This window comes from Mus caroli, unplaced genomic scaffold (genome assembly GCF_978045245.1).
Source record: "Mus caroli unplaced genomic scaffold, Mus_caroli_1 scaffold_1, whole genome shotgun sequence".
NCBI classification, from domain to species: domain Eukaryota; kingdom Metazoa; phylum Chordata; class Mammalia; order Rodentia; family Muridae; genus Mus; species Mus caroli.
Window position 1 is genome coordinate 82,968,813 of NW_028227256.1, and position 142,513 is coordinate 83,111,325.

A 142,513-nucleotide genomic window follows, 5' to 3' on the forward strand; every position below is an offset into this window, starting at 1 on the left:
TTCCAGGCTAGCCAAACCTATATAGAGAGACTTTTGTATTATAGAAAAAAAAAATGTAGAAAAAGAAAAAGTAGCCGGACGTGGTGGCGCACGCCTTTAATCCCAGCACTCGGGAGGCAGAGGCAGGCGGATTTCTGAGTTCGAGGCCAGCCTGGTCTACAAAGTGAGTTCCAGGACAGCCAGGGCTATATAGAGAAACCCTTTCTCGAAAAAACCAAAATAAATAAATAAATAAATAAAAATTTAAAAAAAAAAAAGAAAAAGAAAAAGTAATGTGGGGCTGGTGAGATGGCTCAGTGGGTAAGAGCACCCGACTGCTCTTCCGAAGGTCAGGAGTTCAAATCCCAGCAACCACATGGTGGCTCACAACCATCCTTAACGAAATCTGACTCCCTCTTCTGGAGTGTCTGAGGACAGCTACAGTGTACTTACACATAATAAATAAATTAAAAAAAAAAAGAAAAAGAAAAAGTAGTGTGTCTCTGTGTACACACCCAAGTCCTCTACTTCTGTGGGGGCCCAGGAATCGAACTCAGCTGGGCAGCAGGCACCTTTATCTATTGAATCATCTCACTGGCTCCTAGAATTTGCTTTCTACACCAGTGAAAAAGTTTCTAAGGACCCTCGGAGAGGGGAATGAGGAAACACTCTCAAAAGCCTGGGCAAAACATGGTGGCCCGTGCCTATCGTGAAGATGAAGTGATAGAGAATGTTGGCTAGGAAACGTGAAGCCGTACAGTCGGGGCTAATGGCCACCAGCTTCCCTAGCAGCCCACCGTGACACTGTCTTCATCCTTCCACCAGGTGTCACAAAGAGGCTGTGGTCTATCTTCCAAGACTGGAGCAAGCAATGTTCTCAATTGTGTTCTGAGCAACACTGAGGTGAAGTGAGGAACCTATGCTTGCTCCCCACAGCCTGCCTGCCCGAGGACACTCGGTCACAGTAGTCCATTGTGGTTGTTCTGGCCATGTGATTTAACTGCCGGTCTCTTAAATTTTATTTTTTGTTTTTCTTTCAAGATTTATTATTTTTATGTGTATGTGTATTGTTATGAGTCTATGTGCTCTGTGTGTGTGCAGGTGCCCACAAAAGTCAGAGGGCATAGGAAACCCTGGAATTGGAGGTCCCCTGCAAGAACAGTGCGTGCTCTTAACTGCCAAGCTCTTGTCTATTAGTGTGGCCTTGGCTGTCCCGAGGAACTCACTATGCAGATGAAGCTGGCCTTGCCTCCTGATTGCTGGGATTTAAGTTGTGTGTCACCATTCCCAACCCTTCCTCACCCCCAACTTTTTTTTTTTTTGCTTTTTTTTTTTTTTTGGTTTTTTGAGACAGGGTTTCTCTGTGTAGCCCTGGCTGTCCTGGCACTCACTTTGTAGACCAGTTTGGCCTTGAACTCAGAAATCCGCCTGCCTCTGCCTCCCGAGTGCTGAGATTAAAGGCATGCACCACCACCCCCGGCCTTTTTTTTTTTTTTTTTTTTTTGGTTTTTGAGACAGGGTTTCTCTGTATAGCACTGGCTGTCCTGGAACTCACATTGTAGACCAGACTGGCCTCGAACTCAGAAATCCACCATCCACCTGCCTCTGCCTCCCAAGTGCTGGGATTAAAGGCGTGCGCCACCACACCTGACTTTTTTTATTGGACATGGTTTTATATAGCCCAGATTGACCTCAGACTTGCTTGTTATATAATGGAGGGTGGCCTGGAATCATAGGAATATGGTAGCATAGCCTGTGAATTTTCAGGTTCAACCAAGTGCTGTGCCTTAGGGATGTTCATCCTACCTGGGTGTCTCAGGCCTGGAGTGAAGAGTGGGCAGGCCTAGGACTTTCTGGGTGGACCCTTTAAAGGGGCTAAGATTCTAGTTAAGGGCGAATAAAACCAGGGTATGTACTTGCTTAACCTCCTCAGCGAGCAAGACCTCGCTCAAGGGCTCTTCCCACCTCCCAAACCATGACCCACAACTGGATAACCAGTAGGTGCCTGACTGGTTGTTGGAGGCCCCTTAGGGTACCAGGCAATTTTGAGCAGTGGTTGCCCTCCTACCTAGTTGTACAGGTATGGGGTAGCTTGCACACATGGCTCTAGGTAACTGTTGAGTGATCCCAGGAGGAGAGGAACAACCCCACCCCCACCCCTGCCTCTACCCCCACCCCAGTGATTGGTAAATCCACACATGGCCTGAGATTCTTGTTCCCCTGAAGTTTGAACTTCAAATCATACATCTCACTCTCGCCCACTGCTTGTAGTCAGACCCTAATGCTTTCTTGAACAGACTCAAGAGCCCCGCAGGATTTCTTGAACCTGAGGGCAAAGACAGGTGGGGGTGAGGCCCACAAAGTCTTCCTGAGAGAGACCTTGGACCTCTACCCAGAGTAGCTGTTCTCCCTGGAAAACCAGCCAGCTAGGGAGCCAGCAAACCTCAGCCCAGGCCTGGTATAAGTGGGAGCCTCAGGCAGGGTCCTGGGGACAGGGGGGCGGGGGGGACATTATTGACTGCCGTGGAAGGATCACTGTGACAGCAGAAACCATCAAGGGCAGTGCGGGCAGTGGAAAAGAATGTTTTGAAGAGAGGCCCCAAGAGAACAGCTTTCCTGGTCCTTAAGCTCTTTGCAAGGCTCTTTTGGGTCAAGGTCTGCCCTGGGGGAGGGTGGCTGGTTCAATCCTGTTCTGGGAGGACACCAACTCAGCCCCTATACTGATGGCCACAGGTGATACCCAAATCAGTCCACACTAGAGCTCCTGGCCTGTCCCTAGCCCTGGAGACAAGTTCCCTGTGTTATCTCTGTAGTCATTATCTTTCTAGCTGCTCCTGCTCAGGGAATCACAAGCAGTTCAGGCCTAGGACTCAGAGGACTACACGATTCTCCTTGACTTCCCAACATCTGCATTCTCAGAGGCAGGCTGCCTGAGGTCCCAAAGGACCCCAGAGAGACTCCCAAAGCCAAGGTGGAGGTTGGGCTCCGGTCCTAGCTGTGCCGCGACCTCAGGCAGATCAGGGTGATGATAGTTAATGCGTAACTTTTCCATTCCGAGCCGAGCTTGCTGGGAAGGACAAGTTCTGAGCCTGGGTGTGAAATGCAAATGTAGCCTCCTATGTAAATCCTGTGGGTTTCTTTTCTAACAAGGTTCAGCCACACCCAGATGTCCAAACAGGTGCTTAGTGACCAGATACCAGAGTGTCCTCAGTAGTGGGCTAGGCACAGGGCACTGACCTTCAGGGGACATGTCTTCTCTTTTTTTAAGTTTAGGCCAGTTCCCTGCTCAATGAAATTGACACGGGCTCCATGGCATCCTTGCCTGAGAGAAATACTTTCAGTCTGAGGTGTAGCTGGTTCCATGGATAGGGTAGCTTGGGGGTAGCACCCTCTCTAATGAGAACAGCACAGATTCAGGCAGATGTTAAATACTAAGTCTATAGGGTTCTTATTTATTTATTGTAGAAAATTTATTTATTTATTGCAGGAAATACCCTGGAGTGGGAGGGAGCCAAGCTTAGGACTTTGCATCAAAGATGCTAGACAGGGTTACACCAGCACTGAGCCAGGCAGGCAGGCAGCTGGGCCACTGAGGCCCTGGGGAGCCCCAGATGTTGTCTCTTTCAGCTCGCTGCTTTCTAAAGGGTTAGTAGGAACACCAGAGGGGTTGAGAGGAGGAGCAAGGGGCTCCCCTGGGGTTTACTGTGGAACAGCCAGGGAAGGCCAGGCCATCTGTTCCCCAGGCTTCAGGAGCAAACTGGGCCAGGCAAGGGGCTCCCAAGTACCAGCTAGCAACACCACCTTTGTCCTGTGCTTACAGAGGTAGCTACTTCCCACGTAGATGGAGGAAGAGATGGCCTCAGAGCTCCTGTGCAGAGGAACCTCATTAGAAGTCTGGGATTGTATATGAACAGATGGGGAACAGGTTCCATGGCAGATGGGTTGAAAAGGGTACCCAAGACACTGCAACCCTGAACTACCAAAAAGGTCCCTGTCTCAGTCCACCACTGTTGGGTATCCACACTGCCTGTGGATAGTTCTCAGAACCAGCAGTGGAGAAGACAGGTTGTAAGGGACCCCTTCAGGCAGGGCTGGTGATGCTGGGCTCTGCTCCAGCCCTCTACCATCCCCACTCAAGGGCACCTGACTCTAACCTCCATGCTGTCTGATGCTTATTGTTAACCTGCAACCACCCAGATCCCTCTTGTGTTCAGTAATAGAGGTGCCCTTCACTTGTCTCAGTAACTTCTCTCATAGCCACCCCATAAAGGTGATGTCAGCCATAATCTCTTCTTGCTCTCCATTCTTAGGACACCTGGCCCTTTTTTTTTTTTTGAAATAGTGTTTGGGATGGAACCCAGGACCTTGCACATGCTAGGCAAGCCCTCTACCTGGGTCCTGTTTTGTTTTGTTTTGTTTTGAGACTGGGTCTCATGTTGTCCAAGCTGACCTCATACTATGTAGCTGAAGATGACCTTAAACTTCTGATTATCTTGCCACCACCTCCCAAATGCTGAGACTATATAGACCTGTTCTACAGGTCCAGATTATGTGGTACTAGGGAGTCAAACTCAGACCTACATTTAAACACTTTACCAACTAAGCTATATCTCCGGGTCTCTACCTAGGACTTTTGAGACAGGATCTTAGTGATTCCTTCAGTCATCTTTTTTTGTTTTGTTTTGTTTTTTTTTTCGAGACAGGGTTTCTCTGTAGTCCTGGTTGTCCTGGAACTCACTCTGTAGACCAGGTTGGCCTTGAACTGAGAAATTCGCCTGCCTCTGCCTCCCAAGTGCTGGGATTAAAGGCGTGCACCACCACGCCCAGCTCCTTCAGTCATCTTAATGGCAGTACAAGGCCAAAGAACCAAGGGTGAGCTCCTCAGAGCTTCAGGAATCTGGGGGTCCCAGTCTCATTGAATTTCTCTCCCTGATCACATTTAGAGGTGCTTACTGCATGTTCTTTGTGATGCCAAGGCTCCCAAGAAAGTCACCCTTCCCAGCCCTGGTCTTGCTAGGTATCCTCATTCAGAATCTCGTATGTCCTAAGGGGAGGGGCTGACAACAGATGGGTTCCTGTTTCCACACCCCCCTCTTCCACGCCTCTGACTGAAGGGGACAGAGGGCTCCCCCAGGTGGCCAAATATGCCAAGGCTGGAAGCTGGAGAGAACTTATTTCAGACTTCTGGCCCCTTCCCTCCCCTAAGTGCCTGGGCTTACCCAGAGCAGTTTGGATATTAGGAAGTCAAATCTGTGTTTGTTGTCTGCATGGAGCAAAGGAGACAGCACCTCAGGAACTGTACATTGTTCTTAGACTAGGGAAACTGCTGCCAGTCCCAGAGCTGCAGGAATCGGTCTTATATGTGGCTATGGGTCACAGGACACAGAGACATGGGCATGGGAAGCACAGGGCAGAGCCCAGTGAGAATGGCCACACACAACCCAAGGCTCTCATCCTTCATTCTTATGTTTTTGGGGATTAAACCCCAGGTCTCACACATACTAGGCAAACACATTCCCACTGCCCTGTATCTCTAGACCTTTTTTTTTTTTTTTGGTTTTTTGAGACAGGGTTTCTCTGATAGCCCTGGCTGTCCTGGAACTCACTTTGTAGACCAGGCTGGCCTCGAACTCAGAAATCCACCTGCCTCTGCCTCCCGAGTGCTGGGATCAAAGGCGTGCGCCACCACGCCCGGCTTCTCTAGACCTTTTTAATGACTGTAGAGACAGGGTCTTGAATTAGTGATCCTTGTATAGTCCAGTTTTGAATTAGTGATCCTTCTGCCTCAGACTCCCAAGTAGCTAGGATTACTGGCCTGTACTAGCTCTAGGCTCAGCTCTTTTCCTTGCTTGCTTCCTTCCTTCCTTCCTTCCTTTTCTCCTGTTTATTTATTTATTTATTTATTTAATTTTTATTAGGGTTTCACGCTATAGCCTAGGCTGACCTGGCCTGGAATTCACTTTGTAACCCAGGCTGACCTTGAAACTCCAGATCCTCTTACCTCAGCCTCCCAAGTGCTGGGATTAGAGGCTTGTCCCACCACGCCTGGCTTGACTTCCAGGAGACATGCACTCTGGTTTCTCCAGCTAGCAAGTGAGGCAGCAGAGAAAAGCAGTTGAACTCCTTGTCTAAGCACTCCCAGAACCTGGCTCATGCTTCCCTTCACGGCAATCAATCAAACTTACAATCAATCACGGGAAAACAGACTAAATAACCAGGAGACTGGGCAGATGTCTAAACTCATAACTAAGGGCATATGCCTTGAACTCCCTATCCTGGGAGCATGCCCAGCAGGTGCCCAGGAAGAATAGACTGTGAACAATGACAGGCTAGTCACAGCTAACACATGGTACCTATGGACTGTGAGGGTAAGGGAGAAAGCCAGCCTCCGTCTGTCACCAGCAGGGTGTGTGCAAGAAGATTTAGGACTTAGGTATTGGTCTTCCTAGACCCCCTAGAACCAATGGCAATCTATTGGATCTGTTCCAGTGACAGGCTTGCAGTCCTCATTCAGCTTCCTGGCAGGGCAGGCCTCAGCATTCTCAGACTCAGGTTCCTGCCTGGTAACAGTCTCAGAGGCTGGGGACAGACACATGGATGCTGGCTTGATCACACACAGCTCCACCCACATGAACATCTTCTGAAGGCGGAATCTGCTGCTGCCATCTGTTCCGTGCAGACACAGTTGAAACACTTGGCCTCCTGCGCACGGGGAACAGTTCACACAAGTACATATGTGCACATGCGTGCCTGTGTCACACACACACAATAAAGGGGATCTTGGTGAAAAGGGAGGTGAAAAGCCATGCTGATCCAAGAACCTGTAGGGCCACAGCTCTGGAATCTCCCTCCTCTAGAGTGGCAGACTGCCAGGTAACCTCCTACCTTCCCTACCCTGAGGCTGTCTACTGAACTCAGTCTGAAGATTGCTAAGGCCTGCAATGCCCACGATGACCACCAGGGGGCGGATGAGCACTGGAAAAATCCGGTCAGTCCAGCCTCCATCCAAAAACCTTACTCCACTAGACATGTCTAAAAGCGCACTAACCCCAATTTTGTGACAGAGAAGGAAGGTGGAGGAGGGGACTGGAGGGGGAAAGATGGCTAGGAGGCTGAGGGAAGCACATTACGTACAGACTGGAAACATTGACAGACTCGGGGTCTTCATTTTAGGTATTTTGAAATAGTCTTTTTTAGTCCATCCTGGCTTCAAGGATCCTGGTCTTCCGATCTCTGCCATCTAAATTCTTGGATCACAGGAGTGCACCTCAGCGCACAGCTCAGAGCATTTTATTTGAGAAGGGACAAGATCTAGTTTTCATTTCATCCTGGCTACAGTGTGGGTTAGGTAATGTTGGTGCTTAAGACATGGTTCAATAACAATGCCGTGGCACCTGGGAGGAGAGAGCCTTGAGAAGCTAGGGGAGGCAAACTGGAGGCCCGGGGTGGGGGGTGGGGGGACGGGCGTTTCTGCCAGAGCTTAGAGGCGGAAGGAGAGCGCTGCGGGTGGGGTAGGGGCGTGATGTGTGCAGCGTCTAGACCTGTCATCCGGGGACCCTGGAAAGAGCCCCTTCCCTCTGCCCCACCACTTAACCTAGAGGGCATGGAAATGGTGTGAGGAGCCCAAACCCCGGCTTCCTTCTGTTAGGGTTGAGGGGCTCAGGGATTATTCATGGGACTTGGCTTAGTTCTTACTGGCATCCTCTCCCTCTGAGATAGGTCAGGCGCTGAGGCCCACCCTGGCTGGCTGGCTGGCTGCTGGGCTCTGGCTCCTCGCATGCGTCTGGGCTCTGGTAACATATGTATACTTGAGCGCATTGCAGGCTTTCCCTTTAACAAAGATCCCTCCTCAGGATCCCACTTAATCTTCACAGCAGCCTGGAACACAATCCCACAGTCACTCACAGCCGAGGAACCACCACAGCCTTTAGGGGCTTGTGTGTAGCTAGACAGGCATACACACCTTATGCATGGAGTAGCCCTGGGGTTTAAAAAGAGCCTATTTGCTCTTGCCTTCTTGCTCCCTCTCTCCCCATTCCCTTCCCCCCTCTCAGCACGTGGTCACGGCCAGCCTCTACTATTCTACTCTCTCCTTCTCTGCCTCTACTAGCCTTTTAACTCCCCTCCGATGCCCTGAATAAATTCTATTCTATACTTTAAAAAATAGCTTATTTTTTTACAAATATTTACACACATACACCCACTATAGAGACCATGTTTAGAGGACAATTTCTGAGTTCTCTAACTTCATTATATGAGTGAGTCCTGGGGATCTAACTCACCAATTTGAGTCTCCCTGGCCTTCTCTTTCTTCAAGGAGTTTTGGTATAAAGTTCCTCCCCGACCAACCTCCACCCCTGCACCATCAGGCCCTTGGTGGCCAGCTGTGGAGAAACTGCCTCTAGTGGATTATGATCCCTGTGCAAGAGGAATCTAGAGGACTGGTCACCACGCCTGCAAGGTACTCTGACCTGAGTCCAGTTCCTACCGGGAAGGGGGGATGGTGTACAGGGAGAAGAGGGGAACCAGCAAGACCGGGCCCTGGGGCTCTTGAAGGATGAGGGTGGAATGGGACGTGCCTGGGCAGACGAAGTGGGGACAAAGAGGGCCCCAGCACACCTGGCGGCCTGCAGCCCGCGCCCGCCAACCCAGATTCAAAGTGGAGTAGAGGCTGTGATTGGTGGCCGGGCCCCGAGCCCCACCCCTCTCACCTCTTAAGCATCTGGGAAAGGGGAACCTTGTTGAGAAAGGCCCCTCCTCATGTTCTTAACCACCCTGCGGTGGCCTGGCTAGTAAAGGAACCTGGTTCACTCTCCTTCGTGCCTCAAACCTGGCTGGGGTTCTGGGGGTAGAGCTCCATCACTACTTGGACTTACAGGGGCATCCAGTCAGACTTCCCTGACTTGACTTTCAGACTGTGGCCTCCTCTACTTCCTCGTCTTACCCTGGCCCCAACTCTTTGAGTGATCCCTGTTCTCTGGCCCTTCTCCCAGTACAGCCACCACCCTCGGACAGCTTCCCGGGATCCGGTCTCTTTACGCGTGCACCCTGTCACTACAGTGGCCGTCGAGCTTCCCCAGGAGGCGGTGTCTGGAACTCGCTACACGGTCCTGACACCCCCTTCATGCAGCAGTGAGGAGGGCGGGTAGTTCGGTGCATAGCTCTCCGGGTATCGCAGGGGTGCAAGCCCAACGCCTGGGTAGGCGCCCTCGCGGGTGCAGATGGCCGCCTACCGAGCAGGTCCGCGCAGGGGGGCCCGGGGGCAGGGGAGTTGCTAGGAGCTCAGATTTCGGCTTCGAGGGGCGGGGCTGGTGCCGAGGCCGCAACCAATCCTGTCTCGGCCCGGACTCCCCACCAGCTGCCAATCACCGTTCGGCCAACCTCCTGCCCGCCGCGTCCTTTGTTCCCGCTGGCCCGGTAGCCGCCGCGGGTCTCCGGCCGTAGGACTTCCGCCCGCGCGGACCAGGCCGTGTGCCGCGTAGCTGGGCCCGCTAGGGGGCCTCCTGGTCTCGCTGTCATGCGGCCTGCTCGTGTCCTTGCACACAGTCTCATCTGCCCTGAGTGGTTCCGGAGGGTCCGAATAAAACGTTTGGAAGGCGGGCTTTAGTTTGAGGCGGGGAGGTAGGGTGGCGGCGGCACGGAGGAGCACGGGACCTGGGCAGAGGTCCAGCTCTGGCTCCACCTTTCCTTCCTCGCCCTCAGCTACGCTGCCTATGCTGCGGGGTTTTCCCATGCACAGCTCTCATATCCATCCGCCTGCGAACTCCTGGCTGTCTTTGGTGTGCATCCTGTGATGTTCCTGGAAGTCGCAGGTGCCTCTCGCAGGTCCTCTTTTGTCAGAGAGTCTAGGATATCCTTTACAGTGATCCACTAGGTCACCTTGACCTGAGGATCACAGATCAAGGCAGGGCCAACCCACCGTGGAGTCTCAGGCTTTCCAAACCTCAACCTCCAACACCATCTCTAACACGGCACTGGCGGCCTTGGTTTCTCCTGAGACTTGGTTCCTCTCTCACTGACTAAACTGGAGCCACAGTTTTCTTATCTGCAAAATGGGGTCGATTACAGTGTTTTTTATTGCTTTTTTTGGTTTTGAAGATAGGGTTTCTGTGTATAGCTCTGGCTGTCCTAGAATTAGCTCTGTAGACCAGGCTGGCCACGAACCCCACCTGCCTCTGCCTCCCGAGTGCTGGGATTAAAGGTGTGCGCTGTTTGCCTCCACAAATCTTTTGACCGGGCGGACTCCTGTCCTCTGCTGTCCTCTGCTCGTGTTCATCCGGCTCCAAAATGTGGGCGTTGACAACGGGCTCCCTGCCATATAGCTCTGCCTGCCTTTCCTGTAGACGGGTAGAATTACTTTTGTTGAAGCCTTTACTAGGGGTCTAAGGGAGCAGCAGTTCATCTCCACGTGTCCCCTTACAAAGATGTGGGGCATTGAGCACAGTCAGGACAACCGACCCGGCGGCAGTTTGGCTCTGCAAACATGCTCTGCAAACAGGCATAAGGGCGAGTGATACATGCTTCTTGCCTATAGCCGCCTTTTTGACTTTGCTTTGGTTCCTTGCCCTCCCTGATTCCTATGGTGTCCCAGATGGATTAATATCACCAAATTGAAGGAAAACTTAGGACCAAGAACAACAGGGGCTGCCTCCCTCTCTCTCAAGGATTCCCCAGGGCTCTAGCTTCTAAGTCATCTTGGGGGGCGGAATTGGAGGAGCCAGTTGGGAAGCATCGCAGGGAGGAGCAGGGAGGGCGGAGAGGTTGACAAAAGAGGCCAGCTGCTGTTTGTACACAAGCCCTAAGTTGATAATGAGTGAAGGGGTGGGGGAAGGGACAGGGTGATGGCTTGGCTGGGGCCTCTGCCAGCTCAAGAGGCTGTCCAGAGTATGACTGGCCCACTGCTGGCCCTCCCGCACTGGCCTCTGCTCTTGGCCAGGGCATAAATCTGCCCAGAACACAGTGCTAGAAGCCTGGGGCTGGGTGGTGGGTAATGAGTATCTGTAGCCAGAGTGCTGAGACCTGAAATCAGCCACCAAGAGGAAGGAAGGAGGAGGACCCAGCACAGGGTCCTTAAAGAGCTTGAGTGGGCATGGCGGTGGTGGCGCACACCTTTAATCCCAGCGCTTGGGAGGCAGAGGCTGGCGGATTTCGGAGTTCAAGGCCAGCCTGGTCTACAAAGTGAGTTCCAGGACAGCCAGGACTATACAGAGAAACCCTGTCTTGAAAAACCAAAGAGAGAGAGAGAGAGAGAGAGAGAGAGAGAGAGAGAGAGAGAGAGAGCGCTTGAGTGGGCAAAATGGTTATCCTTGGACAGAGAGGCTGGACACCCCTAGGGGAGAGCCCCGGAAGGGTCTTCTGTCAGAGCCTCCTCTGGAGCAAAGGGGGCAGAACTGGAGTTAGGGAGGCCAGACTCCTGCTTCTACCCAAGCTGACAGGAATGCCAGGCAGGCCCCATGGTGACCACTGGTATGGGCATAGATCAACAAGCAAAGGAGGGCTAGAGGGACTTGGGGAATGAGGAATAATAGGAATGGCACTGCCACTGGCTACTTGCACATGAGTAATCCTGGAAGGGACTGTCTTGTATCCCTACTCGGTGCCAGTGTTCACTGGCCTTTAGAGTCAGCCTATCTTGATAACATACCTCACGGGTAAAGATCTGCCTCATGGCCATGTGGGCTGGAGGGCACAGCAGCCAAGCTGAGTGTACGTGGGCACGTGCTCCTACAGGCAGCCCTTGTACACAAGTGTGTGCATTCCAGCCAGCCGTCACGTGTGCTGGCTTGGCAAAGGCCCCTGGAGCTGGGAGCCACTGGTGCCAGGAGGAGCTAGCTGGCAGCTCCCTACAAGCCCCCTACCACTACTTCCTGTTCCCTTGCATGCTGAAACTCTGAGCCAGCAACCACTCCAGGAGAGAGGCAGCCCAGAGCAGGGCTGCAATGGCATGTAGGACTAGGGGGTGGAGTGGGTGCTTAGGCTTCTGTCCTCATTCCTAAGAAGCCAAAGTGGAGCTTTCTAGGGAGGACACCCCACTGGGAGGAAAAGGGAATCCTGGAGGGCAGAGCAGAGCTCAGAGATGGGGGCTAGGGGGGAGTTGGGCAAAGACTGGGATGGCAAGGAGAGAAGTGGGGAATTCAGTGAGGGAATTAAGGCCTACAGCCAGGAGACAGAGAGGGAAGGAGATGCAACTCAGTTGGTAGAGTACTTGCCTAGCATGCACAAAGGCCTGGGCTGGAATCCAGCCCCACATACACTATCTTTGGTGGTCCATGCCTGTAATCCCAGTATCAAGAGGCAAAGAATTCAAGCTACACAGTAAGGTGTTTTTGTTTTGTTTTCGGTTTTTGGAGACAGGGTTTCTCTGTGTAGCCCTGGCTGTCCTGGAACTCACTGTAGACCAGGCTGGCCTTGAACTCAGAAATCTGCCTGCCTCTGCCTCCCAAGTGCTGGGATTAAAGGCGTGCGCAACCACTGCCGGACTTACACAGTAAGTTTTGAGGCCAGCTTGGGCTACATGAAACTCAAACAAATGAATAAACACATAAATAAAAAGAGGGGTGGGGAGAGGAGGGGGAGAGGAAAGAGAAGGAAACATGAGGTTAGGCAGCTGAGGGGCCATGAGTGTATTCCAGGGGACGGACGACAGCAGGAGTTCGCACGCTTGTGGTTGGTGTGCATGCATTACCCTGGAGTCATTGGGAGCCATTGAAGATGCTGAGCCATGCCACAGTGCAGCACCAGGAGCTGATTCCCTGTCTCCCCAGTTTGTTGGGAGGCTTAGACACTGTCCTCGGTGTGGTCAGCGGTGGGCACCTTTGCTTCCCCCCCTGCTCCTGGTTAGGGGACAGTGGTGAGCATACCTCCGTTCTAGGTAATAGAGGGAGGGCCTTGGCCTGAGCAAGTGTGGGAAGGCAGGGACGTAGGTGTCAGAGCAGAAGCAGGCCACCTTAAGTCCAGTGTGGCCAGGAGCTGAGACTCCACTAGCTCAGAAAAATCACCCTCTCCTTTCCCCCCATGCAGGTGTGTGTAGACATGGCTTGTTTTTAGTGAGCTAGAATGGATGTCTAGCCTCAGAGACCCTTCCCCTGGGTTCAGTTACTTGAGTAGGGGCCTTCAAGAGCACTGGCCTCTAGGTTGGAGATAACCAGGAAGAGCTGAAGCTTGAGCCAAAGGAGAAGCCAGTCTGGTACCACCCGGTGACAGGACCAGGCTGGCCCAGGCCCAGGGCCTCTCTCAGGCCACCCTCCCAAGTCCACAAAGGAGGCATTGGTGGCATAAGAGGCTGCACCAGAGGCTGCTGCAGCTGGCATGGCATGGTCAGCTCCGTGCCTTGGGAGCAGGGATTTGAATGACTCCCCCGACCGTCAGTGGGAAGGACCTAGGACTCAGGTGTGTTTGTCTGAGGTCACCAATGACCTCCCAGCATGTGAGCGTTTTCAGGATTTAGGAGTTTGTGTATAGGAGGTACAGGCAGGGTGCCTGATAGTTAATCACAGTGGCATATGCCCGTAATTCTTGAACGGGATGCTGAGGCAGGAGGTTTGAGAGTTTGAGGTCAAATTGGACTACTTCGAGAGACCTTGTTTCCAAAAGCAGACAAAATCCAGATAAGAAACATGAAGCCCTCTTTCCTAGAATGTGTGTCCTGTGAGTCCCCCAAACGGAAATCCCATACTGCCCAGACGTTAGCCCACCTCTGGCCTTGCTATCCACCTCTGGCCCTCACCCCTTGATGCTACGGTATTCCCACTTCCCCCTTCCCAACTTTCTGTTCTCTGTGCCCCGATCCCCCCCCCCCCCAAACGTGTACCTTGACGTGTATCCTGTTCCAGGCTTTCCCTATCCCTCGAGTCTGAGTTCAGGCTGGCTTTCCTTGAGGAGACTGTCTGGGTTCTTACAGGTAGCCTTAGAGCCTTAGCACACCGTGGCCTCCCATAGCGTTACAAAACTCCATGACAGCCGTGCACAGTATGTGCAAGGATTCTGGAGGCAAGCTTCTACCCCTTTGCTTTCTCTTTTTTCCTTCTTCGAGACAAGGTCTGGCTATGTGGCCAACCTGGAACTCACTATGTAGACCGTGCTGTCCTTGAACTCACAGAGATCTACCTGCCCCTGCCTCCCTTTTCCCATAAGACCCCAAATGAGCTTGAGAATGGCTCTGGACGATGCCACCTCCCCGAGTCTCCCTCCACTCTCTCACTCCCTCCACCTCTCCCAGGCCCTGGGAGCTCTAGTTTATGCCCAATGCCTACCCCGGAGGGCCGACCCAGGTAGACAGATGTGGGCATGAACACTATAGTGAGGAGATGTGCTCTCACACAGACTCATGCATAAAAACACATGCACGCTCAGACAAAAACAGGTGCAGAGGTGCATATATAAATAGTAAACACACCAGGCAGCGGCCCACACATTTAATCCCAGCACTTGCAGATCTCTGAGCTCAAGACCAGCCTGTCTACAGAGTGAGTTCCAGGATAGCCAGGGCTACAAACAAAACAAAACAAAACAAAAAAACAAAAAACAAAACAGAACAGTAAACACATCTGCACACGCTGCATGCATACATTACATGTTAGTAAGCACAGAGATGCACACACTGCCACACGTAACACACGCATCCCCACACCCATGGCAGACAAAGACCCAGTCACAGGAGGGTATATCACCTCCTCCCCCACAGGGACTCCCAGCAGAGCACCCAGCCAGCCATTCCTTGCCCTAAACTGCCACTTCCTCCCTCCAGGAGCTCCCAGACCCGCAGAGGGCGCTCAAGGCCCCTTTCTACCAGGACCAGCCACAGCTGGGAGAGCACGTGGTTGCCACCTGCCCTCCCAAGCCAGTTCCCCTTTGTTCTCCAGGTCCCAGGAGGAGGCAACCATGCCTGAGGACCGCCCAGCCAGAGTCCTCTAGGCTCTGCTCAGCCCCTTTCAGCATAGCACTGGGGATGAACTCGGGGGACCGTGTGGAAGATACCTAGAAGCAGGATAGCAGCCGCCACACTTACAAAGAGTCACCTATCACCCATTGCTTATTTGCAGCAAGATCACCCAGCCCCAGAAGGCTGGGGGCTGCTCTCTCCTCCAAACATTGAGAAAAATCCAAAGGCAATCCTCTCCAGCTGTTCTGACCCCAGCAGCTGCTAACAAGGTCTTTGGTTCCTTAAGAATGGTAACTATGAGCCGGGCGTGGTGGCGCACGCCTTTAATCCCAGCACTCGGGAGGCAGAGGCAGGCGGATTTCTGAGTTCGAGGCCAGCCTGGTCTACAAAGTGAGTGCCAGGACAGCCAGGGCTACACAGAGAAACCCTGTCTCGAAAAAACCAAAAAAAAAAAAAAAAAAAAAAAAGAATGGTAACTATGGCTGGGCAGTGGGAGGCAGAGGCAGGTGAATTTCTGAGTTCGAGGCTAGCCTGGTCTACAGAGTGAGTTCCAGGACAGCTAGGGCTACACAGAGAAACCCTGTCTCAAAAAAACTGAAAAAAAAAAAAAAAAAAAAAAGAAAGAAAGAAAGGTAGCTATGACTGTTTACTGCCCTGCTACCCAGGGTCAAGGATGTTATGCATAACACACTGAAGACCCACTTCTACCATTTAGGAGACCCTTCAGTGAGTGATTGAATCTTCTAGGCCTTAGCTTGCTCAACTGTAAAATGGGTCTTCTTGATAGTTCCTGTCTTTCAGGTGGCCTTGAGGGCCATGAGGCACCCAGGCCTAAGGTCCTAGAAACTGAATAGAAACTGGGGACAGTCTCTAGTGCACTTCCTGTGAGTTGAGGCCTCTGGCTGAGGATTTGTGTCAGGTGAGAACCCTGCAGAGACTCACACAGCATGTGGCCACTAAACCCCTGTACTTGAATGGAGCTGGGGAACTTGCCTGAGACATCAGCAGAGAGGCCCTGGAGAGACCCTGGCTTTGTTTTCAAACTGATTTGTTTCTTTGGGGCTTCACTTTCTTTCTTTCATCTTCTTCTTCTTCTTCTTCCTCTTCCTCTTCTTCTTCTTCCTCTTCTTCTTCTTCTTTTTTTTGGTCTTTTTGAGACAGGGTTTCTCTGCATAGCCCTGGCTGTCCTGGAACTCTGTAGATCAGGCTGGCCTCAGAATCCTGTGCTGGGATTAAAGGCGTGTGCCACCATGCCTGGCAGGGGCTTCACTTTCAAGTCTTGCTAGGGCCCCCCAGTCCTCCAAACACCCTGTGTTCAAGGTTCCTCTTCCTTCCTCCCACCAGGGTAACCCCACGTTCCCTCCCAGCCCTTCACCCCATGAAGGCCTTTGTAGCTCAGGATAGCATGTCTCTTCTTCTCCCTGCTCTATCAATCACAGGGAGAACTCTCTCTCTCAAGGTCCTTGCTAAAGAGTCAAAAGCTACTAGCTCCCCATAGGCCCCTTGTCCACTGGTCAGCTGTGTGTGGGATTTGGCAGGGTGGGGCAGCTGCCGCCAGGCAGGGCTGCTGTCTTCATTAGCTGCTCAGCGCCTCTTCAAGTGAATTAGCTGGTCCTTAGGGAGCACAGGATGGAGGCCTGCAGGCACCTGGCACTGCCAATGCTTCAGTCACCACAACCCCTGTCAGAGGCCAGCCACATCTCCACCCCTAGCCCACTGGCCTGGCTGGCACTGGGCAGCAGGAAGCTGGTGTTCAGAAGAGCCCTGGCTGCCCACCCACCTGTTCCCAGCAGCCTGTCAATCAGGCTACTGGCTTCCATCCGATAGTCCCTTCCACATGCTCATCACAGTCACCTCTGCCAGGCCCAGCCTGCCAGGTTCTATCTCTTGATCCCTTCAGTCTTTGGTCATTTTGGGGGGAAGGGGGGAGAAGGCTGAGAGAAGCCACTTATGTTTCTCTGAGACCCAGTAACTGATCTTGATGGGCTACTAGGGCTTCGCTGTGACCTGGCCTCTGGCCCTGCCATTGTCTAGCAAGGGAACCTCTTGATTCCGGATGCAAAACACTTAGGAGCCCACCATACTCCCCTCAGCACCCTCTGTCCTCATTCTCATTTTACTTGGCAGAAGGCATGTGCTCAGTGGTAGGAGCTGATGAAAGGGTGAATGAATGAATGAATGAATGAATGAATGAGTGCATGCCCTTCCCACCACAGCAGTTGACATTCTCTCACCAGCTCACACAACTTACGTTTCAACATCTTCTCGTAGAAAGCTGACCCCTGCATCCAGAGTGAAAAGGACCCACTATCTGAGTCTGACAGTCTGAATTCTAAACATGGGCCCTTGTCCAAGAGCTCCTGGACTTGATTCCCTTCAGCAGCTGGTTCCAGGGTACCTTTCTGGTGCAAGACACAGGGCACAGAGGTACTACCCCAGTGGCAGCACGGTTTTCTGGGAGGGTAGCTCCTACACATGTGTGCAATTTCCCCTGCATTGTTGTATAATCCTCAATGTGTTGTTCAGTAATTGGTCTCAAATGGCCTCATCCTGATACCCAGCATCTGCAGCTCTGTTCAGTTTATTAAGCGCTTCCTTCCTATCCTCATCCCACCTTTACAGAAAGAGAGTGGGCTAGAGAGGTGGCTCAGTGGGTAAGAGTGCTTTCTGTACCGGCGTCTGGACCTGAGTTTGAGTCTCAGTGTGCACATAAAAAGCTGGGTGTGGCCTCGCACAGCCTGTGACTCCAGCTAGCTGCCAGCCTTGTTCCAGGCTTAGTAGGAGGCCCTGTCTCAGGGGATGAGACAGAGAGTGAGAAGAACAGGATGTGTCCTCTTTTGGCCTCTGTGGGTATCCATACCCACACACCACTCCCCACACATATACCTCCACATGCACACATACACACACACACAGCATGCACACACATGTGCATACACATACACACTTCAGCATCCTGCTATCAGATTGCATCTTCATCCTCTCTCTTCTTTCATTTTGAGAGTCTGTGAGTCTCTTCAGTTACCCAGGGTAGCAGCCTTGAACTTACACTGTCACTAGCTCAGATTTTCAACCTTCAGTCCTCTTGCCTCTACCTCCCAAGCATCTGGATTCTGGGATTACAAACCTGTACCACTAGGCCTGGATTTAATTTTTATTTCGAGATGAGGTTGTTGCCCCCATGTTGTTCAGATTGGACTGGAAATCCTGGGCTCAAGTGATCCTCCTGCCTTCTGGATAGGGGCTACAGGTATACAGTACCATGCCTGGATCTTCTAATATATATATTTTTCAACTTTTCAAAATAACCTTGCATGTGCATATGCAGACTCCCTGTGCCATACTCATCGGGTAGGAGAGGTAGAAGTTGCTCCAAAGTACCACACTGTGTATCAAGGGGCACCTCTGGGACTGAGCTGGGGCTGAGCCCCTGGGGGGCTTCCAGGAGGAAGTACCCTTTGCAAAGTGACCAAGGCGATGAGGTCACTGTTCTGAACAGAATGACTCATCTTTGGGGCACAAGGGCTTAAGGTTCTAGGTGAATTGGACTTAAAGGCCTCTTTGTGCCTGTACTGGCTGGTTTTGTGTGTCAATTTGACACCAGCTGGAGTTATCACAGAGAAAGGAGCCTCCCTTGAGGAAATGCCTCCATGAGATCCAGCTGTGGGGCATTTTCTCAATTAGTGATCAAGGGGTAAGGGCCCATTGTGGGTGGTGCCATCCCTGGGCTGGTAGTACCGGGTTCTATAAGAAGGCAGCAAGCTAAGCAAGCCAGTAAGGAACATCCCTCTATGGCCTCGGCATCAGCTCCTGCTTCCTGACCTGCTTGAGTTCCAGTCCTGACTTCCTTTGGTGATGAACAGCAGTGTGGAAGTGTAAGCTAAATAAACCCTTTCCTCTCCAGCTTGCTTCTTGGTTATGATGTTTGTGCAGGAATAGAAACCCTGACTAAGGAAGCCGGGCGTGGTGGCGCACGCCTTTAATCCCAGCACTCGGGAGGCAGAGGCAGGTGGATTTCTGAGTTCGAGGCCAGCCTGGTCTACAGAGTGAGTTCCAGGACAGTCAGGACTACACAAAGAAACCCTATCTCGAAAAAAAAAAAAAAGAAGAAAAAGAAAAAAGAAACCCTGACTAAGACAGAGCCCCTTCTCTGAGGATCTAGTTTAGGCTCCAGAGGCTTCTGGGCCTCCCTGCCCCCATTTTGCAACCCTTACCCCCACTATCCCTTGCTACCTCTCTTCACCTCCTAGTCTCACTTCAAGCTGTCACTGGGACAAGCCCGCACTCCTTCACTTCCTTAAGTGCTGATTGCTGGTGCAGGCCTTTAATACCCGCACTCAGTAGGCAGAGGCAAGAGATCTCTGAGTACCCGACCATGAGACTGGTCTACATAGTGAGACTATGTCTCAAAAAAGAAAGTTAAAAGAGGGCTGGAAGATGGCTGAGGGTAGAGCACACGCCCTGGATAACATGGGTGTAGTAGCTGCACATTCACAGTTCAGACTGCGATGGGAACCCAGAGGGCAGCCAACTCGAGAGAAGAGCTGGGGAGCCAGGTGGGGCCCTGAGTGCCTACCCTGTCTGAGCTTTCTGGGCTCATACCAGGCCTGAACCTCACAAACAGCTGACACTTTTTTTTTTTTTTTAAAGACAGAGTTTCTCTGTGTAGCTCTGGCTGTCCTGGAACTCACTCTGTAGACCAGGCTGGCCTCGTATTCAGAAATCTGCCTGCCTCTGCCTCCCAAGTGCTGGGATTAAAGGCGTGTGCCACCACTGCCCTGCATGAAGTGTTCTTAGATTGTTTTGGATGGGAATTTGGGGAGAAAGCTGAGGAGGTCAACCTGTCCAGGATCTGATGAGGCTTGTCTCAGGGCCCAGAGCTGACTGAAGGCCCCCTGGGAGGGGATCTAAGGCAGGACCAGAAGCACCAGGGCAGAGTTACAAGCACCAAACCACAAGGCCACAGTTTCTTGAAAAAGGCTGGGCACGCCTGCAACCTAAGTAAGTGCTCAGAAGGCAGAGGCAAGGATTGCCATGAGTTCAAGACCAGCCTAGCTAACAGAATGAGACCCTATGTCAACAAAACAAAACAGCAGTATAATATTATGATGAATGAATGAATTAATAATTCCCCACAACAGTCCTGAGACTTGAATGCCAACAGTGGTCATTACCACTGAGTTATTCATTAAGGTGCTTAGTTAGCCAGATGTGACGGGCTTATGGAGAAGCCAGGCATCCTCCTCCGTTCTGTAGAGCAGGTTTGTCCCCTCCCATCCTGTCTAAGCTCCTGCTCACCTGGGTCCAGCTGGAGCACCCACCTTCAGGGGCTTAGCTGCACACAAAGGCTTCCAAAGGCAGCTGGCCTTCAAAATGGTTGTGTGTGTCTTCTGCATTGCACTGCGGAATGTGTGATCTCTGCCAGGGTCTAGATCCTACTCCAGGGAGCCTGTTCTAGGAGCAAAGGGTAGCTGATTGACTAATAGGTTACCTGTTTGTTTGTTAGTTTGTGTGTGTGTGAGGTCTCTGGTATGCCACGGCAAGGTGTGTGTGTGTGTGTGTGCAGGTCAGAAACCAGCTTTGGGGAGTTTGTGTTCTCCTTCTGTCATGGGTTCCAGCGGGACTCAAACTCAGATCATCCTGCTGCACTTTTGCACACTGAGCCACTTTGCCAGCTTTTTACTTATTCTTATTTTCTAGGTAGGGCTTTATATATCCTAGGTGGGCTGTGAACTTGATAGGCAGCTGAAGATGGCCTTGAACTTCTCATCCTCCTGCCTCTGTACTACTTTTGGGTCCTCTGAAGGGTTGCCTGGGTCTAGCTGTTGACTATTCAGGTTGATACCCCCACCCCCAGGAAATGGCCACAGGGACTACTGGATGCCCTAGTGGCCCCAAGCTTCTGTGGCTTGTTGACAGTTTAAGACTGGGGAACCTAACCCCGGGTGTGGTGGCACACACCTTTAGATCCCAGCACTCGGGAGGCAGAGGCAGGCGGATTTCTGAGTTCAAGGCCAGCCTGGTCTACAAAGTGAGTTCCAGGACAGCCAGGGCTATACAGAGAAACCCTGTCTCGAAAAACAGAAAAAACAAAAAACAAAAAAAAGACTGGGGAACCTTCACTGGTCCAGAATTCATTATGTGGGTAGAGTAGCTGGCCTCAAACTCTCAGAAATCCTCCTTCTGCTTCTGTCTTCTGAGCCACCACAGCTCAGCTGTTTGGTATAAATGTGTATGGGCCATGTTCTCACTCTGCAATGACCTGAAACTCACTATGTAGTCTAGTCTGGCCTCAGAAGTCTGGCAATCCAGCCGGGCGTGGTGGCGCACGCCTTTAATCCCAGCACTCGGGAGGCAGAGGCAGGTGGATTTCTGAGTTCGAGGCCAGCCTGGTCTACAAAGTGAGTGCCAGGACATCCAGGGCTACACAGAGAAACCCTGTCTCGAAAAACCAAAAAAAAAAAAAAAAAAAAAAGAAGTCTGGCAATCCTTCTGCCTCAGTCTCCACAGTGATTATAGGCTCGAGCCAACATGCCTGACTTCTGATTCTTTGCTCACTCCTAAATAATGTACTTTACGGTTTCTTGGAAAGTCCCCTGGAGGGCAAGAGAATTGTAACCAGGAAGTGGGGGCTGGAGCACAGCTTAGCGATAGAATGCTTACTTCACATGCAACAACCCTGGCTGGGCTTAGCATACACATGTATACACATATATACCAAACAGGGAAGGGGGATGGGGAGAGAGGAGGGGAGGGGAGAAGTGGAGGTGGATAGAAGCGGATAGGACAGAAGGAAGAAAGGGCTAGATGCTCCAAACTGTACTCAGGCAGGGGAATGCTAGGAAAGACAGTGAGAATGGGACAACCAGTTTAGGGTGCTGGGTGGCTGAGGGGCATGGGATGACCCATCTTCACTCCTACAAGTGTCCCCTGGAAGCCACATCTCCTCTTCTGTGAAATGGGAACAACTCTCTAGACTGGTGTGAGCCAGAATGTTCTAACCTGTGTGAAAGTGCTCAGGGAGAAAGGCTCCAGTGTGTGAGTTAATGACCACTTTCATTAACTTAGGCCTAGACACTAAGATTTATAAAAATACTTAAAGGACAACAGAGGAAAAACCCCTAGAGAAGATGGACTGTGGAGGGCAGGATAGGGTGTGTGTGCGTGCACACGTGTGAGCGTGTGTGTGTGTGTGTGTGTGTGTGTGTGTATGATGTGTCAACCTTGGGATGTTCCAGGGCCTTCAGCTACAGCTCAAGACTGAGTTTCTGGTACAGGACAGTGAAATGCAATCACCTGGTCATAAGACCCAGAGGGTCTGGGAAGAAAAATGAGAAGGGGCTGGAAAAATGAGAAGGTCAGGCAAAGCTCTGACCTGGCTTCTGCAAGGCCCTAGTGCCACAGTGATGGGAAGAGAGAAGGGGCAGGGGGGAGAGAATGAATTTGTTTTTTCCTGGAATATTAAGCAGCTGAGACTGGGACTCTCTTTCCCATTCACCCTCTAGGGCTATGATTAACTCTCATTTGCTCAAGAATAAACAGAGGTTCATGAAGATGGGCTTTTAAGTTTCCTTCAAGACAGGGTCATGCTCCTGGCTGTCCTGGAGCTCCCTGTGTAGATCAGAATGGCCTTGAACTCACAGAACTCCTCCTGCTCCTGCCCTCCACGTGCTGGGATGACAGTGTAGCCACCATACCTGATCAGTGTTGTACAGAGAACGGCTTTAGTTAGCCTGGACAACTGGTGGCAGATGCTACCTACTGTTTCTGGATGCCATGGAATGTCCCAACGGACAATCGTGTGTTCACTTATTTCTTAGTAGGTGTATTAGGGTTCTCTAGCTTCACAGAACTTATGGAATGTCACTATATATTAAGGGAGTTTGCTGTGCTGACTTATAGTCTGTAGTCCAACTAACCCAACAATGGGCAGCTGTGGATGGGAAGTCCAAGAATCTAGTAGTTGCTCAGTCCCATGGGGCTGGTTGTTTCACGTGGTCTTCTGTAAAATTAGGTTCCAATAGATCTGCTGGCAAGTAAATGCAAGCAAAGAGTGAGTCTCCCTTCTTCAATGTCCTTATGTAGGCCTCCAGTAGAAGGTGTGGCCCAGATTAAAGGTATGTACGACCGCACATGGATCTAGGACTTGCTTTGTCCCAGGCTGACCTTGAACTCAAGAGCTTCTTGCCTTAGTGTCCTGGGATTAAAGGCATGTACAACCTTGCCTGGGCCTAAGATTTCCATGTGAAGATGCAGGTCAGAAACTTGTATCTCCTAGTCTCAAGATCCGGATAACAGGTGTGCCCTCCAGTTCTGGATTGTAGTTCATTCCAGATATAGTCAAGTTGACAACCAGGAATAGTCAGCACAGTAGGCTTCCTTTTTCCTTCTCTATCCTTTTTGAGACAGGCTGCCCTAGCTAGGTAGCCTAGGCTAGCTTTGCACTTGTGATCCTATGACACTTACCTCCTGTGTGCTCAGATCACATGCATGTGCCAGCATTCCTAGATAGCTGATTGGTTCTGGTATACTTTGGGTGACAATGACAAAGTGCCCTCACCTTGTCTATCACTCAGTCCCACCACAAGAATCTCCCAGTTCAGGTGGAAAGTTCCCATCTGAGAAACCTTCCTGCCCCTCATCTCCTAAGGATCTGCTAGGGGCAAGAGCTTTGGTTGGTGAGATCAAAACTTCTTACCAGGAGATCCCATCTTTGCTGGGCAGGAATGGAACTGGAAAGGAGGGTGCTTCACCCTGATGCTGGCAGGACTGTGCATGGTAGATGAAGTGCCTTGCTGTGATAGTTGAGGGCCGTGTCTGCACCCACAGGTAGCTTGGAGCTCTGGAGCCAGGCTGCCCGGAATTCAAACCCCAGTTCTGCCATCTACTCCCAGGAAGGATTTGAGCAACACCTGTGCTTTAGCTTCCCTCTCTTAGGATGAAAATTGAAAAGAATAAACATGTCTGTGTCTGGAGAGATGGTTTGGCAGGCAGGCAAGACGGTCTGAGTTTGCCCCTGGAGGACGGGGAACTGGAAGTACTGTGCATGCCTTTAATCCCAGTGCTCTGGAGGCAGAAGCAGGCAGATCTCTGTGATTTTGAGGCTATCCTGGTCTACAGAGCAAGGTACAGGACAGCCAGGGCTACACAGAAAAACCCTGTCTCAAAAAGGACAAAAAAAGTTTTTTTTCTGATTTTGTTTTTATGAACAACACACACACACCTCAAAGGAGAGCTGGGAAGAACTCATCTCCTAGCTCTATAACCTCCTGATTTCAGAACAGGCTCCCTGGAGAGTGGACTGGACCTTTAGCTTAAAAAACAAAGTTTGTCTCTAGCTGCATATGTATCGAAAGATGGTCTAGTCGGCCATCACTGGAAAGAGAGGCCCATTGGACTTGCAAACTTTATATGCCCCAATATAGGGGAATGCCAGGGCCAAAAGAATGGGAATGGATGGGTAGGGAAGTGGGGGGCGCTATGGGGGACTTTTGGGATAGCATTGGAAATGTAATTGAGGAAAATATGTAATAAAAATATTAAAAATTAAAAAAAAAAAAAGAAAAAAAAAAGAACAAAAAGTTTTAAACGAGTCTGGAGTTAAGTGTCTTTGCCCCAAGTTGGGTCAGCAAGGAACCGATGTCTGCTTACCTATTTTCCGTGCCTTCGATAGGCCAGAGCTAGACCCTGTAGCACCATGGAAAGACACCCTGGATGTCTTTCCTGTTGCTCTCTCCCCTCACGTCTTGTCCTGCCTTTAGGGTTTGGCTAAGCCTTTGTGTGTGTGCTGGGAAGCACTCCTGGCCATCTTAGGTCTGCTTTGGCCTTTTGAGTTTTCACAGCTGGTGTCAGGCTAGTCAGTCCTAGTCATTGTGTTAGGGGTATGGGGATCTACTATGTCTGTTTCTGACCAGGCTTGCCCTTCAGTCTGCAGCTCTTCCTTTCCCCACTCCTCCTCAGCATGTAGCCCTGGCTGGCCTTGAATTTGTGGTGAGCCTCCTTTTTCTGTCTCCACAGTGTTAGGATTATAGATGGTGTGCCCCTACTCTTGACCCAGCAACTCTTTCCCACTTGCTCTGCCTGTAGAGGTTCCCTGCAGGGTTGTAGGATTTTACTCATTTTTCTTTTCATCTCAGGTTCATCTCATGTTGAAACAGTGGCTGTGTGAGCAGAGGCTATTCTGCAGGTGCCTCTCCTCTCCTTCTACCCTGTGTTGTTCCAGGGATTAGACTCACCTTGTCAGGTTTGGTGACAAAGGCCTCACCTGCAGAGCCATCTTCAAGGCCACATATTTTCCCTCTTCCGGTTTTCTCTTTTCTTACACTGCTCCATAGCACCCTGGGAAGGGGATTTAGTGAAACCTCAAGCCCAACCAATTCTTTTTCATTCAGTGCACTCCAGTGACTTACTTTTCCTTTCCCCAGTGTTTTGGAGACAATCCCTTCCTACAGCCCAGTTTCTCCTAGAATCCTGGAATTCCCTTCGCTGCTCATGCTGGCATAGAAACACTGATAATCGTCTCACCTCAGCTTCTTCTGTGCTACAATTATAGGCATGAGCTTCCGTGCTAGGCCAGAACTTTTTGTGCTGAGGATGGTCCTGGGTATTGAACCTAAGGCTTTATGCTTGCTAGAGGGATGTTCTTCCCACTGAGTCTGAATAATCTTCAGTCTAAAGAACTGCTTCCTTTTATTTTTTGGATGTGTTCCCAGGTGTACAAGTGCACACGTGTACACATGTGTGGAGACCAGAGGTTGCTATCAGGTATCTTTCTCAATCACTTTAGGAGGCAGGATCTCCTGTTGTCTAGCTAGCCAATCTGCTCCAGGGATCTCCTGTCTCTGCTTCTCTTGTGCTGGGACTGTAGGCAGTCAGTCACTCCTACCCAACATTTGTTTACAAGGGTGCTGGAAATCAGTGGGTAAGATAGCAAAAGAACTGCTCTTCCGAAGGTTCGGAGTTCAAATCCCAGCAACCACATGGTGGCTCACAACCATCCGTAACAAGATCTGACTCCCTCTTCTGGATTGTCTGAAGACAGCTACAGTGTACTTACATATAATAAATAAATGAATCTTTAAAAAAAAAAAAAGGGTGCTGGAAATCTAACCCTGGTCCTCAGGTTTATAAAGCAAGCACTTTGTCCACTGAACATCTCCAGTTCGAGAAAAGATAATTTCCTCATGAAACTTAGCTGGAGTGTGAAGCAAAGGACTACACCAAGTGGGGAACACAACCAGACCTGTGCTGTTTCCACCCAGTGGGGCTGGATCTACAGAGGGGCTGTCAGCACCAGGAATCCCCTCTCATTTCAACTGGGAACCAGGTGGCAAAGGGCAGAGAGCTGCTTGGAACCTTTGTCCATCGAGCCTATAAAGGCGTCCTCCAGTCCCCCTGCTGGCCCAGAATGGAGGCACAAGAGAGGTGAGGCCTGGCCAGGACAGCCCTGAGGACTCCTGAGTTTTCCAAGGATCCGAAAGCACTAAGTGACCTAAACTAATCTAAGACTAGCCCCCCACCTCTGTGGTGTGAATGTGTCTGCTGGGAGGCTGAGGCCAGAAGTTGACACTGGGCATCTTCTCTGATAACTCTCCACTCTATGAGATTGGCCTTCCACTGACTTTGGAAGTCACTGATTAGGCCAGGCTGCCTGTCTCTGTCGGATACCGCCTCTCCCCAGCTTCTTGGTGGGTCCTGGGAATCTGTATTTAAATTCTCCATGCTTCTACAACAGGCAATTTACTCACTGACCTTAACCCCTCTTTCTTTTAGCTTTTTTTTTTTTTTTTTTTTTTTTTTTTGGTTTTTGGAGACAGGACAGGTGTAGCCCTGGCTGTCCTGGAACTCACTTTGTAGACCAGGCTGGCCTTGAACTCAGAAATCCACCTACCTCTGCCTCCCAAGTGCTGGGATTAAAGGCGTGTGCCACCATGCCTGGCTCTTTTAGCATTTTTTTTTTTAAAGATTTTTTTTTTTTATTTTATGGATATGAGTACACTGTAGCTGTATAGATGGTTGTGAGCCATCATGTGGTTGCTGGGAATTGAGCTCTGCTTGCTCTGGCCCAAAGATTTATTTATTGTTATATGTAAGTATACTGTAGCTGTCTTCAGACATACCAGAAGCAGGTGTCAGATCCCATTACAGATGGTTGTGAGCCTCCATGTGGCTGCTGGGATTTGAACTCAGGACCTTTGGATGAACAGTCAGTGCTCTTAACTACTGAGCCATCTCTCCAGCCCTCTTAGCATTTTCATGAGACAGGGTCTCACTATCTCACTATGCAGCCCTGGCGGACCTGGAACTTACTATATAGGTTTTCAGAACACATTTATTTCTGTCATGGTTGTCCCCACAGCCAAATATAGTCTTTTTTTTTAAATTATTTTTATGTGTATGGGTGTTTTGTCTGCATGTAGATATGTGTACCACATGCATGCCTTGTGCTCATGGAAGCTGGAAGCCAGAAGAGGGTGTCAGATCTCCTGAGACTGTACTTACAGATGGTTGTGAGCTGCCATGCGGGTACTGGGAATCAACCCCTTGTCCTCTGAAAGAGCAGCCAGAACTCTCTCTTGATTGTCCTAGAACTCTCTCTATAGACCAAGCTGACCTTGAACTCAGAGATTCAACTGCCTCTGCCTTCCAAGTGCTGGGATTAAAGGTGTGCACCACAAAGTCTAGTGGTCCTAACAGCTGATCATCTCTCTGGTCCTTATTCAGCCTTACTGAGCTAGTGTGATTTCTGAAAATGTTCTGGAACATACCTATTACCCTGAAAAAAAATTTTTTTTTTTGTTTTGTTTTTCCAGACAGGGTTTCTCTATATAGCCCTGGCTGTCCTGGAAATCACTTTTAGACCAGGCTGGCCTGGAACTCAGAAATCTGCCTGCCTCAGCCTCCCAAGTGCTGGGATTAAAGGCGTGTGCCACCACGCCTGGCTTTTTTTTTTTTTTTTTTTTTTTTTTAGTCAGTGTCTCACTCTGAGTTTCTGGATGGCCTGCTTCAAACTCAGAGGGATCCTTCTGCCTCAAGTGCTGAGATTAAAGGTGTGTAACACCACACCTGACCCATCCTGAAAATTTTAAATGAGGTTGACTTTTAATACTTTAGGGATCTCAAAAATATATGTTGGTCAAAGATTTTGTGTCTCAGCAGTGTGGTTCTGTGTGCAGTCATCAGGGCTGGGATAGCCATAGTGTTCTCTCCCTAGGAAGTAGGCCATAGTCTTCTGTTTACCAAAGTATAGATTCCAAGAGTTTTCCTGAAGCCATGTGGCTGGGAAAGGATTGTAGATAGCCTCTGTACCACCTTAATGGAGAACACTACAACCAAAGCGAGGTCAGCTCTCTCCTTGGACTTCCCATGCATGGTGCACAGACATCTATAAAAAGGCATCTACCAGGTCTTGCTCTCCCTAGCCAGGTTTAAGTTCGGTGAGGCCTGGTCTGGTTTCCTGACTTTCCTACAAGGACAGAGACAGTGACAATTACCTGACTGTTTTCTCCCCAGAAGATGGCAAACTCAGATCAGCTAGAAGAGAGTGATCTGCTGGGACCTGCTCAGAGGACCTTGCTGTGTGGGAAAGTGTGGGAACATCCTGTCTCTAAGATCCTAGCACGTTTGTGTGACCTCAATAGCCCCTCCTTGGGGCTCCTGCTGTGTTCCCAAGTTGGGTGGGTATAGCAGAAAGGCAGAAGTGTGGAGAGTCTCTGCTGAATTTAGGGTCCCACAGGAACCTACCTTCTTGTCAGTTGCAGGAACTCACAGGTCTTTGAAAGTGGTTATCCAGGTGTATGCCGGCCAAGAGCTCCTGCAACCAGCATCTTCCTGTGCCATCTCGAGGTGAGGCTGGGCCCACCCACTCACCAATGTAACCAGAGCTTAAGCAAAAAAAACCACCCACAAACTCAGATATGCAAATAGGTGCACCAGGCACTGGGATGCAGGGAAGGTGGCCAGGAGAAGTTACAGGCAGGCAGAGATTCCTGGAGTCTTTGCAGCAGGCATGTGCATGGGAAGACTGGCAGGATAGCGCTCTTACACCTAGGGGTTATGGCTACTGCCTCTGCATGCTCACCTCCGCCAGCATCCTTACCTCACTTGGTTCCTGCCAGCACCCTGGCTCTGCAGGCTTCGGCACTGGTTTTGAGAGCATGCCTCAGATGTCAAGAGGCATTCCACACCCTCTCCCTGCTGCTTAGGAGACTCCCAGGGTGGCCAGACCTGTGTGAGTACCAGGAGTCAGGCTTCTACCCCAGCTCCCCAGGGAGGACAGCAAGGGCAGGCAGGCCCAGGCTTGCTGGAGAGAGCAGCCGTGTGTGTGTGTGTGTGTGTGTGTGTGTGTGTGTGTGTGTGTGTGTGCTCTTACACAATCCTGCCACAGGCAAGGCGGGAGGGTTGAAAGGCAGCTGGCAGCTCCCCAGGCCCTGCCGCCTGAGCAAGGAAACCACAGCCCGAAACTCCAGGGGTTCTGAATTCTGAGGCTCCAGAGAGAAGGCCTCAGGTCTTGAGGCGGGTTCCACTGCGGCTACCTCCCAGACTCCATCACTCCTCAGAAGCCGAGGTCCCTGCCAACCCTGCTGGGCACTGAATCACAGGCTTCAGAAACTCTGAAGCCATCGTCCTCATTTGCCATTGAACATGAGAAAAATTTGCTGAGGATGGTATTCCTTTTGCCAGAGTCCTGCAAACATCCTTACATCAACACACTTACATACAGATGGCCACTGGAAGGCGGCAGCCTAAGGGCAAGCTTCCCTTACTGTGAGGGTCTGTTATTGGCCCTTTTTGGATATCTAGGTCTTCAGTTCACTGTTACGCCATGTTGGTTTTTAGAGGTGAGAAAGAGGATCACAGGATCTTACACAAACAGGAAACAGCATGGCTCAGGCTGAATCCAGGCAGCTTTAATACATGTATGGATTATATATAATGATTACATAGTTATACCATATAATCCATTTTATATACACACACACACACACACGCACGTGTGTGTGTGTGTGTGTGTGTGTGTGTACCATCACTGCCCAGATCCCAAATATATACTTTAATTAAAAAAAAATTTCGTGTATATGGCTGGGCATGGTGGCACACGCCAGTAAGGGGAGGCAGAGGCAGGTAGATTTCTGAATTCAAGGCTAGACTGGTCTACACAGAGAGAGTTCCAGGTCAGCTAGGGCTACACAGAGAAACCTTGTCTTGAAAAATTTAAACCAATCAAACAAAAATGACAGGTATCTGTTTATGTGGGGAGGAGGTCACACATGTGGAGGTCAGCAGACATCTTGTGGGAATGACTCTCTCCTACCATGTAGACCCCAGAGACTGAGCTCAGACCCTCAGGCCTGGCAGCACCTTCATCTTGGGCACCACTTCAGCAGCCCCCACATCTGACCCAGCTCCCAAATATGTACTTCATGTTATGTTTTAGTTATCAGGCAGAGTTGAGAGATAATCAATAAGGAATACATATGTTGGAAATGACTTAGGAGCCATCCTAGGCTGCAGGCTGAGCACTCATAGGGCCAGGTTTGTTAAATAAACAAGTCAGGCCTGCTGGGGAATGTGTAAAGCAACAAGAGATGTGCCTAGGAAAATTCCCTAAAAATGAACTTGCCCTGAGGTCATTTTTTTGTTTGTTTGTCTTGTCTTTGTTTGTTTGTTTTTTGAGACAGGTTTTGTCTGTGTAGGCTGGCCTTGAATTCATAAATTTACCTGCCTCTGCCTCTGCCTCCCGGGTGCTGGGATTAAAGACCTGTGCCACCATTCCAGGCTGCCCTGAGGCCATCTGGACCACCTGCACTGAACATAGCTTTAAGGAAGGCCCAGAACACCCTAGACCTGTTTCAAGCGACCCAGGGGAAGGAGTGTGGCCTGCTAGGACTCACTCGCTTGTTTGGAGAGACTTGGAAGTACCTCACTTTTGGCCTCTGGAGCAGCCTAAGGCCTAAGATACCTGGATGAGTGGAAGTGCAGACAGTAAGACCAGCCCTGTCACAAACAGTTGAAGAGGTAGAACAACCTGTTAAGGAAAGAAAGGGACTCTTCATAGTCCCAGCAACTACAGTAGTTCCTGGCTCTTAAGACTCCTGTGGCCAGACAAAAGGCCCAGAGGTGACTTCTGTTCCTGGTCTTCTCAAACATACTAGGATAGCGAGAGCTCTGACCATGGCTTATTTGATAACTCTAACTTCCTTTCTAGAACCTATGGTTTTTTTTTTTGTTTTTTCTTTGTATGAGCCAAACACTGTCATGAATACGGCAACAGGAGGTCCGTAAGCTTAGCTTGAATGTAGATGGTGCTTCTATAACCAGATGCTTGGGCCTCCCTCCCTCCCTCCCTTATGATAGACACACGAGCATGCACAAGACTAGATAAAGCAGTTCTTCTTCGAGGGAAGTTCATACTTAGCCAGCTTCTCACTGATTGCCACCTTGCCTCCCTCAGCTCTCCCAATCCAGAACCCGGGGCCTCCTCTTTAGCTGTGAACTCAGAAACCACAACTAAGATGTGGGTGGTATAGGCCAAGCTCTTTGTGCATCTGGGTTTTGTAGATGGAACAATCCTCTAGAGAATAACGGGAGCTTAATGGATAAGCCCCAGGTAGAAAGCATCCTCCTTTCTGTTCATACTGAAGCACCGTCCCTCCTTATCGTCTACAAAAAAGGGGTCTGGGCAGCTGCAGCTCAAAGGCCCTTCCTTGTTTAAGCTCCATATCCTCAACACAGTAAAGCCCGCTGGCGGGGGTGGGGCAGTTCGGACTCAGGGACAGTTTGTGCAACCTAGGGCGCTGGGGCGCGATAACCGTCTCCAGCCATTAGTGTGCTCCGAGAAGAGCAAGACCCCGGGAGCCTGCACACCCTCCCTTGCCAGGGGCTGCCGGGACAGGAGCTACCGCTGGACAACGGGAGTGAGCGCAGGCCAAAGGGCGGCGGCAAGGCTTTCTCCTTAAAGGAAAAGCTCGCAGAGGCCCAAGCGGCTGGCGGCGGGACTGGCACGTGCGCGTGGGGATGCGGGCCGGCCACGTGCGGCTCGCGGGCCGATCCCGGGTCCAACTGCAACAGTTTCCCGACCCTGCACGTTCCTCTCCTCTCCTCAAGCTCCGCATAGGGGGCTCCGGGTGAGGATGGGCCCAAGCGCCGGGGGGAAGCCATAAGGGCAGTTCAGTCTCCTCGCCTCGACCTCAAAGCTCTACGGGACTTGGCACCCATTCGCCCTCCCCATTCAAGACTCCGGGTTTTCCTCACTCCCGAGTCCACGGCCCCCAGGAGACAGACAGCAGGAATGACCAATGGCAGGGCGCAAAGCGTCAACTTTGTGTTCGCCCGCCACTCTCAGCCAGTGTGTGCGGGTTTCTCCCAAGTCCCGCCTTCCGTGTCGGGCGCCCCCTCCTGGCGACACACGGTCGGACGCTATCTGCCGCCATTTTGAGTGTGGCGAAGTCGTTTCTCGGAACCCGTTTATAGCCATTCTGGTCGCTCTTCTCACAGGACAAATTCCTTAGTTCGACAGCCAAGTGAGACAGCGCTAAAAATGGAGTAATCTAGTATTTTGAAGTTGTTCGAGTGAGCCGGGTCGCCACGTCACGCCACGCTTGCCGAGTCCAACGCCATCTTGAGTGTGGCGTCTTTATGGTTTTTCTTTTCTCAGGCTCCGCGTGGTACCGTAAATGGCTCAAGTTTGAAGGAACCCCCCCCCCCCCTCAAGGACTAGTCCTAATGGCCGGGGAGACAAGTTTCTCCCAGTTGCACACTGTTCATATGCCCACTAGAGCCTGCAAAATGTTAGGGGAGAGGGGTAAACTCGATGGCCGGGCGGGGCTCTGGATGATGTTAAGAGCTGCCGCGACGGCAGTGACCTTACAGCAGACGCTGACCAGAGAACCCTGAGGCGCGACACCGCCTTGTGGCGTGAGGCCCAAGGCCTGTCCCGCTCGAGGACACCGGGACTTTCGCATGAGTCCCCCCAAGTGTGCAGGGCGCGAGGCCCACTCCTGAGCTGACCCTGGACGGCGGGACAGTGATGGGCGGCAGGGATAACTAGTGTCATCGAGGCTGAGGGAAAGGAGGACGGGTCGGAAGGTGCGAGTCACAGTCAGCCCGTTGTGTGGACTGATGTTCACTTGAACTGGGACAACTTGCTCTTCGGTGCGGGCAGGTCCCGGGCGCGGGAACCACGCGGGGCACCGCCCGGGGCAAGCGCCGCCCAGCGCTCATCTTCCCCTCCCCCTTCCCCTGGCGGGCAGTGCTCCCGTTCCCCCTCCTCCCTCCCTCCCCCTCCTTCCGAGCAGTCGCGAGGGAGGGGGAGGACCGGGGCTGGGCGGGCAGCTTTGCCGCGCTTTAGCTTTCTGCGTCAGAGGCCTTAGCAAAACAGCTGCGGGAGCGCGCACGCGCGCGAGCCCCCTCCGGCGTGGCGAGACCCAACAAAATTCAAGACTCTGAATGACAGTGCGGCGGGGGACTGCGCAGCGCGCGCCAAGCCAAGGCACTGCCGCTTTAAGCTCACTTGCCCATTGTTCGGAATCGAGCCAATGAGAGGACGCCCGCTCCCTGCGCTCAGCCAATAGCGCCAGGACTAGGGTGGCTGAGCACCGCCCACTAATCTATATTAAAGCTTCTGGCGCCGCGTGAGTCCCCCACTGGCTGCTCCGAAAAGCCATCTTTGCATTGTTCCCGGGTCGTGCTCCGCGCTCGCTGCAGCCACCTTCGCCGCCCACCGCCTCCTTCAGCGCGGACTCCGGCAGCTCTCTCGCCAGAGTCCTCGAACTCGACTTTAATTCCCTCATTCGCGGCATCGGACCACCGGCGTGCCCCACCATGTCAGACACAGCAGTGGACACCAGCTCCGAGATCACCACCAAGGTGAGGCTGGACGCCGCCCGCCCCCTCGGGGTCTGCGCGCCGTCGCTCGGGCGGCGTTGGGGCGCGTGGTTGCGGGAAAGCATCACGCAAACGCTTCTCCAGGGGACCCCGCCACCCTCCAGTGGCGCGATGGCCCCGGGCAGCACTCTTTGTGTGCGGGGGAGGGGGCGCGAAGCGGCGCGGGCATTCGTGCCGCCGTCGGGAGCTGGCCGATGGCCTGGGGTCGCCGCGGAACTCGGACGCAAACGGGGAGAGCCGAGGCGCGGATTCTCGAAACTTGTTTGCGAATGGTTTGAGCGCTCTCGGGGCCGGGGTCGCGGGGCCGCGGCGCACGGAAATAACTTTGAAACTCCGGCGCGTCCGCAGTCGGAAGTGTGGGGGGCGCGTGTGCGGCGCCGGCGGGCTTGAGGGCGCCCGCGGCCGAGCCGCTCTTTGTTAGGCGCCCGGGTTCGCGCCCTATAGCGGGCCGGCCACCGGTTATCCGGGATGACGCGGATGGGGCGGCGTGCTGCGCTGTGGGGATTCTGACCCAGACGCCGAAGGGTCTGGTTCGCAGCCACGGGTGAACGCGGGTGGTCGTCCTTGTTCCCGCGGCGGCGTACCTCGTCGCAGGGTCGGTCATTGCTGACGGGGGTTGGGCCCGGGCGGCGAGCCCACGCGAGAGAGGGGGAGGAAATAGAAAGTGAAGCTGCCGAGCGGCTGGACGCCCCCCACGGCTCCCCAGCTGCGGTGGTGCCGCGGCGGTCCAGAAGCCGGCGCAGAACCGCGGTCCTGAGGCAGCGGCTCGCCCTCCCGGTGGAGTCTTTCCCACCCTCAGCCGTGTTGGGCTCGGACTCGTTGCTTTCAAACACCTCGATGTTAGCGCCCCGCTCGTCCCGCAGTGGGGACTCGGCCCGAGTCGCCTTTTTTCTTTAAACTCCCGTGGCTCGGCATCTCCCTCGGCTGGTGCGACCCCGTGCAGAGCGCGCTCTGGAGCGGTGCCCGCCGCCGCTGTAACACTTTGTAGCCAGCATGGTCCCCCCTCCGCCCTCGGCGGGAGTCTCTCAGGTGAATTCCCGCGAGGTCCAGCGCTCCTCAGGAGCGCGCCCCCGAAGGTCTCGAGGGTCGGAGCCGAGGAGCTCCGAGTCCCTGGTGGCCTACCGCGGGAGCTTGCGCGCCAAAATCGGAGCCGGAAGCCGCGTGTTGCCCCTCACAGGCAGGACCCCAGGGGGCAGCACGGAGTGGGATTTCTTCAGCGGGTGACTCCGCTCCCCTGGATGAAAGCGGACCTCGGGTCTCCAGGGCACAGGGCGCACTTGGCGCCCCGGGCCACGTGCTCTTTGCGCGCGGTGCGTGCCGAGGCTCGCGCGCGTAGTTCGCTGGGTGAGGTGTGCGCCTGCGCACCGCTGCCACCCCGCCCCCACTCACTCCCCCGGGCTTCGGCCGCCAGGGGGCAGAAGCGGGCGCAGTGGGGTCCTAGGCAGGCCTCTGGGCGCGAACCCACCATTGCTGGCAGGTAACTCAGCGCTGCACCGGCGGAATTAGCTGCACCATGTGCCTGGGCCCCGACCGAGCCGACCGTTCAGCCACCGCAGTGGAAAAAGTTACCCAGTGGTCCGGCCCCGAAGCCGCAGGGCCCAGGGTGCTAGTTTATTTCCTTTGGGCTGTGGAGGCCAGGAGGTCCCTAGTACCAAGCATGGCTGGTGTGACTTGAAGGGGGTGCTTCTGCGTGCCCAGGCACTTTCCGATCCCCATCCGGACTCCCATCCATTCCTGAGCGAATGACCGTCGACTGGCTCCTCCCTTCTACCTTATTTATTTATGGCACACAGCCACCGCCTTCCAAGAAGGGTTTCTGAGGGGTGGAGCTCCCTCTAGCTGGAAACAGGCGGCAAAGGGCGTGCAGGTAAGGGCGACAGTTCCCGAGCTTGTCTGCCTGGCCTGGCGGGTTTGCGGCTATGATACCATATGGTAGCAGAGTGCCTTGAGTCAACACATGAGTCTGCCTTGTTTTCAATGTGTCTAGAAGATGGAAAGCATAGGATTTGGACTACAGGCCTTGAGTATCTACTATGGTCCATGCTGACGTCACCCTAGGGTGGCCAAGTAGCCAGTGACTCAGATTGTCCTGTGGACCAGCTTTGTCTAGTTTTCAGCACTTTGGCTGATGAGTGGCCCTCTATTGTTCTGAAGACTAACGGGTTTCCTCTTCCTTCTAAAGGACTTGAAGGAGAAGAAGGAAGTTGTGGAGGAGGCAGAGAATGGAAGAGATGCACCTGCCAATGGGAACGCTGTGAGTGTCCAAGTAGCTGGGGCTTGTGTTCCCAGTTTCTGCTTCTTAAATTTTCACCTTAGTTCAGGATGTTGGACCAGATGTGGAACTTGTCTGGTTTTTAGTTTGGGAGGTGGTGTGGTAGCTGTATGGTGTGGGGAGGGGCAAGGTGCACTAGACATCCAGGCCTGCTTCAGAGCTGGCTAATGGCAGATGTGTTTTCTGTTGAAGCAAAATGAGGAAAATGGGGAGCAGGAGGCTGACAATGAGGTAGATGAAGAAGAGGAAGAAGGTGGGGAGGAAGAGGAGGAGGAGGAAGAAGGTGACGGTGAGTAGTCTTGTTTTCTCAGGTTCCTTCCTTGGCTTTTATTGCCAGAAGGGAGAGGTTGGGTTTCTGGGCAGTTGGACCACTTTGAACTGCAGTGTACTCCACCCTCCTGTTGGGGCTGATCTTTGTAATTTAAAAAAGTTGTTGATCTGCAGCTGCGAGGATAGTGGTTTATGTGGTCCCTTGATTGATTCTCTCCAGGTGAGGAAGAAGATGGAGATGAAGATGAGGAAGCTGAGGCTCCTACGGGCAAGCGGGTAGCTGAGGATGATGAGGTATGTGTGAGGTACCTTTCCTGGGGTACAAAAGCTTTGGGGGTTGTTTCTGGCAAATGGTGAAGGGTTCTTAGTGGACCCCATCCCAGCTTTGCTCTCTGGGAGCCAAGGCCTAGGGAGCTGATGTGCAGTCACAGGCCTGATGTTCTCTACAGGATGATGAAGTCGACACCAAGAAGCAGAAGACCGAGGAGGATGACTAGACAGCAAAAGGAAAAGTAACCTTACGCACCGTGACCTATTCACCCTCCACTTCCCGTCTCAGAATTTAAACGTGGTCACCTTCGAGTAGAGAAGCAGGCCCCGCCCGCCCACAGCGGGCAATGCCACCCACAGATATGACATGCGCTCTCCACCACCCCACCAAAACTACACCATGAATTGGCAACATGGGAGGAAAAAAGAACCAGAACTTCCCAGGCCCTGCTTTTTTTCTTAAAAATACTTTAAAAGGAAAATTTGTTTGTATTTTTTATTTACATTTTATATTTTTGTACATATTGTTAGGGGTCAGCCATTTTTAATGATAACGGGTGACCAAACCAGCCTTCAGAGCGTTTCTGTCCTACTGCAGACTTCACTTGTGGTGTGACCATGTTCATTATAATCTCAAAGGAGAAAAAAAAAACCTTGTAAAAAAAGCAAAAACAACAACAAAAAAACAATCTTATTCCGAGCATTCCAGTAACTTTTGTGTATGTACCTAGCTGTACTATAAGTAGTTGGTTTGTATGAGATGGTTAAAAAGGCCAAAGATAAAAAGATTTTTTTTTTCCTTTTCTTTCTGTCTATGAAGTTGCTGTTTATTTTTTTTTGGCCTGTTTGATGTATGTGTGAAACAATGTCCAACAATAAACCGGAATTTTATTTTGCTGAGTTGTTCTAACAATGGTGTCTCAAAGCCTGGTTTTTCTGTGTGTACCTAGTTTGTTTGGGATGGGGTCTTCTCTATCCCCAGAACGTCCTGGGTCAACACTGGTTTTTCTGGGGAGAGGGTAGTCCTGGAATTGGATGGCATTTTTAAAGTTCTAGGGGGAAGGTCAAGACAAAGCTGCAGTTAATCATGGGACATTGGGAGAGGTTCTTTACTGTTGTGACACCATTTCTTCCTGAGACTTAGGCCACTAGTCCCAGGCATAAACTGGAGAGATGTGTTGTATACAGAGCCCTTGGTGGCACAGGCCAAGTCATCTTGTTCCAAGTTGTAAGTTCTGGCTGCTGTCCATGTAATTAGTATACTGTTTAGTGGCTCCTAGTGTTAGTTTGCCAGCCAAGTCTGTAGGTCCTGAAGGGTCTATTATGCCCTTGACTTAACCTGGGCAAGCTCTAGCTTTACAGTGACTATTCAAGTCCCTTATAGGCACTACAGGAGGGTGGGCGATTTGTTCTTTAGAAGAGTAAGAAAGAAGAGCATCCTGTAGGGGGTGCTTTGCTAGCTTGAGGGGTTAGAGTCCTTGAATGTGAATCACTTTAGCTACTGAATCTACAGGTTGGGGAGAGGCTACAGACTGGGCTGGCTGTGAGTATGGAGAATGGGCTTTCCTAGTTTGCTCACGCCCAGGAATTTCAGGTATTGGTGGGCAGCAGGGAGTGGAGACTGAAGAACGTTGGCCACAGTTTTTGGATGTACTGAGTTACACAGCCAGTCTGGGTTGAGTTCCCAGGACCACAAAGTTTATACCTAGGAGTAGAAACTAGTGAGCATTTAAAATTTAGCATGGCATTGGTGCATATCTTTAAATGAGTCAGAGGTAGGATGAGTTTTGAGGTGAGCCTGGTCTACAGTTCGAGTTCTAGGACAACCAATGCTATACAGAAACCTGCCTCAAAAAAACCAAACACAACCTCAGACCCTGGATCCCACTAAATACGGGAAAGAAGTGAAAACATTCCCTGGGAAGGGAGATGGGGAAATGAGTTGAGGACGCAGTGCACAGGGAGAACAAAGGCTGGAGAAGGGTGGGAGAGAAATGGATTCATATACAAGGACCTGCCCTGTTTACCCCCTTCTACCTGGAAGCCCCGCCCATCTCTGCTGGCTCATCCTTGTACAGTCTGTCAACCTTGGTATGTTCCCAGAAACACCTGGGTCAAGGAATGGGCGGTCTCTAAAGCCGGGGAGGAGCTGTGAGCTCCACTTGTAACAGCTGTGCATGGAGCTAGCGCCTAATCCTGGTCTCTGAGGCTGCAGCCCTGTAGACAATATAGACTTGGTAGCCATGTAAATAGGCAGCCAGTGAGTGAATCTTGTTGGGCCTTAATCTTCTGGAGAATGGGGGCAATAGCATGAATGACTGCTGACTTCCTAGTACCCTGAGTCAGACACCCAGATCCTGAGCCTACATCCTATTCAAGCTGTTGAGTCCTCATTTCTCTAGCGATTAGCTCTGGGAACTACCACCCTTATCGGAGTATACTTCCATCTGGTCCTTAGCCTAGCACACAATTAACTGCTTGGGGACATTTCCAAATTGTTTAGGGTCACCAAGATTCTACTGTTGGCTTTGCCGATACCCAGAAAGGGACTCTGGAAGATTCGTGAGCGATGGGCGCCCTCTGGTGGTTACAGGGCTGTAGAGACAAGATTTGTTAGGTTTAGGCAAGAGCCCTTCAAAGGGCTGAGTCCAGGGGAGGAGCCTCTGTTGCTGTGGAGGCAATGTGGAGTTAGTGTCATTTCCTATGCTATCTCCTCAGGACAGCCAATCCCAAGGACCTGGTCCTTTATTTTTCTGGAGGGGAGACTTTCCCCAGATGCAAAGCTGAAGTCCCAAGAGGTACCTCTAGTATTATGGGTCCTGAGCGGCCCTCAGTGACCAGCATCGCAATTACATGCCATGTTGCCAGCGGTGTACATGTGTGTACAGTGCCCTCCTGGGGTCAACCCATCTTTATCTGGATTGTCAATACCTATGTCCTAGAAATGGGCCAGCCTTGCCTGCTTCATCTCTCTGTGCTCCCCTCCTGGTGTTATTTTTTTCTCATGGAGATAGAAGCCCTATGCCCAGTTTTTTTTGTTTTTGTTTTTTAGATTGATTTATTTATTATGTGTAAGTACACTGTAGCTGTCTTCAGCTACCCCAGAAGAAGGCATCTATAATCTCATTATGGATGGTTGTGAGCCACCATGTGGTTGCTGGGATTTGAACTCAGGACCTTTGGAAGAGCAGTCAGTGCTCTTGACTGTTGAGCCATCTTTCCAACCCCTGTACCCAGTTTTATTTGCGGCTTCTCTCAGTCTGGTCTGGTCTCACAGCCCTGGTCTCCTCTGACAAACATATATAGCAGCCAAGTCCTGATACAGTGTATTCCAGTTTTGCACCAAGGCCAGCTTGTCTTCACCACAAGAATAGGGCCAGCCAGGGAAGGGTGCAAGGCTGTCACCTGAGACCCTCCTCTCAGGATACCTTAGTCTTGGCTGAGTTGTAGGAATTATAGATGTGTAGCTTGGGAAGTAGCTGAAAGGGTTTAAGGCCATCTGATCCACTGTGCTCATGTACTGGGTGAATAGTATGCAAGTACATTACCCGGAGAATGCTGCCAGCTGGTGGCTGGTATGGATCCCATGAAGTTCTTAACCTCAGAGACCCAGCTTGGAGCATGCGTGCCCAGAGGCTCTTCATCAAAATTGCTCCCATAGTAACAAGGAATGCCAGCTGGTCACTTGAGACACTCCATCCTTTTGGTGAGAACCGCCTGAAATAGTGTTTGCTTTTCCTCCTGGAGAAGGTTCCTCCTATAACTGTCAGGCCAGATCGAGGTAGAACATTAGACTTTAGACTTGGTCCTGTCTGGACTGAGTGATTCAATGTTGGCACATGACCCAAGACACAAAGGGAGCCCTGGTGTATATACAGATGTTTTTGCCTGTATATTTGTCTGTAGTACCCCTAGAGGCCAGAAGAGGGCATTAGATTATCCCAGAACTGGAGTTACAGATGGTTGTGAGCAGAAGTGTGGGTGCTGAGAATCCAATCCCTCTGGAAAAGCAGCAGTCAGTGCTCTTAAGTACTGAGCCATCTCTCCAAACCCAATGGATTCATTTTTAAGCAGTTTTTTTTTTTTTTTTTTTTTGATTCTTCAGCTGACTGCAAGAGGGTTTATTGTACACGAGCTACACTTGGCCACAAGAGAACAGAGCTAGTCCAGAGTGCCGGGGGTCCAGGGCCGAGGGACTGTTTTGGTTGTAAGAAAGGCGGTCATTTCTCCAGGCGATCGCGATGAGGTGACGTTCCAGGTCTACTGAGACTCATTACCGATGGCAGCACACAGTCCGATAGCTTGTCCCAGCCCTCAGCATCCCTCACTTCTGCTCCTGCAGGCGTCGTGGGTGCACGGGCTGGCTTACTTGGACCTCTGCCTCATCTTTCTTCTCTTGCGCTTCAGCCTGCGCATTCTCTTCTTCCGCCACTTCGCTCTCATGGCGTAGGAGTCTCAAGGAAGATGGCGCTAAGACCGAGAGCTAAGCAGTTGTTTTTATTTTATTCTTTCTTGAAAAATATTGTTTTTTTGTTTTGTTTTGTTTTGTTTTTTTGTTTTGTTTTGTTTTTCTTGACAGGGTTTCTCTGTGTAGCCCTGGCTGTCCTGGAACTCACTTTGTAGACCAGGCTGGCCTCGAACTCAGAAAATCTGCCTGCCTCTGCCTCCCGATTTTTTTTTTTTTTTTTTTTTTAAGTTGAGCTACTGCCTTTAATCCCAGAACTATGGAGGCAGAGAAAGTGGACTTCTGATTTCTAGGCCAGCCCAGACTACAGAGTGACTTCCAGGACAGCCAGAGCTACACAGAGGAAACCCTGTCATGAAAAACAAACAACAGCCGGGCGGTGGTGGCGCACGATCACTGCTTTTCCAAAGGTCCCGAGTTCAATTCCCAGAACCCACATGGTGACTCATGACCATTTATAAAGGGATCCGATGCCCTGCTCTGGCATGCAGGTCTACATGCAGACAGAACATTCATTCTTTAAAAACCACTGAGCCATCTCTCTACATCATATTCCCTTCTTTTGAAACAGGGTTTCTCTCTGTCTATGTGGCCCTGGCTGTCCTGAAATTCACAGAAGTTCACCTGGTTCTATTTTTGCTTTGTCTTTTTTGTTTGTTTGTTTGTTTGTTTTTGAAACAGGGTTTCTCTGTATAGCCCTGGGTGTCCTGGAACTCACTCTGTAGACCAGGCTGGCCTCGAACTCAGAAATCCACCTGCCTCTGCCTCCCAAGTGCTGGGATCAAAGGTGTGCGCCACCACGCCCGGCTGTTTTGTCTTTTTGATGTGCATGTCTGTCTGTCTGCCTGCCTGCCTGCCTGCCTGCCTGTACACGTATGTGTATGCCTGGTGCCCACAGAGGTCAGAAGAGGGTGTTGAATCCCTGAAACTAGAGTTATAGATGGTTGTGAGCCACCATATCTGGGTGGGTCTTGGGAACTGTACCCAGGTTCTCTACGAGAACAACAGTTGCTCTTAACCACCTCTCTGATCTTCAAAGGCCATATCTTAGAAGGATTCTGGTCCCTGTCAAATCCCTCCCAACAGATGGGGCATGGCCTAAGCCCATCCTGGCCTACCGTGTAGCCTCTGTCTCAAGCTTCTGGCTTCTGGTTCCGCAGTTATTATTCTTTTGCTTTGTAGAGTGTACTCTCGTCACTTAACCAACTCAGTTGCTTGGAGAGGGTCCCGGGTAAGAGAGAATCCCCTCTCTATGGTCAGGAAGCTTGAGGACTTTGCCTGAAGAAGGGACACCTGAGAAACAGTAGAGAGGAGCCATCCTGTTTTTTGAAGAGACAGGAAAAGGCTTTTTTTTTTTTTTTTCTTGTAAGAGACCCACTGGGCTTTAACTACCCAAAGTGCTGAGTCTCCAAGCCTTAACATGTAGCTCTCTAAATTTATTTGACCTGGATTTTTTTTTTTTTTTTTTTTTTTTTTACAATAGAGTCTATTAACATACCGAAGGACATTGGTGTCCCAAAAAAGCTGATCTTGCAAGACACAGACCCCTCTCCAGGGCTCAGGGAGTATGTGCTGAACTAGGCAGGAGGTGGATTCCTTGGGGAATTGGTTCTACAGTCAGTTCAGAGCCTTTTTAGGCCGCAGATTTTGGTCACAGGCAGTCCGGATTGTGCTTAGCACAGAGAGGAGCCCGTGTGCCCTTGACTAGGGGTGTGATTGGCACCAGCAGGTTGGGGAGACAGCAAAGGCTGAAAACTGGTAGAGCCCTACCTGGGAAGCATTCTGACCATCTATATAAGGTTCAAAAAATATAATGGGCAGAGTGGTTCAGGTCTGTAATCCCACACTCAGGAGGCTGAGGCAGGAGGACTGTTATGAGTTTCAGGGAGTCCTAGCCTATATGGTATTTCCTACCATAATATAAAAATAAAACACCACCCAAAAAAGAACTTCACATAATTTCTCTCTCTTTTTTTTTTTTTTAATTTATTTGTAGCCGGGCGTGGTGGCGCATGCCTTTAATCCCAGCACTCTCGAGGCAGAGGCAGAGGCAGAGGCAGGTGGATTTCTGAGTTCGAGTCCAGCCTGATCTACAAAATGAGTTCCAGGACAGCCAGGGCTATACAGAGAAACCCTGTCTCAAAAAAACCCAACAACAACAAAAAATATTTTATGCATATGAGAACACTATGGCTGTCTTCAGACACACCAGAAGAGGGCACCAGATCCAATTACAGATGGTTGTGAGCCACATTGGTAGCTGGGTATTGAACTCAGGACCTCTGGGAGAGCAGTCAGTGTTCTTAACCACTAAGCCATCTCTCCAGCCCCCAACATATTCTTAAATGTATTTAATCTAATTAGTTGTGTGCGGGCATGCACTTGGGTACACACATGGAGGTGTGTGTGCCAAGGAATACATGCGTAGGTCAGAGGAAAACTTGTGGGAGTTGGTCCCATGGATCGAACTTGGGTCGTCAGGCTTGGCAGCAAGCACCTTTACCTACTCAGGCCCACAGACATATTCTTTACCAAGAAATTGCACTACTAGGAAACCATGTTAGCATGGCAGAACTGTTGGGGTGGGCCCTAGACTTAAAGATGTCCATGACAACATTATTCTTCAGAGTCAGCACCTTAAAAAAGGCTATATGCTGAACTGTGCAGCCTACAGTAGAAGAGTGTTGGCCAAGAACATTGAAAGATTGCTTTGAATGACCTCAACCCTGGTTCAGTCCAGAAGCAACACTGGGAACTCTCTTTTTTCTTTGTTTGATTTTTTTGAGACAGGGTTTGTCTGTGTAGCCCCGGCTATCCTGGAACTCACTCTGTAAACCAGGCTGGCCTCGAACTCAGAAATCTGCCTGCCTCTGCCTCCCGAGTGCTGGGGTTAATTAAAGGCATGCGCCACCACTGCCTGGCATTGGCTGACTTTTTTGTTGTTGTTTTTTTCTGTTTTTCCTTTTATGTGTACAAATGCTTTTCCTGCCAGGTATGTTTGGGCACCATGTGCATGCAGTGCCCAGAGGCCAGAAGAGGGAGGCTGATACTCTAGAACTGGAGTTACACAAGACTGTGAGCCACCATGTAGGTGCTAAGAATGAACCAGAGTCCTTTGAGAGAGAGAGCAGCCAGTGCTCCTAATTGCTGTTGCTATTTCTTCAGCCTTGGGTGGTTGGTTTTTTTTTAAGACAGTGTCTTGTGTAGTCCAGGCTGGGTTTGAACTTATCATATAGCCAAAGGTGGTCTTGAACTCCTGATCCTCCTGCTCTTATCTCCCCAGAGCTGGGATTTTAGGCATGTGTCATAATGCCTGGTAAGAAACTGTCAGGATGAGGCACGTACCCTTCTTTCTAGGATTACACATAAACTTGTTTTGATTTTTTTTTTTTTAGATTTATTTTATGTGTGTCTTTTGCCTGAATGTGTGTATGCGCACATCACATGCATACCTGGGTGCCTGCAGAAACTAGACAAAGGTGTGATCCCCTAGAACTTGAGTTAGGGGGTCTGTGAACCCACATGGAGATGCTACAAATCAAATTCAAATCCTCTGAGCAAGCAACATGTGCTCTTAACTGCTGAGCCCCAATACAAATAGGGTTGTTTTTTTTTTTTTTTTTTTTGACTTTTTTTTTTTTTTTTTTTTTGGTTTTTCGAGACAGGGTTTCTCTGTGTAGCCCTGGCTGTCCTGGCACTCACTTTGTAGACCAGGCTGGCCTCGAACTCAGAAATCTGCCTGCCTCTGCCTCCCCAGTGCTGGGATTAAAGGCGTGTGCCACCACGCCCAGCTTGTTTTTTTTTTTTTTTAAAGATTTATTTATTTATTATATGTAAGTACACTGTAGCTGTCTTCAGACACTCCAGAAGAGGGAGTCAGATCTCATTACAGATGGTTGTGAGCCACCATGTGGTTGCTGGGATTTGAACTCTGGACCTTCGGAAGAGCAGTCGGGTGCTCTTACCCACTGAGCTATCTCACCAGCCCTTGACTGTTTTTTTGTTTTGTTTTTTGTTTCTTCCCCAGACAGGGTTTTTCAGTGTAGCCCTGGCTGTCCTGGAACTCACTCTGTAGACTAGGATAGCCTCCGGTTCACAGAGCTCACTTACCTCTGCCTCTCTAGAGCTGGGGTGGAGGCCGTGCATGCACCACCACCATGCCTGTCAGAAAAGGACACTTTTGAGATTCTCCCTATGTCGTTTAGGTTTACCTCCAACTCAGCCTCCAAATGACAGCATCACACCTGGCTCTGCGGTGTGAAAACTTGGAAACAACCACTAGGTCATCAGCAAGCCCTAAAAGGAAATTTGGCAAAATAAGCAGAGAGGCTCATTTAGGCTGAGGGCACAGGAAGGTCTTCTAGCAGGGGTTGGTATCAGCCCTGCATCCAGGATACTCTTTCCACCTATAACCTTAGCATGGCCAAAGATGGTTGGGGGCAGCCAGTGCCTGGTCCCTAGTTAGCTATGGAGGACCAAAGTAGGGGCTGCAGAGATGGTGAGGGTGGTGTTATAGAGCAGAATCAACACGCTTGAGTCTACTGGGGAGGAAGATGGAGAGCTGAGAGCTGCTCCAGAAGCCGTGGCTGAGCCACACAGAGGTGTCATCTACCCTCCCATCTGGGTCTGTGCGAGGGCAAAGCCATCGGGACCTGCTCCACCTAACTCCCTCCTTCTTCCATCCCAGTCTACTTCAGCCTGGCAGTGGCTGCTGTCCGCCACAGCCGGCCCAGAGGCAAGTAGGTTATATATGTTCTTGCTGCTGACGACGACAGTTTCACTGATTCTGCGTCAGAAATGCAGAGGCTGGTTTCCCAGTCTGTTGGCTGCTGGTTGGGGACTGTCGATGCTATGGGCCTAGTCTGCTGCCACCACGGTGGTCTGTTTCCTAAGTGGATGATTCAGAGCTCCAAGCTACTTCTTTACTTCCTGCCTCTTCTTTCTGGAATCTACCGGAAGGTGACAGGCTCACTGCTTCTTCCAGCAGGGTATATCCACTCTTCAGCGTGTTTGCTGCCTGGAGACAAGCTCAGGAAATATGAGTCAATGTTTAGGGCTTAACAAATTAACACATAGTATGTTCTTGATAAACAATATCTTAAAAAAAAAAAAACAAAACAAAACAGGTCCTCAAAAAACCAAAACCAAAACCAAAAAACTGGGTCAAGAGAACAGGAAGAAGCCGGGCTTGGTGGCGCACGCCTTTAATCCCAGCACTCGGGAGGCAGAGGCAGGTGGATTTCTGAGTTCGAGGCCAGCCTGGTCTACAGAGTGAGTTCCAGGACAGTCAGGACTATACAGAGAAACCCTGTCTCGAAAAACCAAAAAAAAAAAAAAAAAAAAAAAAAAAAGAGAGAACAGGAAGAAAATAAAGACGCGAGTGTGTGTGTGTGTGTATGCGTGCATACACATGAACATGCATGCATGTATAAACTTGTCAAATAGCTAAATCATCGAAGGAAAAAAAAAAAAGACTATCCAGGAGCTAGGAGCAGTGCACTGAGACAGCGGTTCTTGGAACATAAGAATTTCCAGGGAAGGCAAAGGGTCAGATGCAGCCTAGAAGCAAGACACCTGGGAGGTGCCACCAGAGGGAGACAGAAGGGAGGTAGCAGCTTTGGAGGGAGGAGGGCAAGGAGGGATGAGCATGCCACTCAGGACAGTAGTGGAAGGTGATGCAAGCTGAAGCCAAGGCCTCCCTCTCTCGCTCCCTCCTCTTTTCCCTCCCTCTTCCCCCTTGCTTTTTTTTATATGTGTGTGTGTATATATGTGTGTATGTAGATATGTATTTCTTCTGTATGTGTAGGCTCCACATGCAGGGCTAACACTTGTGGAGGCCAGGAGTTGGGTCTGATTCCCTGGAACTGGGATTACGGATGGTTGTGAATTGTCATGGTTGTGAATTGTCATGGTTGTGAATTGTCATGGTTGTGAATTGTCATGTGGATGATGGGAACTGAATCTTAGCCTCTGAGCCATCTCTTCAGCTTGCTTATTTTCTTGCTTATTTTTAGATTGATTTATTCTAACATGTGTGAATGCTTGCCTGCGTATATGTGCGTTCACCATGTCTGTGCGTGGTGCTCGTGGAGGTCAGAAGAGGATCTCCTAGAAGCGGAGTTACAGGCACTAACCATAGTGGTCATGTGGGTGCTGGGAAGTGAACTGAGGTTCTGCAAGAGCAGTCAGTGCTCCTAACTACCAAGCCATCTCTGCAGTGCCTTTAGGTTTTTTGTTTTTTGTTTTTTAGTTTGTTTGTTTTGTTTTTTTGGGTTTTTTTTGAGACAGGGTTTCTCTGTAGCCCTGGCTGTCCTAGAACTCACTTTGTAGACCAGGCTGGCCTCGAACTCAGAAATCCACCAGCCTCTGCCTCCCGAGTGCTGGGATCAAAGGCGTGCGCCACCAAGGCCAGTGCCCTTAGTTTTTAAATGTTGTGTATGTGGGTGTGGGTACCTGTGGAGGTCCAGAGCCATCAGGTACCCTGAGCTGAGTTATAGGCAGTTGTGAGGAGGCCAGGGCTGGTGCTGGTGACAGAATAGGGGCTCCTCTGCAAGGGCATTTCTCTATTTTAACTGCTAAGCCATCTTTCCAAACCTCTTATTTTCAAAAGTACATTTAGGGCTGAGGCTGTTGCTCAATGTTAGAACACATGCTTAGCATGTCTAAGGCTCATCCCTAGCACCTTAAAAACCACACCAACCTTCCAAACAATGTGCTGGGCCGACTAAGGGGCACAGAAAAGGCTTTCTTTCTTTTGTTTGTCCTTAGGAACATCTTTTCCTACAGTCTTATGAGAACCACTTGTTCCATCCTCCTCCCACTGATGGGGTTTAGTCAAGACAGAACCATGAGCACAGCCTCTTATGGATACATATGGACTCCCAGTGTGGCCCGAATGTGCCATTTCCATGTAAGGCAAATGCAGTGTCAGATATATTCCCCCACCGCAGAGGAACACGTAGGGCCCTTAAGGTGGTTTGTCAGGTAAAGGTGCTTGCTGCCAACCCTCACAACCTAAGTTCAGTCCCTCAACCCAGCTAGTGGGTGGCAATATCCAGTCCACTCAACTTATCTTCTGGTCTTCACCCTGGTGCACACACACAATATAAATATTTAAAACTTAAAAAGAGTGGTGGCGCACACCTTTGATCCCAGCACTCGGGAGGCAGAGGCAGGTGGATTTCTGAGTTTGAGGCCAGCCTGGTCTACAAACTGAATTCCAGGACAGCCAGGGCTATACAGAGAAACCCTGTCTCGAAAAACAAAACAAAACAAAACAAACAAACAAACAAACAAAAACAAACAAACAAAAAAACTTAAAAAGAACAATGCCCAGTGGGTATGGGGGTATGGTTGGTCACACCTATACGAGAGAGAGAGAGAGAGAGAGAGAGAGAGAGAGAGAGAGAGAGAGAGAGAGAGAGAAAAGCAGAGTAAAGAGGGTGATGTTTGAGGCTAGCCTAGTCTACATAGTGAGATCATCCCCCCCCCCTCCCCCTGCACACACACACACACAGTTTCTCTGTGTAATCCTGACTCTTTTGGAACTCACTTGTAGACCAGGCTGGCTTTGGACTCAGAGATCTGCCTGCCTGTCCCCTCACTTTCCCCAACTCCCCCTCCCCCCCCCCCCCCGTTTTTAAAAGGGCTCAAGATATTGGCAAGTAACACAATGGGGAGAAAGATGAGAGGGTACTCGGCAAGCCTGGGCCAAATTTTCTCCAAAGAAATCGGTTCTTTCACCCAAATCGGCCCAAGGCTGTGTGGCCTGGGATTCCCTCCTCTCTTCAGTGATCCAAGCTAATTCATTCCTTCAGTTTGCACAGGATTGAAATGTGTCTGCCTCTGCCCCTAGCACACTGCTAAGAGACCTGGGTTCCCCTGGGTCTTTATTACACTCTCGTGTCTCCAGCAGTTTGATGGCTGCATTAGCATGTCCCAGTGTAGCCTATAGACTGTGGACTCGGGTTCCCAGGGCTTTTTCCTTTTCTTGCAGTGTTTGGCATTGAAGCCTTGGACTCTACCACTGAGCATAGCCCCAGCTTGAGGTGCTCGTGTGTGTAGGGTGTCATACTTCTGGAATCAGAATCTCTGGGGACCCGAGCAATTTTTGAAAACCACAAAGCCACCAATGGCTTTGTCTACATGTTTCTTCTTCTTTTTTTTTTTTTCTTTTTCTGAGTTCGAGGCCAGCCTGGTCTACAAAGTGAGTTCCAGGACAGCCAGGGCTATACAGAGAAACCCTGTCTCGAAAAAACCAAAAAAAAAAAAAGAACTTTAGACCTTAGGCTGATGACTGACCTAGTGGTCACCACAACTGTACAGGTACAGTCCCTTTGCCGGTGTTCATTCATGGTCTGTGCCAACTCTCTCCTATCCTCCAAGCCCCCAGCACCCTGCTATCCTCTGTTAACTCAAACTGTATATGGGCATGCCCCCGTGTCTCCATTGAAGATTCAGGATCACTGTTTCTTGAACACATGTGTTCTACCCCAGAGAGACGGGTGGTTTCAAAGTATGACTGAGAGATAATCATTTTTCTGTTTTTCTCAGAGATACTAGCAAAAAAGAAAAAAACTTCAATTTGGATGTTTTGCCTCGATGAGAGAAAGGAGAGGCTTTTTTTTTTTTTTTTGAGTCAGGGTCTCATGTAGCCCAGGCCGGTCTCAAATTGGCTACGGAGCTGAGGATGGCCCTGAACTGATCTTTTTTGTTTGTTTTTTTCTTTTTTTTCTTCTGGTTTTTCAAGACAGGGTTTCTCTGTGTAGCCCTGGCTGTCCTGGCACTCACTTTGTAGACCAGGCTGGCCTCGAACTCAGAAATCCGCCTGCCTCTGCCTCCCAAGTGCTGGGATTAAAGGCGTGCGCCACCACTGCCCGCCTTGAACTGCTCTTCTTGCCTTCATCTTGCAGATGCTAGGTGAGCCATCATGCCTGCTCCAGGGAAGCATTTTCAAGATAATGCTTTCTCCACAGCCATGTGTCCAGCACTGGTGCATGCTGCCTCAAAGAATTCTGGGGATCCCACATAGTTCAGGAAAACTGAATATAGTCTACATGGAGAAGAGATATGGTTTCAAGAAGACAAAAGGAAACCTTTATCCATTTTTTTTCACCTTTGTGTGAGTGTGTGTGTGTGTGTGGGCGCGAGCATGTGAGAGAGCAGGTCTCATGACCTGCGCAGTCTGTAGCTGGAGCTAGTCTTCCCATCTCTCCTCTGGAGTGCTGGGATTGCAGGTATGTGCCACTACACCCAGCTACATTCCTAGCCCCTCACCCTGGTTTTCCTAATTTAGTTTTGACTATTAAAGAGGTTTCTATGGTAGGTATGTAGCTGGGTTGATACAGTGCTTTTCTCGCATGCCCAAAGCCCTGGGTTTGGATCCCAGTACCCTGAAAGTATCACACACCTGTAATTCAAGTACTGAGAAGGTAGAAATAGGATCAGAAGTTCAAGGTCACCATCGAAGCTTTAGCCAGCATGAGGCCAGCCTGGGCCTCATGAGACCTTGCCTAAAAAGAAGAAAATAAAACAAACTTCCCAAGATAACATGACAAGGAGAATTTTCACAGAAAATTGATGCTGGGATACTCAGAATGTATAGTATCTTCTTACCCTGAGACATGGTCAGGGACACAACGGACTCAGAAGGAGGGTGGGAACTGGGGAGCCAGGCTATACCAAAGGGCCAGGCCTACCATTCTGGTTGCCAGATAACTTGACATTGCTGTTATTTTGCGAAGGACAGTGAACTGACTCTGTGGCCCAGAGGTGAGCCCCTACCAAAGCACTCCTTGTGGTTTTCTGTGTCAGACAGACCAAGGAGCACTGCACAAGGGCGACGCTCCCCCAGCCGCCTCGTTTAGGGACGAAAGCAGTCTAGTTCTGGAGGGAACCGTAGCTGTAATCCTGTGACGTGAGAGATAAATATCTTCCTTCATGAAGATAGAGTCACAGTCCAGACATAAAGGAGATGGAAGCAGCGGCATGCTAAAGACTGTAGGAATATTTTAATGCTTTAATTACATTATGTAATAATAATATCATAGTCTATTTTACAAGTTAAAGGTATGAGAATGTATGAAATACAAGTGGTAGGAAAAACCTAAATGGGTCAGAAAGGTAAATTTTTTTCAAAACCAGAGGCTAAAGAAAGCCTGTGGGGCCCAAGGAGGAGGCGGGCAGGTGACAGGCGCAGTGTGGCTCCTGGGAGGGTTTGTTCCCATGTTTGCGCCAGGAAGGAGTCGAGGCTTATCCCTGCCCTTGGCTGGGGTTGGGAGTTTAGTCTTGTCAGTGAAGATGGAGGTTTTGGGAGAAAAGCCACTGGCCACCTATTCAGAGCTGGTTTCCTGGTGTATAGGTGGGTTCTGTGTTGAAGGAGTGAGTCAGCTGGAGTATCCCAGTCAGGTGTGCAGAGAACAAGTTCAGCTTCCTCCTGTCCCCGGCCAAATTCTTGGAAGTGCACACAAATTCTCTCAAACATAGAAAAGCCTCACTTTGGATGTGCTGACAAGAAGATCATCGTCAAAGAACTTTGTCTCTATGATGACGTTGCCCCTGTGGGAAAGAACCAAGAGGGTAAAGAGAGTGCCACAGGCCAAGGTGCCCTGTCCACAGATGGTGTCCATTTGGGTGCTCTGGGCTTGGCACATGGACACCTAGAGCTTGGGCCATTACAGTTCTTGTCCAGAGCTTGGTGTGGTGGTGCACATAACCCCAGTGTCCACAAGACCAAGGCAGGAGGATCTGAGTTCACGGTTACTCTGGACTATAGTGAAGTTCTATCTCAAAAGGAGAACAAAGCCAGGCATAGGGATGCGCCCCTTCAGTCCCAGCACTCGGGAGGAAGAGGCAGGTGGATCTCTGTGATTCCAGGTCAACCTGATCTATATGAGTTCCAGGCCAGCCAGGGCTGCAAAGTTAGACCCTGTCTCAGAACAGAAACAAGGCAAGGCACATACAGTTAAAGTGTGTCTATATGGGCTAGAGTCTGCAGGGTTAACTACAAATACAATTCAAGTGTGTCTATATGGGCTAGCCTCGCAGGGTTAACTAGTCTCACATGTGACCAGTTTGTTCTCAACTGAAAAAGTCAGAAATAAGAGCATGCCCTTCGTCTTGGTGCACTGATGTCTTTGCAGAGTGCTCTGCATACAGGTCTCATGGATACCTCTGGCTTGGTTCCTAATGGATGGCTGCAGATCCTGGGCAGACCTCAGGAAGGCAGCTTTTTCTACAATACTGAGTAAAGCAGACAGCTAGGGTGTGGCCTGCCTTGCAGTACTCTTCTGATTTTGGGTAGTGGCACCATCCTTTGTGAACAATCCCTCTTCTAGTGTCTGGGTCAGCTGAGTGACATCCCCCCCCCACACCTCCCCCCCCGCCCGCCCTGAGGAGTTACAGCATTCTATTCATGCCAATCAGATGCCCCCTCTCCCCACCAAAGCACCCTTCCTCAGCTACTCCTTGAGGAAGATTCTTGCCCTTGTCCCTTCCAAGCTGCCCAGGTGTCTGCTTGGTCTAACTCAGTTCTGTTCACCAGGATTTGATTCTGTTGTTTGTAACCAAAGAGCCTTAAACGAGGCACCTGTCCAGTGAGTGACAGCGTTTACTTTTCTGGTTAGATGGTTATCTCCGTGGCTGTGCCAGAAACCGAGCCTAGGACCCTGTGCATGCCAGGCAAGAACACTCCCACTGAGCCATGAATGGCACTGCTCCCATCTATAAAACGGAATACTGTTGCCATACCAAATCCCTTTGAGGGTTTAAAAAATATTTTATTTAAAAAAAAATAATTATTTTAAGGCTGGGTGTTGTGGAAGATGCCAACACTTGGAAGGCAGAGGTAGAGGCAGGCAAATCTCTGAGTTTGAGGCCAGCCTGGTCTACAGAGTGAGTTCCGGGATAGTCAGGACTACATAGAGATCTTGTCTCAAAAAAATTAAAAATAAAAAAGTATTGTTATGTGTATGGATGTTTTGCCTGTGTAACACACATGTGCCTGGTGCCTGTGGAGGCCAGAGGAGGGTTTCATGTTCCATGGAACTGGAGTCACAGAGAGCTGAGAATTGCCTGTGAATGCTGGGACTCAAACTTGGATCCTCTGGAAGAGCATCCAGTACTCTTAGCTGGAGAGCCACCTCTCTAGCCCCTTTATAGCTCTTTTATCCACTTGATGTGGCTTTCAGGGAGTATCTCCTGCCAGATGAACTAGTGTTGCACAATTATATGTAGGTCTTTTTTTTTTTTTTTTAAAGATGGAAACTCCACTGCCTTGTTTAGTAAGGTTCACCTCCAGACATCTTTTTCTTTTTTTGGCCCAAAGATTTATTGATTATTATACCTAAGTACACTGTAGCTGTCTTCTGACACAAGAAGAGGGCATCAGATCTCATTATGGGTGGCTGTGAGCCACCATGTGGTTGCTTGGATTTGAACTCAGGACCTTCAGAAGAACAGTCAGTGTTTCTTAACCTGCTGAGCCATCTCACCAGCCCTATATGTAGGTCTTAACTTTTTAGGCAACACTAATACTGAGACTTTCTTTTGGCAGTGAAGGTCATAGAATTCACCTATGTTAAGCAAGCTCTCTACCACTAAAATACAACCCCGGGCCTACTGAAATATTCGAAAGACTCTATCTTTTTTTTTTTTTTTTTTTTTTTTGGTTTTTCGAGACAGGGTTTCTCTGTATAGCCCTGGCTGTTCTGGAACTCACTTTGTAGACCAGGCTGGCCTCGAACTCAGAAATGTGCCTGCCTCTGCCTCCCAAGTGCTGGGATTAAAGGCGTGCGCCACCACTGCCTGGCCTGTTTGTTCTTTCTACTTCTCTGCCTGTGAGTAGGACCTGGAGTCCCGCCTGCCTGAATGCCTGTTCTTTTTTTTTTTTTTTTTTTTTTTTTTTGGTTTTTTGAGATAGGGTTTCTCTGTATAGCCCTGGCTGTCCTGGACTCACTCTGTAGACCAGGCTGGCCTCGAACTCAGAAATCCGCCTGCCTCTGCCTCCCGAGTGCTGGGATTAAAGGCGTGCGCCACCACGCCCGGCCTGAATGCCTGTTCTAAGATACACTTTGAAGTCTCCTGGGCCCTCACTCACGTTAGGACGCTGGCGGGCATCATCTGGGACTCAGGTGCTGCTTCTATCAAGGACTGCCAGGTGTTTGTGGAGTTAGGAATCACAAAGCCAAACTCGAAGAACCACTCTGAAGGAAGAAGGAAGGAAAAGCCAGTGAGCAGGCGCTACTTATGGGCATGGGGGAACTATAGGCTGTGTCCCTCTCCTTTAGAGTGGGTTCTCCCTATCCAGAGCCACAAAAGAAACCTATCAGATACCTCCTAAATCAGAGAGTTACACGAAAGGACACAGGGACACTCACAGACTATCTTCTGGTTTGTGCCACAGGCTGGCTTTTTTTCTCTTTTATTTCTTTTTTCTTTTTTGGTTTTCCAAGACAGGGTTTCTCTGTGTAGCTCTGGCGATCCTGGAACTCACTTGTAGACCAGGCTGGCCTCAAACTCATAAGAGATCCACCTGCCTCTACTTCCTGAGTGCTGGGATTAAAGGCATGCACGACTACACCCAGGGACACTGGACTGTTCCTATGGGTTTAATAGACAAGGCTCTGGAAGGACACATTAGAAGCAGCATTTCCTTAGGAGCAGCAAGCGCTGCAGTAAAACAGAGGCAGGCAGCTCTCCAGTGTTTACGTGGTCTCTGATATTTTGAGTACTCAGTTCAGAGTCCTTCCTAGTCACAGCTTATGATGTATAGACACAACCCTATACTACACTTCACCATAAACTGCTTCTTCCAAGATCACATTGTAACAACACCACATCAGGCACTGGCATCCAAGCTTCTCATGTCAGAGAGCTCAAAGCCCACTTTACTTGGTGTCCAGCCTTGTTTTGGTTCGTATTCACTGGGGTTCCCCAGTGCTGTAGAATGTAGAGTCCATTAGTGATAAGGTCAGTGCTCTGAGAGCACTGCCTGCCTGCTGCCCCCCCCCCCCGCCCCCGCCCCCCGGCTCCAGACACACGTGGGGCAGAATACCTTCTAGGCATTGTCCTTTGAAGTAAACTTTTTGTTCCAGGCGGAATTTTTCCATTTGTTCTGCTGAAGAAAAGTTCAATTCTCGAGACACTGCCTTGCACTTGAGGATTTTCTTGGGCACACGGGCTGATGAGAGAGAGAGAGAGAGAGAGAGAGAGAGAGAGAGAGAGAGAGAGAGAGAGAGAGAGAGAGAGATTGGTACCGTTCTAAATGAGAACCACAGATACAACACTTTGGGATCCTGGGAATTCCTTTGGCTGCCTTAGAGAATTTGTTTGGATAATTAGCTTTCATTAAACGCCTTGGTAACTGCATTACGTTCCAGCTGAAGGCAGAGGGATCTAATTGGTCAGCACACGAGACTCGTCGTCAAGGAACATCAGATGAGGTGTCTCCACAGGCCTCGCCATGCTTCTGGCTGTGAACAGCCTCTCTGCTTTATGCTCTGATTTCTTGAAATGATTTACCTTTCCTCTTTCCTCCAGAAAGATAAAAATGAAAATTTTCTTCTGGAAAATTTTGAAATCTTATAACTTCCCTTTTCTTTCCTTTTTGAGACAAGGTTTCATGTGGTCCAGATTGGCTTTAAATTAACTATATAGCTGAGGCTGGCCTTGAACTCCTGATCTTTCTGTCTCAATCTGCAAAGTGCTGGGATTACAGGAATATGCCATCACATCCAGATCTGGGGATGGTCCAGAGCTAAGGTGGATTTGGGGAGTGAGAGAAGGAAATGTAAAAATGGAACAAGAAGTGTTCTCTCGGTTCAGCTGCAGGGCTCACCTGTCTAGTAGCTGCGTGCTTACTTAGCTCCTTGATGCCAGGGTCTGTTCTGGCAGTGGGCATAGTTTGTACACTCAAGGGGCTGCAAAGTACCTTCATGTTCCACACCAGGGACAGACAGGTCTTCTGTTCCTTGCCAGAGTATCTTCCCTGTTTCAGCATCCCGAAGGTTCATCCAATTTCTGATCAAGTATGATTAAGGAGACTGAGGCTCTGAGAACAATCCCAACTGTGTAGGGCAGGGGTCTCAACTCTGCTCCTATCAACTCTTGTTTATCTGAAGCAAGTCTGCTGTTAACCTTCTCAGTGCCATGAAAGCAGCTATGTATATGAAGGAGAGTCCAAAAGACATGCAAAGGAGGAGGCAGAGGCCATCCCAGGGGTTTGTTTGGTTGGTTTTGTTTTTTTTTTCGAGACAGGGTTTCACTGTAGAGCCCTGGATGTCCTGGAACTTACTTTGTAGACCAGGCTGGCCTTGAACTCAGAAATCGGCCTGCCTCTGCCTCCCGAGTGCTGGGATTAAAGGCATTCGCCACCAAGCCCAGCGGACTCCAGAGGTTTTTAATCTACATCATGTTACATAACATCTGAGACATGAACTGGGATATAGCTCAGTGGTGGGGAGCTTGCTTAGTAGTTTCAAGGCCCTTCTTCAAACCTCAGCATTGAGAGAAAGGAAAGAACTCAAAGATAGCAACTAGAACTGGTAGCAAGGGCTAGAAGAAAGAATAGTGAAAAAAAAAATCTAAATATGTCAGAGGAGTCTCATCAGCCAAAAAATGGTAAAAATATAACAGGTCAGACCTCAGGGTACCACCAAAGGACTAAGCCATACAGTTACAGTTCATGAGCCTCCCTCACTACTGCACAGCTCTCCCAGACCTTTTAAGTGTGAGGAGACAGCTTGACCTCTGGATCTCATGATGGAAGTGCAGAACAGATGCCCAGTAGATGTCCTCTGACCTCTCTGACCTCCACAAAAGTACTGTGGCATATGTACACATGGAGACACACAGGCGTACACACACAACCCAGTCAGCCAAGAATCATCAGAAATCAAGACATTTACTATGAAAACAAAGAGAAAAATAAGAGAAAAAAACAGACTACAGATCAAGATGCAAAATTTTAAAAAAGAATATTAAAAAAATAATAAAAAGATATCACTGGAGAGATGGCTCAGTGGTTAAAGTCTGTTAGGGTCCAGAGTTCAGCTTACAGAACCCGTATGGGGTGGCTCACAACTGCCAATATCTTCAGCTCCAGGTGACCTAATGCTCTCTTCTGCCCCGACCCCCACCCCCGTGGGTACCCGAAACCATGTGTGTATACACACACAGACACACACACACAGACACAAACACACCCAACATAAGTAGCACACACATAAGCAATCTTTAAAAATGAGAAAGACATGCTATAACACAAATGCCAGATGTTCTATATAACAGATTTTCTATATTTTAGTTGATTTTTTTTTTGTGGTTCATAGCTGCTACAATTTATGTGATAATCAACTGAATATCTGTTTTAGTCAAAAAATGGCTTCTAACTTATATATTTTTATTTTCAATGTTCTGTTTGATACAATAAATAAGATAGTAATAACACATCCAGAGAACAAGAAAGACCTTTAGAAAAAACAAGTTTTGGGACCAGAGTCAAGAAATCTAATGCAAAGGCTGGAAGAAAAATTGAAGAAAGCTCTTAGCAAAAATTAAAAAGAAAGAAAGAAACAAAGGGTAAAGGCCAGAAAACAGGTGAGTAAAGACACAGAAAGGGATATGGAGAGATGGCTCAGCAGGTAAAAGGGCCTGCTGCCTAATGGCTTGAGTTCAACCCTTGGAACACATTGAGAAGCAGAGAGCTGACTCCTGCAAGCTGTCCTCTTGATTTCCCCATCTGGCTGTGGTGCAAGTGCATGCCCAGTCCCACAGACATAATACATAAATAAATGGAGTTAAAAAGATATGAGAATTAGAGAATAGTCTAAGAGGCCTAAGATCCAAAAACGGAAATTAACAGAACAGAAGCCAGATATGGTGGTACAGACCTGTAAAGCCGGTGCTTTTTTTGTTTTTTTGAGACAGGGTTTCTCTGTATAGCCCTGGCTGTCCTGGAACTCACTTTGTAGACTAGGCTGGCCTCGAACTCAGAAATCGGCCTGCCTCTGCCTCCCAAGTGCTGGGATTAAAGGTGTACGCCACCATGCCCAAAGCTGGTGCTTTTAAGGGAAATCAGGTGTTCAACGTCACACTGTCTAACTACTGAGTGTAAGGACAGCTTGCACTACATTGTGAGTTAGAGGCTAGTCTGACCTTTATTCTCCACCCCCCCAGCAAAACAACACAATAATTCAATGAAAAAACTTTTTTCTTTTTAAAAATGGTTGACAAAGAAAATTATTGCTATAAGCAAATAAGCAAAAAAGTTGTCTGTGAAAGATGTAAAGGAATAATCTGTGAAGTGGCTGAGCAGTTGAGGAAGCTTATATGTGCCTTTTTTCTGTTTGACAACAAAGGCCATGTCACCCACTCCTCTGAGAGGCACGGGCTGTGCTGCCCCTCAGTAGTCAGTCGAGGCGAGTACATGGTGTAGGCTTGGACAATGGAGACCTTAGTTCTGGGGTCCTGAAACTGGCTTTGCACACGCATTTGAGGCAGAGCTTTCTGTGTGAGCTTGCACAGACATTTGAACTTGCCCATTCCTGCTGTGTGGCCTTTTGGTGCAGGCCCTGGCCCTCTACCTTCCGGGCATATCTTTGTTACACTCTTCCACTGTTTCACTCGAGGACAGCTGGGGCCCCTGCACAGCACAGCTACTGATCATTACATGGGTGACAGGATGACATTCACCCAAAGAAGGTCTACATTTTTCTGTTACACAGAAGATACACAAGATAAACCTGGGCAGTCCGGCAGGCTAGGTTTTTTGAGTGATTAGGTCAGGAGCCAGAGTTCTGAATGCCCTTTTCCTCTGGGTATGTGGGTCCTAACCAGTTCTCCGAAGTGCTTGACCATGCCCTGGGCCACTGAGTTCTTCTTAACCTATTCGGTTCACTTCCTCTGCTCTACATTTCAAATCAGTTAACTTATCTATTGTTCTGGGGATAGAATCCAGGGCTTTTCACATGCTAAGTGAAACTCTACAACTGAGTTAAACTCCTACCTTTTATTTTAAGTAACTGAATTTAAATGCAACTTCCACGTATAAACTTCTACTTAGGTCTCAGCACATGATTTTAAGTACTAAAAATCTGCCTACCTATCCTTGCATATGTAAGGAAGGGAGAGCTTCTCCATCTTAGATGGAGAACAGCTGACACTGTTGCCCTGTCAACCGACTCTGAGCTCAGATTTGGCCCAGATACCTTAAGCTCCAGATTTTTAGAAGACATTGTCCTTGCTTGGCCTACTCTGCAAAGGCCTCTCAATACTTCATAGTAGTGTCCCATGTGACTACTGCAGCAACATTCACATCAGACTGTCTGTAAGTTAAAAGAAAAGACCAAATACAAATGCAATTATCTCTACAATCCCTGACTCACAGGCAGCCAAGGCATTCTTAGCAAAAAGCTACAGCTGGAAAAAGCCTTAAAGAAATAGTCTTAGGTCAAGCTGCATCTGGATGAGAAAATGCCCCAGGCCCTGGTCAGCAAGAAAACTCTGGGATGCAAAAGATTTATTTCTATTACTTTAAAGCTATGTGTATCGTGTATCTCCCAACAATTAAGAAAAAAGAGGTCATGAGTTCCAAGAGAGCAAGCTGGAGAGGGAAAGCACATGAAGGGGTTGGAAGAACGGGAGGGAGAATGGTAATGCCAAGAATTAAAATAATGTGTATGTATGTGGGCATCCATGGAAGCCTAAGGTCTCTCTGATGGGGCTAGAGCTAAAGGTGGTTGTGAGCTGCCTGATGTCACCTGTACTCTTAAGCTCTGAGCGATCTCCCCACCCCTTGTTTTGAATTAGCTGTGTGTGTATGTGTGTGTGGTTTTGTGTGGGCCTGTGTATACGAGTGCAGGTGCCCAGAGAGGTCAAAAGACGGCACTGAATGTCCCAGAACTGGACATACAGGTGGCTCACAACTGCCTGTAGCTCCAGTCCCAGGGAATCTGGAACCCTTTTCTGGCCTCGACAGGCACTGCACACACACTGTGCACATACATACATGAAGGCAAACACTCAAAGACATAAAAAAAAAGTATCTTGGTTATCTCAACCAGTTCTTTAATGTACCCTAATCTGAAAACTGCCAGTGTGTAGATCTAGTGTTTCATTCCACAGTGATAGGGACTTGTCAGACTTTATCTACTAAAAATGACATGAAAGCAGATAAACACAAGAGTGTTCCATTTGAGGGTAGTAGAGTGGAAGTGACTAAGGCTCCTTCAGGTTCTGTAGCTTTAGGAAGGACAGATGAGGCTGGGGCTCAGTGGTGGGCTGGCTTCTCAATGTCCTGGGGTCTCTGGGTTCATTCTAAGAATTGAGGGAGGAACTGGGAAGAAAGAGAGACAGACAAGACAGACAGACAGACGGGGATAGAACTACCCCAACAAGCAACTGACTGACAGGCCTGTAATCTTAGCATGGGGGAGGCTGAAGCACGATTGATTGTGAGGTCTTGTCTCAAAAACAAAACAAAACAAAACAAAACAAAACAAAACAAAACAAAACGAAAAACAAAACAAAACAAAAACAAAAACATTTTGCTTTATAGCTTTTTGTTAAGCAGGATTTCCAGAGGAAAAAGAGACCTGAGTTTTGAGGCTCAAAGGTCAAGTCAATTCCAGTTTAGAGTGAGGATTAGGCCAGCAGGCTTTAAAGGAGGGGGTGCAGAACACTATTTATAAACACCACACTCTGGGTCAGCCAGGTCATCTCCCTTGCAAAGACTTCTTGGTGCTTGTGAGGAGGATGAACAGAGAAAGTCTCCCCTTGGAGGCGAGCACTTCTTGGTATTAGGACTCCCGCATTAGGGACCAGACCAAGTAAAATGCCCTCACATGCAAAAGTACCAACAGCTTTAAAAATAAGCTTCAGGGCTGGTGGAGGTGCTTGCCACGAAACTTGACAATCCATTCCTGGTATCCAAATGGAAAGAGAGAAGCAACTTCCATGAGTTTTCCTCTGGCTGTCACATGTAAGCTGTGGTAGTCACATGTTTCCCCCCAATACACACACACACACAATAAATAAAAATAACAAAAAAATAAGTTTCAGGATAAAATAATAAGCTTCAGAGCAAAGTCAAAGCTTGCAAAGTATCGAGTCTCCAGAAAGATAAACAAGGAAGCAAAGAACGTGAACGAATGGGAGGCTCTTAGCTCACAGGGAATGTTTTATGAATATGTGTGTGTGTGTTAGGGTACCTCTGTGGGGGCTGGACAGGTGGCTCAGTGGCTAGGTTAAGAGGACCTGGCCTTGCTGAGGGCCCAGGCTCCAGAACTCACATGGCAGTTCACAAACATCTGCAACTTCAGTTCAGGTGATCCAAGGCACTCTTTAGGCCTCCACAGGCACTGGACATGTGGTCCACATACATACTTGCAGAGACAGCACTCATGCATCAAGCAAGCAAGCAAGCAAGCAAGCAAGCAAGCAAGCAAGTGAATGAAAGAGTTTAGAGGAGCTAACCCAGGAGCTGGAGCCGGAAGGAAGGGAAATACAGAAGGCAGTGGTGGAGGAAGGTAGCCAAGCCCCAAGGGAAAACTTAGGGCCTGTGAGAAATCAATTAGCACAGTGCTTCTCAATCTGTGGGTCAGGACCCCCTTGAGGTTGATTGACCCTTTCACTGGGGTCACATATCAGATATCCTGCATATCAGATATTTACATTATGATTCATAACAGTAGCTAAGTGACAGTTATGAAGTATCAATGAAAATAACTATGGCTGGGGGTCATGACAACAGGAGACACTGTATTAAAGGGTTGCAGCTTTAGGGAGGTTAAGAAACACTGAGTTAGAGGAATGGGGACCCGGTCTGTTTGAGAGATGTGAATGATGAAAATAAGCTATAAGAGCTTTAAATATCTTCTCGCAGGCATTTTGGGATGAACACACGGGTTCTAGGAGTCTTAGTTTTAAATGGAAACAGTCACATCAATTTCTATATAATGAACAGGTTGACTGAACATGCCAGAACCTCATTGGTCGGTTGAAGAGGAAAGAATGAGAGAAACCAGGAAAAGGGAAGAGAACAAAGAGAGAAAGTGGGGAAGTCAGAGAAGGGAAAGAGAAAGAAAATGAGACACACACATAGGGAACAAGAAAGATGCAACGGAAGGAGTGGGGGTGTGGGAAGATGCATCTAGCAACGTCTGTCTATAGCTCAGAATGGAGACAGGCCAGGACAGAAGAGAACGAAAAGGAAGTCTGTAGATGAGGGTTTTGTTTATTTTATGCTACTGAAGTGTTCTATGGCTGTCTCAGTAGACACGGTTCTTGGAATGAGCAGGGGAGGGCTGTTAAGTTCCTCAGAAAACCTTAACTGGCAGATAGTCACAGTTTCATATAATTTACCATGTGTTACTTTTTTTTTTTTTAAATCCTTGTAAGGCAGACTAAGCTGGCTTCAAATTTAACAACGATCCTCCTACCTCTGTCTCTAGAGTGCTGGGGTTATAGGGTATGAACCGTAGCACCCAGCTAGAATTCCAATAGTAAGCAATCTGCTTAAATCTATTTGAAATGATGACTGGAGAGACAGCTCAGCAGGGAACACTGGTAATTCTTCCAGATCTGGGGTTCAAATCCCAGCACCCACCTAGTTATCACAATCCTCTGTAACTCCAGTTCCAGGGGACCGAGTGCTTTCTTCTGGCCTCTGGACATTAGGCATGCAAGCAGTACACAGACATACATGTGGGCAAAATAACTTATATACACAGAATTTTTTTAGAAAAGAGGAAATGTCTATATAAAAAGTCTCAAGCCTTTATTTGGGTCAGAAAGGCACAGATGGAGACCACAGGACACACTGTCCAGTCATAAGGAAAAGCTGAGAGAGAAGTAGAATACCCGCTGCACAGCAGTAACAGGTGAGTACAGTCATTTAACCAGCCTAATCTCAGTTGTAAATACAAACAACAGAAACCAGGGCCTTGAAGCTTGGGCCAGGATTATATGCAATACTTAAAAAAGCATCAATACACTATATAACATGATGCAAGTGTGGGATACTTAAGTATTTAGGTTTAAAAACTCCCTAAAGAGTTTTGACCACGAGTTTTGTCCATTCCTTCAATCTCAGAAGAAGCAGGAGGATCTCTGTGATTTAAGCCAGCCTGGTCTAACTAATAAAGCAAGTTCCAGGACAGCCAGAGTTACATAAGAGAGACTGTATTAAATCTGCCTGTGATGTCAGCTCCAGGCAATCCATCAGGCAACACATACATACACATGACTGAAAGTAACAGTAATAAAAACAAACAAAACTCAACCAACCAACCAACCAAGCTCCCTCTGACAAGGAAATAACATCAACTATTTTCAAAATTTCTAACACCACACATTACCTTATTCTATTTTCCTGACCTTTTATTTGTTGGGGGCGGGGCAAGAGAGTAGAAAATGAAAGGCTCTTGCTATGCAGTCCTGACTAGCCCAGAATGAGCTAGGTAGGCCAGGCTAGCCTTGAGTTTGTGACAGCTGCCTCATGAATGCTGAGATAATAAGCATGTACCAACACATCTGCTTTCTCTCTAGCTTTTAATATGAGAAAAGGAACCGAAAGGTGATCTTAGTGTTTGGTTTTGGCTTTATGCTTCTGTCCCTTGCAATGCCCAGAGAACCTACTAAGGTCCTTTATGTTGCTCATGTATTAATTTGCATCCTGTCTCTCATTCTCATCTACAGAAGAATACAGATAAGAACTAATTCTTGAGCCAGGCAGTGGTGGCACACACCTTTAATCCCCAGCACTTGGGAGGCAGAGGTAGGTGAATTTTTTGAGTTCAAAAATGGTCTACAGCCTGGTCTACAGAATGAGTTCCAGGCCAGCCAGGGCTACACAGAGAAACCCTGTTTCAAAAAACTAAGAAAAAAAAAAAAAGAACTAGTTTTTGGAGCTTAAGAGGTGGATTGGCATTTAAGAGCACATGTTGAGAGGACCAGAATTCAGTACCTAGCACCGAATCGGGTGTCTTACAACTGCCTGTGATTTTAGCTCTAATGAATCCAACAGGCACAGGCTCACACAAACACACAGTACTGGAAATAATAAAAATGAAAAATCTCTTGGGTGTGAGGAGGGGGATGACGACAACATAGAATCTCACTATGTAGCCTTAACCTTATGAGTGCCTAGATTAGAGGTATGTCTATATGTCTCTCTCTCTCTCTCTCTCTCTCTCTCTCTCTCTCTCTCACACACACACACACACACACACACACACACACACACTACTATCTTTTTATAGATTAGATACTACATTTGAAGGCCCTGAGTATTTTATATTTGATGGCTCCTGTAGTTTTAGCATTTCAAACAAAATAGCATTAATTCCTTGTAATTTGTAGATTTTTTTCACCTTGAATTCTGCATTGAAAGTTTGTGTGTGTGTGTGTGTGTTGGGAGGGTGATCACAAAAACATAATGACTATGTAGCTGGGGATTAATTTAGTGGTAGCATGCTTACCTACCTAGCACATGCCTTCTTACCAACTTAATTATCTATAGCACTTCACCCTGACCAAAACCCAAAGCATCTACAACAATTATTTTCTACTGCTGGCATTTGTTCCTAAACTAGTTAAGATATTCTTTTTCATGCTGGGCATGCTGACTTTTAATCCCACACTAGGAAGGCAGAGGCAGGCAGAAGGAGAATGTGAGTTTGAGGCCAGCCTTGCCTGTGGAAAAAGATACTCTTTATTTCCTACTGTATTCCCAAATTTCTCCTAATTTTTCTCTTCCAAAATCTGTGTCTATTGTTTCTCAAAGAGCTGGTCTGAGCCGGGCGTGGTGGCGCACGCCTTTAATCCCAGCACTTGGGAGGCAGAGGCAGGCGGATTTCTGAGTTCGAGGCCAGCCTGGTCTACAAAGTGAGTTCCAGGACAGCCAGGGCTATACAGAGAAACCCTGTCTCGAAAAACCAAAAAAAAAAAAAAAAAAAAAAAAAAAAAAAAAAAAAAGAGCTGGTCTGACCTCGTTAAAAACTTTGTTTTCAAGCCGGGCGTGGTGGCGCACGCCTTTAATCCCAGCACTCGGGAGGCAGAGGCAGGTGGATTTCTGAGTTCGAGGCCAGCCTGGTCTACAAAGTGAGTGCCAGGACAGCCAGGGCTACACAGAGAAACCCTGTCTCGAAAAACCAAAAAAAAAAAAAAAAAAAAAAAAACTTTGTTTTCCAGTGGGCGGTGGTGGTGCTTGCCTTTAATCCCAATTCCAACACTTGGGAGGCAGAAGCAGATGGATCTCTGGCTGTTCTTGTAGAGGACTTGGGTTAGATACCCAGCACTCACACAGCTGCTCCCAAACATCTGAAACCAATCCCAGGGGATCTGACACCCTCTTCTGGTCTCCATGGGTGCTAGGTACACACATGGTGTACAGACACACGTGCAGGCCAAATACTCATTCACATAAAATAATAAAAGTGACCTTTTTTCCCCCCTAAGGAAAGACAATAATAAAAACAAAAACTAAATGAAAATACTGGACCAGTGAGACATCTCAGTGTTAAAGGTGCCTATAGCCAAGCCCAATGACCTGAGTTCAATCACGGGAACCTACATGGAGGAAGGAAAGAACTGACTCATTCCAGTTATCCTCTGACCTTTGCACACGTGCTATGGCATGCAAACTTCTCCATCCCAATAAATACAAAAACAGAAAAAAAAAGCGCCACTCTCTGTGCAATGAGTAAATGCTTTCATATTCTAAGGTACAATACTAGAGATGGAGTCCAGGGGCATGGGGTTAGTTTTTCTCCTTAAATATCTCTAAGAGATCTAAAACAAATATTTTATTTCTGGCTTGTGTATGAGTGTTTTGCCCGTGTACATGTAAGAGTGCCAAGAGAAGAGTGTGAGGTACCCAATGAGGCCAGAAGAGGGTGTCCAATCCCTTGGAACTGGAGTTACAGACAGCTGTGAACCTACATGTGGGTTCAGGGAGTCAGCCAGTGCTCTTGGGACAGCTCTCCGTCTTTATTTCGTACACTGGTCCCATTAAATTCAAATGTTAGAACGTTGACTCCTAATATGAAAACATTAGGTGGTTAGGTCATGAGAGTGGTGCACGCAGGAGTGGCTTTGGTCTTTATGAAGGGACTTCAGAGAACTCTCCCTGTCCTTCCACCCTGTGAAGACCCAGAAGAAATCAACTATTCTAGTACTGTCTCAGAGCTCTGGCTTCCAGAACACCAGGCATTTCTGTGGTGTATAAGACACCCTATCTGTTGTACTTCATTATGGTAGCCTGAATGTACAAAATATTCCCAGTACACCTTAGCTGCTTTTTTTCCTCATTTTTGTGTGTGGGTATGCATGTCATGTCACGTGTATCAGTTTTGTCCTATTATGTTGGCCTTGGGGAACTCAAAGTTGTTCTCCAATATGCATGTATCTGAACACACACACATCTCTAAAAGCTTTCTCATTATATTTGTCTATCCTGTGCGTTTATGTGTGAGTGCTATGCTGCATGTGAGGAAGCCAGAGGACAACTGATGGGCGGAGTTTTAGTTCTCCCCTTCTGGACATGTGAGTTCCAGGAACTAGACTGAACTCAGGTCATCAGGTTTGGCAGCAAGCGCCTTCACTCACTGAGCCACCTTATCTGCCCCAACCCTCCTATCAATTTATTTGTGTGTGTGTGCGCGTGCACGTGTGCACACACACACACACACACACACGCACCTGAGTGTTTGTAGGCTCATGCTGGTGCCCAAGAAAGGATCATCAGATGCCCCTGGAACTGCAGTTATAGGTGGTTAGGAGTTGCCAAACCTGGTTCTTCTGCAAAAGTAGCAAATGTTCTTAACTGATGAGCCATTTTTCTTTTTCTTTTCTTTTTTTTTTTTTTTTTTTTTTTTGTTTTTTCGAGACAGGGTTTCTCTGTGTAGCCCTGGCTGTCCTGGCACTCACTTTGTAGACCAGGCTGGCCTCGAACTCAGAAATCCGCCTGCCTCTGCCTCCCAAGTGCTGGGATTAAAGGCGTGCGCCACCACGCCCGGCTGCCATTTTTCTTGTACCATGTCTAAAAAAAATTTTTTTTGTGTGTGTGTACTTCATTATAGTAGTCTGAATGTACAAAACATTCCCAGTACACCTTAACTGCTTTTTCCCCTCCACTTTTGTGTGTGTGTGTGTGCATGTCATATCATGGGTATCAGTTCTGCTCTATTATGTTGGCCAAAAGGCAGCACAGGATTCCCTGGAGGCAAAGCTATAGGTGGCTGTCAGGTGCTTGACATGAGTGCTAGAACTGAACTCAAATGCTCTTCAAGATCAGTAACTGCCTTAACTTCTGAGCTGTCTCCCCAGCTCCTAGGTCATACCTTCTAAAACTTATGCCCTATTTAAAACATTTAAATTACATTTATTTGATTTGTGTATGTGTTTGGGTACTCATGTGGAGTCCAATGATGACTTGTGGAGGTTGGTTCTCTTGTTCTACAATGTGGTTTCTGGGGATTGAATTCTGGTCAGGCTTGATAGCAAGTGCCTTTACCCATTGAGCCACCTTGGTGTCCCAATTATGCCCTAGTAAGAAGTATTATTCTGAGCTGAGTGGTGGTGGTGCACACCTTTAATCCCAGCACTTGGGAGGCAGAGGCAGGCGGATTTCTGAGTTCAAGGCCAGCCTGGACTACAAAGTGAGTTCCAGGACAGCCAGGGCTATACAGAGAAACCCTGTCTCGAAAAACCAAAAAAAAAAAAAAAAAAAAAAAAAAAAAAGTATTATTCTTTGCCTCTGTGTGACTAGTTTTATGTCAATTTCAACAAGCTAGAGGCATCTGAGAGGAAGAGCCTCAACTAAGATGCCTCCATGAGACAGGGCTGTAGGGCATTTTCTTAATTAGTGATTGACTGGGAAGAGCTCAGCCCAACCCTGGCCAGTTGGGTTCTATAAGAAAGGCTGAAGCCATGAGTGCAAGCTCGTAAGCAGCACTTCCTCCTTCATGGCCTCTGTGTCAGCTCCTGCCTCCAGGTCCCCGCCCTCCCTGCTCTGCCTTCTTTCAATTAAGAACTGTGTGTCATGTGGAAACGTAAGCTAAATAAATCCTTCCTTCCCAAGTTGCTTCTGGTTATGGTGCTTCATCACAGCAATAGTAATCTGAAACCAGAAATCGGTGCCAGGATTATGAGCTATTGTTGGGACAGACCTGACCATGTTGTTTTTGGGAGGGTTGTGGAAGACTTTGGAAAATTGGGCTAGAAAAGTCACTGAGTATTGGAGAGCTCAGTGGGGTGTTCTGTAGGGGCTTGGAAGAAAGAATGTTGAGAGAAATGAAAACAAGGGCTGGCTTGCGGAGTTTCAGAGGGCAGTTTGAGAGTCTCTTAGACACTTTAACAGGCCATTTGCTAGGTTCTGACTAATGGGAAATGAAGAATCAGCTGTAATCAACAGGAGGCCAGCACCACTGATGTGAAACTTTAGCTTTACTGGGACAACTGATGTTGGTCAGCTGGTGCTGAGAAACTAGCCGTGTTTAAGGTCAGCATCACTCAGGTGAAATCTGGGAATTGTTGCCTCAGGGTCAACACACACAAGCTATGATGTTGAACCTTGTACTGTCAGCTGAACTTAGTAATGTGTAAGAATGATGCTGGTTTGGAAGGCCTGAAGAGGCCATGAAGAGCTGCTGAAGCTTGGCACTGAGAGGCCATTGGAGAAAGTGCAGCCTTAGAAGCAGTCGAAAAGAACTTGAATCGTGGCTATGAAGAGAACCTAGGAGAGGCTACTGGTGAAAGTGCAGCCCAGATGCAGCAGAAGACCCCAGTATTTTGGAGATGCCAGCACCACAGGACGACCACCAAGAACAGCTGCAGCAGTGGAGTGGAGCCAGCCAGAGCCTAGAAGACGAGCTGTGTGTGCTGCAGAGAGTAGAGCCAGAGAAGTGACCCAGGCCCTTTGGAGGAGCCCAAAAGATAGTGAGTGAATCACATACACTGCAATTATTTACACTGCCAAAACTGGTTTTGCTTTGTTCAGACTGTGCCCTGGTTCTCTCTTGGAATAAAGAAGTATTTAAATTTTTTGTTTGTTTGTTTTTGTTTTTCGAGACAGGGTTTTTCTGTGTGGCCCTGGCTGTCCTGGAACTCACTTTGTAGACCAGGCTGGCCTCAAACTCAGAAATCTGTCTGCCTCTGCCTCCCTAGTGCTGGGATCAAAGGCGTGTGCCACCCCCGCCTGGCTATTTAAATATTTTTTGGTTTAATATGAGTCTACAGTTGAAAGATTTTGAACTCTTCAAACACTTAAACGGCCGGCTTTTTTTTTTTTTTTAATATTCAAAAATCTCTCTAAAAATACAAAGTCTCTTTAAGTGTTTGAAATTTTTTTCTGTTTTTTTGTTTTTCGAGACAGGGTTTCTCTGTGTAGCCCTGGCTGTCCTGGCACTCACTTTGTAGACCAGGCTGGCCTCGAACTCAGAAATCGGCCTGCCTCTGCCTCCCGAGTGCTGGGATTAAAGGCGTGCGCCACCACATCCGGCTAAGTGTTTGAATTTTTAAAAGGTTGGAATGTCTTATATTGTGGTAATGGTAACATTAACATGAGATCTTGGGGACAAGAAAGGAAAGGTTATGTCTTAATAAGTGATGTTTGTGTGTCAAGCTGACAAGGGTCAACTGGGCTAGTTTTTACTTTAACTTGACCCAAGCTAGAGGCACCTGGATGGAGGAACCCCAGTTCAGAAATGCCTCCAAAAGATGGGACTATAGGGAAACTGTACGGTATTTTCCTCCTTCTAATGTGCACCAGTGTTTTGCCTGCATATATGTATATGTGTGCCATGTGTGTGCCTGGTACCTTAGAGATCAAAAGAGGGTCTCAGATCCCCTGGATCAGAGGGTTGTGAATGATCATGTGGGTGCTTGGAATTGAATCCAGGCCCTCTGTAAGAGCAACAAGTGCTCTCAACCTTTTAACCACTGAGGCAATTCTACAGCTCCTGTAGGACATTTTCTTAGTGACTGATGTGGGAGCGGAGGGCCCACTCCTGAGCAGGTGGTCTTAGGTTCTATAAGCAGCAGGCTGGGCATGCTGTGAGGAGCAAGCCAGTAAGCAGTGCCTCTCTATGGCCTCTTCATCAGCTCCTGACTCCAGGTTTTTGCCCTCTTGAGTTCCTCCTTTGCCTTTCTTCAATGATAAACTGTGATGTGGAAGTGTAGGTTAAATAAACCTTTTCCTCTGCAAGTTGCTTTGGTCATGGTGCTTTATCACAGCAAGAGTCACCCTGAGATACCTGGACAGGTCCTGGAGTGGATCGTTAGCAGTTTAGAAACAAGTAGCATAGATACTGAAATCCTCAGCACAAATAACCTTTACATATACCGTTTCCTCCCACTTTTTAAGACAGGGTTTCTTTGTGTATCCCTGGCTGTTTTGGAACTCTGTAAACCAGGCTGGCCTTGGAATCAGCCTGCCTCTGCCTCTAGAGTGCTGGGGTTAAAGGTGTGTGCTGTCACCACTATCTGGCCTTTTCACTCCACACTTAAAGCCCTTTCCCATCTGATTTCTTCACTGAGTTGCATTTTATCCTTTTAAAGCAGCAGAATCTAAATTGCGTCCTCGCTTACAGAGCACCCTTTATGATAAGCACTTACTTTCAGTATCTCCTCTTGCACTAAAACAATCCGTATCTAAAACCACTTCCAGTATAACACTAACTGTGTGACCAAGAGAATCTCTAGTTCTATGGTAACTTAATGATAGCTGGCAAAGGTGGCCTCTGTCAATTTGTCACCATTATTTTCCCCTGCCTTAAGTCAGAGTCACAGGGGAGCCCTACGGAGCTGGTTGCTTTTGATTGGTAACAACAGCAGAGGCCATGGATTCCCTCCCCAGCTCTTCCCCTGGAAACAGAGCAAGCCAAATAGCAGAGTAACTCAAGTAATATGACACGCCCTGAACCCTGTGGTTGCTACTTGGCAAAAGTGGAAGGATCACTCAGATAAAGGGAAGGACATTCTGTAGATCTGGCTTGGCAAGAAGTCTACCACGTTCTTCTCACACTTATCTTCTAACCCTCATTCAACTTCTAACCCTCTCCCTCCTCACTTAACACTTTCACTTAAAAGATCCTATGGAAGCCAAGCCTGGCTCTTCGGCCGTGTAAGTACTTTGCTAAAACTCTGCCACTAGGCTACTTCCCAGCCCTAAAACAATAGTTAACAGCTCTACTGTGCCTCTGTTGACTACCTGGTTCTGATCATACTCTATGGTGACGTGAGACATGACCAATAAGGAACACTTCACACTTGAAGCTTACATGTGAATAAACTATTATTTCTGCAACTTCCTTTAAGTCGGACATGATATAAAAATGAAGTTTAAAAATGAAATGGTAGAGAAAGTTGCTGGATATTGTAGCACATAACCTATAAATCTCAGCTGAGGAGACTAGGAGGCCAAAGGATTACATGTTCTAAGCTAGCTTGAGTTACATAAAGAGATTGTGTCTTAAAAAAGACAAAGGCTGGCTGGAGAGATGGCTCAGTGGGTAATGGTTCTATGAAAGGCCAAGTATGGTCCCAGAATTCACAGAAATGTGGGAGGGGAGATCCAACTCCACAAATTGGTCCTCAGATCTCTACAAGTACGTCCTGTTGGTGCACACGTGCATGTACACACGCACACATACAAATGTAATTTTAAAAGTTATGCCAGGTCTGGTGGCAAATGCCTTTATTTCTAATGTCCAGGAGGTACAGTTGGATCTCTCTGAGTTTTGAGGCCAGCCTGGTTTACATATCAAGTTTCAGGACAGCCAGGGTGACATAGTGAGACTGTGCCTCTAAAAATTAATCAAACTAACCAAACAACAAGAAAGAATTTTCTATCTGGAGAAGAAAGCTAAGAGGTTAAGAGCACTGCTATCCTCCTAAATGACCCAGGTTTGGCTCCCAGGACCCATACATGGTGACCCACAACCACCTGTAACTCCAGTTCTGAGGGATTGACACTGTCTTCTGGCCTCCATGGGCACCAGGCACACATGTGGTACATAGTCATATACATACACATGCAAAAGACCCATACACATAAAAAAAAAAAAAACCCTAAACTTTTCCAAGGCGCATGTATCTGTGTAATACCTGAGTACATAACTGTGGCCTGGAGAAGCTGGCATTTGGGAGTACAGGAAGCTTTTGGCTGGAGTAGTTATGACCATTTATAAACTGTTCTCAAGGTGTCTAGTCTGCTATGAGAGTAAGATTATTTTGGTGCAGAACTTGCTCTTCAAGTCTTTCTGTCTGGCTGTTGCACACCCTCCCTGTGACCTTCCTTCCTGGACAGTACACCAGGTCCTGATATTTCTGCCACTGAAAGGTGGTGACATTTCCATATCATCACTGGGGTTTGGCAAGAACGTAACTGCTTTTGTTCCTTCATCCTTTCCCTCTACATGTCAACCCAGTGCCACTAGAATAGTCTTTCTTAACTCTCACTTACTGAATGCTAGTTCCCGGTTCAGAACCTTTCAGTGCACCCCCTCCCCCTTTCTCTAGATCAGGTCTAGTAGACTCAGAGGTCAACACCCTCCACAAGGGTGTTTCTACCTCATCTTGAAAACCATCTGTTTTAACTAAAGAGGGTAACAACTGACCAGTATCTCTTTCTCTCCATGTTCCTAGTCTTTTTCATACTTTGCTACTGGGCATTTTTCACCCTTTCGGTCTCTTTATTAATTTGTATTCCAGTGTTCCACTGTGTTTAGCTCCACTTCCTCTCTTCCATCAGCTAGAACAAAATGTGGAGTCTTTGGATAGGTGTACAATAATGGCTCAGGCATTTAATAGTTAACTTCATTTAACAATTAAAATTATTGTGGGGAAGTGGTGGCGCACGCCTTTGATCCCAGCACTTGGGAGGCGGAGGCAGGTGGATTTCTGAGTTCCAGGACAGCCAGGGCTATATAGAAAAACCCTGTTTTGGAAAATTATTACTGTGTGGGTGAGTTCCTGGGGAGACAAGAGGGCACTTTACAGAGTTCTCTCCTCCCACTTTTGTGAGGGTTGTAGGAATTAAACTTGGATTGCCAGGCTTTTTTGGAAAGCGCCTTTAACCACTGAGTATTTTACTAGTTTTGTTTTGTGCAGTCCTGGGGCTGAACCCTGAGGCCCAGCACATCCTGAGCACGTGCTCCAGGGCTTGTTAAAACAAAAATTTTAAAAAAGATCTTACAGATATGATTGTTTTGCCAGTAGGACAACATTGTCTGTGCCACACGTGTGTCTGATGAGAAAACTCATCAGATATCCTGGAACTGGAGTTAGGGATGGTTGTGTGCCACCATGTGGGTGCTGAGAACCAAACCCAGGTCTACTGCAAGAGCAACGAGTGCACTTAACCACTAAGCCTCCTCTCCAGTTCCTTAACTTCTTAGTGCCATTTACCTAAACTCTAAAACATAATACTTACATGACTTTTGCAAACATTAAACAAAGTTCAATGTAGTAAAGCTAATGAGAGCCTGGGGATGCAGGCCACGCAGTAGCAGAGCACCTGCTCAGGATGTGTGGGCCTCAGGTTCAGCCCCAGGACTGTACTGCACAAAACAAAACTAGTAAGAGAACCCAGGACACAGAAACACTCACTCACGTTGTACTGACACAAAGCCTTTCTTTCTTTTTCTTTTTTTCAAGACAGGGTTTCTCTGTGTAGCCCTGGCTATCCTGGAACTCACTCTGTAGACCAGGCTGGCCTCAAACTCAGAAATCTGCCCGCCTCTGCCTTCTGAGTGCTGGGATTAAAGGCGTGTACCACCACCGCCCGGCTCACAAAGCCTTTCTAATTGGCTTGTACAGTTATTTTCTCCTATATTTAAAAATTTTAAAATTGAGCACTAGAGTCCAGCTCTTGTTTCCCCATACTTTATGCTTTACCTCGTTAACAGATGCTGTCTCAAATGTTGCATTAGCTGAATTACAAAACCAGAACTCTGCTGGGTCTTATTACCTCTAGCTTTACATTCTGGATGAGAAAACTAAGTTTTGAGATATTAAAACTTTACTATTAAAAGTCTCATAATTTGAGGAACAAAGCTGATTTATTTTTAAGATTGAAAGTGTCCTAGGGTTTCTATGAATTAGCATCAGACAATCCTAATGGGCCAGTTCTTTTGTTCTTCCCTTCCAAGGTATCCCCAGGGAGAGCCAAGCACCGTCACCAGCTCCAACATCACTCCCTAGACACCAGAACTCAGGTCTTCCTCCAGGGAATGCCACTGGCCTCTGACTTTCACAAAGAAAGCATTCTGGAGACCTGTGCTTTGTTCCAAGAAAGATCAGGGTCAAGAATGAAACCCAAGTTTCTATCAACAAAGCTCTTTATCCTCCCAGTTTTCCGAGGCACAAGGGATAAGCTCTTGTTAGAGCCATGCCTCCTGAGGACAGATCGGGAGAGGCCAGCTCTCCCCAAAGTTAAAAAGTTTAAAAGAACAAACCTCAAGAACTGGGAAGACAAATGTTAAAGGGCATGGGATGGACAGGCCTTACTCTGTGTGTTCGTGACCTGAGCTGGGTGCAGACAATGTACTATACTACAATGTACAGATACTACAGGTATCTAAAATTTTTCTTGAAATGAACATGAAGTTAAGCTTATTGATAATGTATCTATGTTTAAAAAACTGATTTCCAGTCAGAAAGCAACATCTAGGAATATACAGATATATATTTATAAGCATGCCTGCCTGCCTATCTATCCAATCATCCAGCTATCTATGGCAGGGTCTTACTATGGCTGGGCTGGCTAGGAGCTCATCTTGTGTAATAGCAGAGTGGCCTTGACTTTACAGAAATTTGCCTGCCTCTGCCTCCTCAGTGTTGAGATGAAAGGCACACACCATCACACCTAGTTTAGGCACCTACAATTTCCAAACTTTGAAAAAAATTTCCAAAAACATGGTCTCTTAACTAAACCTCTTAACATGTTTTGGTTGAAATCTGACCCTTCTAATACAGTCAAAAAGAAAGGCCTGTGCCTCCATCCCTTGCAAAACCCGTTTAGGAAAAAAAAAAAAAAAGACAGACAAACTATAAGCAGGGCCATGAGCTGCACACTTTTTAATCCTGGCTCTGGGAAGGCAGAGGCAGGCAGATCTCTGAGTTTGAGACCATCCTGATTGACCTACAAATGGAATTTCAGGGCAGTCAGGGATACAGAGAGAAACCTTGTCTCAAAAATAAAATAAATAAATAAAAGTAAAAATTGAATCTTAAAGCTTTGATAGAATTTTACAAGTCCAAAATAGTTTTCTTCCATTTTTCCTCCTAAACTTCAGTGTACTTATCTATTTTACAGTTTAAACTTACTGGTATAAAACTATGATTGATATTAAAAAAGGTAGGATTAATTCAGATTTGAAACTGACCAAACCATGTTGTATTATAGCAAAGTTAATTGGGCATTTCATTCATCTAGCATTTACTAAATGGTCATGAATGTTGGGTTCAGGCTCTGCTGTGGTTCTCAGAGTCTCCTCTAGGTAGAGAAACTACCAGGTAGGAGAATTACACTGCACTGTGAGAAGCCTGATCTGGAAGAGAGGTTAGTACAAAGTGCCATAGTTGGCTCCACCGTGAGGAGGCCTTGTGAGATAAGATATCTATCAGTGTCTAACACATGCCTGCCGACTAACCTGTATCTCCTTTCAGTCTTCTGCCATACCCAGGTGTCTCCTTTCTTTCTCATTTGCATACCTGGACAAGATCGCCAAACTGATAGAGCTACAGTTTCAGGTAAAGACAAACTCAGACTAAAACCACTCAAGGAAGCTCACATCTTGTTCATACTATATACTATTGGGACAGCTCCAGAAGTCTTTCTGCATTGGGATATAAGATCTTTCTTTAAAAAAAAAAAAAAAGAAAAGAGGAGGAGAAGGAGGAGGAGGAAGAGGAAGAAAAGCAGCAGCCAGGCATGGTGGCTCATGTTTGAGCCCGAGGCAAGAGGGCTGCTGTGAATTTAAGGCTCACATGGATAGTGAGTTCTGGTCGGTCTGAGCTACATAGTGAGACCAGGTTCAAACCCACTTTCACACCTTTCTCCAACCCCCTGATCAAGCTAGTTGCCAGGTATGGTGAACCATGCCCTCAGGAGGCTAAGGCAGGAGGACTGGTGAGACCGCCCAGTGGGTAAAGATGATTGCTGTGAAGTCTGATGGCCTGAGTTTGATCCCATGAACCTATGTGGACAGGTGGAGGGAACTGATTGTCACAGGTGTGCTGTGGCACACCCTCACAGTGCACATAATGTGCCCTTGAGCACACACAATAAAATAAATTTTTCTGGAACTGTACATTTCTGAGAAGTTTGTGGTTCTGGAGGGTGGAACCAGGGCCTTATACATACTCTACCAGTGAGCTACATGCCCACCTCAGAATGACTTTAAGTAGATCACTGTTTCCTTTTCTTCTTCCTCCTCGTCCTCCTGGCTTTTTAAGACAGGGTTTCTCTGTGTAGCCCTGTATGTCCTAGAACTCAACTTTTGCTTCAGGCTAGCCCCAAACTCAGAGACCAGCCTTCCTCTGCCTCCTATGTGCTTGAATTCAAGGTGTGGCCACCTCATCTAGCAGTAGATCGCTGCTTTTAAGGTTGGCACTTACTTCCAAAGGTTTCCCAAAGAGGGTACCCTTACTTTTTCTTTTTCTCAGTGCCAGAGCCCTCTGCACACCAGGCAAGCACTCTGTCGCTGAGCTGCTCCCCAGTGGCTTTGATGACCTTGGATCACCATGCAGCTCAGCCAGCCACAGACTGTCAAGGTTTTCAAGATGTTCTGCTTGGAATTGTCTAGCTTTCTATGTAAGACTCAGAATTGTCTTGAACACAATTCCAACTAAACTAAGGACTTAAAAGGGAAAATTAGAAACACAATTCCCTTCAGTGGTACACAGGTGATATCTTAAGGCCATTAATAATTCCTGGGCTGCAGCACTTGCCGAGGGTGTATGAAGTCCTACATTCAATCCCCAGTACTGCAAACAGCAACAAAACAAAATCCTCCAAAGTGAACCTTTGCTGTCTACAAACTCTGCAGGTGATGCAGGAAATCGGGAGTGCAAGGACATCCTTGGTTACACAGCAAATCTGAGGCCTGTCTGGGCCACATGACACTTGTTTAAAAAATTTTATGAATACCAATGGTTCAATTTTGGCTGCCTGTTATAATCAGAGCTTGCAAACTCCCACTCAAGCCAATCAAATTACAATCTCTGGAGGTGGAACTCAGGCATCACTGGTTTTCAGGATTCACCGTACAGGGGCTGGAGAGATGCTCAGTGGTTAAGAGCACTTACTGCTCTAGAAGAGGACCTTGGTTAATGCCTCTTCTGACCTCTGACCTCAACATGCTCTTGCACTTGTGTGGTCTCTATAAAATATACACACACACACACACATACATATTCTGATACATATACATACAATAAACATAAATATTAGCTGGGAGGCAGTGGCAAAGCCTGCAGCCTGGTCTACAGAGTGAGTTCCAAGACATAGCCAGTGCTACACAGAGAAACTCTGTCTTGGAAAACAAAACAAAAACCAAAACCAAGCTCCAAACTAATTCACACACACACACTCTCCCTCATTCATATATGTATATATATATATATATATATATATATATATATATATATGACTCCCCATGTGATTGTACTAAAAGCCAGGCTGGGGTCTACTAGTTGACAGTTTTTCCAGTAGGGTTAAAATCTCCAAGTACTGGGGATTGACCGCAGGGTCTCCAGCATGCCAGACAGGCATTCTATCACTGAGCTAGCACCCTTATCCATTTTCTAGTCTAGTTTAAGACAAGACAGGGATCTCCCTAAGTTTTCCAAAATGGCCTAAACTTGCCTCAACCTTCTAAGCAGTTATAAGTGAGCTAGCATGCTCAGTTAGGTCTGGCTTCCTTAAACTCTCATGAACCACAAACTTCAGTGGGTCTGAGCTACAAACTGTCATTCTATATTTCTAACCAGTTTCCAAGTGAGGCCAAAGCGAATACCCAGAAGCCAAATTCTGAGTAGCCCTGTGATTCTGGAAGGAAAATTATCTTAAAGAACAGAAAGAAAACCATTCCCATCACTGAAGTCCATACACTACAGCACTAGATAGGGAGGCCTTGGTGATGAACAAGTGGGAAGGACGGTTAAAAAACACGTCTCTAGGAAGGGAGACTTCAGGGATCAGAAACGTTTAGAATGGCGTGTTTGAGGGAGAGTGGAGAGCAGTCACTGTGGTTTTTGCAGTGTGTGTACACAGGAGGGCAAGCTGGCCCGGCAAAGAAGAGAGATGGGCAGTGAGGGAAATGATCAAATGTTTAAAAACAGAAAAAGCAAGCCCTTGGCTACAGAGCTAGCAAGGCATACAGAAATGCTAGCAGGAGGCCTGCAGGAATCTCTTCCATGTCAGAAATGCATCTGGGAACCAGTCCAGTTACTACACTGAAGATGGGCTAGACTACCAGCCATCACGCCCTCCTGAGGACAGGAGAGACTCAGGGGGTTAAGTCTCCCCTGGCAGTGCTTGGGAACTAACAACAAACTGAACCACTTGCCCGGATGCCTCTCTTTTGTGTGCAGAGAGAACACCCAGAAGCTTAGATGTGGGGTCCCTTGGCAGCTTCCAGGCAACCTTTCTGTGACTTTCTAACCTTCTAGATATACTGCACCAGACTGTAACAAACTAAAGAAGAAAACTGCTCACTGCCTGGGCTTTTCCATGGAAATTACAAATGCTTAACATATAGAACAACAAATAGTATAAAAATGGTCACAAATTAACCAGAAGGTATTTATATTTCTCTAATTCTTAAAACAATTAAAACTTTTCTGAAAAAAATATCCAGAGAAATTACATAACATGGTTATCACATGTATCAAAAAGATCTGTTTAAATGAACAGAAGAAACTGAAATGAGAAGGAATTCTGTTATCAGGTGATCCATCCTATACAAGATGATAAGAGCCCTTGGCAGAAACGGACATCTTTCAAGTTCCTATTTACTGTATAAATGATGGCTAATAGGTGCTGAGTGCCAGCTAATGCACTATAAGCTTTTACCCATGTTTATCAGACTCCTCCTCATAATCCTCTGAAATAGGCATTATTATGATCCTTATTTTGATGAGCAACTTTCAGTTCCAAGATGAAAGTTTCAAACTTACTGGTTTCAAAACCAGTGAGTGGTAAAGCCTTACTTATTTTTTGGTGGCAGGATTTTCTGTAGCTTAGAGTGGTCTTGAATTTCGGATCCTTCTGTCTCTACCTCCCAAGTGCTTGGATTATGGGCATAAACCACTAGACCCTGTTTTAGATGGTGCTGTAGACTGAACCTAGGGTTTCATTCATGTTAGATAAACACTTCATTAACTAACCCAAGAGTTTAGTTCTAAAATTGGCTTTCCACTGACTGATTCCAATGGCTATGCTCTTAGCATCTAGGACACTTCCAGCTTCCTGCATGCCATTTGTCCCAGAGAGAGAAACTATAGTACAGAATCTACTGCAGCTAAGAAACAGCACAGGTGGCATTTAGATAAACAAGTCTGTCTACACTGAATTCCCCAGGGAAGAGAGTGCAGCTGCAGGGTCCTGGGTCCCTTGGTGAAGACAAGCCACCAAGGCTAGGAAAACTGAAGGTGAGAAATGCAAGCAGACTCCTAGATGGGAATGGTCCTTTGTTCCTTTCTAAAATCATTCTCTTGTGATATGCTTAGTAGAGAACAGGAAACTACTGAAATTCATACAGGTAACAAAAATTCTACTCACGACAACAAAACTTCCTTATTATAAGCTATATTTAAATACTTGAGGTTAAATATTTCCAAATAATGATCTCCTTTGAGTACTATTGTGTTTGATGATTAAAAAGTAGCTTTCCTGCTTTTTTATACCTTGAATGAGACCACAAGCTTACATTAGTTCAGGGGTATTCAAGAACTTACAATTTCATTTTTTAAACTGGAAATTTAATTTTGTAAAACAACCGGAAATTACCTTAGTTGATATGGAAGTTTGTTTGTAACAAAGATTTTGGTAAAAAGACCTCTTACCTTCTTTGGATAATGTTAGGAGAAGATAAAGAGGAGATCAGAAAATCTCAGGAGGAAAGCATCTGGCAGAATGGGTCATCTTACACTGGCTCCAATAGGGGCTCAGTACCTGAAACCAAGCCTGGTCAAACATAGGTCTGCTCTAGAGAGCTAGTTCAGATAAGCAAGTGGGCTCCTTTCTTTTGCACTAAAAGTACTAAAGACCAAAACTGTTTCTTAAGAACATATTCGGGGGGGGGGGGGGGCTGGTGAGATGGCTCAGCAGGTAAGAGCACCCGACTACTCTTCTGAAGGTCCTGAGTTCAAATTCCAGCAACCACATGGTGGCTCACAACCATCCGTAATGAGATCTGACTCCCTCTTCTGGTGTGTCTGAAGACAGCTACAGTGTACTTACATATAATAAATAAATAAATCTTAAAAAAAAATATATATATTCAGGGATAGACTAAGAGAGTCAGAGGGATGGTAAGAGTGAGGAGGCTCCTGTGGGTCAGCAGTCTGCAGTCTTCACCCTCTCAGTCATTTCCAAGTCTATGTATCCACCCCTGTCCTGCCTGGTCAGTACTAACCATGCTTATGGTGAAGGATAAGAAGTTAACAGAAAGCATATTATCGTTTTCTTTTCTGCTCTTGACAAGGTTTGTCTCATATCTAAGGAACACATATAGTTCAGGTTTTGTAAGTAGGTCAAGGGCATATTAATTAAGATTATTTATTTTGTGTGTGTGTGTGCACACACACAGGCATGTGCACATATGTGGGGAAGTTGGAGGACAATCTACAAAAGTCAGTTCTCTCCATTCACTATGCAGGTCCCAGGGATTGAAGTCAGGTTGTCAGACTTGGCAGCAGATACCTTTACCTGTTAACCTATCATGCAAGTCCTAAAAGAGAATTTTATTTTTTTGAGACAAGTTTCTCTATACAATCCTGGCTGTCCTGGAACCTCCTATGTAGACCAGGCTGTATTCAACCTTAGAGAAATTGCCTATCTCTGCTGCCCAAGTGCTGGGATTAAAGGTATGTGCCGCCATGCCAGAATTTATTTAAAAAAAACCAAATAACTAGTTGAAAAGACAACAGAAGAGATAATACAATAGGAAGTATTGTAAAAAAGATGACAGTTTGGCAGGGGACAGAAAATCACAGGCAACAGGTTAGCAGGTTAACAAGCTGCTTTAAAAGTCATGCTGAAAAATGAAGGCTTACCAGAGAAAGCTGCTGGGCTTAGTTAGGCTCAGCCACACACTCCATTCTCTAGAGTGATGTCTGCTTCAGTGCCCCACTGACCCTGTACTGTAGAACGTGTGTGTATACACAGTGTGAGTTTGTAAATCAAATTCCACCCAGGTTTATTGATCATCTTAGCACTCAATACAAGAGACTCAAATATGTGCTGAAACACAAGTGAACATCACAGAGCAAGTCAGAAGGTTGATGGGAACTCTCCTTCAGGTTAACAACCAGAAAGCAAGGGTTATTTAAGAGTGTCTAAGAAGCAGACCAGGGGAGCTGCTCACTCGGGGATCAGTGGGTTGTAGAAGGGGAAATCAGACCAGTGCTCTGCAAAATAACTAACCAGTGGTGTGTGAGAGATGCCTTAGCAGTTAAGAGTGAATACTGCTTTGCAGAGAACCAGAGTTCAATTCCCAGCACACACATCAGACACACAACTGCCTATAAATCTAGCTCCAAGGAGCATCTGGCCTTTGTGAGTTCCTGCATGCACCTGCACACGCACACACAACTTAAAAAAAAATCTAAAAACAAACTAAAAAAACCTTGACCACCCACTGTCTTTAAGAAGAACAGCTAAATCAGTCAGCTGATTTGTAGGTAAAACACATCAGAACTTAAAAGCTTTTTCTGCATTAGGCCTGAATTCATGACTTGGCAGAGTACTTGTAAATTATATATGGGCATGTGGCTCTGAGTAATTTCAAGGTAAGTAGATTTTTTTTTCAGGCAAAATGGCTGACTAGGCATATAATGACATATGCTAATGTCTACCACTGCAGACCAAAGCAGTATGAGGCAAAGCTTCCATAACAAGGTCACTGGCATAAAGAAAAGCTTTCTGCTCATTCTTTTGGGGTGGAAGCAGCTACAGTGCCTGGCAGTGAACAAAGGAGCTTTCTATTTGGTGGCATCCTGAGCATTTCATCACTGCAATACTGTCCTTTGCTCTGCACTTCCACTTTCTGGTTGTGATGCTTTCTTCTCTACCTGAACCTCCTTGCTTGTATACCTACTCTGTCAGTACCTCATGCGGCTTCTGCCCTAGGTTTGCCACATAGGACAGATCCTTTAGGGCATTCTTTTAAGATTTATTTTATTTTTTAAAATTATTATTTTATTCTATGTGTATTGGTATTTTGATTGCATGTATGTCTATACACTGTGTACATTCCTGGTATAGTTCCTGAAAGCAGAAAAAGGGTCAGATGATCTGGAACTGGAGGTACAGACAGCTGTAAGGCCATGTGTGGGAGCTGTGAACCCAGGTCCTCTAGCAAAGCAGCCAGTGATCTTAACCACTAAGCCATCTCTCCAGGCCCCAGCCCCACTTATGAAAAACTTTCAGAGTTCCTTCATTTATCCTGTGTGCATATATACATATGTGTGTACACAAATACACATGTACACATAGGTAGAGTTAGAGGACAACTTGTGAGACTCAGTTATTTCCTTCTTCTTTGGGGATCCTGGGGGACCAAGCTCAGATGGCTAGGCTTGGTAGCAAGTGCCTTAAATTACTGTGAAATCTTGCTGTTTTAGTACATTCTTGAAAGCCAATTCTAATTGACATATAATGAAACCAACTTCTCTACTCAATAATTTCCCAGCAATGTTCCCACTTATAGGAGACATGGAGAGAAAATATAAATGTGTCTCTGAGAACCCAGGCCTCAGCATCTTTGGAACTTAATATGCTGTAACAAATGGTGGTATCACTGTGAAATAATACTCTTCCTCTGGCAATGCTGCCGTGCTTGGAAAAGAGACAATCTAAATCCAAACTGGCCTGGGAACAGTGCAGGCAAGTAACTTAGTAATGAGAAAGAGATCATCACTTGAAACATAACACAGTCTTCTCATTAGCCAAGTCAGACAATGAAACAAACATTTCATTTTCTAGAGTCAATGACTGCACTGACCTACAGTTAAGCACCTGAAACTGGCATCAGACAAGCCAGAAGAGACACATCTGAAAGATTCTTACCGACTAGCTTTGCCTTGTTTGTATCCCAGCACCTCCAGATAGAAGAGATAGCATATGCCCCCTTTCAGGGGCATGTTCCCCGAAGATTAATTCTTTCACCTTATTTGAAGGCAAAGAATTGTGTTCTTGAATGCCACCAAAATCTATATTCAGTGATTCTTGAACTTTACCTAACTTAAAAAAAAAAAAAGAGCTATAGTTCTGAGAAGGGCATCAATTTCCTTAAATTATAACCCTTAAAAAAGGTAAAAAGGCTGCTCAGTAGTGAGATACACCTTTAATCTCAGTATGTAGGAAATAGAGGCAAATGGTTCTCTGTGAGTTCAAGGCCAGTCTGGTCTACAGAGCAAGTTCCAGGACAGCCAGGACTACACAAAAACTCCTGTCCCACAAATACCAAACAAATAAATAAAAAACCAAAAGGTCTGAGCTCACAAGTTGTAATCCACACTTGGGAGCCTCGTCTCACCCCTCAAATAAATAAATAAATAAATAGGAAATGGAAAGCGAAAGATGGTTCTACAGTTCTGTTTTTACTGCACGACAACTACGTCCCAGTCTGACGAACAGATGCTTTCAGAGGTCTAAGACAGTATAAAGGAAAATCAATGAGTCTCTGGCCTTTTTGGCATCCTGAAACATGAAATGTATAAATTTGCAAAAGCAAATTTAAACTTCAGAGTGAAGTTAAATAAATGACTGTAATAACAATAGCAAGCACAATACATTTGAAGAGCTACGGTGTTTGAAGTGGGATGGCGTAATTGCATAATACCCTTACAAGTCAACTGGAGCAACCATAATCTGTGCTTACAGATAATAAATGATGCAATACAGTTCGACAACTGAGAAAGTGACTCTTACTGTTTAACTGAACTCCTCTTGATTTCTTCAGTGCTGGGGGTGGGGTGAAGGGTGTGGGGTAATCTCTGGCCTCATGCAAGCTAGGCTAGTGCTTGACCACTGAAATTCACAACCACCCACTCACCCACCAGTCATGATAACCTTACTCAAGCTACCTCCTAAACTTGGTTTTGTCACCAGGTTTCTTGAATAATATATTTGCTGACTTTTTTCCCTCTATCCATCCTCTAATATTGACAGATCATAGTTCATCTTGCTTCCTTAGATATTACTCTTAAGATCAGCACTAATGTGTAAGCTGTCACAGACTCTCAGTACAGTGTCTCATACTCACGGACTGAAATCCCCACTCCAATCCTCTAAGGACTTTTGATCTCCAGGCTCCTTTGCTCGGCTCCAGCTCTGCACTGTGCCTGCCACCGTGTTGCTGCTACTCCCCAGAATCTAAAGATTAGACTCCTTAACACCTACTCATCTTTCAAGACTCTATTTAGATGACAAATCTGAAGCCTTCCAGAGCGCCCGCCCCCAGCAGTAATCACTGCTTTTCTGCTGCACTCAGGGCAATGCTGTGCACTTACCACCCTGTGCTGTTATTCTTCCATCTCTCTTATACAAGTCTTGAGGAGGTCAGAGATGGGTTTCAAGTCTATTTTCAATCACTTCATCTTATTTTTTTCAGGCAGGCTTTTTCCATGGAGCCCTCCCTGGCTGTCCTGGAATTCTCTATGTAAACCAGGCTGGCCTTGAACTCACAGAAATCTACCTGCCTCTGCCTCCGAAATCCTGGAATCAAAGGGTTGTGCCACTTTGCCTAGCTAATTTATTATTAATTTTTTTTTTTTTTTTAGAAAAAGACATTCTTTTACTGAACTTTCTAGAGCTCACTAACTTGCTAGGTATTTGAGGTAGGGTTTGTCTGTATAGCCCTGGCTGTCCTGGAACTAACTCTGTGGAGCAGTCCTCTTAATTCAGAGATCCATTTGTCTCTGCCTCCTGAGAGCTGAGACTAAAGGCATGTGCCACCTCTGCTTGGTGCACATATAGTTTTTATCTGATACTTTTCAGATGTTTAAGGACAAGATTCCAGAGGGAAGTGGAAATAACTGGACCTATTGATAAGGTGGTCTTCTGAATACTACCACTACACACTCATTTATGTGCGCTGAGGTCTAAGGGATCGTGTGAGGCATTCTCTCTTCTTTCTCATGCAGTCTGGGCTGCTCATTTGAAGACGGATACATTCTGTGAGTAACTTTGCTGTAAAAACCTAATGGCCCATAATGTTGTGCTTATTAGCTCTGAGTAACAAGCTCTTCTATATGATCATGATCAAAGTCGCTAACTGTATTCCTGTGATTAGCCTTTTCTTTACTACAGACTATGTTTAAAATGGAAACAAAAAAAGTGAAATCAAGAATATACCCATTTGGTGCTGGAGAGATGGCTCGGTAGCTAAGAGTGCTTACTACTCTTCAGAGGACCAGGCTTCAACTCCCAGCACCCATATGGTAGCTATCAGCTGCCTGTGGCTCCGGTTCCAGGGGACCTGACACACTGTTCTGACCCCCAGAGGCTAATGGAGGAGTACTTTAATACATATCAGGCATGTCATACAATGAAATATAATATTAAAAAGTAGATATCCATTTGCAATTTAAATACTTCCCGAGAAGTATCTTTCCCCTTCTAGGTGACTAGTTGTTAAAATCACCTTTCTTATCCCAGGCTGCCCCTGAATTTAAGAGATGAGGAAAAAAAAAAACATAGAGGATGTAAGTACAACAGAAAATAATTCTCAAATGAAATATGAGTAGGGGCTGAAGAGATGGCTCAGTGGTTAACAACACTGCTGCTCTTCCAGAGGACCCAGGCTTGGTTCCTAGCACCAACATCAAGTGGCTCACAACTACCTAACTCCAGTTTCAGGGGATTAGACACCCTCTTCTGGACACTGAGGGTACCAGATACACAAGTGGGAATACACACATGTAGGCACTCACACATATACATAAATATAAATAATTGTAAAAACAGAAGGAATTCTTATGGCTAGGGAAATAGCTCAGTTGGTAAAGTGCTTGCCAGGCAAGCATGTAAGAAGCAAGCATGTTCTGATCCTGGAACCCACACAAGAGAGCTAGGCATGGTGGCATAGGCTTGCAATACAAGTATCGGAAAGAAGGAAACAGGGGGCTCCTGACCACCTCCCCTAGGCCAACTGGCAAGTTCTAAGATCTTGTCTCAGACAAGGTGGACCACTTGATATTGGTGCTTGAGAATCAACTCTTTAGACTGACCTCTGGCTGCTACCTGTATTCACAGAATGTGCACCTAAAGACATTACCTTATGTTCTAGAGGATAGCAGCACTAGTGTTACTGTTTTTTGAGATAGGGTTTCCTGAAATCCATGGTGACCTTGAATTCAATATACAGCTAAGATGACCTAGAACTTCTGATCCTCTTGCCTTTGCCTCCTAAGTGCTGGGACCTTGATCTGGCTTATATGGACTGGAAAATCAAGTCAGGGCTCCACGCACACACTAGGCAAGCACTCAATTAGCTGAGCTATATCCCCAGTTCACTACTATTATTATTCATAATTATGAATAGACTGAATAACTGCAGTTATTACTTATTACCTACTGCATGCTGAGTACTGTGTTAAACTTTAATTTCATCTAATTCTTGGACCAAGACCCTAAGGTAATCCCTATCAGCAGTTGTGCCTTTTTTTATTTTCTTCCTATTTTCTTTTCCCCGAGTCAGGATTTCTCTGTGTAGTTTTAGCTATCCTGGAACTTACTCTGTAGACCAGGCTGATCTTGAACTTACAAAGATCCACCTGTCTCTGCCTCCCGAGTGTTAGGATTATAGGCCTGTGCCACCACTACCAGCTGAAATTTCATTTAATTCTTTTTTTTTTTTTTTTGGTTTTTCGAGACAGGGTTTCTCTGTATAGCTCTGGCTGTCCTGGAACTCACTTTGTAGACCAGGCTGGCCTCGAACTCAGAAATCCGCCTGCCTCTGCCTCCCGAGTGCTGGGATTAAAGGCGTGCGCCACCACGCCCGGCTTCATTTAATTCTTGTAACAATCCTTTGGGGATGTGAGTTATGGAAACTGGGGCACAGCGAGTGTGAGTGTTGTGTTGAAGGTCATAAGGCTGCAGGTAGCAAGTCTGAATCTACAGTCTTACAGCCTGTTCTACTTGCTACAGCAGTTACACACAAAATTTTGATAGATATCAAGTACTTTCTATAGAGGCTCCACATACACACATAAGAGAGCAAGTTAGTGTTCCTCTCCCTCTAAAGTGATTGAAAACAAGTTACTGTTCAATAAGAAGACAGTTTTAATAAGGCTGAATATGCCTTCATTTATTCATTGGTCTTTCCTTTGGAAGCATTCAATATATTCGTTTTCTAATTTAAGTCAAATGTTTATTTTAGTTTATATTCTATCTGAACATTATATTAAGTTCTAAAATATAAGTAAATGGAGATAATTAAGTAACAACAACAACCTATTAGGCATGGCCCGTTAATTCCTGCACTTATGAGGCAGATGCAAGAGGCTCTCTGTGAATTCAAGGCCAGCCTGGTCTACATAGTGAGTTCTAAGACAGCTACAGCTATGTAGAGAAATCCTGTCTCAAAACAAAAACAAAAGCAAAACCATATATACATAGATTCTACCACAGCAATTTTCCAGTGGATTAAAGATAATGAGATCTTAAAACATCATCGCTGACAGTCTGTTTTGTTTCTTGTTTTTTTTTTTTTTTTAAACATTACTTAAGTTTGTATGTGTGTTTGTGTGTGCACAATGTACACACACAAGGAGGTTAGTGGAAAACTTATGCAGGCTCATTTCTTTCTACCAAGTGGGTTCTGGGGCTAGCTCTGGGTTGGCAGCACTGAACCATCTCACTGTCCCCATATTAACTTATTAAGGTTCACATTTATACCAATGAAAAAATTACCCAAGGAGGTAAAATAATCTAGTCAGAGCTTTATGAGAAGCCTATCACTATGAGAGTTCTATGGTGAACTAGGCTGTAGTCTCAGCCATTTGGGATGCTTAAGTGGGAAGGATGTCTTATGTTTAGGAATTTGACACTAGCCTGGAAAATAAAGAACCAGTCTCAGACAAAAAGTACTATGATAAATGTATATCATTGAAAGTAATCAACAGTACCTATATTTGGAAATTATGAACATGATAAGCTAAGTAAAAACATTTAAAACAATTCTCTAAGATTTATAAAAGCAAGTAACTGTAGACAGTAGCTAAATTAGCAAACTACACTAAAAACATTAAACCACTGTAATAAAATTTAACAGCAAAACAAAGCCCCATTAAAAGTACTTCAGTAATAAAGACGGAATCTAGGTGACTGCTCTTTACTAGCCTCTTTGTATTTTATTTTACATGCCTACTTTGAGACCAAGTTGCCCCAGAAGGCCTTGGATTTAGCTGGGATTACAGGCTTGAACCACCAGACCTAGCTAGTAACATCATGTTAAAGACATTCATTCTAAGCAGAATTAAAAGGGGGGGTGGGGGGGACGACGACTGTTCATTCATTTTGTAGACTTTCAGTGGAGAATACCCTGAACATAATCGCCACCCAAAAGACCTTTGTTAAAAGAAATAAATGGGGAACATGGATTTACAATATATCAGCTGTTTAAAATGACCAAATTCAAGATCTATGCAGAGATCATCACATTTGTCCCATCCCCAAATATTTATAATTTTAATTTACAATTAGGAAATGTTATTTTTATTATTTTTTTGTTTTTTTGTTTTTTTGTTTTTTTTCGAGACAGGGTTTCTCTGTGTTGCCCTGGCTGTCCTGGAACTCACTCTGTAGATCAGGCTGGCCTCGAACTCAGAAATCCGCTTGCCTCTGCCTCCCAAGTGCTGGGATTAAAGGCGTGCACCACCAACGCCCAGCAGAAGTGTCATTCTTTTAACAAAGAAATAGAAGACTCTTAATGTGTATGAGCTGAAAACAGGTAAGAAGAGATGGGGGTGGAGATGCTAAGAGAACAACATCCTGTTTTGAAGGAAAATAACAAATACAAAGCTTTAGATGAATTCTCTTAGTTAAATCTAAGTTTTGTAGCCGGGAGTGGTGGCGCATGCCTTTGATCCCAGCACTTGGGAGGCAGAGGCAGGCGGATTTCTGAGTTCGAGGCCAGCCTGGTCTACAGAGTGAGTTCCAGGACAGCCAGGGCGACACAGAGAAACCCTGTCTCAAAAAACACAAACAAACAAACAAGCAAACAAACAAACTCTAAGTTTTGCAGTATTATTCGTGCTTATTGGGTAGCTGTAATGGACATAGGGGAAAAGCTTCCTTTGAGTAGAAGGGACACAAATATTTACTTGGGACTTTATGACTTTAGAGATACATACTCATGTCATGGCAATCACTTTGACACTGTATTAAACCACACTGTGAAACTAGGTGATTCCCCTTAAGCATGTACAGGCATGGGCAGGAAATAAATGAAACAATATCCTAAAGTAAACTCATGTCTTATGGAAATTGTTACATGACAAAGACAATATTCCAAAACAATGGAAGCAGGGTGGTTTAAGAAGCTAGTAAATGTTCCTGGGGTAACTGACTTTCCAAACAGCTTATTCCTATCACACACTATAAGTATAAATGCATTTCAGAGGATTAAAGGGTTAAGTACTGAAAATAAGAAGCAGGCTATTTGATTAATCTCAGGATAAGAGAGATCACCAGCTCCTTAAACAACAACAACAATAACAACAATAGCCACAATACCCTCTGCTTCTGTAAAGCCCCCCAAATTGGATTAAGACTCAAAATAGGTAAAGTATTTATACAAGCTGAACCAGAATATATTAGGGAGATCTTCCTTGAAATATTTTTTTTTAAATATATTTCCCTTTATTTTATGTGTACTAGTGTTTTGTCTGCATGTTATGTCTATGTGAGAGTGTTAGATCTTGGTGTTACCGACAGTTGTGAGCTGCCATGTAGGTGCTGGGATCTGAACCTGGGTCTTTTGGAAGAGCAGTTAGTACCTTTAACCACTAAGCCATCTTTCCAGCCCCAAGATTTTCTTAAATAAGACAAAAATGCAAAAGCCAAATGGAAGCCATAGATAATTATTTAAAAAAAAAAAAGTTAAAAAAAGAGTTCTGTTCAATCAAAAAAAAAAAAAATTCTAGCAAGAGGGTGTTAGATCCTTGGTATTCAGTTAACCAACTGCCTGGTGTGGGTGCTGGGAATCAAACCCAGGCCCTCTACAGGAGCGATTCACATCCTTACAGTTTTTAACTGCTGAGCTGTATCTCCAGCCCCATTTTCCTTCTTTTCATTTTCAGATGTCAACAAAGGACCCCGGAGGATGAGCACTCTATCCCCCCTGTGCTGACTGCTACGTGGCTATTTCCCTTTGCTTTATAATTTAATCAGCTCAGGTCAAGCTTTCCCGGAAAGCCTGTTTCCTGAAGCACTCACATCATTACTTAAGTGGCTGATTCACACACACTCTCTCTTTCTTTTTGGTTTTTGAGACAAGGTTTCTCTGTGTGCCCTGGTTGTCCTGGAACTCGATTTGCAGACCAGGCTGGCCTCAGACTCACAGAGATCCATCTGCCTCTGCTTCCTGAGTGCTGGGACTAAAGGTGTGTGCCACCACATCCAGCTTTATAGTGTTTTCTATATTTGTCCATTAGCCTTTATCTCAACAGGTTCATGTCAAGAGTAAAAGTGACAAAATCTACAGTTTTCTGCTATATTCATTTATCCCAAGCAGACAGGGAACTACAGAAGAGTCTGTTACTAAACTTCACTATCGAAAGCCACTGAGCGTTTATCCTGTATGTAAGGAGATACAGTCTTCTGTGTTTACAAAGCACAGCAGGGCGACTCACTTTCCAATCCCTGCCAGCTACAGAGAACTGTTTCTTTACTTCTCAATGCACTCTACTTGCTCACACTCAAAAACAAACCCCACAAAACCTCGGTATAATTTTTACTTGAAGGGTTTTCCTTTTGCACCCAAAACTTCCTGGGTTGGTTTTTCTCCTTGGGGCCACAGAAACCCATGACCCCGTTTATGCTTCCAGTCTATCTGTTCACCCCTCTTCACACAGTGGTGTATGGTTTTTGTGGTATTGTTTTTGATTCGTTCTTTTTTTGGAGTCAGCCTAGATTGGTCTTGAACACATGACAGTCTCTTGCTTCAGTCACCAAGCGCTGGGATTATAACCATGATTTAATCATGCCTTGTATGAATTCTAGAATTTACGATCACCTTGGTTTCTAACCATAGCCAAGCAATTAGATATTGGAAGATGTGAAATGGGTCTTGAGACAAGGCAACAGGTTGTTCAGCAAACCAGTTTAGGGAAGCCTAAACCTCCACAGAGGCAGGAGCTGGGTAAATGATGGTTACACCCCACAGAGGGAGGCATTTAGGAAGATTCCATATTGTACAGCAGAGATTAAGGTCAACAGAATGTAAAACTGGAATATATTTCATCTGTGTTTTATGGTGACAAATAGTCCATCAAAACACACAGCTTCTAGCAGGAGGTGCTGGCCACACCCTGAGTTCTAAAAGTTCCAGCACTGGGGAGGCAGAGACAGGCAGATCTTTTTGAGGCCAGCCTGGTCTACACATCAAGTTCTGGGTCAGCCAGAGCTACACAGTCTGACCCTGTCTCCAAAATAAAACAAACGCTTCGAAGTTCTCTCTCTATATATAAAGAGGTTGCAAAAGTCACAGTGTAGCTACAACAGGCCTGAAGCAATGGTTTCTTTTCCTCCTCTGGCTTCTCAATTTCTTCCTTTTTGAAGCAGGGTCTCCTATAACTAAGGCTGGCCCTGAACTCTATGAAACTCTGAGGATGACCTGAATTCTGGATCCCCCTGCTTCCATCTCCCAAGTACTGGGATCACAGGCATTCAACACCAAGTCCACCGAAACAACGAATTCTGATATCATATGGTGTCCTCAACACAATCAAGAAATTGTGAACAGCTTCACCATAATAAAGCGTTAACCTCAGCAATGCCAAAGATAATTTTGCCGGGAGTAGGTTCAAAACCAAAGTACCTCAGGCATCTCACACATCTCCTATTTCTCATCTCGCTGGAAAGAGAACTTGAGATGTTAATGCTCCAAAGGCCAACAAAGTGTTAAGATGGGGTCCGTCTTTAATTTCTCTTTCCCCACCTCTCCACTACTCCAGCCCTATAAGAAGCCACAAGTGAGGAAGAAAAGTTGTGGAAACAAGACGGGTGTGTGTGTGGTGGGGTGAGATGGGGTACATTATCCCCCACATACAAGGTCACTTGCTTGGAGTCACTTTCTCCTGCTCCCCCCATGGGCTTCCCGCCAAAGTCGCTCCTGGGCAAGCTAGGAGGCCAGCTTGCTGCACTCCCTCAGCCTCTGCATGGGGACTGCAGCCCCCTCCTGGCCTCCAGGCCTTTAGGACCCTAATTTTTAATGGGAACTCTTCTCGCGGTCCCGGGGCTCCTCCACCTCCATCTCCCCCCCCCCGCCCCCCCAGGCTCCATCAACGTCCCCTTCCTCCCTCAGGGTGCCCCTGTGCCTGCCTCCCGTTCTCGGTCTCTCCCGGGGGCCCGGCACACCGTTCCCTTCCTGCCCCTTCTCGTAGCCCTTCTTCCCCGGTGCCCACCTGGCGCCCCTGCCAAAGCCTGGCTCCTTAGAGCCACGGCCTCCTCCCAGCCCCGCCCCTGCTCCCGGGCGGATACAGTTTGAAGCCTCTCAGGATATCCCTGGCCCGCTCGTCCTTGGCTGACATGATGCGGCGCCTGCCGCCCGCGGCCCTCCCACGCTGGCTCCGCGGGGCCTCGCAGACGGTACCCAGGAACCGAGGACAGCCGCAGCCCGGCCGGACACCTCAGGTGAACAGCGGTGGCGGCCAGACCCGAACCGGCCTCTCCCTCCCCTCAGCTCCCGCTCCTGATCCCTTCTCCTTCCCTCTAGTCGTGGAGCTCCCGCCTTGAAACCAATGACAAGCCAGCCTTGGCGATTGGCATCTTGAGTAGCCAATAGCAACGCTCAGCGGCTTCGCTCGGAGACAGAGAGCGTCAGTGGGAAAGGCCCGCTTGGAGAGTCCCGGAGGACAGGATTTTCTTTCGTGTTGTTGCCTAGAGTTTGTCTCAGAGGAGTGGTGGCTTGAAATCTTCAGAGGCTTTTGAGATGCCTGCTCTTGTTGCCGGGCACACTAGTGGTCTGAGACTATGGCAGGCTGCACTGTACAAGGTGGCAGAAACTACATTTCCCAGCATCCCAGAGAGCACAGGCGATCCCAGCGCACCACTAGAGGCCAGGGACTACAAATCCCAGCACACTATGCGCTCCATCTTTTTAACTTGGGTTCCAGTGTGCCGAGCAGTGTGCACATATTTGAAATCCTCCTATGGGGTTGGTTTCTGAATCCTGTTACTTGAAACTCAGCAGGAAGGTCTTCTTTTACCCCGGAGACATGTCAACCCACCGACAGTTAACTTCTGTTTACATGGAACTCAGGAGTCTGCAAACCATGGTAAGACTGCAAACCACCAACAAAACCACATATTAAGCCATGAGAGATAATAGAACAAAATGACCTCCTCAAATAGTGTTAGTTTATTAGTCTGTAGTGCATTTTTACTTGTTTTTCAGGGTTTATGTTGTATTTCTGCTTTGGACTGGGTGAGCTAAAGATTATATATACTCAATGTCAGTACAGGAAGACTTAAAAGATTTTGCCCTTGCTTTGTATTTTCTCTGAAGTCATCAAATAAATTAGTTTTTGCTTTGTTTTTATTTAAAAAAAAGAAAGATTTTGCCAATCCAATCTCTTTATCTTTTGTTTTTAAATATGAGGAAATAGAGGTCCGGTGAGGCAGAGACTGGCCAGAGCACAGCAAATTGACACAGTTAAAATCTGGCTTTACATCTACTGACCTGTCATGTAGTATCTACACTACTCTAGGGAGGTGATATTTTTAGAAGCATGACAATGTGATTGTTTTTCTCCTTAATGAACAGTTTCTGAACTAGTGTTGAAACACCCAGAGAATAGGAAAGCATTTATGTCATGGATTTCCTGAAAGGAGCTGATGTGACAGTTCTTTATCCTCAGACTAGATAGGTCTTGCTATTTTTATTTGCTTTTTTGACATTCAAGTTGACATTTAATGATTGTTTTTCCCCCAGAAAGTAGATAAAGTTGGTTTAACCCTCTGTTTCCTTGGAGACGCTTGTGTCCTTCCTCTGGCCTACTTTCCTGTTCTTGTTCCCACTCCACCCATTTGATCACCCACCCATTTTGTTTGTTTTTCTTCTGAGTAACTCAGCAAACCTTGTTTTGGTTTTTTGTTTTGGTCGGGTACTGAGTTAAGTAAAAGATAGGCCACTGTGATTCAGAAGATACATAACTGTTTAGGGAGATGAGGAGATTCAAGATGGAGTTGACAAATGGCATAAAAGAAAAGATATCAGAATGCCACAGAGGACTACTTGTTGGCCTTTTAGTCAAGATCAAGTGGAGAATGCCTTAGAGGTTCCGGCGAAGTGCCTTTAACAGCTGGCAAAACTTCATGGTGGAAATGACGTTTGAACTCAAAGCAGTGGTTCTCAAACTGGGGGTCAAAAATCCCTTTGGCAAACCCCTATCTCCAGAAATGTTTACACTATGATTCATACAGTAGAAACATTACAGTTCTGAAGTGGCAATGAAAATTATTTTAGGAATGGGGGTCACCACAGCATGAGGAACTGGTTTTTTGTTGTTTTTGTTTTTTGTTTTTTTTCGAGACAGGGTTTCTCTGTGTAGTCCTGGCTGTCCTGGAACTGACACTGTAGAGCAGGCTGGCCTCGAACTCAGAAATCCACCTGCCTTTGCCTCCCAAGTGCTGGGATTAAAGGTGTGCGCCCGGCTGAACTGGGCATTCTTTTTTTTTTTTTTTTTAAGATTTATTTATTTATTATATGTAAGTACACTGTAGCTGTCTTCAGACACCCCAGAAGAGGGCGTCAGATCTCGTTGCGGATGGTTGTGAGCCACCATGTGGTTGCTGGGATTTGAACTCTGGACCTTCGGAAGAGCAGTCGGGTGCTCTTACCCAATGAGCCATCTCACCAGCCCCCTGAACTGGGCATTCTTGTATGCTTCCTTTGTGGACACTTTGCACAGATTTTAGGAAAAGAGTTGTTAGCCTTGAAGAAGATATGCATGGTCAGTGATAGTAGATAGCGCTAGTTTTTCAAAGTGATCATGGAACTGAGGCTTTTGCCTGTTGTGTTGGAAAGTTCTAGTTGTTGCTCATTCTTGTTAACCCTGCATATTTATCATAAATCTTTATAATTTTAGTCATTCTGGCTAAACATGGTATTTCGTTAAAGTATGCATTTCTATTTTTCTGATGCTGTCCACCTTAACTTTGAATGGTCTTTGTGTCAATGTGACTTTTTAAGGCTTTTGCCTACTTTTTGAAATTAGGCGCTTGTCTTCCTACTGATTTGTAATTTTATTTATTTATTTATTTATTTATTTGGTTTTTCTGAGACAGAGTTTCTCTGTGTAGCCCTGGCTGTCGTGGAAGTCAGAAATCCGCCTGCCTCTGCCTCCCAAGTGCTGGGATTAAAGGCATGTGCCACTACGCCCAGCTGTAATTCTTTTTTAAAAATTTGTTTACTTTATATATATGTGGATACACTGTCAATGTCTTCAGACACACCAGAAGAGGGCATTGGATTTCATTACAGATGGTTGTGAGCCACTATGTAGTTGCTGGGAATTGAACTCAGGACCTTTGGAAGTATAGTCAGTGCTCTTAACCACTGAGCCATCATCTCTCCAGCCCCCTGATTTGCAGTTCTTTATGTAGTCTTACCGATTCCTTTTTCTGACACATACTTTGCAAATATCTTTTCCAAGGGTGTGGTAGGTCTTCATCTCCTACTTGCGTCTTTTGATATGGAAATTAATCTATTTGTTGTATCTTTGTTAGGAATTGAACCCAGAACCTTTCCTATGCTGACTAGGCAAGAGCTTTACCACACCACTACCTCCCATCCCCAGTACAGATTAAAAAAAGTTTAGATTTATTTATTTAATTTTATGTGCATGAGTGTTAAGCTTGCATGTGTGTATGTGCATCTTATGTGTGCTTGGTTTTCTTGGATGTCAGAAGAATACTGTGTCTGATACCTTGGAATTGGAGTTATGGAGGGTTGTTATGTGTGTGCTGGGAACTGAACCCAGGTGTTCTACTTAACTGCTGCACCATCTTTCTAGTGTCATTTTATTTTTTAAAAATTTATTCTTTTTAGTTTCTTTTTTTTTTTTTTTTTGGGACAGAGTTTCCCTGTGTAGCCTTGGCTGTTCTGGAACTCACTCTGTAGACTAGGCTGGCCTTGAACTCATATCTGTCTGTCTCTGTCTCCTGGGTGCTGGATTCAAAGGTGAGCACCACCACTGTCTGGCCAGAAATGATTAATTTTAATGTACTATAATAGTCTTTAAAAACCCTTCATCTGCCGGACGTGGTGGTGCACGCCTTTAATCCCAGCACTCGGGAGTCAGAGGCAGGTGGATTTCTGAGTTAGAGGCCAGCCTGGTCTACAGAGTTCCAGGACAGCCAGGACTACACAGAGAAACCCTGTCTCAAAAAACCAAAAAACCAACCAACCAACCAAACAAACAAAAACCAAAAACCAAAAAACCAAACCAAAAAACCCCCCCCAAAAAAACCAAAAAAACCCCCAAAACCCAAAACCCTTCATCTGTGCTATTCACTGAATTTAAGGATCCACTGAGTATATGATTAATAGAATTTTTACAGAAAAATAGAGAAGGACATTGTTTTTTTGTCTTTGACTTGTTTTTGTTTTTGTAAAAGTTTGGGAGGAGGGAAGAGTAGAAATCTGCCTGAATCTGCCTCCCAAGTGCTGGGATTAAAGGTGTGTGCATCACTGTAAGCTGTAGTTTACCCGGGACCCCCTGAGTGAACCATGTGGAGCCGGAATCAGGCAAAAAGCAAGAGGAATTTATTGTTCCAGTGCACTGGGGTTGTCCCAGACACAAAGGAGAGGTGGCGAACCCCCCACCCCTTCTCCCTTGCCTGTTCAGAGAGTTTTTTATATGGTTTTCAGGGGCGGAATAGAACATTACAACTAGGCACAATATAAGTGGCGGAGCACTGCGCCCTTTAAACTGATTAGTCTTTAGGGAATGAGGTGACAAGGATTTCCCTTGTCTGAAGGTGGGCAAAGGATCTGTCCTTCGGAATGTGTCCCTGCCCGCAGATCTGTTCTGCCCTGTGGTCTGAGGAATGTTAATTAGCCTCTGCCCTTCGGGAGGGGCAAGTGTTTCAAGACCTTCCCAAAGTTCCTTAGCTGACCTTTTCACCACCACGTGGCCTAATAGATGATATTTAAATATTTATTTATTTTATGTGTATACATGCTTTGCCTGCATTTATGACTGTGCACCATGTGCATGTCTGGTGTCTGTAGAGGCCAGAAGAATGTCCCGGATGTCCTGAAGCTGGAATTACAGATGTTGTGAGCTGCTGTGTGGGTGCTGGGATTTGAACGTAGGTACGCTAGAAGAGCAGCTAATGCTCTTGCTACAGCCCCTAGATGCTAATTAAAAAAAAAAAAAAGAATTGTTTGATGTTAGCCTCCTTCATTCTAAGTAGAAAGGGCTTTCCCCATATGTAGTGGCTATTTCTGATTGTCAACTTTACTAGATCTAAAGACATGGTATATTAGTCAGAGTTCTCTAGAGTCACAGAACTATGGGTAGTCTTCTTATGTAGGTCTCCAGCAGGTGTGGCCCAGATTAAAGGCATGTGCCACCACACCTGGATCTGGGACCATCTTTGTCCCAGATGACCTTGAACTCAGAGATCTTCTTGCCTTAGTCTCCTGGGATTCATAGCCACTATGCCTCAAGATCTCCATGCCAAGATCCAGGTCAGAACCTTTTATCTCCTAGCCTCCAGATTAGGATCACAGGTGAGCCTTCCAATTCTGGATTATAGTTCATTCCAGATCTAGTAAAGTGGTTGCTGGGATTTGAACTCAGGAACTTCAGAAGAGCAGTCAGTGCTCTTTTTTTTTTTTTTTTTTGGTTTTTCGAGACAGAGTTTCTCTGTGTAGCCCTGGCTGTCCTGGAACTCACTCTGTAGACCAGGCTGGCCTTGAACTCAGAAATTCGCCTGCCGCTGCCTCCCGAGTGCTGGGATTAAAGGCATGCGCCACCACGCCCGGCTCAGTCAATGCTCTTAACCACTGAGCCATCTCCAGCCCAAGATTTACTTATTTTTAATGTGTATGTGTGTGCTTGAGTGTATGTATGTGCATCATGTGAATGCTGTGTATGAGGAGGTCAGAAGGCAACATTAGATTTCTCTGGAACTGGACTTCCAGATTGGTGTGAGCTACCATGTGGCTGCGGAGAACATAACCCGAGTCCTCTGCAGAACTACAGGCTCTTAACTGCTGAACTATCTCTCCAGTCTCCGAGTAAACATCTGCGAGTAAACAGTGGTTAAGATAGTGGTTAAGAACGTCTTTAGCCAGGGGTGGTGGCACACGCCTTTAATCCCAGCACTTGGGAGGAAGAGGCATTTCTGAGTTCGAGGCCAGCCTGGTCTACAAAGTGAACTCAGAGATTTCTGAGTTCGAGGCCAGCCTGGTCTATAAAGTGAGTTCCAGGACAGCCAGAGCTATACAGAGAAACCCTGTCTCGAAAAACCAAACCAAACCAAACCAAACCAAACAAAAGTCTTTGGCTTCAGAGAGCCTGGATTACAACATTGCCATTTACTGACTTAGACTGTTAGCCTTAGTTGTTAGCATACCCGGAAAATGATAATATTTTATACAGGTCATAGTTTTATAAGAACCTGACAAGATAAATATGGACAACGGTCACATAGCATAGTTCACTAAGTAGTGTTGTTGTCATTAGGCTTATTGTTTTTCAGAACCCCAGGGGAGCCGCTGTTGCCTGAGGGCACACTTGTAGGGAAAGTTCAGCCAAAGGGGTGGGTTTTTGGCCCAGGATAGTGATGGTGACGGCTACTATTTGGACCCTAGAATCACCAAGGGCACACTCCTCTCCTTAACCCTTGTGGTTTACTTGCCTTGCCTCCCGTTTCCGGAGTTGCAACCCTGAGGGGACCCTCTTCTCCTTCCTCAGTCTCAATCTAGGTGGGAGGTGGCGAAAGCAGAGCGGGAACATTGTGTAGGCGGAACTCGAGTGCAGCAGTGGGAGGCTTCCGGGGGAACAGCACCGGTGACGGGTCGGCGGAGACAGAAAAGTGCTGGACGCCGGGCCGATCATGGAAGCTTGACAACCTGCAGGCAGGCTCTGGGAGGCCGAGACATCGGCGAAGAGGACAGAGAGTCGGCGGGGACAGGTAGGGGAGGGCAGGAGGGCTAGTCTAGGCTGGACTTCCAGCTTCGCTCCGGTAGGCGTTCCCAAGAAAGCCGATGGCCACACCGCCCCGCCCCCGTTGCAGAACGCCTGGAGGCTCCTTACTCTGTGCTGGTGGGTACGAGCAAGACCGCCAGTCCTGACGTCCACTCTAGTTGGCGATCCTCACCTTCCACGCGGTGGCTGCCTTCGGTCTGCCCCTTCCGGTAGAGGCTGTCTTCTTTGACTCTTTTTGATCCATCAGAATAGCGTCCTCCCGAGATGAAAATTCATCTCTACTTTGTCCCTATCCGCCTTCTTGAGGAGCCTCCCATTTCAGGAGAAAACGTTGATCATCTTATTCTATCCATTCTCTATCCCCACTTGCTTTGCTCTTGAAGTTGAGATCTTCTCCCCATCCCATTCACATCTCCTTTCCACCCTACTTCTGCTTAGTGTCTTGACTGAGAGTCACATCTGTTCTTTTTAGTTGTGTCTGCTTGGGGTGGGGACCATGCTTTGTTCCTCCTTTTCTAACTTAATCTTCTCTCCTGTCTACTCCTCACTTGTCTTTTTCTCCTTTTTTTCCTCCCCCTCCTCCTCTCCTCCTCCTCCTTCTCTTCCTTCTCCTCCTCTCCCTTTTCCTCCCATTCTTCAGCTTTATCTCCCCCCTCCCCGCCCCCCCCCCCCCCGAACTCTTTGTTTTCTAGCACTTCACTTTTTCTTTTTCTGACAGGACCTCCTTAAGTAACCCCAAGTGAGGCAATCTACTTTCTTTTCCTAATATCCTGAAGGGGCTGTGCATAACTCCACAGGAAAACAGTGTCTTTTGCACCAAACTATTCTTTGACATGTTTTTTTTTCTTTATTCACTGACACACCCCTTTTTCATTTTTGTCACACTCTTTCAGTGTGTATTACTTCTGGAAGACAGGTCTTACCGTGGGATTCCTTTAGAGTCCATACACACTCAGTTTTTATTTATATTATACAATCGAGGAACTCTTCTGTACCTAACATTCTCCAAGATGACAGTACAGTATCTGCATTGGAGAGATGGTTCTTCAGTTAAGAGCATGGGCATCCACATGATGGCTCCAAGCATCTGTAACTCCAGTCTCTGGGGATCTAATGCCCTCTCTGGCTTCCTTAGGCACCAGGCACTCACATGTTCACCACTCATACATGCAGTCAAAATGCTCTCATAGAGAAAATAAATTAATTATAAAACAATATCTGCATTGTTTTCCTTATATCCTGTTACAAAGATTTTGTACAAATTCTGGAGTCATGTTTGTTAAAATGTCTGAATCATCAGGAAGTAAAAAATGCATTTCCCGACTTAAACAGAATGTATTTTCTAGATTTGAGTTGTTACTGCTTAAGTTTGTAAATAGTTTTCCCATGGTCTTTGCTTAAATGATGCTTTATTTCATTACTGGGCACATTACAACCTAGTGCCTTGTATGATATGCTAAGCATCACATTGTGGAGCCCGAAAGATGGAGTTTTTGATTAAATGAAGTGTGGCTCTTGTCTTCACTCTGTTTCTGACGTGTGCCTGCCTGTAGGTGGGACTCTAATGACACAAAACTTGCCTCTGTGCATGGGTAGTATTCTTTGTCTCTTAGCCCAAACCTGCAAGTGAGGTAGATACACAACATGCATAAAGAAACTCCTTTGTGTCCTGGTCAGCTTTATGGACTTAGAAGGTAATACTACTGAGGTAACAGATAGGGAAGAGTACTTTAGAATTGAGGACAGAATATCTTTAACTCCAGGCTGAATTCTGTTCATCTCACAAAGTGGCTATTGTATCTCAATTCAGGAGTTGTTTTTGTGAAGATTTTGAGGTTAGAGTATCCTTTTGTCTAAACCAGCTTAAATTCACACTTTGGAAAGGAGAAGGTAATAGATGACTGACCCATTTTCCTTTTGGACAGATCTCAAGACCAGAGAATGGCAGGTGAACAGAAACCCTCAAGTAACCTCTTGGAGCAGTTCATTTTATTAGCCAAAGGTACCAGTGGCTCAGCCCTCACCACTCTCATAAGCCAGGTGCTGGAGGCTCCTGGAGTTTATGTTTTTGGAGAACTGCTGGAGTTGGCCAATGTTCAGGAGGTAAGAATAGTTTTCAGACAGTTTCTCTATCTCCTCTATGCTATGCTTGTTTTGATTCTCCAGGTTTCCAGCGAATTTCAACACTGAAGCCTTGTAGATTTGTTTGGTATCCTGTTAATGGAAAGATGGGGATTGGTGGGCCAGGGGTGGAGATCAAGGATAATGTCTTAGAGTTCTTTTAGTCAGTTCCCCTTGAACTTGGATCAATTAGATTGAGTTGTTAGCTATCTGAAAGATAGTAGGAAAGTCCAATCTTGACATAAAGTAATGTTCTAAGTGTTCGATTGTTACAGCAGAGTTTTTGGTCATTGTATATTAGTAACCAGGTGGAACAAAGAGATGCAAAGCAATTTATGCTTCTCAGCCTCCACTTGTCACTTTAGATGCTTGAGTTTTCTTTGCTTTGAGAAAATTGCAGGCATATGTAAGCACTGGAGGGAGTTCTCAGGTGATTCCGTGTGTTGGTGGAGCAGGCTCTCTTCCCTTTGCCATCTCAGGCTTCTGCCTATGTAGGATGGCAACTGGCTGTGTGCTTGACCACTGTCTACTGATCTAGGCCCAGGTACTTCTTGTTAGTCATTTGTAGGATGCTGCTGAGGGTGACCCTGGTGTTCTTGGTGGTGGTGGTCTGCATATAGGATGTGGTTGGCATCTGTTAGGTAGTTTACCTTCATGGCCACAATGACACGATTGCCATCAGCAATCTCAGAGCCAATTTTAACCTGACCTGTGGGTCCAGGCTATTTGGTTCAGTATGTATGTCTGTTTATTTCTCTTGATTGGGAATCTAGAGTGCCTATGACCACCTCACACATGGCTCATCTTCCTATGATGCCCAAAGATGGGAATAAAGCCACTTAAAAATTTTGGGAGGTGGGGGTAGGTAGGGATAGGCTCTTGTCTGCGTTGTGGCATTAAACTTAGTATGTAGCTCAAAGTGATGTTGAACTTCCAGTCTTCCTGTCTTCGTCTTTCAAGCTCTAGGATTATAGGCATACACCACCACATCTGGTTTTATTAGGTGTTGATGATTGAACCTGGGGCTTCATGTATGCATGGTAGGCAAGCACTATACCAGTGAGGCACATTCCCAGCCAGCCTGATTTTTATTTTATTTATTTTTCTTATTTTTTTAAAAAATTATTTGTTTTATAATAATGAACACACTGTAGCTATCTTCAGACACACCGGAAGAGGGCATCAGATTCCATTATTACAGATGGTTGTGAGCTACCACGTGGTTGCTGGGAATTGAACTCAGGACCTCTGGAAGAGCTGTCAGTGCTCTTAACTGCTGAGCTATCTCTCCAGCCCTCTGATTTTTATTTTGTTAAGTGTAAGGGTTTTTTTTTTTTGTTTGCTTGCTTTTTTCTGAGACAGGGTTTCTCTGTATAGTCTTGGCTGTCCTGGAACTTACTTTTTAGACCAGGCTGGCCTCAAACTCAGAAATCTGTCTACCTCTGCCTCTGAGTGCTGGGATTAAAGGTGTGTGCCACCACGCCCGGCCAAAGTGTAAGTTTTTATTTAGTGTCATCCTGCTTGTTATACAGAGGTCTGTGGCGGTCAGGTCTGCTGTGCTTGCCATTGCTTCATTGAGCTAAGTACATAGTCTGACACATAGCCGACTTTCAGGAAAAATTCAATCATTCTTTGAGGAAGATTTGTGAATTAGGCTTCTTTTTGGGGGGATCGAGTCTCATGTTTCCTAGGTTGGCCTTGATACTGTTCCTCCTGCTGCCATCTTCCATCTGCTGGGATTATAGGAGTGAGCCACTGTTTGGGTTAGGTTCATTTTCCAATAGAAAAGATGATCATTGTTTCTTCAGATTCGAGAAAAACCTGAATGAACATGCCAAGTAATTGTTTTTGTGCTTGTTGAAAATTGGCTAAGAGGAAAAAGCAAGCTGGCAAGACTTTATTGACTTAGGCAGCCAAAGAACTTTTGGAGTGTTTGCCCTAGAGAAAATAGTCTACTCCAGCTAACTCTGTAGTTATCTGTGTGAAAAGTAGGGGCTGGACTCAGTGGTCTTTACTGAATCTCTTTCACTGTGATCCTGGGACTTGAGGAAGTTGATAACTTGAGAGGGAAGCTTGAGGTACATAAGGATGCTAACACACTCACATTGGTGCTTAGCAAATCACCTTTATCTGTGTACAGTTTATAGTTTTCCTGTTTTGAGTCAGGAATAAGCTAATGGCTTTTCACAGTTCTGAAATTATGGGTGCAATTATTGGAACTTTTTTTTAAAGATAGCTAAAGTTGAACAGTGTTGTTCCTGTCTGGCTTTATGGAGTTTGGTAAGTTGGATGACATGTTGTGTGTATGAGTTACTGAGCATTGAACCCGCAGTCTTCTGCATGCTAAGCAGCTGCTATGCTGCTAAACTATGTCCAAGCCCTCTTTTTACTTTTATTTTGAGACAGGGTCTTTCTAAGTTTCCCAAGCTGGCTTCGTGCTTCTTCTGTAGCTCAGACTAGACTTGAGCTAGTGATTCCCTTCTTTAGCCTCACAAGTAGCAGGGATTACTGGCCTGTGTGACATGGCTCAGTTGTTCTTTGCATTTTTCCTGTTGATGTCTTTTGCTATCAGCATCAAAGAAGTAATGTTTTGTTTTGTTTTTGTTTTTGTTTTTGAGACAGGATTTCTCTGTACAGCCCTGGCTGTCCTGGAACTTACTTTGTAGACCAGGCTGGCCTCGAACTCAGAAATCTGCCTGCCTCTATCTTCCAAGCGCTGGGATTAAAGGCGTGCACCACTACCCCCCCAGCCTCAAAGAAGTAATTTAATGGACATTTTTATTTGGCTCAGGCTGATAATTCTGTTACAGTATAGCTTTTCTGTCCCATTGTGCTAATATTCCCAGTGTCTATAATTCATATATCGTATCTAAACTTGGAACTGGCCATACAGCTTGCTCAGATGTGATTGATAGTCGGTGCTAGTCTATTAAGTTTGGGGCTGCCAAGATGCCTTAGTGGCTAAAGGTGCCATAGAAGCTTGATGACCAGAGTTTGATCTTCTGAGAACCTTCATCAAGGTGGGAGAAGAAAATGGACTTCACGATGGGCGTGGTGGCACACGCCTTTGATCCCAGCACTTGGGAGGCAGAGGCAGGCGGATTTCTGAGTTTGAGGCCAACCTGGTCTACAAAGTGAGTTCCAGGACAGCCAGGGCTACACAGAGAAACCCTGTCTCGGAAAAAAAAAGAAAATGGACTTCACAAAGTTGTCTGATTCTACACATGTGCACTGCATATATGAGCACACATTCACATCATACACACTTCCTGCAACAATAAAACAAATATGATTTTGAACTCTTGATCCTCTTGTATTCACCTGAGGAATTACAGGCATGAGCCACCATGCCCAGTTTATGCAGTGCTGGGACTGAACCTAGCTGCAAATGCAGGCTAGGCAAGAGTCTCCCAGCCATCAGGATTTGTTCTGAGGTGGGGAGATCTGAGGAAAACTTGGCAAACTGCCTCCGGTGCATAGATCTTTGCGGTGGAGTAAACTCAAGCAAAGGGGTAGGGAGGGAGGGGAGGAGGAAGCTACTTGAGCATCTTATATGTTGTGCAAAATGTCTTCCTGAGGAAGGTTGACTCACTTTTGAACTTAAGTAATCTTGTTTAGTTTTTATCCAAGAATCAGAGTTGGAAAGGACCTTAGAGACTACCAATCAAGTAGTACAGAAAAAATGGCCATGACATCTTTGGCATTTGGTTATGTGTCCTCCATTAGAATATTGTCGTGGTTGGTGGAAATTTGTTGTGTGGTGAACTGAACTTTTCTTTCCTCAGCTTGCAGAAGGAGCTAATGCTGCGTATTTGCAGTTGCTGAACCTGTTTGCCTATGGTACATACCCGGATTACATAGGTGAGTTGGCTGAGACCCTTTAGAAGGCTTGTCTTAACTGTTGGAGCTGTTTCTAGGGTGGTCGAGATTTGGGTTATAATGTGAGTGTGGGCAGGGTAGCAGGGTGTTGACTTGACTATATCTCCATCTTCTGTGCTCTGAAGGTAACTTTAGAAAAGGATTTCCCTGATAACTGTTTAACTTCCTAGGTGTAAAATAGGGAGTGTGTGTGTGCATCTATGAACAGAGCCCTTGTTTAGTTCCCCGATTAGTGCCTTGAGAACTAGTGTTTGTAGAGCATTCAACTAGCAAAGTAATGTGATTTTTTTTTTTTTTAAATTGAGACAGGTTTTACTATATAGCTCTGGCCAGCATGGAACTCACTATACAAAACAGGCTGGCTTTGAATTCACATACCTCTGCCTCCTAAGTGCTGGAAATAAAGGCATGCTTCACCACACCTGTCAGTTCAGTGTTTTAAATGTTATCAGAATTTTTATGTTTTTGAGGGGTGGTGGTGAGATGGCTCAGCAGGTAAGGAATGATGCCTCTCTTGACAGCTTGAGTTCAATCCCTGGGACTCACATGGTGTAAGAGAGGACTGACTCCTGCAGGTTTTCCCCTGAGCTCTACAATGCACATTGTGTTATGTGTGTTATGCGAGTGAGTGCACACGTGTACACACTTTTCTTTCTTTTTTTTTTTTATTGTTTTGCTTTGCTTTGATGACCAGGTTATGTATAGTACAGGCTTGTCTTGAAGTCAAAACTTCCTGCTTCATTCTTTTGAGTGCTGAGATTATAAGGATGACCCACAATGCCCAACTTGAGTGTTACCTAAATAAGATTGCCATGTTGAAGAAAATTGGAAAAGAATGGAACATAGACCATGATGTTATTGTTAGACTTGACACTAGCTATTTTTCCCTGATGCTCATGTTTTGTGTGATAGAGATGTAATTAGATGAGTATGCAATTCATACGTTGCCTTTTCCAGGCCAGAAAATATTTCCAATCCATATTTTCCAAATTTATTTATTTTTAAGTCAGAGTCTTGCTGTGTTGCCTTAGGCTGACTTCAATCTCTGGATCCTCCTATCTCTGCCTTCCAGTTTCTCGTCTTACAGTTATATGCTACCATAGCTGTACTCTCTTCTTTTTTGTTAGTTTTTCATACAGTATATTTTAATCATATTTTCTTTCCTTCATCTTCTCCCAGATCCTTCCCAACTCCCTACACACCTAACTTCATGTTTTTTCTCTTTCTCAACCTGTCCTGGAGGATGGTTGATAGACTAGAGCCAGTGACGCTCCATTGGAGAAAACTCATTGTCCCTTTTCCAGCAGGTATCAGTTACAAGTAGCTTCTTGGTTAGGGACGCAACCTTGTGTCCATTTTCCATCTCCATGTTTGAATTTTGCCTGGTTTAAACCTGTGCAGGTTTCGTGGGTGCTGTCATAGTCTTAAGTTCAATGTGCATCCGTCCTGTTAAATCTGAATGATACTGTTTCCTTGGAGTCACCTACCACTTCTGGCTCTTAAAATCTTTCCACCTTGCTGTAGGTGGGGGTACACACCTTTAGTCCCAGCACTCAGGAGGCAGAGGCAGGTGGATCTCCAAGTTTGAGTTTCAGCCTGGTCTACAGGGTGAGTTCCAGGATAGCCAGGACTCCACAGAGAAACCCTGTCTCGAAAACTTTAAAAGTCTTTCCACCTCCTCTTCTGCATAGATCCCTGAACCCTGAGGGAAGAAGTTTGATGAAGACATACTCTTTAGATCTGGGTGCTCCAAAGTCTCTTTCCTTTGTACATTGTCCTGTTGTGGCTCTGTGTTAATTACCATCTCCTGCAAGAAGCTGCTCTGATGAGTACATCGAATGGCTTTAGATGATAATCTGAAATCGGGGGTGGGCTAGCACGGTGAGTCAGCAGACAGATGCGTTGCCTCTGCTCAGTCCCCAGAACCCAGAGTGGAAAGGAAGACCTGACTTTGTTGTTCTCTGACCTCCACATCCACATGCACAGTACAGCATGTGTGCTCACGCTCACATTGTCTACACCTGCGCAAATATAGTAAATATTCAGAAACAAGAATCAGGAGTGAGGGATTTGCATATCCAAATGTTACCTTTCTTTCTAGTTCATTATGTCTGTCTGCCTTAGTTTCATTTTCCTTTTCTTTTCTCTCTTCTTTGATAGTATAAAAGTGGGCTGGTCCTCAGGGCTCCCTCCTCTGTTCCTTGGCATTTCTTTCTATCTCATATATTCTGGGTTGCTGTCACAGTGAACAGTTTGCCACTTCTGGGTACCCGAGTACGTGACGTTTCTTTGCCCTGCTATTTGTTGTGCTGTCTGAGGCAGCGCTGCACGGACTCTGGAGGAGACTGCCTGCGTTAGAGGCTAGCTCTGCTTCTACTAGTTGTACCTCTTAGTGGATTAAATGATCATGCGTACCTCAGTTTTCCTATCCGTAAAATAAGAGTAATTATAGAAGTCTTTCTTTAGGCTAAATATTTCCAGGATTTAGAATTTTGAGGACTTTAAAAGGTAACATGGGGCTGGAGTTAAGAGTCCATGCTGCTTTTGTAAGGACTGGAGTTCAGGTCCCAGAACAGCAGCATCAGGCAGTTGTAGATGGTATTGACATCTACAACTCCAGTTCCAGGGGTCTAATGCTTCTGGCCTCTGAGTGTACCTGTACACATGTGCAGATACCCACACACAGACATACGCACAGAATTGAAAGTAATATTTTTAAAGAAAGGTAATGTGGTATATGTACCTTTTATGTAACAGTCTCACGGGATATAGGCAATAGTTGAAGTTAAACATATATATAATTTTCCCACAAAACAAGTGAATACTCACAAGTAGGATTAAAAACAAAACCACCCTCAGTTCACTGTAGGAGTTGCTACTTGATGCATTTCAACACAATGCTTAGGAGAAAGGACTCAGCTGGGCATAAGTGGCGCGTGCCTTTAATCCCAGGAGAAGCAGGCGTGTCACACAGGCTTTTGGCATGCTGTATGTCCTTAGGCAGAGTGGGCAGCTTTGTGCTGAGCGATAGGGAAACTCGCTTTGTTTGTTTTGGGACAAGGTCGCTAGCTTGTTTGCCTTAAGTTCCGAAGTTCCGATCTGCCCCACTCGGCTTGCCAAGTGCCACCACATGACTCAGGTGGACCTCTGAGTTCAAGGCCTTTCTGATCTATAGAGTGAGTTCCTGGACAGCCAGGGCTACTCAAGAAAACCCTGTCTTGAACAACAAACAAACAGAAAAATTCAGTTTTTGGAATCCAGAATTATGGTTACGAGGTTGAGGACATTTGAAATCTGTCTGGAGAGTGGCTGGGAGGTGAGCTGTGTGTGTGCGTGTGTGCGTGTGAGAGCATCTGGCCGTGCTGGTATATGTGACTACTACTGTGATCATCAGTGTCAGTACTAAAAGTTCTGCTCATCCTCAAGGTTCATCTCCAACTCTTCTCCCGTGAAACCTTTTTTGTCTTTTGATTCTCCCAATTGAGATTAAATTTGTTTGCTTTGTCCTTCTGTCCCTTTTTCTTCTTCTCTTCCTTTAGCCTTTTCTTTTTGTCTTCCTTGTCCTCTGCCTGTCTGTTCTGGTAGTTTTACCTTTGCATTTATAGCTATTGCAATATCTGACTGTAAGACTGAGGCTGGGCATGGTGGGTCACACCTATAATTCTAGCTTAAAGCAGGTGGATGAGGGGTTCAATGTCACCCTGTGTTACAGAAGACCCCATCACCCCTTTAGAAACAATTATTCAAACCAAACTAACCCTGATGACAGGTCTGGGGTTATCCAGTTGTGTCACTCCACATAGTGAATGCAGTTGGAGCTGTGTGGTACCTGTCAAAGCCCAGATTCCCTGTACGACATGTGTTCACTGTACATACCATGCTCAGTGAAGGCATGTTGAACTTAACTGAGCTTCACAAGGGCAGCAACAGTATCATCTCATTAAGAGAGTTGGCTCTGGTGTTTTGTTTGCTCGTGCCTTGCTTTGATACTAAACTCCTGAGTCTTTGCTTTCTGGAAGAAGCACATGCTCTTCCAGAGAAGGTAGAGGCTGCTGGTGGAGGGTTGCTGAGTGAGCAAGTGAGCAAGTGCGCAGTCACGACAGCCATCTAGTAGTAGGTTTTGTGGGGGAGTTGATGAGTTTATCCTAAAAATAAATCCTAATTTTATTTTGTGTCTTGATTTTTGTGGTGGGTGGGACTGAACAGCCAACAAGGAGAGCCTGCCAGAACTGAGTGCGGCTCAGCAGAACAAGCTGAAGCATCTTACCATCGTGAGCTTGGCATCAAGAATGAAGGTACTGTCACAAACCATGCTTGTCTTCATCTGAACCCCAGCTCAGCTCTCCTGTTGGCATCACTGGAAGAACTTGCAGCTAGTTTTACCCTAAATGCTTGGTGTGTACTTGGCAGATAAAAAGATAATTAAAACATGTGGACAGTCACTCCCTGTTCTGTTTTGGAGAAGCAAGCCCAGCAGTCACTGATTGATTGAGCAGGTCTCTCTCTGTTCTGGCATGCTGTGGAACTTGATGATTTTAAATGCTTTTAAAAGATGAATCTTTTTACCTGGGTGGTGGTGGTGCACACCTTTCATCCCAGCACTCAGGAGACAGAGGCAGAGGCAGAGAAAGAGGCAGAGAGGCAGAGAGAGAGGCAGAGAGGCAGAGGCAGGTGGACACCTGTAAGTTCGAGGCTAGCCTGGTCTACAGAGTAAGTTCCTACATCTTCATACAGCAAGTGTCTCTTTGACTGTTTTTGTTACGGTGATATAGACTCACTATGTATTCACAGGATATTCTCTACTCACTGTGACTGTAGCACAGGTTGACCTCACAGTCATGGCTGTCCTACCTCAGCCTCCCACATGAGGGTGACAGGTGTGTCACACCACACCTGTAAGAAGTAAGGCTTCTTTCAGCTAGTTAGCAACTTCCTGAGTCTCCTAGTGCACAGGTAATCATACTCATGCAGGAGGAAAGACATGCTGTGTTGGGTAGAGTGGACTTTTAGTTTGTGATACCAGGAAATGAACTCCAGGCTTGTGCATGTTAGCATGTTAGGGAAATAACTTTTTTTGGGGGGGGTTGTTTGTTTGTTTGTTTGTTTGTTTTGAGACAGGGTTTCTATGTGTAGCCCTGGCTGTCCTGGAACTCACTCTGTAGACCAGGCTGGCCTAGAGCTCAGAGATCCACCTGCCTCTGCCTCCCAAGTGCTGGGATTAAAGGCATGCGCCACCACCGCCCAGCTGTTAATTGCATTTTCTGCCTCATCTGCTCACTTTGTTTTTATTAATTTTCATATGCTAACACTAGGCTCTAACCTGTAAGATCCCATGGCGCACTTGAAGTTCTCTGCCCAGCTAATTTAGAAGAAGCCCGCAGCCAGTAGCTTTCACCTTTTAACAAAGAGGCTCACCTCTCTGCTCACCTCTCTGCTCACCTCCTCTTGTCTGATTTTGCTTACATAGTTTATTTCTAAATTAGTACTGACAGCCCAGGCATTGTAGAATATAGGTTACTAGATGTTCTGCTCTTCTTCTTTTAAACCCTTTTTCTTTCTTTTTTCAAAATTTATTTATGAGTACACTGCAGCTGTCTTCATACACACCAGAAGAGGGCATTGGATCCCATTACAGATGGTTGTGAGCCACCATGTGGTTGCTGGGAATTGAACTCAGGACTAATGGAAGAGCAGTCAGTGCTCTTAACTGCTGAGCCATTTCTCAGCCCTGTTCTGTCCTTTTTAGTCATTGGTACGGGGCTGTTGTTGGAGATTTGATATTGGTTGCAGAAACAAGCACACACTTCAGGATAACCTGTGATTGGTTTTTGTTGCTATTGTTGTGTGTGCTCCGTTTTGTTTTGCCATGCCTCTTCTGGGTAAACTATGCAATGTCAGTGTTTGTGGCTTGCAATCATTTAGCATTTTATGCAAAGTCTGCAAGCTTCCAGAAGGTGGCAGTGTAGCACATGCTGAGTATTTCTCTTTCCTATGGAAGGAGGGCTCTGCATCGTAAGAGTGTGGATGTGGCAGCTGAGAGCTGGACATAGAGAACTGGAAAGGTACCTCTTTGGGTGCTAGAGGATGTTGTTGAGTGCCACAGGTTCCACAGTAATAATAATCTCTCACTATCTCAGATATTGGTGATTACCACTGGCCTGCATCGTATAAGCACAGAGTCTCCATTATTGCCTGCGTGGGTGATGCTTGAAATTTTTTTTCAATGCTTGCCGACTGTCATATGACCTATCCACAGTGTATCCCCTACTCTGTGCTGCTGAAAGACCTGGAGATGAGGAATCTCAGGGAACTAGAAGACCTTATCATTGAGGCTGTCTACACTGACATCATCCAGGGCAAACTGGACCAGCGAAATCAGCTCCTGGAAGTGGATTTCTGCATTGGCCGTGACATCCGGAAGAAAGATATCAATAACATTGTCAAGACCTTGCATGAGTGGTGAGGCTGGGAGGTGGAGGGAGAGTCTAGTATGTCTTTTGTGCCTCTCTCTGCAGCACTGTGACCTTCAGAAGTGAGCTTGAGGCAGCCAAAGCTGGGGTCTTTGGACACTGAAACAGAGAGTGGGACTGCATTTGTGATTACAGCTGTGTGGCATTAGGAAGCTTGGAAAGATTCCTGGTGCCTGGCTTATAAAATTGATTTTAAATGCAGCTGGGCTGTTTAACAGTAGGCTATAAAATATTCATGTGGAGTTACAGGTAGAGTCTCTGCGTTCTGACTGTGCGGCACTAAATCTGCTCCTTCTAAGCATACACCAAGAGCAGGAAGTTAGTGTTTGCCAGTAACATGTTGAGCTAGTAGTGCTAGTGAAGCATTGTGGGGAAGACAACTGTGAATAGGCCTTTGTGATCTGGAACACCGATGCATACAATATTTGACAGTCGAGGCAGCTGGGTGTGGTGGTACATGCCTGTAACCCCAATCCTAGCACTTGGGATGCCAAGGCAGAAGGATTGTGAGTTGGAGAATGTATCTCTTTATTCTCCCCTCCAATGAATAAAAGGAATTTAGTAAAAAGAACTGAGGCTTTTGAGTATATTCTTATTTTAGTGGAATTGGATGCTTGCAAAAGTGATTACACGTTTTATATTTGTTATGAGCTATTTATTTAAGTGATTTGGAGCTTATGAAACCAGAGCATTTTAGGGAAGTGTGAGGAAGTTTTGAGGAAGAGAGCATTATTGAGAGTGGAGAGATTGTCCCCACATAGGCGTGTGGCATGTTGTATGCCACTAGGCAGAGTGGGCAACTTTGTGCTGAGAGATAGGGAAACTTGCTTTTGTTGTTTTATCAAAACAGGCCTTGTTCTCTAGCCCAGGCTTGCCTGGAACTAACTATAACTATGCATTCCAGGTTTGCCTTAAAGTCAAGATTTGTCTGACTGCCTCCCAAGTGCCACCACACCCAGATGTTTTAATTTTATTATATATATAAAATAGGCATCTTGCTTACATGTATAGAAGTGCATTGTGTGTTTATCTAGTACATAGAGGTCAGAAGAGGGCGTCAGATTCCCTGGAACCGGAGTTGTGGATGATCATGAGCTAGTGTGTGGGTGTTGGAAACTGAACTTGGGTCCTGTGTAAGAGCAGCAAGTGTCCTAACCACTGAGTCATCTCTTCAGCCACCATAAGAGATTCTCAGAGCTCCTATTTATATGTTACAGGTGGGCTAGAAATAGAATTATTGTCCTGAGAAAGTAAAAACATGGCAGAATGTTGGACATATTGCATAGTAGTAGACAGTATGTGAATTCTCATTATATTGCTTTTCAAAATGGTTTTTATATTTTATGAGACAAGATCTCATTTTGTAGACCTGGCTGGTATCGGCCAGGCTAACCATAAAAATCAGAGATCTGTCTGCTTCTGCCTCTGCTTCCTGAATGCTGAGATTAAAGGCATGTGTCACCAAGTGAGAAGTGAGAAGTGATTGTTAACTAGGAAATAACTTCAAATTCTAAGGAAAAAGGCAATCTCTAAAATACAACATTACTTTTTTTTCTTTTGTAGAAAGGGATCAGTCAGTGTTACTTTTAGTTTGTCCCTCCTTCAGTCTTAGTCTATAAAACTGTTTCTTATGGGCTGCAAGGTCTGGAAATTAGAGCTGTAGTCTAAGAAGCTGCCCGAAAGCCTCTGCTGTGCCCTTGGCCTGTGTTACATATTTAGATGACCTTGTTGGGAAGGAGGGAGGGGACCAACACAACCACCTGGCAGCCCCCTGCTAAAGGAAGTCCCGAAAAGTGCTGGAAGGGTTTGGGAGGGAGGAGACTGCCTGGGCTTCACTGCAGCTCAGGGCTGGCTTTTCCCATTTCAGGTGTGACGGCTGTGAGGCAGTTCTCTTGGGCATTGAGCAGCAGGTTCTGAGAGCCAACCAGTACAAAGAGAACCACCACCGGACTCAGCAGCAGGTGGAAGCCGAGGTAAAGAAAACCGGGGCATTTTCTCCTCTCCTAGGGGTGTGCCTAGGAATTAGTTTGCAGTGTCTTCATGTTGTCATTGCTTTGGTGTGAGTATAACAAATAGCCAGTAAACACGCCTTGGGTTTAGTACTGGAATATAGGGAGTTAGCAGAGAGTGAGCAGGTTTAGAGTGTAGAATGCATACATCTTCACTGTACATATTACGTTGCAGCTACTGAGGAAAAGAAATGTTGGTGCTGTGTTTTAAAAATAGAAGGGAGCTGGAGAGATGGCTAAGTGGTTACGTGGACTTACTGCTTTTACAGAGGACTTAGGTTTGGCTCTCACCACTCACACAGCAGCTCACAACCACCCAAAACTCTAGTTCTGGGGCTCCAGTGCCGCCTTCTGACCTCCATGGGCTCTTACATGCACATGTACACAGATGTACATTCACGCACACATGCACATGAATAAAATATCAAAAACTATTAAACTTTGAAATAAATGTGAGGAAGAAGCCAGGTTACCTCTGCCATACCAGTTAAAATAATACATTACCTACCGGCCTTCTAGAAAAGCTAGACAGACTGATGTGAACAGTGAGGGCAGGACTCAGGGCTTTGTTCATTGCCTGGAACCATGAGCTCATCTGGCTGAGCCATACTTGAGGGCTTACTGTGTGCTCACCTGAACACAGCACATCTCTACAGAGGTAATTGTGTCATATGCTCCTGTGTTGTTGCTTCTGTTACGCTTGGCCCACATTTTAACCATTTTCTCAATTGAGTAGGTGAGATACATTTTTTTCCCATTTGTCTTTAAATTACATTGTTGTTCCCAGAGGGGAGAAACTAGATGTTTTCCTTCCAAGTCTTTAGAACAACAATTTTCTGGGGAGTTGTGCCTTCCAGAGCCCCCCTCCGAGTTCAGTCAGCCCTATGACAAACTGCCTGAGAATTCTCTTGTATTAGCCTTTTATCGAACACCATTACTAAGTATATTCAGTGTACACAATGCTGGGGAGACATGATGCAACAGCAGCATTCCCAGGCCTTGCAGTGTCTCTGAGCAGCTACTCTGGAGGGGAAGGAACAATGGCTTGCAGCACCACAAAGCCCCTTTCATTGCATTTGCTTTTGGAATCTATTTTTCTTTATATTTGAATGTGCCTGTGTCTGGTGTTTTGTGGGATATTAATATCTAGCTGTTGTTACACGTTCACAAAATAGGCTGTGTTCCACCCAACTTAGGTAATAGAACAAGAGTAAGTGGTTTTTTTTTTTTTGTGTGTGTGTAGAAAATCCCTCAGGAGTTAAGTTGTTACAGTGTGCTAAAACTGCATCTCCTGGGTACCTCTTAGAGAGCAATTCTCATCATCTCTCACGTCTCTGTAGCATTTCCTGTGGTCTTGGCTTCTGTTTGCTTTCTTTGCTTTTGCTTACTTTTCAAAAATCAGCCCGGGCCCAGGCAGGCTTCAAGGCTTTCTACCCTCCACCCGCACTCAGCCTCGGGAGTTCTGGGACTATCTTACCTGTTTGTCTCCCACACCTGCCCTGTCTTCTTCCCTGTCTCCTCCCCACAGGCACCTTCTTGCGCCGGGGAGCTCTTGTTTCTTGCTCGTCTTGAGGGTCTCGAACATTGTCAGGTCACAGTTTGTGAACAGTTGTAATCCACTGGAATGCTCCCGGGCCCCGTGCTTTGGGAAGCTCTACAAACCCTAGGTTATTTGGGTGAAGGAGGTGGGGCAGAGATGGTCTATGAGGCAGTCCTCTGAGGAAGGAAGGCAGAAGGGCCTGGTCAGATTTATGTGCAGGCACATTTGTGGGAGTGCTTGTTAGCAAATGGCTGGGGTGGAGGCACTAGATACCTTCAAGTCTTTGAGGCTAAAGTAGATTTGACTGGTTTGGGTGGGCAGCCTGAGTCCTGGATGTGGGTATCCACACTCAATCCTGTACTGCCTGGCAAAGCACTAGTTGTCATTGTCTGTTTTTCTGTCTGTTGTCTGCCTCCCTCAGTGTGTGTGTATTTTGTGTCCAGGTGCATAGGTCTGTAGGCTCATAGATGCCAGAGAGCTACCTCAGGTATCATTCCTTGCATATTCTACTTTTTTTGAAACTGGGTCTCTCATTGGCCTGGACCTCTCCAAGTAGGCTGGTCAGTGAAGCCCAGGGATCTGCCTGTGTGTCACTAAACACTGGGATTAGAAGTGTGTTCCATGCTTGGCATTGTGTATGAAGATCAAATTCGAGTCCTTGTGCTTGCGTGGTAACCACTTTGCTGACTGTGCTATTTGCTTAGCCTACTAGATGATTTTTTTTTGGTTTTTTTTTTTTTTTTTTTTTGGTTTTTCGAGACAGGGTTTCTCTGTGTAGCCCTGACTGTCCTGGAACTCACTCTGTAGACCAGGCTGGCCTCGAACTCAGAAATCCGCCTGCCTCTGCCTCGATTCCCAAGTACTAGGATTAAAGGTGTGTGCCACCACGCCCGGCTTAGATGATTTTTTTTAAAAAAGCAGAGTTCTGGCTTTTATTAAAAGACTATTTATCTATCTGTCTATCTATCTATCTATCTATTTATTTATTTATGAAGTATGGTCTCACTATGTTGTTCTGGCTAGCCTGGAACTCACAGTGTAGATGAGGCTGGCCTTGAACTCACAGAGAGCTTCCTGTCCCTGTCTCCCAGTATTAGGATAAAAAGTTTGTGCTATTATGGCTGGTCAAAGACATTTAAAAAAGAGATTTTTACTTTTTTTTACTTTCGGTTTTTCCAGACAGGGTTTTTCTGTTGTGTTGGGTGTCCTTGAACTTGATCTGCAGCCTAGGAGATCCACCAGCCTCTGCCTTCCAAGTACTGGGATTAAAGGCATGCCTGGCTTACTTTATTTTATTTATGTGTATATTGTATGTCTGTATGAATCTATGCCATATGTATTTGGGTGCCTGAGGAGTCCAGAAGAGGATGTCAGATCTCTTCCAACTATGGGAAGTTGTGAGTTGCCAGATGTGGGTGCTGGGAATTGAACTGGGTTCCTCTGCAAGATCAAAATGTACTCTTAACTGAACTGTCTCTTCATTTATTTTTTTGTTTGTTTGTTTTTTTGTTTGTTTTTGTTTTTTTGTTTTGTTTTGTTTTTTGTTTTTTTTTGTTTTTTCGAGACAGGGTTTCTCTGTATAGTCCTGGCTATCCTGGAACTCACTTTGTAGACCAGGCTGGCCTCGAACTCAGAAATCCGCCTGCCTCTGCCTCCCGAGTGCTGGGATTAAAGGCGTGCGCCACCACGCCCGGCTTTTTTTTTTTTTTTTTTTTTTTTTTTGCCAACACACTACTTAAACTATAAACACATGGGCTGGGGAGATGGCTCAGCAGCAGGCAAGAGAGCTTACTGCTCTTCCAGAGGACTCAAACTCAGTTCACGGCACCCTGGGTGGCTCATAACTACCTATAACTGAAGCTCCAGGGAACCAATGCCCTCCTCTGGCCTCTGGAGCCATTTTTCCAGCTCCTAGTTCCATGCTTTGGTGAATTCATTTCCATTTATCCATGAGCAGCCTGCTTTGTCTTCCTCTGGGTTTTTGAATATGATTTCAGATTTTGTTGCAGAGGATTTGAGCTGCTTCTCTGGGTGGTCCTTATACTTAGAACAGGACTCAGTGAGTTTCAGGGATGAACACAAGTTTTGTTTCTCCTTCCAGGTTAGCAACATTAAGAAGACACTCAAAGCAACAGCATCCTCCTCAGCTCAGGAAATGGAGCAGCAGCTGGCTGAACGGGAGTGTCCCCCCCATACTGAGCAGAGGCAACCCACTAAGAAGATGTCCAAAGTGAAAGGTCTGGTCTCCAGCCGCCACTAGGGCCGGCTGGGGCAGCTGGCACTCAGCAGGCCTGGGTCAGGTCGGGAGGGGACACCCAGGGCCTATTTCTGTCCCTCTCTAACTGCAGTGAGTTCCAGATCTGCCCACCCCTCACCAGTACCTCCCCATCCATTGGTACCATTGCGGAAAATGATTGCTCCTCCCTTGCCTCCTTCCCTAGTTGTTCCCTTCAGACTCAGGGGCTCAATGGATGCCATCATGACAGGGTCCAGCACTGCCCGGCTTCCCTGCAGGGGTCCTTTTCTCTGTGATGGGCTACCTCCCTCCCAGTTGTTCTTTGCTCTCTGTCATTTTGTCAGGCCGGTCCTAAGCTGGAGGCAGTTTACCCAGCCCCAAGGGATGACTGTGGAGGTGGCTCCTCTCTGAGTGAAGAGGGGGCCTTGCTTCTCCAGCCCCATGTACCACAGTACCCACAATGGTGCAAGTGTCTCTAGCCAGGTAGCCACATGTTCCCTCTCCTGCCTTACCCCTGTTGGCAGTGCCAATCGAGGCCATGGAGGGATGTGGTGCTGGGCTATGTTTACTAAACCTTTGGGTTTTCAGCCTCTTAAGCCCAGCCAGGATCTCTCATCAAGTTGGGGCACTTGGCTGACTAACCCCTGGTGTCAGACACCAGTGGAGGGTGCTTGGGTCTGGGGGCAGCAGAAGGTGTTTCTCCTAGCTTGGTGTCCTCTGCTGGCTACTCTTGCTGCTGTCTCTGACTGCACAGCCTTGATTTGGCATTTAGACCCAGCTACCCACTGGGATTGTCTGCCAACAATTGCTCTCCCGAGAACTTTCATGCCTCCTGGCTGCCCCTGGGGTAGGAGTGGTGGTGCCCAAGCCCCTCAGACTGGTGAAAGACCATTGCTGCTTCTTTCTCCTTCCTTGCCGCCCCTCCTTGTCTGGTGACCCAGAGCCCTCTGATGACATCATACTCCACTCCTGGCCAGAGAAAAGGACTTGACTAGACTTTCTGAACTTGAACAGTTTCAGGTTATATTTTAATTTTTTTTTTTGTACAGGTTGATTCTAATACATTTCAACATGCTTTTTTCTCCTTTTGTGTCAATATTTGTTATAGTATAATCGCCGGGGATTTCTCACTTGTTTGGAGGGTTTGTGTGTAGGTGGGGAGGATTATATGGGGGTGGGATGGGGTATGTGTATGTGTGGAGGGGTTGGGGGGTATGGAGGGGTGTGTGTGTATGTGTGTGTTTGTGTGTGTGTATTTTGTTTCCTAAGGGGAGATGGAGACCCTGTACTGATTTAAACTTAATTGAGTTTAAAAAAAGCACATTTTAGGAAAAAAAAAAGAAAAAAAGAAAAATGTAGATTTGACATATGCGATTGTGGAATATGGGGTTGTACAGCTGGTGGGTTTGGAGGGCAGTAATTTGGGTAGTTCAGAGAAATGTGATGCTGTTTTAGTGGCATGGTTAGAAAGTGGGTTGATCCAGTGTTAAAGTATTCTTGTGTTCCTTATATGCTGGTCCATATGCCCAGATAGCACATACCTAACTGTAGGTTAAGTTTGATTCCCAAAATGTGTTTGATCACTCCCCAGATCACATGCTCTGTGGAAGAGGGGTTCTGTTATTAAATAAATGTGGCACTCCCTCCCTGCATTCCATATCCGCACTGAAGTTCATTACTAAGGTCTTGGGAGGCATCTTGGGGATGAAGCCCATACCCACATTGATCTCACTACTAGGTCTTTGTGGGTATTGATATTCTAATGGGATACGTTTTGGGTAAGTTTTGGTAAACAAGTTCTTCTCAAAACCCGTAAGAGTGTAGAACACCTTCCAGCCTCATAGATATTCCCACTACTCTCTCTAGACCCCAGACAGGAACACACTGTGAGCAAGTTACTGTTCATCTTTTTCCCAACTGGCAAGGTAATTTTGAAATGCAATTTATTTTTTAATTTAATTTAATTTAATTTTTTCCAAGGCAGGGAGGGTTTCTCTGTGTAACCCCAGCTGTCCTGGAATTCACTCTAGACCAGGCTGGCCTCGAACCCAGAGATCCACCTGAGAGCATCGGCCAGGAAAACACAGCTATATCTTGCCTCCATTGTTCTTACTGTGATGAGTTCAGTTTTGCTCCCTGGACCAATTTTTCTCCACCCCACCATTTCTTATTCTACATCTTCCATCTCCAGTGCCTGTATGTGACAAAGAATTTTATATCCCAGGGAGATCCTTTCTGGTTCCAATGTCTCTTTCTAACCATCAGCTTTTTCTGTTTTTAACAAGCAGGCTTCTTGACACTTGCCTGCCTTTTCTCTCTCTGCTTCCTCCTCCCCAACACCTGCCCCTGAGCAGCCGCCTTCTCCCCTCCCTCTCACCTTCTCCCCTCCCTCTGCTTTTTCTTTTTCATCAGGGAGACCATTGACCTCCAGCTTTCTGACCGACTTGCACCGATTAGTGTTCTCTCAGCTTTCATGGCACTGATGCCCCCAGGCCTTTCCTGTTTTTCTCTGCCAGCCTTAAAAGTTCTCCCGGGATGTGTTAGGTTGCTTTCTGTTGCTGTGACAGAAATAACTTGAGAAAACGTGAAGCTTCAGTCAATGGTCCCTGGTCTCCATTGTATCTGGGCCGTGGCGGGGCAGAGCATCATGGTGGAGCTGAACTGCTTATTTTTAGGCAGCTGTGAAGAAAATGAAAGGAAGGACCTGGGACAAGATATATCTCTCCCCTCCAGCCAGGCTCCATCCCATATCATCTCCACTGCCCTGGACCAAACCACAGGCCTTCAGGGAGGAGAGCACAGGACAGATTCCGACTCTAACACAGACTCCATTGCCTGTGCTTGCTGGGGTCCACTGTGACCCTTCTTTGCTTGTACATGTCCTCCACAGGTTGTGTGGCTCACCTCTAACACCCGGCTCTCCATCTGTGGCTGTTCACTGTGAGAAGCACAGCCAGCTGGCCATTTCCCCATGTGTTGTCAATAAGTGAAGTTACTCATCCAAGTTTCTTGTGGTTGCCATAATAAAACACCTCAGGCCATGTGTCTTTAACAACAGAATCAATTTTCTCACAGTTCTGGAGGCTGTGAGTCCAAGGTCATTGTGTTGGCAAGATCAATTTCTCCAGAGGCCTGCGTCTTTTGTGTGCAGACGGTTGTCCTCATGTCTTCTCTGTCCTCACAGGACCTTTTCTCTGTTTACAGATCAGGTTCTTCATGATCTCATTTCACTCTTTCCTTCTCAAAGGTCCCATTCTAAAATACACTCGCAAAGGGTGGAGGCCTTCAAAATGAATGTAGGCACAACACAGTCCATAATAGTCTTTACCTAATTGAGAATTTGAAGTTTTGATTCAACCATATCTTTCTTGTTAGAACCAATCTTTTTCCTACCTCCCTTGCCACTTCAGGAACTTGAAAACTGCTCATCAGCATCCTTACTGGGTTTACTTGTGTGCTAGGAATGCAGCCAGAGGTCAGAACATATAAGATTACAGGAGAGGGAAGCCAACTGTGGTGGTTGATGCTTGTAATCCCTGCACTCAAAGTGATGCAGGAGACTAGCTTAGGACTAGCCTAGCTCTCCAGGCCAGCTTGGGCTACAAGTGTGAGAGTCCTCAAAACAACAGGATAGATGGAAAGAAATTAGAGATGAGTAGAAGTAAACTGCCTAGTCAAAATTATAAATCCAAGGTTTTTTTTTTTTTTTTTTTTTTTTTTCAAGACAGGGTTTCTCTGTATAGCCCTGGCTGTCCTGGAACTCACTTTGTAGACCAGGCTGGCCTCGAACTCAGAAATCCACCTGCCTCTGCCTCCCGAGTGCTGGGATTAAAGGTGTGCGCCACCAAGCCCAGCTCTCAAGCTTTTTTAAGTATACAAAAGGAAAAGGAAAAGGAAAAATACCCGTCAAACCAATGAAAGACCAAAGCAAAGAGGACCACAAAAGCTTAGGACCATTAGTTTAAATGGCAATTTAAATTGACAGCAGTTTGTTGGAAAGAAATGGATAACCATAATTTATTCATGAGACAAGTTAATCAAGAAATTAAAGATAGGGAAGGCTGCTCGAGGTCAAGCCAGCTGATCTGAGTTCCGTCCTGGTCCTACATACACTACTGACTTCTTCAAATTGTTTTCTGGCTAACAGGAACACCCCATGGCCTACAGTTCCATACTTGGGCACATGCACACACTAAAGTGTACATTAAAAAAAAAGCTAGGCTTAGTGGCACACATCTCTAATTCCAGCACTTGGAAGGCCAGTAGGTCTCTGAGTTCAATCCCAGTCTGGCCTACATACAAGCAGACATTGTAACTCCCCTCACCCGAGCACTGAGCAGTCACATACTTAGTTGGTTGACCTGAGAAAGCTGAAGTGGTACCACTCACTCACTGCGAGATGAGGCCCTGGTGAATGTTTCCTGGCAAAGGCAAGTGGTTCCGGCAGTTACTTTAATCCCTGGTAAAGCTATACCCTAAAGCTCCAGGGAACCTCAGCAGCCACTCCACCCACCCTGACCACACTGCTCAGATTCAGGAAAGCCTTGTGTGTCAAGTACCTCACTGGCTACTGCTGATACAGACAGACACAGGGTGCTGCAATCATAGACACAGGGTGCTGTGGATATAGATACAGGGTGTTGTGGACATAGATACAGGGTGCTGTGGACATAGATACAGGGTGCTATGGATATAGATACAGGGTGCTGCGGACAGAGTCACAGGCTACTGCGGACATAAACACAGCACAGAGTCTGCTTTCCAAGAGCCACACTGCAGGGGAACAAGTGAGTCTTTGCAAGAGAAACGAAATTGTGATTATGACGATGAATGACAGGGCAGGGAAGTAGCTGTCTGACAGTGCAAACCCAAACAATAAAAACAAAAACCATAGAAGGTACACCTTCATGAAGCCTCTGGGGTCCTACTCATTTATTTTTAAACACTTTTTAAATTTTTAAAAAGATTTATTATATATGCAGCATTCTGCCTGTGGACCAGAAGAGGGCACTGGATCTCATTATAGATGGTTATAAACCACCATGTAGTTGCTGGGAATTGAGGAAAGGATGGGCCATCCAGAGACTACCCCACCTGGGGATCCATCCCATAATCAGCCGCCAAACTCAGACACTATTGCACTTGCTAGCAAGATTTTGCTGAAAAGACCCTAATATAGCGGTCTCTCATGTGAGGCTATGCCAGTGCCTGGCAAGTACAGGAGTGGATTCTCAGTCATCTATTGGATAGAACACAGGGCCCCCAATGGAGGAGCTAGAGAAAGTACCCAAGGAGCTGAAGGGATCTGCAGCCCTATAGATGGAACAACAATATGAACTAACCAGTACCCCCACGAGCTCCTGTCTCTAGCTGCATATGTAGCAGAAGATGGCCTAGTCGGCCATCACTGGGAAGAGAGGCCCCTAGGTCTTGCAAACTTTATATGCCCCAGTACAGGGGAACGCCAGGGCCAAGAAGTGGGAGTGGGTGGCTAGGGGAGCAGGGTGGGGGGAGGGTACAGGGAACTTTCGGGATAGCATTTGAAATGTAAATGAAGAAAATATCTAATAAAAAATTGAAAAAAAAAAGAGCTCAGGACTTCTGGAAGAACAGATAGTGCTCTTAACCACTGAGCCATCTCAGAGTCCATTTATGCCTCATGCTCATTTATCACTAAGGGTTTAGTGATTGCCTTGCATCCTTAGCTGACTAGGTGATTTCACAAAAAATTAAAGTTCCTAAGTGAGTGTTATTACCAAGATCCAGCAAGAGTGTTTTTTCTTAGAAATACCCATGTTCATTGGGCAGCATGATGGGTCAGCAAGTTAATGCACTTACTATGAAGGCCTTGGTAACCTAAGTTTAATCCCACACATAATGTGGAAGGAGAGAATCGACCCCATAACATCCTCTGATGTCTGTGATGTGCAGACACGTTGTTTATGCACCCTCGATAAAAGCCCCAACTTGTTCATGGATATAAATGAAAACAGTTATCGGAAGCTAGGGAAGCTAGGCAAACGTCTCTTATGACACATCCTAAACTTAAGGATGCTTCCTTGAGATGATAAAATCCCAATGTATTTGAATCCCGTGGACATTGTCTTTCAGTAAAAACACCAAAGGCCTTTCCAGTCAGAGTGGTGGTCTTGACATGCTTCTGACATAATGAGCCCCAGCCTTGGTCAGTGACTAATGATATTACAAAGAATCCTTTCTCCCCGTGTCACTGTTTCCTAGAAGATGCTTTGCTTTGGTGCACTTGGCTCTGCCTAGTTTGTCCTTCCTGGCTTCCCTGGCAAGCACTCATTCACAAAGCTGGCCTTGCTGAGGAGAATCCTTCTCTGCACCTTGCTCTGCTCCTGTTATCTGCATGACCCTCTTGGGACACACTTGTCTTGTCCCCCTGAAGAGTGTGGTTCTTGGAAAGCCCTGTGTCTCTGTCCACAGCACCCCGTATCTATATCCACAGCACCCTATGTCTATATCCATAGCACCCTGTATCTATGCCCACAGCACCCTGTATTTATATCCATAGCACCCTGTATCTATATCTATAGCACCCTGTATCTATGCCCACAGCACCCTGTGTCTATGATTGCAGCACCCTGTGTCTGTCTGTATTAGCAGTAGCCAGTGAGGTACTTGACACACAAGGCTTTCCTGAATCTGAGCAGTGTGGTCAGGGTGGGTGGAGGTGGCTGCTGAGGTTCCCTGGAGCTTTAGGGTATAGCTTTACCAGGGATTAAAGTAACTGCCGGAACCACTTGCCTTTGCCAGGAAACATTCACCAGGGCCTCATCTCGCAGTGAGTGAGTGGTACCACTTCAGCTTTCTCAGGTCAACCAACTAAGTATGTGACTGCTCAGTGCTCGGGTGAGGGGAGTTACAATGTCTGCTTACTAATGAGAACACAAAGTGTTGTACATAGCATGGGGAAGCTGGACTTATACCCAGGTATCTTAACTAGAGTTTTACAGCTTTGAATGGACACCATGACCAAGGAACTCTTATAAAGGACACCATTTAATCGGGGTTGGTTTACAGGTTCAGAGGTTCAGTCCATTATCATCAAGGCAGGAGCATGGCTGCATCCAGACTGGCATGGTGCAGGAGGAGCTAAGAGTCCCACCTCTTGTTCCGAAGGCTGCTAGCAGAAGACTGGCTTCCAGGCAGCTAGGATGAGTGTTTGTAAAGCCCATGCCCACAGTGACACACCTATCCCAACAAGACCACACCTCCTAATAGTGCCACTCCCTGGACCAAGCATGGTTTGAAGTCCTGTGTTGAGCCTCTGGGAAACTGTCGATGGTGGGGTCAAGGCCTTGAGTATAGACAAGCTAAGGAGTTGTCAACCAGGCTCTTCATGTCTCTTCCTTCTCTTACCATGTTGTGAACATGTTTCCATGTTTTAGTTTGAAATTGTCTGCAAATGATTGGGCACTCCCCCAAAAGCTGAAGCCAGGAGCCCAGTTTTTCTCCCTGTATATGTGCTAAACCCAGTGACTGCTGAGTTTAGGGACCATAGAGATGGCAGTTAGGAGTGCATTCCGCTCTTGGAGAGGATCCCAGTTCAGTTCTCAGCACCTGTCAGGCAGCTGCAACTGCCTGTAACTCCGGGGGGTTGATGCCCTCTACCGGCCTCCAAGGGCACTGCATTCCTGTGCAGAAACCCACACACAGACACACATAATTAAAATAGATAGACATAAGATCTCCTGTGTGGCTGTGATTAGACACCATGATGGAAAGCAGCTTGGGAGAGGAAAGAGTTTATTTGGCCTACACTTCCACATCACACCAAAGGAAGGCAGGGCAGGAACCTGGAGGCAGGAGCTGAAGCAGAGGCTTTGGAGGCATGTTGTTTACAGGCTTGCTCCTCATGGCTTGCCCAGCCTTCTTATAGAACCCAGGACCACCTGTCTAGGGATGGCCCCACCCACAGTAGACTGGATACTCCCATATCAATCACTAATTAAGAAAATGCTACGGAGGCAGCATCTTCACCAGTGACTTCTCTGGCCTCTCTTGATGCTAAGCCTCAACTGCTCTCCATGACCTCTTTATGCCTTCAAAACGAGTACCATCTGGGTTTGGCAGCCAGCTCAAGTACAACCTTGGCTGCCATTGGAACATAGCTTCTGTGCACTGACACCAAAGAAACTTCCCAGAAGATTTCATCTCAATGACTTGAATCCCAGGCAGCCTCCAGAGCTCCAAACTACCAGTGGATGCAGACACAGCCCTCAACGATCACAGCAAGGCACTTCATCTACCATGTACAGTCCCGCCAGCATCAGTGAAGCACCCTCCTGTCCAGTTCCATTCCTGCCCAGCAAAGATGGGATCTCCTGGTAAGAAGTTTTGATCTCACCAACCAAAGCTCTTGCCCCTAGCAGATCCTTAGGAGATGAGGGGTAGGAAGGTTTCTCAGACGGGAACTTTCCACCCGAACTGGGAGATTCTTGTGGTGGGACTGAGTGATAGACAAGGTGAGGGCACTTTGTCATTGTCACTCAAAGCATACCAGAACCAATCAGCTATCTAGGAATGCTGGCACATGCATGTGATCTCAGCACACAGGAGCTAGATCACAAGGGCAAACCTAGCCTAGGCTACCTAGCAAGGGCAAAGATAGCCTGGGATATCAAATCCTAACTCAAAAAGGATAGAGAAGAAGGGACCCCTACTAAGAAATGAGCACATGATTGTCCCTTGGCATTCAGATTCCATGGCATCTGGAAACAGTGGGTAGTATCTACCACCCGTCGTCCAGGCTAACTAAAGTTGTTCTCTGTACAACACTGGTCAGGTGTGGTGGCACACTGTCATCCCAGCATGTGGCAGAAGCAAGAGGAGCTCTGTAAGTTCAAGGCCATTCTGATCTACACAGGGAGCTCCAGGACAGCCAGGAGCATGTAGAGAGAGCCTTGAGTTAACATAGCCCCAGGGTTGACAGGAAAGTCAATCACTGTTGCTTAACACACCAGGAAAAAACTGCCCCCACCCGCCCCCTTCTCCCACTACTGTGGCACTAGGGCCTTGCAGAGGCCAAGTCAGTGCTTTGCATCTGAGCCTCCCTGAATCCAGCCCCTTCTCATTTTTCTTCCCAGACCCTCTGGGTCTTAGGACCAGGTGATTGCATTTCATTGTCCTGTGCTGGAAACTCAGTCTTGAGCTGCAGCTGAAGGCCCTGGGACTCCCCAAGGTTGTCATGTCATACACGCGCACACACATGCACACACACCCTTCCTTTTTCAGCACAGCTTCTCTAGGGTTTTCCCCTTTGTTGTCCTTTAAGTTTTTTGGATGTTGTTTCTTTTTTTCTTTTTTTGGTTTTTCAAGACAGGGTTTCTCTGTATATCCCTGGCTGTCCTGGAACTCCCTCTGTAGACCAGGCTAGCCTTGATCTACCTGCCTCTGCCTCCCATAAGTGAGAGGACTAAAGGCATACACCACTACTACTAGTGCTGGCCTCTTCTTAGTCACTGCTAATATCTTAGCTCCAGCTAACCAGCATCAAGTGTCCCAATAATGCAGAGGTTTCACTTCAATCACATGGGTCTCTTGTTAATTACATCTAATAATACATATAATTTAAATAATACTATCATATACATCATATATAAAATATGTATATATAAATAAATTTATATATTTCATATATCATTGCCTTTCTTCTTGTTGACTTGTTCTCTGACTCATTTTGCCATTAGGGTTATTTTAAAAACACCATCTTAAGTACTACAAATGGCCAGCAGAGGTCAGTAGTATACCATAATGCCATGGGCTAGAATTGGAGGCTTAACAGTGTATTCTGGGCAAATCTTGAGCCTGGGTTTAGAAATCCAGAATGTCTCTAAATAGGAGTCTGTGATGTGGCTAGACCCACAGAGATGACTCTGAAAGGTCAACAGACCAGTGAGATGGCTCAGCAGGTCAAAGCACTTGCTACCAATTCAGACAGCCTAAGTTCCATCCTGAGACCCACAGGATAGAAGGAGAGAACCAATTCTCACAGTGTCCTCTGATCTCCACTGCACACAGTGGTACATGTGTTCTCTCTCTCTCTCTCTCTCTCTCCTTCTCTCCCTCCCCTGCCCCCCCCCCCCCCCCACGCACGGAGTGTAAAAAAGGAAAGGCCAAGACTACATGCTGGAGCTGGAGAGAGAAATGAATCCACAGAGGTATCCAAGATCCCTTTGCTGGAAGTCACTTCTCATGGCCCCAGACTGATGGCAGAGCATTTGTGTGACTGTGTTTTTATCTCATCTAGATGTGAGTGACTCTTCACACACGTCCATTTACCCATCTGCTCTCTACCAGCCTGGCCAGAGCTCCTGGCAAGGGACTTGCTGGTACTACTCAGTGTACCATGACAGGCCTGATGACTTCCTGGGCTGTGGCCATACCAAGTACTTCTAAGTACTAAGTGACTTCTTGCTGTCTTAGTCAGTGAAGAGACTTCACAACCAAAGAAACTTGGGGAGGAAAGAGTTTTTCTTCAACTTACACTTCCACAGCACTGTTCATCGTTGCAGGAAACTAGGACAGGAACTCGAACAAGGCAGGAATGTGGAGACAGGAGATGATGCAAAGATCCTCCTGCTTTTTGGCTAGCTTCCTCTGCCTTGCTCAGCCTGCTTTCTTACAGAATCCAGGATCTGCAGCCAAGGGATGGGACCACCTACAATGGGCAGTGCCCTCCCCCATCAATTAATAGCATGTCCTGCAGCTTCTGGAACCATCTTCTCAGTTGTTTGCTCCTTCAGAGGATTCTCTCTCTCTTTTTTTTTTTTTTTTCGGTATAGAATTGAGTTTATTTAGGGCATGGGGAGGGGAGTTAAGAGAGTAGAAGAGACAGAGAAAGGCAGAGAGGAGGAGAGAGTAGAGGAGTAGAGGTCGGCCATGGCCACGTGGAGAGAGGGGGAGCAAGGGGGAAAGAGGCAGCAGAGAGGAAAGAGGCAAGAGAGTAAGAGAGCCAGAGGACTCTTGTTTATGAGTCAAGTTGATGTAAGACCAGCCAGCATATCTACTTCATAGCTTTGTCACCCAAATATACCTCCTAGCCATGGTAGCTGTGCTCTGCCTTCTTATGTATGTATGTATGTATGTATTGTGTGCACAGTGTTCTACCTGTGTATATGCCTGCATACCAGAAGAGGGCACCAGATCTCATTACAGAAGATTGTGAGCCACCATGTGATTGCTGGGAATTGAACTCAGGACCTTTGGGAGAGCAGTTAGTGTTCTCAACCTCTTAGCAATCTCTCCAGCCCTCATCTTTAAAGCCCGGGTTCTTCCTTTTCCGTGTCTATTGCAGAACTTATCAGCACTGGATTTTGCTGACTGCCCCTCTTGAGTTGTCTGCCGCTCCTCTATAGTCTGCATTTGCTATGCAGTGTCAGCGGATGGAGAAGCTCTATTAGACTATAGGAGATGGTGTCTTCCTTCATGGGGACCCATGATGTCCTGCTGCCTATCCTTGTGCTCGTGGTGTCCTTGGTGCCCACCACAGCGTTGAGAGCAGCAACGTGGTGCTGAGTAGGTTTCCATTGTTCCATGCTGCAGATTCAATTGCACCTTGAGTTTGTCATTCAGTCAGCGGGCCTCAGGAAAACAGACCAAGAGTGTTGACCAGATTGTCACATTAGGTCGCATTAGTAAGGCTGCATGGATCTTCTACAAGTAATGGAAGGAACCCCAGCTGATGCCAGTGATGACATCTGAGTCTTGCCGTTTCCTTTTCATTAGTTTGCTGGAATTCCGTATCTGTAGATATTCCTTTCCTTCTCCTGTGAGTTTGTTCAGTGTTGCAGGAGCAGGGTAACCACACCCTGTGATTACACTGTAGCTGTACAGATGGTTGTGAGCCTTCATGTGGTTGTTGGGAATTGAATTTTAGGACCTCTGCTCGCTCCGGTCAAACCCATTTATTCTGGTCAGCCCCGCTCGCTCAGGCCCAAAGATTTATTTATTATTATATGTAAGTACACTGTAGCTGTCTTTTAGACACACCAGAAGAGGACATCAGATCTCATTACGGGTGGTTGTGGGCCACCATGTGGTTGCTAGGATTTGAACTCAGGATCCCTCAGAAGAACAGTCAGTGCTCTTATTCACTGAGCCATCTTGCCATGGACAATTTAAAAACAGCAAACTGGTTCACTACATACATTTTCTGTATTATAATAACAATTATAATTAATTGTATAATACATTTAAATTATTTAGTGGATTTATATGTATTATAATTGTTACTATGGTCAAAGCTTAAATTGTCCTAGCTGGGCTACTGGGAGTTTTTTGGGCTCTCTCCTGAGTTATTTGGACCTGGACCCAGTTGGGTACGATGGCTCTGTCCTGCCATAGAGGCCCAGATATCCTAGGCTCCTTTAGAATAGTTTCTTCAGACTTACAGGCTTGGAATATAGCCCAGTAGATAATGTGTCTGGCATGCAAGCATGGTGAACTGAATTTGGATCTCAGGGACCCAGGTAGAGCCATGTCTGTCACCCCAGTGCCCCTATGGTGAGATGGATGCAGAGACTGGAGAATCTCAGGAAGCTCACTAGTTAGCCTAGGGTATGAGAGGCCCACACTCAAGGTTGTCTCTTACTTCTGCACACACATGTATCATGCCACATGCACGTCTACGTTTCCATAAACGTGCACATCATACACGTAAGATTTTAAAATAAAGAAAAAGCAGACATACAGTAATAGACATCTCATGAGTTCACACTGTAATGTTTCAGTTCAAATTTTAGTATTATGGATTTTTTTTTGACAGTCTTACTCTGTAGCCTAGGCTAGCCTCACACTGTGGTTGGTGATCTTTCTTAGCTTCCTGTATGCTGGGATTAGAGGCATGCATCACCGTATCTTAGTAACACTATCATTTACGTTAATCCTTTAAACATTACATCTCTATTTCTTTTCTTCTGTCAAGAATCCTGCTCTTGAAGACACAGGGTGGTAATGACAGTACATTTACATTCAGGTGTCAGAGTACCAGTCCTACTGCTGTTCCATCAGAGTAAGTGATAGGGCAGTTCCCTGTTGCAGCCCTCCTGAACCCGTTCTTACCTTTGAAGCCTCATACTCTTTTTGACAGGTCCCCGTGTGTTTAATGTTCACTAACACTTAATGTCACTAGACTGAGGCTTATCTGTAACACATTCTTCAGGACGATTTCACAGAAACAGTGTTCTGAGTCCTGAGACACAGTTAGCACTTTGTGCGAAAGTTCATTTTCCTAGGTGTCAAATATTTGATTTATATTTAACTCCCACATTGATTAGTCTTAGTTTACTTAATTAATTTATTGTTTGAAAGAGTTTAATTGTGTCATTTTGAACAACCTGGAACTCACTGTGTAGACTAGATTGTGTAGACTCACAGAGATCCACCTGCCTTTGCCTCCTGAGTGCTGGGGTTAAAGGCATGTGCCACCATGCCTGCACAGATCAGATTGTCCCTTGGGCATGTCTGTGGAGAAATACTGATTGCTGTGGGAGGGCCCAGCCTGCTGTGGCCAGTGCCATCCCTGGGCAGGTGGTCCTGGGCTCTCTAAGAGCATGATCCAGAGAGCAAGCCTGTAAGCCATGTTACACCGTGGATCATGCCTCGGTTCCTCTGAGTTCCTGTGCTGACTTCCCTTAGTAACGGGTTAGGACCTGAAGTGTAAGCCACCTAAGCCCTTTCTCTCCCAGCTTGCTTTTGGTCATGGTGTTTATCTAAATCACAGAGCAGTGACTACACTCCCTAGGCATGCTTCACTGATTTCTAATGCTGCAAAACAATGCTGCTCAAGACCAGAGCTCATCCACTTTGAAGATACTTGCTGTTTCTCCTCTTGATTCCTCAAGAGTCTTCACCCAGTGTTACACAGTAAATTTCTTAAAACATAGCTTGATGTTCTCATTTTGGGTCATTTTCTCAGGCATTACTATAGTCAGTATAGCTCCAAGTATGTTGTTCAGTAAAGACCTAATCATTTGCCTGCAGGCCTGATATTCAGCTGTCAGTAGAGGGTGCTGTAGGAACATGGAAATGGACAAATTTGCTCTATAACAGTGGTTTTCAACCTTCCTAATGCCTCAACCCTCTAATACGATTCTTCATGTCGTGGTGACTCCCAACCATAAAATTATTTTCACTGCTATTTCATAACTGTATTTTTGCTTCGGTTATGAATCGTAATGTAAATATCGATTTAAAATGTGTTTTCTGATGGTCTTAGGTGACCCCTGTGAAAAGGTTGTTCAACCTTCAAATGGGTTGTGACACTCGGGTTGAGAGTTGTGGCTATAGAAGTAGAGTTCCTGCAGTATGCCCCTTTGGCTGTGCCTGGTAGCCAGCTAGCCTCTCATGTCACGTGAACAGCTGCTTTTAGCAACCCCCCAGGAGGCTGCAAAAACCTCAGCCAACTTCACCATCTAATGAGTCGTGGTCTGAGCCTGCTTCAAGGTGTTGATCTTAATCCTGGAGTGCGGAGACTGTTTCTTAGGCTCGGTCTCAGCCACAGATGCAGAGGTGTCTCCATTTACCTGCTGCTCTTCCTGTAATTTTCAAGGTCTTCTCTTTCTAGCCATTCCCTATCACTTCAGTCCATTAGGGTGAGCAATTCATTGCAATAAGTTTCCTCTTTCATCTTGCTTTGTGATTTCTCTCTCCTGAATGGATCCTGAGAAATGTGTAATAGTCCCCCCATGTGTCTGTGTCTGCATGTGTGTGGAGGTGCATATGGAGACCAGACGACAACCTCTAGTGTTCCTCAGGAAACCTGCCCTCAGCTGCTGATTACAAGCTGGGATTACAAGCATATGCTCCATACCTAGATTTGTGTGTTTGTGCTCATGTGTGTGGGTGCATGTACATATGTGTGTGTGTGGAGGCCAGAGGTTGATCTCAGGTATCTTTGTCATTTGCTTCTACAACATATTTATTATTATTGAAATTCGTGTGTGTGTGTGTGTGCATGTGTGTGCATGCCATGGAGCACTTATGGAGATCAGAGGGCGACCTGCAGAAATCCATTCTCTCCCGTCATCGTGTAGATTCCAGGTCTCAAACTCAGGCTGTTGGGCTTGGCTGTAAGAGCACTTACCTATTGAGCCTCCTCAATCGTCCCATAGCTTATTTCTTGGGGACATGATCTCTCACTGAACCTGGAGCTCACTGGTTGGCTAGGTTGGGTGTCTAACAAGCCTCTTGGATCCTCTAACCTGTGCCCCTCAGCCCTGTGATTACAGGCTAAAGGGAACTATATATGCCCTCAGCCACACACCCCCTTTTTTGACATAAGTTCTCATATTAGCTCAGGCTGGTCGGTCTCAAACTTATTATGAAGTCAAAGATAACCTTCGACTCCTGATCCTCCTGCCTCTCTTCTTCCCAAGGCCCAGAACTATATGTCTGTCAGGTAATGGTATTTTTTTTTTTACAGTGTTAGAATATGAATCTCAGGTCTCATGCATGCTAGGCAACTGGCCTATCACTGAGCAATATCCCCTGATTTTTGGTAGTACTGGCATGGAGCCTATAGTCTGGCACCTGCTAGATAGGTGCGAGCCACTGAGCCACACCCCAGCCTTCTTGTTCTTGATTTGAAAAAAAAAAATGATACCGTGATCTTTATCTTACAGACATTTAGAATGAGATATGAATTTATATTCCTCATTTTTAAAAATATAAAATCAGTTATGTTCAATTTTTGAAGTAGATGGATGGGGACGCTTTTCTAACTTTATAATCCTTCTCCTGTTTCCATGTAGTGTCAAACAAAACAAAACAAAACACTCTACCGTGACATACTATAGTATTAACAAAAAATTCAAACTGTCATAAGATTATATTCAATACACTTGCATTTTACACATATTTAATTAATTTAAATTTAAAAATAAATTTAATTTAATTTAAGCTTAAATTAAGAAATATAACAACAAAATTATAGTCCTTAGAGTTAGGTATGGTGGTACATGTCTTTTATCCCACCATTTGGGAAGCAGAGACCAGCAAAATTCTTGAGTTTCAGCCTAGTCTACATAATGAGACCCCATCTCAAAAATAGAATATCACATTGCTTAGCAATACAACTGAAGGGCTGGAGAGTTGGCTCAGCAATGAAAAGCACTGGCTGTTTTTCCAGAAGACCCAAGGTTCATTCCCAGCACCTAAATGGTGGCTCACAATAACCTCTGACTCCAGTCCCAGGGGGAATCTGATGCCCTCTTTTGGCTTCCATGGATACTGAATGCATAAGATACATGAACATAAATAAGAAGAAAAATATTTGAAAAAGAAATGAGACAGAATTATAAATCATAATATATATATAGAATATTGCCAAATTTTAAAGACTTGAATGAGTAGAAAGATGTCTATTGATCACTGATGGGACAGTTTAATGTTATTAAAATAATGGTAATTCCCAAACTATTGATTCAGTACAAATCCTGCCAGAATTCTGATTGTCTTCTATGCAGACATTGACAGACTGACCATGAAAATCATATGGAAAACCAAAGAGCCTAATACAGCTAAAATAATCTTGGGAATGAGAAGACATATGGAAGACTTCTGCTTCTGGGTTCTAAGACGCTCAGTGTGATAGTGGTGTAAGGTGATGTCATCACTGCGTTCCTCACAGTGGTGACAAGAATAACCAGAGAGAGCAACTGAGGGGATCAGTTTTGTTTACAGTTTCAGGGCTTGCAGCTCCTCCTCAGCTCATTTGATTCTGGGCCTGCGGTGAGGCAGATCATCATGTGGAAGAAGAGTCTGTTTGCTCGTGGCAGACAAGCAGAGCAAAGGGACTGGAGCTTGTTCATCACTGTCAAAGATGTCCTACTGGCGCTGCTTCCAATTATGCACACTTTCTAAAATTTTCAGAACCTCTCCAATGGCACTACCATCTGGGGACCAAGCATTCAAGACACAAGCCTATGGGGACATTGTCTATTCAAGCTGTAACTTTCTACTTTGCCTTTCCCCACAAACTCATGGACATCCCATACTGCAAACACATTTGGTACATTTCAAGGGGCCCAACCTTAATGGGTCCCAACCTTGCCCGGTCTTAACCTTGTCCAAACCCTAAGTTTCTTCTGAGGGTAAAGGCAGACTCTTCACTGTGAACCCCTGTAAAATAAAAAGCATGTATTCCCAAGCTACAACAGCACAGGGTGGCATAGCATGGAAATCTCCCAGAGTGTGGCTGAGACCCAGAGAGCCAGTACTGAGTTCTTTTCCTCCATGTCTAGGCTCACATGTCATGGCCAGCTCCAACAGGTAGTATAGGCAGCCATTTATAACCGACATGGCTCTCTCTTGGGCCACTTTGTGACTCAATTGCATATTCCTGGCATCTTCAATCACACTGCAGACTCCATTTCATCTTTGACATTACCTTAGAGCTTCATTCATAGCCTCCTCAGGAGATTTTGCAAGGACTTCAACCTAGTGTTATGGGGTCTCCCAGATTTTTTGAAAAACTCATCTGGAACCCCCCTTGACCCCATGCTTTTTCACTGTAAGACCAGCATTACATGGTCCTGAGATCAGCACATCAACGCTGCTGCCAGAGGAACTGGGGAAGCCATGGCCCCATAGACTGTGAGTTGCTTTTTCCGCAACTGACCAGAATTTGGTAAAGCAGTCCATAAACAGGTTGTTGGAGGAGACTGGAACGGGGCAAGGACCTCTGATGAATGTTCAGCTAATGACATGAGTCAGCACAGATTCACATACTGGGCCAGCTTTCTCCAAGGGTCGAGGACTACAGAGGCCCTCCCAGATTTGTCATGGTCCATGGTCAGTGACCTTTCTGAGAGATGTTCTTCAGTCCACAGAGCACCCAGCAGAGAGTAGGAGGCCCCAGCAGCCACTCTAGTCTGAGATTTGTCTCCAGTCTCTCTTGATTAACTCTTAAGAAATCAGTCTTTTCCCCATGGTTTTTGTATTCTTGCAGAGTTTAGAGGAAGCCTCATTGTAACTGATAGAGTGTGTCATCATGACATGTGGACACCCATTCCAGCAGGGCTTATGGGTATGAGGCCTGGAGTGTCAGTTTGAATTTAGGAAGGTAGCGAGTTTGGCCTGGGCATGTGGCCTCTCACAGGAGATACAGTATTCATGTAGCTTAGGCTGACTTCAAACTCACTTTGTACTTGAGTTGACTTTGAACTGGTCTCCTGCCTCTAGCTGTTGAGTTCTAGGGTCATAGGTGTGTGCCACCATCCCTGATCTATGCAGCATTTGAGATTAACCTAGAGTTTCATGCATTTCACATAGACACACTGGTGACTGAGGTGCACCCCAGCCCCCAGTAGGATAATCATCACTCATTCTAGGACACCAGATAGCACATCCAGAAGTCTTCCTCTACAGTATCAAGTGCGTTTTCAGCAACTGCCTCAACACAGTTCCTGGGTGGCTAGCCCTCGTATTTTCCTCTCAACAGGCAGCTAGGAGAGGGTTAAATTCTGTGCTGGGATGCTGACTCAGAGACATCAGTCAGCCCTGACACTCTACGACCTCATAAAAATGCAAACGCCCCTTTCCTCAGCCATATGTAACCCCAGAAAAAAATTAACCTGGCCTCAATCGTAATTTATATAGGGATATAATACCCTACTTACGTTTTCACACCGTCATCAAAAACCTCTCTCATCTTTGTCACTAAATGATACCTGAAAGTTTATTATCTGGTTCTCGGCTTCCTTTTATGGCCCCGAGATACAGAGGCTGGTACTGCAGAGCAGTGCGTGACAGCTATCCCAGCTTCTCCGAATGCTGGGGTGGGGCTCGTGTCCTCTCTTCCTTTCTGGCTGGCTGCATGAGTCGTGACACTCAGGCCCCACAGTGGAAGCAAAGACAGGACTTGTGGGCTGTGGACACGTGCACACACGAGCTCTGGAAGCCTCTCCACTGCAGTAAGGGTTGCTTCTCCGTGTGCTGGGGACATGAATGTGAGCTTGAGCCTTCTTTCCTTAAGGCATGGGACAGACATACTCTTGTCACAGTGACAGAATGACTGACAAAAGCAACTTAAGAATATATATTTGTGAAATAGCATCTCCCGTGAGATCTGCCTTCCTCTGTCTCCCAAGTGCTAAGATTAAATGTATGAGTCATCACTTCCAGCCTCCCTCTCTCCTCTCCCTCCTCCTCTCCTCTTCCCTCCTTTTTCCCTCCTCCTCCTCTTCCTCCTACTTCTCCTCTTCTTCCTCTTCCTCCTCTTCTTCTTCCTCTTCCTCTTCAATTTATTTTGGCTCATAGTTGAAGAGGATTTAATCCACCATGGGAAGGCATGGCTGTGGCAGGCTCATGGCAGTTGGAATTTGTGACTGGAACTCCTTACTTACTGCTACACACGTCTAGAGTGGTCCCAATCAGGCTCCCAAGATTCCACAGGCTCCTAAAGCAGGGCCACCAACCAGGTACCAATTGTTCAAACACATGAGCCTTTTGGGGACATTCCGAATTCAAACCACAATAATTAGAGACTTGTAGAATTCTCCGTTCCAGGGGAGAATTTGTTATTTGTTTTTCTAGGTTTCGTACTTATAGTCTGGGAATGTAGCTCAGCTGCTAGAGTGTTTGCCCAGAGTCACCAAGTCCTTGGTTTGATCCCTAGCATCATATAAATTGGGTGTGGCAGTTCACATCTGAAGCTATAGCACTAGGAAGATGGAGGCAAGATCAGAAGTTCAAGGTCACCTTTGGCCAAATATGGAGTTTGAGGTCAGCCTGGGATATGAGATAAATTCTAAAGAGTTAAATTACCCTTGGGGCTGAAAAGATAGCTTAGTGGTTAAGAGCACTGGATGCTCTTCCAGAGGACCTGGGTTGGTTTTCCAGTGCTTACATGGTGGGTCACCACCAACTGAAGACCCAGTACCAGGGTATCTAATGCCCTCTTTTGGTCACTGTAGGCACTAGGAACACATGTGGTATACATACATATACATGCAGGCAAAACACTCATACATAGAAAATGAATAAATTAAACTTTAAAAAGTTACCATCTTATATAAACACCTAGAGTGGCTGGCACATAGTAGGTCTGTTGGCTAGTTTTATGTCATCTTGACTCAGGCTAGAGTCATCTGAGAGGAGGAAACCCCAACTGAGAAAATGTCTTCATAAGGTTGGGTTGTAGGCAAGCGTGTAGAGAATTTTCTTAGTGATTGATGTGGGAGGGCTCAGGCCATTTTGGGTGGAGGTCATCCTTGAGTTGACGGTCCTGAGTTCTACAAGAAACCTGGGAGCAAGCAAATTAGCAGCATTCCTCCATGGCCTCCGCATCAGCTCCTGCCTGCAGCTTCCTGCCCTGTTTCAGTTTCGGTCCTGATTTCCTTGATGATGAACAGTGATATAGAAGTATAAGCTGAATAGTCCTTTCCTTCCCCACGTGCTTTGGTCACGGTGTTTCATCACAGCCATAGGAAGCCTGACTAAGACAGTGAGTGTTTGGGTAGGGAATTAGAGCATCACTTCTTTCTGGAACTCGGAACTCCTGGACCGTTTGCATCCCAGCATCAAACTCCCAGCTACCCAACCAGTGTGGGTTGAGTTACTGAGCTGTTCTAGCCTTGCTTCTGCTTTGTTAGTGGCTTTTCCTCCAGCCCCTACTGTGGCAGAAGGCAAGTGAGACTCTGGGGTGGGAAGAGACCTTCCCCTTTCAGAGTAGGACAGAGTCTGGAATGTGGATGGCACTGGTGGAACTCAAGGGAGGGAGGGACGAACCTGGGCTGAGATACCCTGTTGCATCTTCTGAGAGCCTTCTTGGCTGCTTCTTTTCCTCCGTGTTCCATCATTGGTCATTTGTCTGCTTATTCAGAGACTGGATCTTCAGGCTGCCCTTGAATTCAGATTCCCAGGTTCTGGGGTTACAGACAGGAGCTACCAGGCCTTCAGTCTTTTGGTATCTATAGATTTTTCAGTTGTCATCAGAACTAGGAACAAAACTGTGACATTTGCCCTATGGGGTATGGGGGTTAGTGGTCCATTAGGGCATTACTTGGAACAATAGGATACTGGGATTTTTTTCCACCAGATGTTAAGTGGTGGTGTCTCAGTTTGGGTCCCTATGAAGATGAAAGCCTGCCTTGGAGTATTTTCTCCATTGCCTAGAGGGGAAGTGAATGTGAAGTGGTTCTGTGATGAGTGACCATGCTGAATTGATCGCTTAAAACATTCCACTCCCAGGTCAGGTGTGTGAGCACGAGGGCACACAAGTGCACGCATGTGGGCACACACACACACATACCACATAACACATACCAGACACACACATGTGCACACACATACACCAGATACACACAAAGAACAAACATGCATAGCACACACATACCTTATACATAACAGACACACGCACACATACCACACACACACACACACACACACACACACACACACACACACACACAAACAAACAGACACGCTCATTATCAGTTCAGGGTTTGGAGCTAGCATCCCCTTAGCAACCATCAACCCCTATAATTTTGATACTTGCTCAGATAAAGACTGTTTTCTAAACTGATTTCATTTTCATATTAAATCATTAAGAGCATTCCAAAGCAGAAAACAATGTGGGGATTTAGACAGATGGTTTTGTTTGTTTGTTTGGTTGGTTTTCCTCACCGTGTAGCTGGCTCCAACTCAATATTTTCTTCCCTCAGGCTCCTGAATGCTGGGATTATAGGTAGGAGCCAGCATACCTAGTTAGATATATTTCAAGTGGTTCTTGAACTCCCTTATTGTTGACTAAGGACAGTCACTTGCACCAGCATATCTGGCTTAGGTTTTTGAGATAGGGTCTGAAGTCTACAGGCTGGTCTTGAGCTCATTATAGCCAAGGATAGCCTGGAGCTTCTGCCTCTACCTCATGAGCAGGGATTGCAGGTGTGGGCCAGTATTCCCAATTTACATGGTACTAGGGATCAAAGTCAGCCTTTGTGTGTGCTAGGGAAGCATTCTGCCAACTGAGCTACATCCCCAGCCTGAGGACTCTGCTGTAAATGAGAAAGCCAGGCCTGCTAAGACAGCTTGGCAGGTATGAGCACATGCTGCTCAGGTCTGATAACAAGTTAGATATCAGGAACCCTTGCAAAAGGGGCAACAGCTCCTGTACGTTGTCCTGACTACCACACCGCACACATGCCTAAACACACACACACACAAACACACACCTGTATATACATATCCGTGCATCACAAACACACCTGCATACACACACAGCACACGCACATACATGCATATACACACATATGTATACACACATGCACACACATATACCTGCATAACATGCCTCTGCATCCACATCTCTGCATTCACACACACCACTGCATATACACACCATTGCATACACACGCACAAAATTTAAATAAGTCAATAAATGAAAAAAGTTCTTTCTTCAGAGAACCCCGGCTTCCCTGGGGAGCTGTATCCTGTTGACCAAGCCTGTAGCATAGACACCTGCCCCTCTTTGGTGCCGGTAAAATCATCAAACCAGGCGGGCTTGGTAGTGCACAACATCTTTAGTCCCAGCACTCAGGAGGCAGAGGCAGGTGGATGGATCTTTGAGTTTTAGCCAATGCTATATAGTGAGACCCTGTCTAAAAAAAAAAAATCAAACAGGTAAGTTATTGAATTTCTCCCATTTACTGTCCCTCTGAGGGTCTGCTAATATGAACTGAAAGTAGACAAAGTAACAGGAGAAAAGTCATGCAAATGTGTTTAACTCACTAGGGGGAAATCACAGGACAGTGGGTGCCCCGCATAATCAAGTAGGGCTAAATACCTTTCTTTATAAGGCAGAGGAAGGTGGGGAGCGTAGGTAATTTCGAGGGATAGTAAATGATTTTAGGGAAGATGAATAGACTCAGGAGGCAGAAATTAGCTTGTAAATGATTCTCTGGAAATTTGAATGAGCCCCAGAGAGAGATAATATCTTGTAAATGATTCTCTTTGGAATTGGAATGAGCTAGATGAGCGAGAGGGTCTGAAATGATTCTCTTTGGAATTGGAATGAGCCAGAAGAACAGACAATATATTGTGGCAGAGTCCATGCAGGTGTGCCATTCCTGAGCCTCCTTTTCTGTGAGGTGGTGAGGTCCCGTGGAGAAGAGGCACGGGGGTGGGGTGGGGGTGGGGGTGGGGGCAGCTGTGTTCTCTTTGGTGGGTCCAGCATGAATGACGTGTTCTGTGAGGAAAGAGGCTATGGGAACGTTTATAGCCACAGTACAAAGGTCATAAACCGATTCATTTACCAGAAACACTGGTGGGTGTCGGGTAGGTGGACCAGAGCAAACCAGCTAAATCTCTCTTCTTCCCCTCTCTCACCCTCCCCATCTCTTCCTGTCCCCAACCTCCCTCAATTTCTAGATTCCTCCCCACCCCTCCCTTTCCTCTTCTCATCTTTATTTCTCCAGATAGGGTCAGGCTATGTAGCCCAAGCTAGCCTCAAACTCAAGCACCTCCCACCTTAGGCTTCGAATTGTAGGTGGTAGGTGGGGATCTTATGGAGTTCCAATGGCACTTTGTTGCTTTGGAGTTGGCAGAGGCTAGCTCAGTGATGCCTCCTGAGAGGTTAGCAGAGGTCTGTGACGCTTGGTGAAATATTCTGCAAGGTTTGTATAGTAGTCACAAGGGTGGCAGGCCAGCTCCAGAGGCAGAAGCAGATGATCACAGTTATGACGCTAAGACCATTTTGGCTTTGGGCCTGCAACGTTCTGTTATTGATGGACCTAAGTGTTTGCTCAAAAGTCAAGATGAGAGGTGGTAGAAAGATAACCAGGTTTATTCAAGGGCTGGCATCCTGGGAAGATGGAGGAGTTAGTGCATCTGCTCTACTCCACAGAACATCTTAAGATATCCGTCTATGAAAGGGTTTTTATAGTGAGGAGAGGAGGTGCAGGGAGCATTGGACATAGAGAGCTCATGCTGGGTGGAGTTGTGTCATTCAGCCAGCTGTTTCCAGTTAACCTTGACCTCAGGGGTAAGTAGTTCCCATAGTTCTTCAGATTGCTAAGCTACTTCAAGTTAAACCTTTCAGCAATTTCTGTGTTCTTCGTTAGTTGACTCATACAACTGAAGGATCAGGAGGGGCGTTACACATTCACATCCTGGCATCATCAGTGGGTGCCAGATGTTCTGGGTTCTGTAAATCTAGAGAATGATTAGTTAGTAGTTAATACCTTAACCATTTAGGTGCAGCCTTTTTCTAAAACTTAGGTTGTTGGGCAGAGGGGATGAGGGGTGTCAAAGGAGAAATCACAGAGGAGTGGCCACTATTAAACACTCTCCATAATCGATGTTATTCAGCATTCATCTTCAAGCTGCAGCATCTTCGAGAACTTCAGCATCACATGGCTGCTACTGTGCCCAGGTCTCATGTGTTGGGGATGGGTCCTTAGAATGGCAATATAGAGGCAGGGTGGAGCCTTTAAGGAAGGTAGTTCAGGTGTTGGAGGGATGGCTCAGCAGTTAAAAGCATGGACTGCTCTTCCAGAGGACCCAGATCTCATTCCTAGCACCCATGTGGTGCCTGAAGACTGCATGCCCTCTGAAGGCACTGCAGAGACATATGAGCAGACAAAACATGCAT

At 46.5% G+C, this 142,513-nt stretch overlaps 3 protein-coding genes across 5 annotated transcripts; 2 read left to right on the forward strand and 1 right to left on the reverse strand.

The window, feature by feature from the left end:
* Window positions 1-33,467: 33,467 nt before the first annotated feature.
* Window positions 33,468-37,470, forward strand: Ptma (prothymosin alpha). The gene is made up of 5 exons (XM_085839097.1): window positions 33,468-33,727; window positions 35,928-35,999; window positions 36,210-36,306; window positions 36,508-36,581; window positions 36,737-37,470. The coding sequence occupies exons 1-5, from the start codon at window positions 33,683-33,685 to the stop codon at window positions 36,782-36,784; spliced, it is 336 nt and encodes a 111-aa protein (XP_085695223.1). The 5' UTR covers window positions 33,468-33,682; the 3' UTR covers window positions 36,785-37,470.
* Window positions 37,471-51,017: 13,547 nt separating this feature from the next.
* On the reverse strand, window positions 51,018-93,224 carry Pde6d (phosphodiesterase 6D). The gene is made up of 5 exons (XM_021167041.3): window positions 92,957-93,224; window positions 55,952-56,040; window positions 55,076-55,201; window positions 54,119-54,224; window positions 51,018-51,579 (listed from the first exon to the last, which is right to left on the reverse strand). Exons 1-5 carry the CDS (start codon window positions 93,004-93,006, stop codon window positions 51,498-51,500), a joined length of 453 nt encoding a protein of 150 aa, XP_021022700.1. The 5' UTR covers window positions 93,007-93,224; the 3' UTR covers window positions 51,018-51,497.
* Window positions 93,225-93,397: 173 nt separating this feature from the next.
* Cops7b (COP9 signalosome subunit 7B) lies at window positions 93,398-118,978 on the forward strand. Of its 3 annotated transcripts, XM_021158743.3 has the most exons (8): window positions 93,417-93,753; window positions 99,406-99,625; window positions 101,565-101,742; window positions 105,546-105,621; window positions 109,846-109,934; window positions 111,896-112,098; window positions 113,977-114,082; window positions 117,760-118,978. In XM_021158743.3, the coding sequence occupies exons 3-8, from the start codon at window positions 101,581-101,583 to the stop codon at window positions 117,916-117,918; spliced, it is 795 nt and encodes a 264-aa protein (XP_021014402.1). In that variant the 5' UTR covers window positions 93,417-93,753; window positions 99,406-99,625; window positions 101,565-101,580; the 3' UTR covers window positions 117,919-118,978. The 3 variants fall into 3 exon arrangements, with proteins under 3 accessions (XP_029334006.1, XP_021014402.1, XP_085695234.1); XM_029478146.2 differs by lacking the exon at window positions 99,406-99,625 and having other exon boundaries at window positions 93,398-93,753; XM_085839108.1 differs by lacking the exons at window positions 93,417-93,753; window positions 99,406-99,625 and adding an exon at window positions 99,641-99,756.
* The last annotated feature ends 23,535 nt before the right edge of the window (window positions 118,979-142,513 follow it).

What these genes read in the sequence shown, in the direction of transcription:
- Ptma (XM_085839097.1), top strand. Translation starts at nt 33,683, where the DNA reads ATGTCAGACACAGCAGTGGACACCAGCTCCGAGATCACCACCAAG. An exon ending in GCTCCGAGATCACCACCAAG is followed by an intron (nt 33,728 to 35,927) that starts GTGAGGCTGGAC and finishes TTCCTTCTAAAG; the next exon opens with GACTTGAAGGAGAAGAAGGA. An exon ending in CACCTGCCAATGGGAACGCT is followed by an intron (nt 36,000 to 36,209) that starts GTGAGTGTCCAA and finishes TTTCTGTTGAAG; the next exon opens with CAAAATGAGGAAAATGGGGA.
- Pde6d (XM_021167041.3), bottom strand. Translation starts at nt 93,006, where the DNA reads ATGTCAGCCAAGGACGAGCGGGCCAGGGATATCCTGAGAGGCTTCAAA. An exon ending in ATCCTGAGAGGCTTCAAACT is followed by an intron (nt 56,041 to 92,956) that starts GTATCCGCCCGG and finishes ATACTTGATCAG; the next exon opens with AAATTGGATGAACCTTCGGG. An exon ending in CAAAGGACAATGCCTAGAAG is followed by an intron (nt 54,225 to 55,075) that starts GTATTCTGCCCC and finishes TTCTTCCTTCAG; the next exon opens with AGTGGTTCTTCGAGTTTGGC.
- Cops7b (XM_029478146.2), top strand. Translation starts at nt 101,581, where the DNA reads ATGGCAGGTGAACAGAAACCCTCAAGTAACCTCTTGGAGCAGTTCATT. An exon ending in GCTTGGCATCAAGAATGAAG is followed by an intron (nt 109,935 to 111,895) that starts GTACTGTCACAA and finishes ACCTATCCACAG; the next exon opens with TGTATCCCCTACTCTGTGCT. An exon ending in GTCAAGACCTTGCATGAGTG is followed by an intron (nt 112,099 to 113,976) that starts GTGAGGCTGGGA and finishes TTCCCATTTCAG; the next exon opens with GTGTGACGGCTGTGAGGCAG.